At 44.2% G+C, this 124,545-nt stretch overlaps 4 protein-coding genes across 7 annotated transcripts; 2 read left to right on the top strand and 2 right to left on the bottom strand.

Annotated features, from left to right (window-relative positions):
- Window positions 1–6,598: 6,598 nt before the first annotated feature.
- Window positions 6,599–40,435, bottom strand: LOC126518003 (ankyrin repeat domain-containing protein 13C). 3 transcript variants are annotated; one of them, XR_007596327.3, is made up of 14 exons: window positions 40,045–40,435; window positions 39,041–39,082; window positions 36,832–36,936; window positions 36,116–36,247; window positions 34,559–34,625; window positions 30,721–30,865; window positions 25,828–25,959; window positions 21,035–21,102; window positions 20,623–20,716; window positions 17,902–18,051; window positions 12,775–12,803; window positions 12,471–12,571; window positions 9,996–10,572; window positions 6,599–9,875 (listed from the first exon to the last, which is right to left on the bottom strand). XR_007596327.3 is itself a non-coding variant. In XM_050167843.3 (13 exons), the coding sequence occupies exons 1-13, from the start codon at window positions 40,172–40,174 to the stop codon at window positions 10,439–10,441; spliced, it is 1,329 nt and encodes a 442-aa protein (XP_050023800.1). In that variant the 5' UTR covers window positions 40,175–40,435; the 3' UTR covers window positions 6,599–10,438. The 3 variants fall into 3 exon arrangements, 1 of the variants encoding a protein (XP_050023800.1); XR_008609651.2 differs by having other exon boundaries at window positions 6,599–9,313; window positions 9,800–10,572; XM_050167843.3 differs by having other exon boundaries at window positions 6,599–10,572.
- Window positions 40,436–48,689: 8,254 nt separating this feature from the next.
- On the top strand, window positions 48,690–85,143 carry Cth (Cystathionine gamma-lyase). Its single transcript, XM_050167845.3, has 11 exons — window positions 48,690–49,040; window positions 75,872–75,953; window positions 78,282–78,377; window positions 78,473–78,582; window positions 79,254–79,385; window positions 79,492–79,549; window positions 80,320–80,397; window positions 80,871–81,023; window positions 82,385–82,559; window positions 84,031–84,169; window positions 85,011–85,143. Exons 1-11 carry the CDS (start codon window positions 48,870–48,872, stop codon window positions 85,020–85,022), a joined length of 1,206 nt encoding a protein of 401 aa, XP_050023802.1. The 5' UTR covers window positions 48,690–48,869; the 3' UTR covers window positions 85,023–85,143.
- A 3,588-nt stretch (window positions 85,144–88,731) lies between these two features.
- On the bottom strand, window positions 88,732–118,004 carry LOC126518000 (histone H2A deubiquitinase MYSM1-like). Of its 2 annotated transcripts, none has more exons than XM_050167841.3 (13): window positions 117,732–118,004; window positions 114,771–114,852; window positions 113,643–113,713; window positions 112,086–112,188; window positions 110,366–110,464; window positions 108,740–109,281; window positions 108,146–108,312; window positions 101,599–101,712; window positions 101,065–101,225; window positions 96,642–96,828; window positions 94,587–94,862; window positions 91,949–92,133; window positions 88,732–90,014 (listed from the first exon to the last, which is right to left on the bottom strand). In XM_050167841.3, exons 1-13 carry the CDS (start codon window positions 117,803–117,805, stop codon window positions 89,913–89,915), a joined length of 2,163 nt encoding a protein of 720 aa, XP_050023798.1. In that variant the 5' UTR covers window positions 117,806–118,004; the 3' UTR covers window positions 88,732–89,912. The 2 variants fall into 2 exon arrangements, with proteins under 2 accessions (XP_050023798.1, XP_050023797.1); XM_050167840.3 differs by having other exon boundaries at window positions 101,599–101,715.
- A 202-nt stretch (window positions 118,005–118,206) lies between these two features.
- On the top strand, window positions 118,207–121,368 carry LOC126518002 (kelch-like protein 24). The gene has a single exon (XM_050167842.3). The coding sequence runs from the start codon at window positions 118,377–118,379 to the stop codon at window positions 120,291–120,293; it is 1,917 nt and encodes a 638-aa protein (XP_050023799.1). The 5' UTR covers window positions 118,207–118,376; the 3' UTR covers window positions 120,294–121,368.
- The last annotated feature ends 3,177 nt before the right edge of the window (window positions 121,369–124,545 follow it).

Here is a 124,545-nt window from a genome sequence, read left to right on the forward strand (position 1 = left end):
TACTGTACCAATCGCACAGCCTTGAGGTTCCATTGTCAAGAGGTGCTCTACCCAGTGCTAGTACCTCTATCCTTCCCTTTCTTCCTTTTACTTATTTATTTACTGTAAGAGGCCAGTACCTAAAGGATGAAATGATCCCTTTTACGTAACACTGTTCAAGCATCCTCTTAGGAGGAAGCTTTAGCTCGGGCCCAACTCCGACGCGGCCTATTCAAATACATGTCCAAACGCAAAAACGTTTTTCTGAGATAACCCCTGGACCGATTTTAATGAAATTTGTTGCATTTGAGAGAGAAAGTTAAATTCTAGTGACTGTTGGGAGCGGAATTTTGATTTAGGGCTTGAATTTTGTTAAAATGATTTTCAAAAATCCAGACGTTTGAAAGAAATAGAAGCACGAAGTTTACAAGCTAATAGCTCTGCATCAAGAACAGATATCGCGATTCTGTAAATGGCATCCATTAGACCATTCAAAGCGGACAAATTTGATATGTCAGTTTACATCTTACGTGAATTTGTTACGTTGTTTACAAAGGTTCAGCAAAAGTTGTAATTACACAATACTCCAATTTTTGAGGTTCATGTGTAACATATCAATTTTGTCCGCTTTAGATGTGCTATCAGGTACAATTCACAGAATTGCGATATCATTTTTCCTTGCTGAGTTACAGAGTTGTAAACTTGATAGTTTCGTTTTCTGAAAATTTGCGATTTTCGCTAAATTTTTATAAAAATTTGACGACCTAAATCGAAAATTCAAAACCAACAGTCACTAGATTTTAAGCTTTTCTTTTAAATGCAGCAAACCCCGTCAAATTTGGTGCAGTGGTTGCCGAGGAAAACGAATTCTCCTTTTACATGTATTTAGATAGGAGCACCCGAGCTAAAGCTTCCTCTTAAGCTTATCAGCACAGTTTGTTAAACAATGCCAACAAAGTGCACATTCATTGCTTCAGTGTGTCGCATGGTGTGACGATATTGTCAATCCTTTAAAAGCGAATTACACTGATTCAGAACAACTGAAAACCAGAGGCCTTGAGCACCAATGGGAAGCTCACACTTCAGATCTAGGCAGAGCGCACATTCAGTGTCACACGGTGTAACAATTATCGTCATGCCACGTCAACTGCGAACACCAATTGGTCTGTCAGAAAAACTACAAACTGGAGACACATGTAACAGTGGAGATTTGAAGTTAACAAACTTCAGGTCTAAATGCGCCCCATACCATCATGTGGTATGCTGCAACCACCTTGGTAACCACACATACCTCACAACCATGTCTCCATGCCCCCACCAGGCAGAAACCGGGAAACACGCATGCAGGGAACAACACGCCACCACCTTACACAGCACTATGGGGGGTGGGGAGGTTTCGACTTTGAAATGTTCACTTGAGTATAGTTTTCCTTTAGCTATTATAGGCATAAAATAATGTTTCGCTCTGACTCTATAGGCTTCCCTTCATTCTTTGATGCTTGGCGGAAGGTATTTGCATATGGTCTCTGGAATATATTACACCTTTGTACAATAATGGTTCACACACGTACAAACAACACGCACACACACACACATTAAAATCAAAATGACTGGTGAAGCCGTACCAACATACACCGCTCACATTGCTGCTTGAAGGCTCCTTGCCAAACTCGGGAACAATAAAAAAGAAGTTTGGCTATACAGGTGCATGTAAAGAGGGAGCGAATCGTGAGTGAGCTATGTCATGTAGGATGCATCGAAGCAGACGACGCAATGCCATTCACCAAAACAACATATGCACAATACATAGCAGATGTGCAATGGCACAACAGTTGTTTAAGGGCCACCAAACAGGCTGATCAAATTAAGCTGGATTAGTCAACCCTACTTTTGCTATAACGGCAATTTTAGTCATCCTTTGAGTGAAAGCTTCTTAAACCAAAAAAAAATATAATAATATTAATAATAATAACAAATAAACAAGAAATGCAAAAGGAACACAGTGCTGGCACCATCTCGAAGTTCACACACCATCTACCCGTGCAAGGAGTCTGACAGCCTACTCAGCATTAGTCTATTATCAACAAAGAATGATTAGATTGCATTCTATACAAATAACTTAGCAAGTGCTAACAAATTCCCCTGTGTAAAAATGTCCCACATACATGAAAATTGCATGAAATCCATGACACCCACTTGACGATGTGGGCTTGATGACTCTACCCCCTCCCCCCCACCCAAGTTCAATAAGGGGAAGTTTGGCTTTCTTCTGTCTGCTAAAATATAAACTGTTTTCCACCAGAGAAATGTAAATAAATATTTCAAAGAATAATTTACCAGCTTAAACGGATTTAAGAGAAAGCTTTAGCTAGCTGCTATCATTACTACTACAACTTTGACCACCTACCATCTTTGCATGCAACAGTTGTGCCACATTGTGCGTGCCCCTTGGCATGGCTGAGCTAGTATGTGCTATGCTAGTGCACATAGCTGATGTGATAGCAGTGCGTTAAAACTCTCCCACGCATCCTCCCCTCCGCCTCCCCCGAGTGTCCTGTTAATTTCAAACATTGTGCCGACATAACACCAACACAGAGCAAGCTGGCAGTTACACGACATATGTGCACAAAAGAAAAGGCTGTTTTGAATATCAGCTCATACAGTTTTCGGCGAGACACAGTGGGAGCCGTTAGCATAAGCAATACCATGCAGTACTACTGCCTAATTTCACGTAGACACCAAGTGAAAATGACAATGAGAAGTTTTGTGGTACACGCTGACACCAGAACAGTCTGCGAGCTGCTAGAATTAAACAAAACAATCACCAAATGCAAGAAACACAAAAGTGCGGCGATGACGCGTGAACAATGTGGAAAGAAGCCCCCACAAAGACACATTGTGCTACAGTGAGCAAAGCAGTTTCTTGCAAGCCATTCCATGCTCCCGACAATTATTTACTCTTGATGTGAATGCTGCAGCAATGCTCATGCTCTAACCCACAAACACACACGGCGCACTGTGCTTTCTTGGGCATTTTAGCAATATTGTAGAACATAAAGAAATGCGGACTAAACACAAGTTCCAAAGTCTTTAGAGCAGTGCCTTTGCATTTAGTTTCTCTTGGTCATGTAGTTTGCACGGGAGTCATTACCAAAGTAGAGTTTCTTACACAAGGCGCACAACGACGGCGGTACCCAAATAGCGTGTGGCCTGCTCCGTTGTTTGCCAGATCAGCGGTGTTTTAACGTATAGGCAAAAAGACTTGCAAATTTTTCTTTCCTCAGTACACATAAAGCTGGCATCAAAAGTTTATGGGGCACGGGTTCTGTGAAAAAAAAAACTATTTTGGCTCAATTTCACCTCAAATCCCAGACAAGCTGTCAGTAATAAAGGGAATATATTGGAAATGAAACCACTTCACCGCAGTGTTCCTCAGGGGAGCATACCGGGTCCTTTTCTTTTTAATATTTGTGTTAATGATATTGTGCACATATTTACCCCTGCAAAGCATATAATTTATGCTGACGATACAAGTACGTCTTCTTCAGGAATTGAAGCAAATGCTTGAGTAGCTACTGTGAATTGCACCCTCTCCAATTTATACGAATGGACAAAAAAAAAAATTGTTGACAGGTTAATGTCATGAGAACAAAATCACCTATTTTTAGATCAAGAAATAAGCCAGTTATACTGACAAAACACATTTGCTTCAACAGTGTTTATTTAAGTGTAGTACCTACATTTAAAACATTGCGTGCTGTATTCAATGAAAGAATGACCTGGGATGGGTATACCTACTTTATTGCCAGCAAACTGTCGTAAATATTGGTTTACTTTGTCGATATCAACTACTGCCACCAAGAACAATGCCGGCAATATATCATTTGCTCTTTAGTTCTCGCCTCAATTGCAGTAATTTAGTGTGGGGGAAAATGTCAGAAGAAAACAGCAAGAAGTTGCTCATATTGCAAAAATCTTTCTGAGAATAGAAGAAAATGTTCCTAAAACATTCCATACACAACAGCTTTTTCCTAAACATAAGATACTTCCGATCACTAAACTGTACAACTTTTGTTTATGCCATGCTTTGAAGGGCAAGAGTGCTAATACATCCTTTTTTTTCATGAACTAACACTGAACAAAGCTACAAAGTACACAACACTCAAAATGTCGATCAGTGGCATATTAGAACATACAGAACACATGGCTGCCAAGCACTTCAAAACATACTACCAAACATCTTCTAAATGCCCTTTGTTACAACAATATTGCCCTAGAACCCACCTCGTACAAGAAGCTGTTCTAATATTTTTTTACTGACTGGCATTCCATCGTATCTGTAAAGCAAATTACTGCATTGTTCCCTTCGTTGCTTTATGTGTGTGATTTATTTTTTTTATATGAGAACTACCTGTTGCGATCATATGTACTATTGCATCAGACATACATACGGTAATTTGAAAGTGTCACCCAGTGTTTTTGCAGCCAAAGTTCATGGCCAGGCATCCATGGCCAAGTCAAGCTGTCCAAGGGGTAGCTTTTACTATGGGCAACCTGCCACCATGTATATTGTGGTGGTGAAATAAACTTATTATTATTTTGGGCTTGCATTCTTTAATTAGAACAATACTGAGTCGGTCGCAAGTTGTGCTGTGAACTGCAACTTCTCAGCTTCAAGCCACTCTACTCAGGCTGCATGGTTATCAAATTTTTTCAGAGATCCTGTTAACTTTTCATACCAACAGACACTGTCCGCAACATAAACAGTGACATGGGGAGTTTCTTACTTTGCGTTCATCTCTGCAGCAATAAAGATGTGTTTTATCGAACAGCAAATACGAGCAACTTCTTCTGATGTACAGTCGACAAAAAAAGCTTACGGGACACAGTATTTGAATAAAAGGTGCATTCCCATGATGCCTGGACACACGGCCTTGAATTCAAAAGCCTGAATGTGTAGCACTACCTACACACAGCAACAACTACCTACACTGCAGTGGCTGCTACCTACACATTTATTCACCAAATTACATGTTTGTGCCTAATTAAAGTTGAAATTCATATCCGTCTTGAAAACTCGCGTGCCAGAAACTTTTGGGACTAACTGCACAAGTGCTTATTCTGTTTACACCACACTGTAACCTTGCCTGCCGTCGGAGACACCCAACACGTCAATTTTCCAGCTTTCTCCTTCCTGAACCGAAAAATTTAAAAAGATATACTTTCTCTCACTCATTACATGGCTTTGAAGCGTTTTCAGACTTTTCAATTTCACCTCTGACAAATAAAACAAAAACAAACCAATGAAAAAAGATTATGTACACATTAACTCTTTAAAGGGTCCAAGCTACTAAAATCCTGTATGGCCAATAAGGATAGCATGCTTGCTGGAATCGTGCCGTAGTGCAAGTCAACGCAGCAATAGAAAGGTTGTGACGACACACAGATAATGCCTTCTCGTGCACAAGTTCTCGCAAATACTAAATCACTCCTATCTGCAGCACATTAACATTGAAAAATTTTTTCATTCATTTCTTCAGTTTCGGTGCAACCAAATTCCACTGAGCTTTGTCTTGGTGCAATGCTTACTGCGAGCAATTATTAAATCCTATGGAATTTACCCTGTGCCATTACTTTACACTGTATTCCAGGTAACAGTGACGACTTGTGTTTACACCATCCACGAATTATGGAAAAGATATGTCGGCATTTAGCACTACACAAGAAATATCTGTTTTCACGATTCATAAGTCACACCCCACAAATGCACGCTAACGCAATGTTTTTAAAAAGGCGGTGTACACGCAGCACATGCATTCAAAGTTTGAGCCAAGACAAACAGATTATTATCAAAGAAAAATAAAATTTGAAAAAAAAATTAAAGTATTAAAATGTAAGGACAAGAAAATGAAAACAAGCCCGGCAAATTTTGCAGGCAGCATCACACCAAGTTAAACGTGAAATCAGTGAGGGATACATTTAGGTATAAGCCATTTAGTAAAGCCCAAAGCACTGCACAGCATTTCAGATGAATTCCTTGAGCTGACACAGTTCCTTGTTTAGTTGGCATAACATCTTGCTTAAAACCTGTCCTCCCTCCTCTTCTCCCAAAGAAAGAAGACCCCATCTTCTTTTCTCAGTCAAATCTTCCATATTTCAATTAACTCGAATTTAGCAAACATTCTGGCCTACTATTTCAAGCACATTCATGAAAAAGGACTAAGTAATGCGTTGCCCCGAGTACTTCCTGTTGAAATGCTACTGTTTAACAAAAATAGACTAAAAATCATGGTTCTGTTTAACAAACACCAAACACATTGCGAACATCACAAGCCAACCAATGTTTCAAGATTTCTTTGACTGAACAAGAATCCCAAATTTTCCAAATCGTAATTGTAACAGGTCAATCATTTAGGCTACAGTACCTGTATTGTGCGTGAAAGTAAAGGCAGTGAGTGTTGTGCATGTGTGAGAGGCGAGGGCAAAAGGTGCTCCGATGCTTCTGGTTTTCTTTTCTTCTTCAACTGACATGCACACAATACGAGTTGAATGTGTAACGTCAGTACTCCTTTAAGACTAAGAAGTCATCACGCTAAACGACTACAAAAACCACAAGCTGTGCTCCTAAAACCACATTGCTCCGTATTATTATTCTCTTCAGTTGCACAATTGTCAGGATTAACAAAACATAAATCCTCACACTTGTCGAGAGGGGCCGCAGCTATTATATCATTGATGGGAGAAAAGTCAATTTGAAATCAGCAGTGAAAGTGCACGCAACTGCAAGCATACGTAATGCCAGCATTTCCCGGACTTCAAAAAACTCTGCAGCAAAGAATTCAAATTCTAGCCATGTCAAAGACTAGAATTATAATTCTAGTTCAAGAATTCTAGACACCTGTTCAATCGGGCCAACAGACTTAACACGTTTCGCAGGCGGGTTAGTGAAGAAAGATCACCCATTTGATGCAACAAATTACCGAGTGTGACAGACGCAGTACCCCATTCATCAACGGCATTTTCCTAGGAATACGATGCAATGTGCAATGGTCTCAAAGGTCTCTAACCAGAACCAAAAAATATTCTGTAATCATCGCACACAGGTAGACAGACACACATCTGTAGCCCACTAACATAGGTGCCAATTATAGTGTGCACAGTAACTTGTAAATGGATTAATGTGCACCCTGACTCCTTGATAGTGTCTTATTAACAAAGTGGTCCATGAAAAGCCCAAACATTGATAATGTTATAGCCATCACCCCAATATTTTGGCTGCCTCTCTCAACATTGCCTGCAAAATTAGCTCGAAATGCAAGAAATAAAATAAATATATATAGAGAGAAACAAGACAAGTGATAAGAGCGTACAGAAAATGCAGAAGAGAGATCATTCAAATATAAAGCCAGGGGCCGCAATTTCAAATAATCAATTCATTTTTCATTCTTTCTGCGTTTTGTTGTTGGCTCCAACGCGGGTTGGAAGCCAGCATTATCGCTGGGACAGGCCACTCACCACGACGCCTGATAAGAAAGAAAGAATGGTAAATGAAGTGGAACATTGCAAAGTACGGGCCCGGAGCTCGAGGCACCACGAATGTTGCAAATTGCAGGCCCGGAACACTAGTAAATGTTTTCAGATAAAAGCTGCAACACAAGCTCGCCTCACGAAATACTGCAACAGCTTTTACATCAGCTGAAATGCAGCGTTAGCAAATACGTAAAAGGTATGTCGCATAGTAGGTCAGAAGGAAGTATTCCCTAAAGCTTCCCTCATGAAATAAAACAAAAACAACGGGCAAAAAGTAGCCTCAAGTGGGCTACTCAAGTCGGAGTAGAATTTGCACAGTAGTCACAAACAATGCTCAATGATCAGCAGCTACATGTAGCAGCTGGAGCTGCAAAACTGTAAGTACAAGTGTACAAACGCATGGCACACGTTTTATCATGACGCAAACTTCGGAACTTTGCCTCACACAAGATAAAGCAGAGAGACTGCTGAGATACCACACGCACACATGCACACACAAGCAAGCATTACTGTGGCTGAAGATCAAGGAGTTTTCAAGAATATGAATTTCGGCAACAAGGCCAGCTTTCAAGAAATCCAATGCAACGCAAAGTTTCATTAGCACCATGTCTATGATGTACTTGACAAGAAATGAGGGAGTGCAGTTATCTCTCGGTAGCCATGCCATGTACGCTTGCCAAGGGAGATAGCCATACGCCACGGCCTCGAAGGTGCAGCACATCAGACGCAAACGAGTACACATCCCCCCTTGCTTTAGCGGAGCACATCGCACAATGTAGGAACAGACTCCACACCTGTTGTCAGAGTTTAGCAGCAACTTATGCTTAAGCACACAACCGACATAACATTGCCAGCCACACTTAACACCTGTTCACAGTTGTGTAACAAATGAGCCACTCGCACAATCATCTATGAGACAAAATGCTTCGCAAGCCAACTGTTAAGTTGAAAGAACATTTACACGTATGCATTTATGCTGCACCATTCTTGTAACACTCTGTTTACAGTAACCTGTTTTGCAACATCCAGATTAGCAATGTGGTAAATGTACTGGTAAGGTACGACAGTGCTCAAGGTGATGAAGGTGTCACAGCAACAAACAAGAACAAAGTGAGGCTGCAACCAAGGCAGCGATAAAAGATTTGTTCACGACTTTCGTCTGTAAACTGTCACTTGTTAGCGCGTAGGTGCAAAGTTTGATGCAGAGCGCTTACGACAAACCACTTCGCTTAAATTCAAAGTGCTCTCGCAGGTCACCAGCTTACATACAGTAGGAGCATGCTTTCAAACAACATCCTGGCTTTGGTAATGGTTTCGGCATTCTGCAACATTGTACAATGGCTATAACGCAACGTGTCTTACCGCCTTTAAGAGTAAACCACTGAGGTAATTACTTTGTCGTCTCAGCTTTTTATGTATGACATGATGATGGTTGGCACTATAGTTACACTCATCACTTTAGGTTAAAAATAGAAGCTTGCAAACTTGACAAGACGGAAGTCTACAGATCTGATAGCCATTTTTCAAAACAAGTGGCTAGCCTGGAAAGAAAAAAAGCTGAGGAATATTGCCTGCATTCCCCTACTGAAAAGGATTCGTACGGATTCTCATAATTCCACATTCTCCGCATTACCCACACGTAAATGGCAGGACTCTCGATGTTTTCCGTGAGAATAGTTCAGAAGACACAGGAGCCATGAGAATGCGCACAGGTTTTTTTTTTTTCTTTTAATAGGGTTGGTCCACTGTCGGCGTAGAAATGCAGGGCTAGTCAGAGTTGAGTCGTTTCAGTCATTTCTAAAACCTAGATGAACCAGAAAGCCCAACATTTCCGTGTTAGCCATTACGATTGAGCAGCGATAAATGCAATAATAAAAAAAAGAAAGCCACCTTGTTATAAAAACACAATCTGTCATCAAAGCTTGCAGAAGTCATGCATCGTACGTAGGTGCTATCGACAAAGCTGTGTTCTTGTCAGAGCAAGGACAAACGCAGCAATATGTGCACTGCAAGAATAACCCCATACACGAGGCCATTCGTAAAAAAAAAAAAAAAAAAAAAAGAAAGCATGAGAATAAACTTGGAGAGCCATGCCCTGCAGGGCTCCGCATAGAGTCGTCATGACATCGCCAACGATTCACACAGCACGCAATGCCATTTGTTTGTCCGGAAAGCCCATCAAGGCAGGAACAAGGGTTGACGAGAGAGACACGCCAGGCAGCACTCTCTAGCAATCCACATGGTATGTGTTTGACAGACGATGAGGACAACTAAAGGAGTCTTTACGCACCTTTGGAGGGGCGCAGGAGTGTTGGAAACGATGGGTACGGACAGGTGACCTCAGCCTCTGAAAAGTGGGGATGAGGCTGGCGGGAGGGGGAGTAGTGTTGACACACATAAGAATTATGGACAAGGTCAAGAAAAAAAAAAAAAAAAAGAAGCTGTTGTGATCAAGTGTGATGGGAATATACAGAGGATGAGTTCACCTTGCTCTCTGATGGAAGGCCGAGGGACCACATGTCAAAGATGACAAACAATGTTGAGGAGATAAGTGCGGCTGCAAGTTAATGTGATGGGAATGTCCAGGGCAAGTTGACTTAACCTCATGGGAGAAGGACAGGGTGGTGTGGTGTTGGGGGCATCGCACATCAGCACCGACACAAATCTAGAAACTGCTTCTGCGAGCACGATGGGAATGTTGAGGGCAGCCGGAAAGGGGGAGGCATCACACATCGACGACGACAGACAACGTTGAGGAGAACGTGCTGCCATGACCGAGTGTGACAGGAATGTCCAGTGCGACAACTTCGACGCACATGGGACGATGGCGATGGCGGACGACGCGGGAGGAAGGGGTCAGACGAGGTCGCCGCGTCATGACAACGCGGTGGCGTTCTTCGAAAGTCACCAAAAGCAAGTCGTCCAGGCATCATAAGTCTGGGAATCGGTTGCGGTCCTCCGCGTAATTTGTGGGGATCTCAAAAAGTGCATCATCTATGTTGTCCCGAAACTCGAAATCCTGGAACGTGATCCGGGCAGTCACCGTAGGTAGAATTGGTATATCTGCACATAAACAGTTCGGAAAGATATCAGTGAACAAGACTTCTATGCACAACAAGCTTCACATTATGTACGTGGCCCTGTACAGTCGACAACAAAGGAGACACAGTTGTATTTTCTTACCTGGTGGTTTTGCTATGAGAAACCTTACTTTACACTTTAAGATGAAAACTATGCAGCTGCACATGCTAACATATTTTTGCTGCTGCCTGAAATACTCGCACTTCATCATGGTACAGGATGTACTCAAGGTCATCTGCTTAAATAGTCGAATTTCATAAACCATAGGAACCTTGTCAAGTTTTTCTTCAAAAAGCTAAGTGGAAAAGTGCTGTTTTGGATTAAATAACAGTCTTTTGCACGACTTCACTAGCCGTCTGGCCACCAAGACACGGGGAAAAAAAAAGAAAGTGTCATATTTGCTGTTGTATAGCAGACATGTAAATTTCACAAGCGATGCGCCAACATGCATTATTACTGTCTTGGACACAAAATTAGCAGGTCTGTACTCAATTTTAGTGCTGTACTTGAAAAAGATACAATATGTACTGTGTTTTTTTTTTTCCATGAACGTGAAGTCAAATGGTGCATCCACAGTAGGTGCAACTGTTGACTTTCACCGACCGGGACCGCAGCGCTGTACATACTGAACTTGAAGACATTGCGGTGGAATTTATTCGCAAGCACTGTGCACAATAACTACCCACTGAGGGTGGGGATGGGATGTCTCGTTGGCCACCGCAGTCTGCAAACAAGACACAAGAAACCTGAACCTGCTAGTGACGGGTGTTAAGACTATCAAAACGAGTGAATGGCCGGCAGTCACGCAAGGGTGCCCGCAGCGATCGCCAGCGTGCATCGTTGCCATCGATCGCCAACACGCAATGCCTAGTCCTGTATAACAAGTGCCTTGAGTATCCCCGATGATGTGCTGTGGGATGTCATACATGACTAGCGGTCGTGCCTGGACAACAATTCTAACAGCTAACGCGTAGTTTTCACCTCGGATGATGAATGAGTGTATTGGTTGAATAAAGTATGCTCTGTAGTTACTGAATTGAGGAATATTTTTTATTTCAATTTTATTCATCTCAATGCAAGGGGTCAAACAATATTCTGAACTGACCTTTATTCCAGTTTTACGGCCCTCAAGGACAATGGTTGTACAACATTGTAAGTCAGCACATTTGCCAGATTCTAACGATCACTTTTTCTTTTTTTTTCTTTAAAAAAAAAAAGATGTTGGAATACTGCCTGTGTCTTACGATCAGATGCAAAGCAGAAACATCATTTGCGGAGTTCACAACAGCTTACTATCAGAGCTATAGTAAGATGGCAACAGAACTTTCCACGTAGGTTGGCAAGGATGATGTGCAACTTTTAATTTTAATGTTCATTCTAAGAGGAGCTACTTTACATCTGAAGATTGCGGGGACAAAGTCCCTTCACATATTTTTGTCATTCAAGAGATTTAAAAGCAGTGCCAGATGAACTGGCTAAATTATCAGTCAAGGCACAGGCCCCCATTCTGCTTGCAATGTTTACAGAATTGTTCAAGAAATGTGGATTTATCAAAAGCATTGAACCACACTGGTAAGGTATGCTGTGGTCCATAGACAATATTAAAGAGCTGTCTGACAGTAGCAACAATTGACATTAAGTACGAATAAATTTACACTTCGGGATGGTAAATACCACAGATTGCATCTTCTTCCAAGTGTGAAAATCAGAGGCATATTATCTTTTGTTATAAAATCAGACTGTGTGTATGATTTGGTCAGCACATTATTCTTACTTTGAACCAATAAAAACTGGGTATGTGTTAGCTCCAAGGGCCCTTTAGATAGAATTAGGTAAACATGGAACATTAATTCATCTATGAAACAAACAAGAAATATTACCTATTTTAACAGGAAAACCAGGAGGTAGCTTCATCTGTACAAACTCCCGAAGCTTGTTGAAGTGTTTGAATGGCGCTATCACTTCCAGCACATTTAGGAGGCTGCCAAAAGTGTTTGAAAAAAAATAGACAAGTCAATGCACTGGATACAACATTTTTCATAAACAGCCACTTCCACAAACCATAGCCAAAAATTATCAGTCACAATAAGGGGAAATGGAATTAGGAAGCATCTCGGAATCATGCAATAGTCATTAATGCAGCAAGAACGCAGCCAAACCTAGAGAAACTCAATCGGTACTCACGAATTTACAGTGAGGGGGAAATGTTGACTCTGAAATGAGAAAGAAAAATTCATTACTATCATCATTATCAAACCTTTATTATCAATAAATATACATCACAAGTTCTTGCCAGAGCCCTGACTAATAGGACAAATAAATGAAGAATATATAGTATAAGGAATCAAAAAGAATAAAGAAAAGCCACTACTAAGACAAGCTTTAGGAGGGGAGCTCCTTTCTAAATACATGGGAAAGGCAAAATCGTTTTCCTCGTAAACCACTGCACTGATTTTCATGACATTTGTGGCACTTAAAAAAAATTATAACCCAGCAACTCTGGGAGGCAGATTTTCAATTTATGCTATCAATTCATTATTAAATTCTTGAAGATTGTAAGGTTTCAGAAAAAATTATCAAGTTTGCAACTGTGTAACTCGGCAGCCCATAACAATATCATGATTCTATAAAATCTACTTAGCTATATATCTAAAGTGTACAAAATTTATGTATTATGCACCACTCTAAAGTATACTAGTACTAATGTTCGAGTACAACTTTTGAAAACCCTTGTAGGCATTGCAACTACTTCCTTTAAGCTGTAAATTCATGTATATCACAATTGTCTGTTCGAGATGCTCTAACATATGCAGTTTAAGGAACTGTAATATCTGTTTTTGACGCAGAGTTACGAAATTGTAAACTTCATTCATACATATTTCTTTTGTAATGAATTTCTGGCACTACGTTTTCTAAATTTGAGCTATTAAATCAAAATTCTGCTTTCTAGACTAACTATAATTTTACTTTCTCTGTAAAATGCAACCAATCTCATTTGAATGGGTCCAGCATTGTCTCATAAAAGCCTTTCTGAATTTTACATGTAAATTCAATGCTAGTTGCAACGAACCGTGATACTCCAACGAAAAAAGCCCATTATATCCAAAGTTTATTCTATGGAAAATTAGGGTCACGGTATGATGTGAAATTGCCAAACTTCGCTTGCAAAGAAAACTTACAAGGTGCACGAATCTGAGGACACCTAAGCACTTCTTACGAGTTGTGAATGCGAAAGCATTAATCTACAATTGAGCGCCGCTGTGTGGTTCTTTTGAGTTTTGCACTGCAAGTAATGTACGATAGCAGTACGTGCTGCCCGAGCCAGTAAGCAGCAGCAGTCTGCAGTGACAACTGCTCATGCCACTGACGTCCTGCGCGACGTGAGACCAAGGAAGCAGCAGTGGCCACCAAGGCCGGCTGCTAAGCAAGGCAGCTAAGTGCAGTATGGGTGAGAGAGGGAGATACAGACCCCGCACCGACTTTCGAGAGCAAGAACAAGGGTGACATGGCATCGCAGCAATGCCCTCTCCCCTCACACAACACCTGGCAAGCCAGCGGAGCAGAAGGTACAGCAGACAATGGGAATTTAGGCGCTGTTTCGCTGCCACAGACTGCTTTTGCATTAAAAAAAAATACATGCAGTTCTGTTTCAACCCTCTGTAACACCATCCCTTTCCAGTGTTTCGTTACCTAGTGTTTTGTTCCACTATTTCACTGACATGTGGAAATGATTGTTTTTTTTATAGGTCTAGGAAAAACATTATTTACCATTACAAATAATATTCAAGCACACATTGCAGCATAGTATACTATGCACAATGAAATGCTCTTTCCAAAGACATATGTAGCTAAACAAAAAAAATGTATTAGGTAAAAAACAAATTCTAGAAAGTGTCATTTTTGTTGCCAGTTGATTAAAACAACAATAAAAAACATGATATCTACAAAAATATTAATATCAAAGGAAATTCAGAATATACATTTCAAAGATAAATAACAGAGGAACAGTGTTTGAATAATGCTTAGTACACTGCTGTTCTTCGAAACAAAAGATAAACTAAAACCAGTTCATCGCTCATGCCATGTGATGAAGCAGTTCCTGGATGTTGTGAAGCATAGGTGCGCTCTGCGCATTTCCCACAAAACATCTGGTTTTTGTTCAACATTGCGGTCCTCGTAACCCATTTTGCAGTTCCGCCTTTTCGGCATCTTCTAAGGATGGTCCAATGAGAAGCCCCAGGAATGTACTTCACCAGTTCGTCTAGAGTCATGCACCTCTTCCGGGACCAATCACTCTCAGCCTAGCTGGGCAACTACAAGATTATGCATCATATATCTGTTAGGTTTATGCAGACTGTCTTTATCACCTGTGCAGAGAAGAGTAGAAAGAAATTCCACGCCATTGTAAACTGTCTTGCGCTTATCTGTAGTGCTGGGTCAAGATGTGCTACGGGTGGCCTTGGCATGAATAGAAGTTTCTTTGCTGCCAATGGCAGCACATCATAACCAAGTAAAGTATGCGAAGTACGTCATAACCTAGCGAAGTATGTGACCTACTCGTGACACCTGTGGCAGAAAGGATCTTCCACATCCACCACCAAGGTTTGTGAGCGGTGGTGCTGGCTATCACTCCCAGGGTTAGTTCTAGTAGCAACACATAAATACCCTACAATGTGGATGGGGAAATGGCGCCGCAGTAGCTAAAATGGCAGAGCATCGCACGCGTTATCTGAAAGACGTCGGATCGTTCTCTATCTGCGGCAAGTTCTTCTTTTACCCACTTCATTTATCCATTAATCTATAATTTCTTTATTTCAATTAGTCAGAAGTAATTTCCCCTGTAATGTCCTTGGTGTCTTTGTTTGTTGGCTTTTTATATTATTAATAAAAATCGGGCCCCTCAGTTAACCCTCTTCTCATAACCCTGGAGTAATGTCACTCATAAAACAACGGTGTGACGACGACTCCATGACTACTATGGTACGACGATGATGGCATGATGAGTCAGATGACAAAGGTAGAACGACGACGATGGAACGGCTGCGACGGCATCACGATGATGGTATGATGAAAACTCCATGATGACGATGGCATGACACACACATGTGGGGACACGGGGCGTCGACTGTATGACGACAACAGTGCGATGTCTGCATTGCGAACACAGCGTGAAAATGATAGCATGACGATAACTGCATGGCGAGAGTTCGATGACGAAGCTAGAGCGACGACAATGGAACAACTATGATGGCATCCCGACAGCGATGAGTGCATGACGGCTGTATGACGACGATGGTGTGATGACAGCCTGACAAGAGTGGGATAAAAAAGCTGGAATGACGGTGCAATGACCACGACAGCATCACGACCAAGTAGCTTGTGGCCCAAGCTGTTAGATAAATTAGGTTACTGGGTTGGTGTAGAAGGCTTGACAATGACACAACGAGAATCAGATCATAAAGCCAGAATGACGACAATAGAACCACCACAATGGCATCACGACCAAGGCCTAAGGTGGCAGACAACCTGGGTCACTTGGTCGGTCTAATGGGCTAGACAGATAGGTAGGCAGGCTCAAAATAGCTGAAGTAGGCAAAGAATGTTAACTGCATTAAAGAGATTATTCCCATCAACGAAAGTGGAGGGGGCAGTCCTGCAGTAAGGCAAACTGAGGAGTACAATGCCATACAGTGAGTGTTGCAAAAGATGCCAAACTGACTCTTTGAATTAAGCGCTTCTCTTGGAAATCTATGGGAACTTGTTCTCCCGTCTCATCCCATTCAGTGCAGAATCAAGACTCAGTTTTCAGTGGCACGGTCACAGTATACCAGACACCAATCAGCGGGGTGTGGTACCACAAGACTGCCACATCAAGTTTTGGTGACATGAATAGACTCCTTTTTCTCAACTAAAGCCATGCTGCTCTTGGTGCACATTTTGAACTGGTCACAATAAAATGTAACGTAACCAATTATGTTGCACTCTCGATGAATTGATGCACAACAGTATTAACTAATGGTTTGACAGCTGTCCGATAAAGAAATAAAAGCACGACGATAATTTTCGGTCAATGCCCCTTGAAAGCCCATACTACACATACGCTGCCACCTCTACGTGTCTTGCACTTGCCGCACCTTGCGGAAACGCAGTTTGCACCTACAGTTTGCACCTACAAGAGACATGCACCAGTACGCGTTCGCTCCTGGCTAGATGCCTTGGCAGACATTGCTTCATGTTGAAAAATTAACAGTGGTTCAAAATCCGCAATATGGATTTACCTACTATCCATTGGTCAAGCTGGTACAGAACAAACCAAGCCCGCACCAAGCAGCATGGCCAGACTGGAGCACACGAGTGCGAGCATGCATCCCAGCTCGGCCATGCACATAGCAAACAATGGCCTATATGCATTACAGTTCCATGTAGTTGCATCTGCTGCATGGCGTAGATGCCATGGCTGCCGCGAGGTACCACGACCAGCCCTCTCATCGTAGTGACACTTGGATAACCACATGCTCTTACTGGGTGACCTGGGTGACGTGGCTCCAGGCTAATGGCAACCCGAGCCAGCCCAAGCAGCCATATTTGCCTTGAACAGATATCCAAGCTTACAACGCGCTTCGACGCGCACAAACTGTGTCGCACTATCCGCACATGCGAAGGCAAGTAAACGAAAAACTTGCGCACGCAGACAACTCTATGAGTGGTGTGGGCTTAGCATGGTACTTTGAAGTCATGAACAGCATGCAAGTATGAGCAAGACACAGTGTTCTTGACCAAAAAGGAGTAAGCGCAGAATGCTATAGAAAGGAATTGCATGAGAGATATATGGTGATTACAGTTAAGGAACAAAATCAGCTGGGGAAGGGGGTGGAGTGGAACACTTTTGAGTGGAAGCGCTATGAAGACGCCATTAAATTTACCTGCGGATTGTTCAGATGGCAGTCTGATTACAGACAGTTTATTAAGCTGCCTTACACCGAGCCTTGCACTGGGTTTCCTTGTATTTTGTTGGCAACACTTTAGCTGACATAATGGAATTGGAAACCCATGAATTTCAATCCAACTGGGCTCGCACTATTCCTAGACTCCATCCATCAACTGGAGATGCAACACTTCGATAATGCTCCTCGGCGTTTCCTACTTTACAACGAGCAAAGAAAAAGCATCAAAATATCCCATTTCATTCTTTTCATCTGCAGAACACATTTTTATTAAATCCCTTTTCAGGGAAGCTCATCTGCTTTCATTCACACAGAAAATTTTTAGAATCTAATGTTGGCAAAGTAACATTTCTTTTTACACACTCACCATGGCCAAGGTGGCCTTGAAAACTTTGGTAGTTGTCTTGCTGACTGGTGTTCGCCCCAGAATGGGCGGGTTTCCCGGTGTAGCCGAGATGTAATCTTCAAACGTGACGTCTCTTTGTGGAGGCGGAGGTAGTGACTTTCTCCGCTGCGGCTGCAGGTGGCATCACAAGGAAGAGTTCGTCAGTAATTTACTAAAATTAAAATCAATTTCTGGGGTTTTATGTGAAAAAAAATAATTCTATATGACTGAGGCACACCATAGTAGGGGACTCCAAATTCATGTTTCCCACCTAGGGTTCTTTAGCGTGCACCCCATGTACGGTAAACGGCCGTATTTGCATTTCGACGCCATCAAAATGAGGCTGCTGTGGTCGGCACTTGAAACGATGGCGCAGGGCTTATCAGCGCAATGCACTATGCCCCCCCTACGGGTATTAAATAAAAAAATAAACTGTGGCACAATTCAACAGCTGCACTGAAATCCATATCAATTCTTAGACTTAAATAGTCCCCACAAGGTTTCCTTGGAGTACTGCCTTATACTCCTCCTCCTCCTTGTGCATAAATAAAAACACTGCTAAGGAAGGAAGTTGCTGCCCTGATAAAGACAAGTTTCCTTGTCAGAACGTGGGCTCCAGCAACATTTTATTGCAATAGCAACTATATGGACACTCTAAAGGCGTAATTATAGTCCGACGTTATCGGCACATGAGCGAGCGTCGATTACAGCCAGTCACGCTATGCTGCTTGCATTGCGCCAGCCAAAATGCCATCCCTTCTATACTTCGACATGCGCGGCATCTGCTGCTTTCCTTGGAGCATGCACTTCCAATGGGCGAAAACGCATGATAATTCGAACACGCAAGCATTTGCGATGGTTAATTCAAACATACTGCACTGTGACAATGCTCTCAGTAGCGCACCAAATCATGCGGCAGTGCCTCCGACAAGCATTCCTCTTACCCCGCCATCGAGCTTAGGAGAGAACGCTCAACACCGCGTGCAAAGAAAAAAGAGCGTGGCAGAAACTTGTGCGCAGGCATGTGCAGGCTCGTATTACTGATTAATTCTGTTAGTGACGGGTATCCTGTACAGTCAACGACCGATTTTCCCGAGCCCCAATTTCTCAGACATTCCCAATAATTCAGGTGCTTTCACGGCACCACCATGTGTCCCATGGAGTCAATGTATAGGAAAGTCTGAAATTTCGGACGCCAAAAACCTTCGCCGTTCGATTCTCCAGACTTTCTGCCATGACTGCAGGTGCGAAGCGGCATTAATCGAAGCCACCACCACCGCCATTTTGATTACCCCACCACCTTGAGCTGGCACTCTCGCATGCACTCTCGTAGCAACACAGCGGCAAGGCTAGGCCTAGCTACTTCAACGTTCGCTACCAAGCGCCTTGCTGTTGAGCGCCGTGTTTTTCATTGAAACAATTCGCCACTGTTAGCAATGGCTCCTACTCCACCTTTGTAAGCCTCGCCAATGGTTTTGAGGTGTGGAAAGCATGGCATGTTGCATAATGTCGGTTCCCGAAAATCAGCTTCGCCCCAATACAGAAGTGTTACGCGGTGACGCATACCAAAAATTAGAAGGGGCAATTGTTACGGGACATGGTATGTTTCCTTTAATTATACACGTGTGCACCCGCAGTCTCTTATCACAGTATGAGCACTGATACGCATAATAACTGATTGTAATTTGTAAATACTTCCAGCTCATATGTTAACTCAGTGCACGACAAGTCCTCCATTCAATTAGCTTCCTTTAATTCAAACTTCTTTTAATTCGAACAAACTTTCAGGGCCCCTTCAAGTTCGAATTATAGAGACTCGACTGTACCATGTCTAAATTTTTTAATTTTCAAGATTAAAATTTTGCAACATCATTAGCAACATATTGTCAATAACTTTTTATATATAGCATCTGTATATAAAGCCTGCTAATGTGCAATTTGTTGCACTTCAAAAAAACATCCAGCGGCAAAGGAGTAAAATGATGCTGAAGAACAAAAATCATTTTAGACAAGTATTCTTTCAAAGCTATTTCCCGTAACATTGCATAAGACGTTGATTATTAGAGAAAAAAAAATATGACCACCAAACTTCCACTTTACGAACTTCAATCCAAACCGCCATCACTCGCATGTCAGTGTGACATCGTAGATTCGTCATGTTTTGAACCCATAACGTCATGGTGCGAGAACTTCAAGATGGCAGTGCCAACTGTTTTTGTTTTTGCATGTTTTGCGGCTCACCGGACCTCCTCTCAGGGTTGAGCGAGAGAAGGCCTGGTGGCCTGGTGACTTACCTGCAACGCCCTGTCACTAACGGCAACATAAAACAGCCATATCCTCCACCAACATCTCTTTCAAGATTATCCTACTACCACCACAATGCTCTGCCGTCACCTACGATCAGCACGTGAAATTGACAGGGGCAGCTTTAAATATTTCAGATGCTAAAAGCGCGTTCATAATTGTCACAACCCAAGCCAAGCATGTCCAAAACAGTTATAGTTAAAACGACGCAGATGAACAGTTCACAGAAACAAGGTAAGGGTCAAACTGGTCACCTGTAATACTGGGCACAATAATAAATGGATAGACGGCTGGGTCATTGCTGCTCCTAATCAGTATAATAACAATCCTCCTAGAGGCAACGAGATCAAGTGCAGAACACAATTCTATGCAGTGATTGGCCTAGATCTGGTGACACACCTCTGCATTTTCTAGGACCGTCGCATTGCCTCTCGTAAAGCTCTCGATTATTGCCCTGTTCTTGTGAAGATCTTCCTCGGTGAGGTGCTCCCTCCTGCAAATGAAAACACAAAAGTCACACAACATGGCAACATGAACTTAAGTACGAATCAAGCTAGTCACATATTAAATCACAGATGAACAAGTGCCCACAGCTTCACAACTTATCTGGTCAATTGCCGTTTCAATTGATTAGTGACTCTAGTGCGTCCCAGTCACTTCTGATGACCATACATGCGACCAGCAGTGTAACTTCCACTTTCGCTACTGCACTGTCTTTGCAACTGTCATCTCGACCTCTAACGAGATGCACGGTATGCTAATGCAAATTCCTCTACTTTTCTTACGTGACATGAAAGAAATGCACACAAACCTTTTTCGAGACTCGAATGTTAGGCCATTGATGCTGTAGAAATCTGCTCGAAACTTCCCGACCATCTCCTGCAAAACAAAACGTTCCACGGTACCTATCGTAACACATCAAAAGCCGCAATACAAACACAGCTCTACACCTGGGTCACTGCTTTCAAAGCAGTGAAAAGTGTGCAATTATAGTACAGTGACTAACATTTTCAACCTGCAGTTACACACATTCAAGTTATGGTAATTTGTCTTTAGGCATAAGAAAACATTTAGCACACTCCCACCTCCTCATGTCCATCTTACCCACATAACGATTGTGCAATAGTGAGAGTCTTAATTACAGCAGCTACAACTGCACAGGGCATGGGCACTTCGTTACAGGCATCACCTAATGGTGAAAGAAGTGTTGGCACATCAATCCAATTGCTCTTCTTTTACTTCAGGGAGTCTGTACACGCGGTCCTACTGTGCAATTTTGTTCGTCAGCAGCTCTCAGCACCGCAAAGTTAAAAATAGATTCAAGCAAATTAAATGTACAGAAACAGGCAAGGCGGACGTAGAATCCTGAAGGAGAAAAATTGGCATCCACCCGAGAAAACCTTCGTACAGCCCCCTCACCTCCCAGAGGTCATTTAATCACTGCACAAGCATATTCAACCCGAGAAAACCTTTGTACAGCTCAGGAGGCCTACGCCCCCACCCCCCCTCCCAGAGGTCACTTAATCATTGCACAAGCATATTCAATTTTTCGATTATTTTGCCTCAGTGCTGTTGTTTTTAAAGTTCCTCTTAGCTCAGTTGGCAGAGCTAATGCCCCAGTCAGGAAGGAATTCTGGGTTCAATCTGCAGACCAGGACAAAAACTTTCAACTACGCAGTTTTCCTTGTGAAGAATCAGTTTTATTTTTCCTAATGCACCTGCAGACCTGTGAACATTAAATTTTGTGAAATCCACAGGACACCAAAAAGAAAAAGGGGGGGGGGGGATAGCAAGCATTCATTTAAAAACTTGTCCTGAACAAGCGCCTTCTATACTAACATGTTTCATTACTGCCATGGCCATGGATCTCTAGATAATTGAAAGCAGTTGTTTATGATTTACAAGCTTCTCAATTGTCCAGACATCTAATTAGTAACAGTACTATTACATGTATGTGTCGATGTATACAGTCAAACCTTGATATAACGAACAATATAACAAAATTCTCAATATAATGAAGTACTTAACTTGTGACAACCTTTTGTACATTGAACATCATAGAACCTCATGTACATAGAACCTCAATGTAACCAAATGTGCTTGTATTTGATTTCAATATAACTAAATTTCACTGCCGCCGCAAAGGAATGCAGAGACAATAAATGGATAAGAAAATTCTACGGCCCCTTTCCGTGTAAAAAATATTGATCAGCGACTGTACTTACTTGCACAAAAGGTCGAATTTCAGTAGAATGAAATTTCAATATAAGGAAACAAATTGCCAATTTTACCGACTTTGTCATATCGAGGTTTAACTGTATAGCCTGATTGCCTCTTTTACCAAATGGACCAGATGCTGTCTTCACAAAATATTTCATGTTCGATTTGATATTTGGTGGTCACATTTTATTAGAAAATTTTACTATTCGCACATCTCTATGCACCTAAACCTCGTTCATAAACGCTGAGACATACATACCCGCCAACTCACTCAAGCTTTCCACAAAGTTAATGCATTTGTGCTCGTTTCACTATATTACGAATGTTGCGTAAGTTTTACACAGACTAAATTCTGTTTGTCCGAAAATTTCACTCGACGGTCCCTGAGCCTTCCATTGGAAGTCTTCTGGTGGTAAACTGATCCAAGAGGGGTGTATGCTTGCATTGAGCAAATGTATGCAGGCACGTTCCCGAAGCAGGCAATATCGGCGGCACCAGCCTCCGAAAATGTGACAGTGATCTAAAAGCAATGCGTTGTTTGTCAGTATATTTGTTGGGCGAATACTGTCGCTGTTTGTGCTCCAAGCCCAGAGGTAACCACACAGTGGACTCTCTTTAAATGGAAACTCAAGGAACCAGGGAAATTGGTTCCGTTTATCGGGAGTTCCATTTACTGAGAGACTAAGCTGAATGCAATTACATGAATACAATACCAAACAACCATGAGGATGGTGCTCCGTTTTAAGAGGCAGTTCCATTTAAGCGATTTCCGTTTATCAAGATTCCATTGTATTTAATAAAGTGGGTACACGTACAGTGTTGTGTTGGCAGAAGGCGAGAAGTGTGACATTACAGCACCGCACACTGTTTTAAAGGGATGCAAACGTGACCAGACTGGTCAAACAATAAAACCTAACAAATTACAAATTAGTTCATATGCAACATAAAAGTGAGCCATTCTTATTGAGTGACTGGAAATTTAGAAGCAGAATTTATCTGCACTGTGCGTTCACTCAAGAACTGGTACGCCTGCGCAACAACCACAGCTATTTTGTAGCAGAATCCTTCAAAATAGGGTTGTAACGTTCATTGTTCTGTGTCCCTTAACAGTTCAGTAAGTGTTTTTATCTCATATATTCGTAAGAGATGAATATTTGACAACTTCAAATAGTGAATCTTTGAATCGAATACAAGTCAAACAGCAAGGACTGTTCAAGCGATATTTGAAATTTTGGATACAGTAAAACCTCGTTAAACCGTACCCGCTTAAACAGTAGTTTCGGTTTAAAAGTAGTAAAGTCAATTCCCCGACTCAGCGGCCATTGAACATAATGTATTTTGTATCCGCATAAACCGTACCAGCTTATTGCGTACGCATCGGTTAAAACGTAGCGTTTCCACTTTTCGTCACGCAAACACGGTGGTGCATCGTCTTCACCGGGCGGTCCGGCAGAACAACAAGCCTCAGAGATCGGTACAACGGCCTTCAAGCGCCCTGTGCGTTTGCACGTGAAGCCGCATCAACATCAACATCATTTCGACTCCGAGCGAGAGAGCGTTATGGCGTCGTGCAAGCGAGGACTCGCGTCAATTCGAAGCTCGGATAAAAAAGACGCCGGGTGCTCAGCATAGAAGAAAAATTAGACATCGTCCGTGCTATCGAACGTGACACGAAGAAGTCGGCGCTGGCTCGCGACATGGATCTGCTGTTGACTACAATGTGTGGCATTTGGAATGCGAAGTTGCTCGGCAGCGCTGCTGCGACCGCGAAGAGATGTCGGCTACGAGGTTCGACTTTTCGCCATCGTTGCCTCTGTTGTTGCCGAAGTGTCGACTAGCGACAGTGATGAGGACGACACGGAAAGCGACAGCACGGGCGATTCAGGCCCGACAGTGGCAGAAGCTGCGCGTTACGTCAGCCTCGCGAATGCAATCGTCGCAACTAAAGCGGCGGTGACGCGTGGATGTAGGGGCTTTAGTCGCAACGAGAACAGGGGCGCGATAACGTAACTATTCCAAACGAAAAATTTTCCGAACTCCGGCACCTGGCAATGAAAAAGGCGCCCCGGGACTTATGCAGCACTAGTGCGCGCGTGCACGGAGAATACGTAACGCCAACGAGGAATCTGCCGTGCGAGTGTTTGCCGAGAGGAGGGGGCTGGCTGAGAAGCTGGCACGCAGCTTGAGTAAGTTTGAGGCTGCTGTCGTCGTGCTAGGCCGCCGCGTCATCAAACGAAATAACACATATCGCGCGAAATGAATAAATACTGCATGTTTTTTCCCCTTTCATCGCACTCTCTCTGAGTTCCGTTTTCGACAGGTAAGTGGGCGATCTCATGCTATTTCGGTTAAACAGCACTACCGTTTAGTACGTACTTTTTCCGAGCTCCGGCCGACTACGGTTTAACGAGGTTTCACTGTATTTGCATAACCCCTACATTTATGCATACAGCAACCTTCTGTTTCCTAAAATCAGATTTCATATAATCCCTCGGTTTAATTAATCAAAAGTTTGACAACATTTCATCTTGTCAGGTTAAATGTCAAAAGGAAACAAGGCAAAGCTGTCGAAATAAAAGGACGCAGGTGTTTCAATTCGTTAAGCCTGTTTCACATGCAAGCGACTATGCCGCAGCAGTGACGGGAACTGCACGGCACCACGAGTTTTCATTTTACATGAACCCTTCTTGCACGATGCTTGTCACTGTGATGGGAATCTCGAGGAAGGAGTGTCCGCAATGGGTGCTCAAAGAAAGCATGTGCAAGCAGAGGAACGTTTTATGTTCTCCAAAAGGTGGTGCAGAAACTCCCTATTTCAGCAAGTGTGAGATGCAGGTTTTCTTGCTCAAAGAGTAACATAAGTGCTCTGCATTTTTAAGTAAAAATACACTGTGCTGATTCCCATTTACTTTGGTTTTAGTTCTTGTCTTAAGGCCTCCTCCTACTATAAGCTCCATACTGTAATTTGGCATGACATGCGTCTGTTACTGGTTCTTGTTCTCGTACGCAGCCTGTGCACAGTCTAGACCACAAAGGTGAAAACAGCCTGGTGAGCAGGAATGGGCGGCTTCTAACCAATCTTTCCTCCCCCCTTCCCCACAGAGCCTTCGAGCAGAACAACAGCGATCTCTTGGGTTTATAAAACTGGGATGACCTTTCAGTGAACAAACACGAAACCAAACTACAAGCACACGTACCCACAGTTAAAAACAGCTGCGTGCATTATCAAGCATAATTTGCTATACTTAGGTTCATTATAATCAGGCTTGACAACAGTGTGCCCAGCAGGTTTTTAAGATGCGTACGATTTGCACGACGGTGAAAAAAAAATGCAAGCATTGGAGCACAAGAGTAAAGCTGAAGCGAGTACATTGTGCCACTCACGGTTTTGTCCTCCCGCATCAGCCAGCCGGACTGTGCCCTCTGGAAGGTCACAGTCTTGGTTGAGATCTGGCCGGCCACAATGTCACTGCTCATTAGTATGTCCACCTCATCTTCAATCTCGGTTTCTGTATCCTGCACAAGGGCGTCAACTCATTCCTTACCATGGAAAAAAAAAGCTCTTTTTGAAGGCGTTAGTACAACATTCTTATTGAACTCACCAAAAGGTTTACCATAACATGTTAATATCAATGGAATGCTCATGAAATGCATGTTCCAAAGATATAAATTTCTAACACAAATTTCAGGGTGTAATGCATAATTTGTGAAAAAAAAAAAACTACTGATAGCTACAGAAAATCTTTACAATGTAGCGCTGACAACATAAAAAAGAAAATCCAAGGAAGCCTAAGCACTTCTTATGAGTTGTGAACGCAGAAGCACCAACGTCCAATTGAACGCGGCTGAGCGGTCCTTCGAGTTCTGTGCTTCGGCTAATATGCCATAGCGGTACGTGCTCCCCAAGCCAGCAAGCAGCAGCCTGCGGTGCCAACACCGCATGCCACCGACGTCCTGCATGATGAGAGACCAAGGGAGCAGCAGCGGCCACCAAGGCTGGCAGGGGCACACAGCAGCTAAGCCCAGTGGGGGTGAGAGAGAGAGGGAGACACAAACCGCACGCCAGCTTCTGAGCACAACAACGAGAGTTACGTGGCGGCGCGGCGATGCCCTCTCCCCTCACGCAACACTTGGCGTGCTGCTGCAGCAGCAGATGGCCTCTTTCGCCCACTCTGCTCCATTGAGGTGCACTCGTGATGTGGCATCACAGTCGATGGCAATGCAGATTTAGGTGCCGTTTCGCTGTTACAGACGAGACACTCAAACTTTTTCATTCAGTGGGCCATTTGACGCTTTCACATCATTAAAATAAAATAATATTCAGGGATATACTTAATGCTTTTACTTCGGTTTCCAACAGCTGATGAAGGTTTCAATGTTCTTGCTCATAAGTGACGTGTGTTACAAAAAATGTTGGTTCCCCAGCAGAAATTGCCCGTTCCAGATAGGTGGCACAAATACTGGGCAAAATGTCACATTATCATCAAAACAAATTAATCCTGCCAGAAGGCAGTAAACGAAACTCGCTGCCAAACAGCTGGCAAGTGTCCAGGTTGGGTTGGCAGGTTCCCACTGTCCAATTGAAATTTAATGATCTGACATCATCTTCAAACTTACTGCGACTAGCAGCATCCTAACAATCCTTTGAATACACAACGTAATTGCAAGACCGCTGTCGTCCAGAGCCCAGCTACAGGAGCGCACGCCATATGGTGACAATCACAAGGCACACACCACTTCTTAATAATCACGTCCCCCAACGAGGGCAAGGAAATAACTTGCAAAATGAAAGTCTGCACCTTGGGACTACATTGTGGCCGGTAAAGGAACCATGGAGAACCCTTAAAATCGGCACTCATGAGTTGCCCATGACCCATGTTCAATGGCCGTGGTAAGGAAAGAATTAAATGCAGAGGCATTTTATGTCTCTAAGTATCTGGCTGAGAAGTAGTGAATGCTGGGCATGCTGGTATTCCACACTCAATAAAGAATGGTGCAAAAACACAGGGATGAGAAGGAAAACATCTGCACTCGTTCCTGTGTTTTCACACCATTCTTTCTTGAATAAGTATCTAGCCAACATTTCTGTCATAGTCTACAACGGAAGTTACGCCTTAGTTGCCACACTCATGAATCGGTGACGAGAAGTTAACCCTTTCCTTACCATGTCTGAAAGAATGGCGCTACCCCCCCCCCCCCCACCCACCACTCCATTTTACCATTTTCCAGATACATATTTGAAACATGTATGCCAGGGCATAATATACATAATTTCAGAAATACTAACTTTACTGAACTTTTAAAGGCAATGCTTACAGGTTTAGACTGAAATAAATAGAAGGAAAAGAAAAAATATTTTCAGATATACAATATGTTTCTAGCTCAAATGTCTGTAGAACATGAGAGTTTTAACGTTCTAGCTCATCAGGAACACGAGCTAGAAGAAACGTTTTCTGCCTAGTGACAACTGCCTTTTTCTGGTAGGTGCCACAAATTTAGTCAAAACATCACACACTATCCGTTTCAGGTGCATTTTACACAATTGTGCATGCTAGCATAGTGTATCAAAAGCAAATGCAGCAATCAAATTAATGATACTCATAATGGCTCGCTTACATCTTGGGAACACTACTGATTGGGCCTGTGCTAGAAGCTTGAATTATATATACAGTCGCGGACCGACAATTCGGACATGGTTGATTACTCAGGAGGCTCTGCGGCATCACCAATGGCCCAATAGACCACATGTATAAGGATGACCAATATTTTGGGCCCCTTACAGTGCGTCGCATGATAATTCGGACTCTGACTGCACGGCCGTGTCCTAACTTCACCGAACTTGAGCAGAACTAGAGATACTGTTGTTATCATGGACTGTCAGGCCAAAGGCGAGCGTATGTGCATGCAACAACGTGTTGACAAATTTCAACCGTATTCTCAGAAAATCACTTTTGAAGATACTTTCACTTTCCTCACACTTCAAATGGCTAGCAACGAACACGTCAACGGGTGGCAGCGCTTCCACAATGTGATAAGGTAGCGTGCTTAGTACTGTGCCAAGAATCCCATAAAGGAGTCTTGCGCTAGTCACAAGAAATTGAAGGCATCCCCCAAAGTGACGATACGAGACTACGACACATCTTTTTTTGGCCATTTAATTAAGGACTAAGGTGTCACTTGTTTTCTGGCGAATCCAGTATTTCATACTTTCGTTTATTCGGACTTTACGGCCATCCTCGTCGAGTCTGAATTATCAGTCGGCGACTGTAAAGAGTTGTAAAACAAGTTGGAAGGCAGATGGCTACGTATTTGCTCTCTGTCTCAGTATGTCGCCATGCAGCGGGTTCGCTTCTTTCACTGTTTCTCGCAATGTTTTACATTTGGCATAATTTTAACATGGCTGGATAGGCACTTTCGAACTGCACTAGACATGAAACAGTGCTCCCATCTGATGCTCCTGTATAGAGTCCTTGCATGGAGTCCACATTTTGAAAACTTTACAAAACCCACCGCAGAACTGAAAATTCATAATTTGTTCAGTAGCTGTACACTTTTCATGATCTTGATGATGCAAGAAATGTCGTCAAAGTAAACTTTCAATGTACAGAATTAATTGGCACGTGAAGGGGCTGCTAAGCTGGTGGTGGCAAATTTCCGCCATTATATGCTGTAGAGACACTGTAGATAAGACGTATAGTACTGCCAACATCTTGACTCCCTCAGTTGGCACCAGAAACCAGTGAGTCACCAACAGGCAGAAGACAAAACTCACCACTGATAACAGTGTATCCAACAGTTACATTTGATCATAAACATTTGGTATTACTACCAAACATAATAATATCAATTGTTATATGATTGACTGATTGATTCAAGGCGTTTGCCATGACAAAACAACACAGAGGCTATGAGAGACGCCTTAACATAACGTTCCAGATAAATTTTGACCACCTAGGGCCTTTTATCGTGCAACTAAATTCACGCACAGAAGTGTTTTTCTGCGTTTCGCCTCCATAAAAATATGGTCGTGGCAGCCGGGAATCCAACCTGTGACCTCGGGCTCAGCTGTGCAACACCACAGCCACAGCCACCAGCGGAGAGTGCACCCCGTTAACACAACCTTGCTTTCTGATACAACGTAATGTAAGGCAGCACCTGCTGTCGCCATGACAACTATGTTAACTGTCATCGCTACGCTGACTTAGCAACCTCATTTATGGAAGTGCATGAAGAAATTACTTACAACACAATGAATCTGTGTGAAAAGAAGTACAAAATGATAAGAGACGCAGCCATTTACTACTCGCCATGTGAATGTGCACCCCGAGTGGCCTGAAAGCAAAAAGCAGTTGCCGACAGTGCCCGGGACAAGCCAAGCCACTAAGTTGTAAAGGCTGTATTTGCAGTTTGTCAAATGGTTTTCACGTATTAAGCATTTGTTCCTTTACATGTTAACTTTTTCTTTCTACAGGGCAACAAACAAGAAAAAAATTTCTTGCTGGGTGTCAGTATAGGGTATGAAATTTCTGGTATCTTCAGTCAACGGTGAATGGCAGGCAGCAAGCAACATTTGTTGGTTTAGAGCAGAAGCACAGCATGAGGAAAAAACTTTGGCATGCGATTCACTTTCTTTTGAGAGCACTGTAGGAGGAGACATGCTGATGCAAGATTTCCGGCAGCAATGAAACCACAAATGTAACGTAAAGCAAATAAAATATGCACTTAGCATATGACGAGAGGTGTCTATAAAAGTTCCAACCTAAGTCGTAAATGGTTTGAGAATATGTGAGTGCTGTAATGCTTTGACAAGCTATTTGTGGCCACTTCTGGATTAAAGCTATTTTCTGACGAATCCAGTAGTTCATGCTCCCAATTATTAACTTCAAGGCGATCCCTGCAGAGACTCAATCAATGAGCAACTCTATTCATGAGGAATAAAAAAAAATTTTGAAATTGGGAAGATTCACGTTGTATGTTAGCATGCATCACCCCCTACTTGCTGTAATGGGCAGCAAATCACCTAAAAAGCACTAGAATGACCCTAAATATCGTAGATCTTGTCACAATAAATATATAAAAACTTATAAATTGTGTTCATAATGCACTGTAATGCTGAAATGCTATTGCGACCTCATATAGTCATCACATGACTTTTGCAACAATTTTTGTGCAAACAGTATGTAAAAGTCCATGCACAAGAGCAAGAGCAAAGTCCATGCCATTGCTGTCACAAATGACAAAGTCGCTGCTACAGGACGCAAAGCCAAAATTCTTCACCTCGTAACGGACATTCTGGTAGACCTTCAGATTGTTGTCCAGCACTGTTAGCGACTTGGACGGTTTGTCGTTGCCCGTAAAAAGAAAAGTGATGTCACCGCGCTCCCATTTCATGTCGTTGAAGTCGACGAGTGTTGTGTCTAACCTGAGGGGACAGAGCAAAATGTCAGGTACAGGAAGAGGACAGTGTTGAGGAATGGACATAATCTGAACATGAAATGTCAGGTCCATGCTTTTTGCAACAATTCATTTCTCTTGTTACTAGCCCCTGTGAATGTGACAACGTTTGCGTGCCAATGACAATTGCACTGAGCGGTCAATGCCAATGAAAATGGCCTGCGGTGGCATACACAAACCAGTGATGAAGGGTGAAAAGACGTGGGTCAAGAAAAAAATTATAAAATCTGGTTTCTTTAGTGTGCATATCTTGAACAGTTTTGATACATATTTTGTTGCTATGTTAAAGAATCACATACCTAATTTATAACTTCCTTAATTTCACAATTTTCATCACCTTTCTTTTTTTTAACACTGAAACCGAAATTCTGCAACAAATTCCATAAGGCAGTCTACAACCACTTAAAGGGCAACTTGAGCATTTTTCCTAGCTATATTAGGATATTGTCATTTTCAAATGGCATTGATAGTCCTGTCACCAGTAGGGTGGTTCAATTTGCTTAGAAACTCATCAATAATTTTATATAACCAATAAACGAGGTACTGAAACCAAAACAGGTAGCTTCTTTGTGCGATGTCTACAATGAGCTGATGACGTCAGATCCTATACCACCTTAATGCAACCATGGAGAAAGCATGCTGAACACGCAGTACACATGGTGCTAATGCCAAACAAGCGAAGCTGACAATGTATTCCAACTATGAGGGGAGCTTTTCCAGCTCTTTAGAACTCTTTCAAACAAGACAGCGGCAATTTGAGCGACAATAACGAACGCTGAAGGATCGCCATTTGCTTTGGCCCACCGCCGTCACCGCGCGAGGCAGCTGACGAGCCCCAAGCTCAACGCCTTGAGCTACAGTAAGACAAAGAAAAGCACTGGTCATCACGTTTGTCAAAATGACGATTGTCAGCCGTCGTGTCATAGGAAAAGGAGCCAGCTTCAACGTTCCTTATTGAATTTGCGGTGCGGTGTAGACTCTCACGGCACAAACACACGGTGGCCAGCAAAAAGTCACACATTCGTGGACATGAGTTGGGAGGATGCAACCACTTTTTAAAATTCATTTTCAGGAAAAATAGCTGCATTGCAGTCATATTGTTTGGCACAGATAATCAGAATGCAAAAGATAATTCAAAGTTTTATCAAGGTCAGTGGACATCGAAAAATTGCCAGAGTTGCCCTTTAATGACAGCACTTCTACATTGTATGACAGAGTTATTAGCAAATTCAAAGCAAGGCCGGGGCTACAACTTTGAGGCAGTTGTTTCTTCACAAATGAACCGCAAGTAGAAAACAGACATATATTAGCCCTTAATGTGCTTAAAACGTCAAAGAAACTATCCGTAGCACAAGCAAGGCAAACTGCTCTTCTACGACCCTATTATTGCAATTGCAAAGTCACAACTCAAATAATACACAACATAAAGCCAGTTGCAACGGCAAGGTTTCCAAAACTGACAAGTTAGAGCAACGTCCTTACGGGCAATCTATCTAGGCAGGTAAAGCATCCGGTTATTTGACAAATACCTGCACTGTCGCTGCACACTGTCCGGAGAAAGTGATAACAAGTGCGTAAATACTACGTCCCCTCAAAACATACACCGTACTATCTCAGAACTAGGGGGAGGGAGAGATAAGCCTTGTAGAATGGCAACAATGGGTTTCAAGGACACCGAAAACACAGAACTAATCAGGAATACAAACAAACAAAACACACACCCTTTTGCCGTGAATTTTTTTTTCTACTCACAAGTAACTTGTAGCTGAATCAATTCAAGCAAGGAAAACAATGAACTGAGCTCCCGCTGTACAGGGACGGCAATAACAAATGGGCCAGTGCTGTGTTGTCTCAAAACTGCCTGCTATCTATCTAAGACAGCAGCCCGCTTTCTAACCTTGGCAAGACGAGATAAGCTTTCTGAACAACAGTTTCAGGGACAGCTCAAATAGAGCATAACAAGGAAACATTACGAATGACATACGCATTCTAGCAAACTTTACATATAAATGCATTTGAAAGGGTCTGACACTGACGAGTGCAACAGGTTTACAATGCAGGAAAATACATCTCTTCCCATCGATGAAAAGACTGGTTCATTAATTCGTGGGGTTTAACGTCCCAGACTGACACTAGGACTATGAGAGATGGAGGGCTCTTGTTTAATTCTGACTACCTGGCGTTCTTTAACGTTCCCTAAAATCTAAGTACCACACGTTTTTCTCGTTAAAATGTGGCTACTGTAGCCGGGAATCAAATCCAGAACCTTATGCTCAACCAGAGAGTGCTGTAGCCACCACAGTGGGTATTGATGCAAAGAACCACGATGCTTTTCCGTAAATGGCGAATTCGCTTTCTTGACAGGTGATATGTAGAATCCGCAAGTGGGCTTCTCCAGACATCCTGTATCGCCTAAACCAAGATGGTGTACCTCCAGGTTAAAATCATAAATAAGCCACCCTAACATGGACTGGTTCCACCATCTCTGTGTCCCTCCTTTTGAAAACGCAAATGTCAGCTTCAACAGCACTGCCGCAAACACAAGCACAGCCAGCTTGCCTAGCCTTGTCAGAATTCCTGCTTACTGAACATTACGCAGTATCGTCTATAGGTGCAGAAAATGGTAGAACATAGTACAATATTCCATGGTGAACCACTGTTATCAAATATGATTGTAAGTGGCATGAGCTCACACAAATCTATGCGCATTCATCATCAGAGCATCTCTTACATTCCATCAAAAAATTTTCTTAAACTGCTTAAATTGAACATTGTACCTCCAATGGGTTTTTGACTGAACCGAGGGTACTTTTTGGTTAAAAGTGGGGCTACCAGTACACCACACATTGGCACACTCCAACACATTGCCTTGCCCTCACCGGATTTTTGAATTGCCACGTATCATCACAGTGTCAACAATGTGTACCAATGCAAATTTTTCTCGCCACACCTTCAATCTCTCAAGTTTATCTACTCAAACATCCTATCTTATCAGTTTAACATGTTTCATGCAAACAGGCACCGTCAAAATCACTCTATATATACAATGGCAAGACAAGCACAGCTATGAAGTGCTTGGGAATGTCTGACAAGGAATAAAAGTGCCTGTCTATTAACATGCAAGTTATTGAAGGAATGTGTTACATGTCACAGATATCTGCAGAAGCAGCATTTGAATTAATAAATTAATGAAAATTTATTCTGCATGCTGAAAAAGTGGTAATCATGTCTAATTACTGTTTTTCTGATGCCATATCATCACTTTCTGCTATCAGTGTTGCCAGCATCATACAATGTAAACATTTCCCCAATCGTCTCTTAAAACATTATTTCTATGCCTTTTAATGTAACTGTTCAAGGTCTCAGCGAATTTCAATTACATGCTTTCCGTTGCCTCGGGATAGGGGGGGGGGGGGGTTGTAAAAGTCAGGTGGTGGCCCCTTTAGGCAAGGAAAACATCCGGCCATCCAACAACTTTCCTCCCACACACATTCAAACAACATTCAAACCAAATGATAAGGCTTGCATGAAAGTTTCAGCTTTCAGTGGAAGAAGGCCACTTTGAAGCTTTGCCTATGAAAGGATGCGATAAGAATCCTAGAACTATAAATAATTTCGGAGACAGCTGAGAGTATGGTGAAACTGAGGAACAGAAACGAACCGAATATTTGATCCTTTTTTGTGAATTTTACAGATGTCTGATGGCAGTATCCTTGAGACCAATGGTACTGCAAGGAAAAAAACATGAAAGAAAAATAGTTGGTCAAACAAAACGGTTGGAACTACTCAGTCACAAGAGTGCAACAAAATTGAACAAGAGAGAACAGGAACCCATTGCAATCGTGACAAGAGAAATTCCACAAACAAGGTCTAAAAAAAAATTTCAGGCAACAATTAAAAAATACACTCATTGGTTGCAGATAAAGCAAACATGTGACAAAGAAAAACAGCATCACTGAAATCTTTATCTACAAATCTGCATGACACACGCTACACAATTACAGCGAAAGCTGGAGAACAGAAGGCTATCTCTTTGCGTCATTTGCACTAAAATGAACCGAACTGTCTGCCTCGCATTGGCAGCGAGCTGCGGCTTGCATTGCTCTCTGCTGAGCCTGATGTTGCCTGGTTGCCGCCATGCGCGTAGCTCTACAATTCACTTCAGCAGCGGTTCATACCTTGCAAGGAGGTGCCATAACATGTATCAAAGAACAAACACGGGTATCGAGACTATGCAGCGCACATGTCACATCCCTTGACATCTGGCATGATACAACACGACTGCTACGTGTCATGACACCTGGTGGAATACAATGCAACTGCAATGCAAAGTTCGCATGTATCAACACTGTGCCGTGCACATCTCACATCGCGTGACAAGTGACACGATACATGGCATGCTACCGGGTGCAATAATATCCAACTGCAATGCAAGATGTGCACGTATCGATGCTATGGGACGCGCATCTCACACTGCACAACTCTTCACACGCTAGGACATCTGTACTATAGGGCATTTTTCTATAGCAGCTAGCAAATGCTGGCATGGTGCAGTGGTACAGTAGCAGACACCTGCGTAAGGGGCCCGGGTTCGATCCTAGCGGGAACTGCTTTGTGTCCCCCCTCATTCATGGCAATAGCTGCAATGGACAACGGCGGCAGCGGACATCGCTAACCGAAACGGCTATTGAATTGAGTTTATAACAGCTTGCGCTGTAAAATATGCAAATAACTAAACACTATTGTAAATGATTTAGCCTACATTGATGCAATCGAAGGGCATTTCTAGTAAGCTATACATATGTCAAGAAATAACCACGTGAGGATGCATAACCACATAAAGCTCCTAAATTTGATGTTTTGCTCTCAAAGTGAAAACTTGTTAACAAAAATTAGAGAAGCTTATAGAAGCTGGTGAAGCACAAAGCACTTCTCCCAAGTCCATAAACCAGCATTTATAACATTAGGCTTAACAATCATCCTTCATCTAATTCTGCCTTGTCACACACACACAAAAAAGACAATGACTAAATTCATCTATATATGGGAAACTGATGAAATGAACCCTTACCAACTTGCCCAACTGTCAGTTCTACTACACATTATATCACACCTAAAGTAGCTAATTGCACCAAATGCACCTGCACTAAACAACCTACATATGGACAGTTTTCTGTCATGTAAAAAATTGCAAAGAAATGAGGTGAAGTCAACTCACTCCAACTTTGGAAGTCCCACTTGAGCTCAATGTAAAAATCGCCCATGAGTTCCAAAATACGCACGAGATCTGGCCTACGAAAGTCCATTGCTTCCCGTGACTGCTGCTTGAGTTTCCGTAACAGGGAGAGTACTGCGGATACCCACATGAAAGCATATTGAAACAATAGACACAGTTCCATTTAATGGAACAGACATTTATCAAGACGTGAATTACGCACAGAGGCAGTGTATTTTCCAATGATGGCTTACAGATACACTTCATTTGTGTGCAATGATGTCTAGCACTACACCTCACTGTAGTGATGTAGTCCACTGGCTCAGCCATCCAAAGCACACTGACAGCGATATAACCAAATTAATCAGGTGAGAATAGGGCCCCGGAATATCGAAGTAAATTACTTTAGCAACGACCAAGTTGTTTCACAAAAATGATATCTGTCCGTTTTGTTAAGTACATCTGCTTCGTACATTCGCAGTTCAACTTCATAGTTTGTACACAAGCAAGACATGGCTTGCAGGTTGGTTTCGGGAAACTAAATGCATCGGACACCTCATGCTGGTACCCAGTCCTACGGTATACTAAATACCAATGTCACTTTCATATGTGGATCTCCAAAAGATCTTTAAAGTTGCCCCTCAAACTTCCTCGCTAAAAGTGTGATAACAGAAAAACAGAGTGTTTCATAGAGCAACATTGGCCAGAAATCAACTCACTTGTCTGACGATCCCCGTAACTGACAGCTTCTGCTAGGCAGTTCCAACCTTGGCTGTTCTTCACTTTGACAGGAGCATTGTGTGCCAAAAGTAGTTGCACACACTCTAAATAAAATAAAAAAAAAAGGAAACATAGCACATGGTGACGCACAGTTAATTCACAGAGTCTGTATTAAAAAGGTTTAGGCTGCTGCAGAAGACAAAAACACAATGTGCAGATAGGGCTGCGATTTTGTAGCAATGCCTTTCTCTGATGCTAATGCATTTCGCATTTTTCGCATTCATGAGTCGCCAAAAGATGCTCTGCCCTGGATGGAGCATCGTACGTGGGCACTCACAAACACAAAAAGTTCCAAAAGGCATTACCCGCCGTGGTTGCTCAGTGGCTATGGTGTTGGGCTGCTGAGCACGAGGTCGCGGGATCGAATCCCGGCCACGGCGGCCGCATTTCGATGGGGGCGAAATGCAAAAACACCTGCGTACTTAGATTTAGGTGCACGTTAAAGAACCCCAGGTGGTCTAAATTCCCGAAAGGCATTGCTACAAAATTGTGGCCCAGCAAAGGAATAATGTCGACCACATAGGTCACCACTACCAAATAAGCTCTCAATGTCTCAAAAGAGCAGTGCTATTCATTTTTCTTCTGACAATAAGTACAACACAGGAATCAAGGATACATAAACAAATAGAGTGCAACGTTTGTTCTACTTATCTATGTGGACTCTGTGTTTCATGCATATGTGTTGCCCTATGTGCAAAAATAAAAACATGAACATCTCTCTAGTTAATGTTCACAGGAGAAAGCAAAAATGTGGCAAGAATATTGTCAAATGTGTGACATTACTTGCAATTAAAAGGCAACTACCAATATGCAAAGTTACTGAATTAACAAACGGCAACCTGTAATCTGGTTTGCCTTGAGTCTCAATAATTTCGACTCTGGAGAAACGCTACAATTTCATTACCACATACACAATGCTAAACAAAACAAGCCATGTAGAAGAGTGAAATGTCAAAAACTCTGTGTGGATTTTCTTATCTAGTGACAACAAATTTTTTCTTCACATAATACATGTATTTGAAAGCATCAGCACAAAGTAAAAGCAATCACGATCACAAGCCAAGTTTCTCTGACTGTATGCAAAGCTTTACTACTGTGTTAGGACAGAAGCAAAGGCAAGCATCCTGCATCCTACACAGTACAGCTGCCGCCACTTAGGTCAAGGGGCATGATGCATACAAACGCAGGCACCTGCTTATGTGTTCACACAAATTAGTTGGTTGAAGAAAAGCTAATGTAGAGAAAAGCATTTATCCTCTTCCCTGGCTTGGAGGAGCTGGGTTCGTTCACACATTTCTGGTAAAAACGGTCAAGGACGAGCTCAGCTCCATCAGCAGTACTTTGCATTTTTAGCAATGCCATGGACAAGCCTAGTTCTGTGTTGGGGCTTTTTGTAGATGGCAGTGCACAACATATGGAACAGTGCATTTAGAAGTGAATTTATTCTTTTTGAGGAACTAAATTAATGTTGGTAACTGGGGATTTTAAAAATAATTTGGCCATATTTGGTAAGAATTCTGGATATAGCGAGGCATGGAAGGGTTTAAAATAATGAGGGGTTATCTTGCCCCGTTTATAAATGCTTCAAATAATTATAGCTGATCCCATATAGTGATAAACTGCAGAACACAATGGTGAGTTAAGCAAACATAATGCACCTCAATTCAATATGAACACCGCATTATGTGTAATGAGTTGGGCATGATCTGGAACTATCGAACAATCTAGTTTGTGGAAAAACTCGACTTTCAACTTAACACTGCATCTGCTTTAATACAATAGTCTAGACAATGGGGTAGTGTCAACCATCGAACTTAAAAAAAAAAAAAAATGTGCAAGTCTTTCAGCATGGCCTTTCGACATGTTGCCTCACATCTAGGAGAAACGAGAGAGGTGACGAAACAGAAAATATATTTCTTTGTGTGAACAATGCTCAGAAACTAAAGGCACAGATGGTATGACGTAAAGACAAGTCTCTCGAATACAGCAGGTGACCTTTCGTGAGCTAACAAGACATGTCCATGCACTGGCCCAAAAAATTTGCTGTGACACTCTGCAGTTAAGCACGAAACAAGTACAAACCACTCAACGCTGCTTACGTGCTTGCATTATAAATTTCGAATTAAAAAGAAAGTTCATCGGACATACCCTTCTGACCCAGCATGACAGCCAAGTGAAGTGGCGTGTTTCCTAAAAAGAAAAAAAAGAGAAAAAAAAAAAGTCAGGTGTTGCTTTCGTACTTTCGTCACGCAAGCACGTCCTGTCATCTCAACTTGAAAAGGAAACAGGTCAAACTAGAACACGAATCTGTGTTTCTCTTTTTGCTCGTTACCTCTTTTACGTTTGTTAACGATGTCGAGTACATCGGCACGACACATGCTCGAACGCCGAGCCTTTGGAGCCGCGGTACGTTCACCAGCTGGCTACGACACGATGCCACATCACACGAAGCAAAACGTTCTCATTCATTTCTACCAGTTCCCGTTTCACACATCGGCTCGCTGTCGCAGGCGCTACGCGCGGAGACATCGTCGCCTCGTGCAAGACGACACATAATCCAGTTACTAACCTATGCCGTTCCGCTGTCGTGCATAAAACTCGCCGACATCCCAGCGTCAACGCTCCCACGGCCGTAGTTTTTTTCCCACGGAACGAAAGCGTTCCAAGGCCACGCACATGTGAGTGGCCGATATACTGTCAAGACTGGAGGGGAAATTCCTTAAACCGCTTCCTCTCTCGGGCAGCCGTTAATAAGCGCGCCCACGGGGCACGGCGAAAGAAAGTTGAGAGCGGAAACGCGGCAGTAAGAAAATTATGCGCTCCTAAAGTGCAGCTCCTTCCGTCAAACACGGTTCACGTCCGCCCGCCCCTGGACACCGACAGACGCGGCAGACCTCTTCGGAACGTTTTTCGTAGAGTGTTTCGCGGCGGTTGTCTCAACGACGAGATATACAGCGGGTCAAGCTCGTTATTTTCGAGGTTGACTCTCTTCCGACGTCGTTGGCTCCTGCAAACGGGTGGGCAACGGTTTAGCTTTCCCGAAATCGAAACGATGGGGCAGCTCTCGAGCTCTCCTATGCCCGGCTGAACGGGCACGGAACGAAAACTTGTCGCGAGAGGGCAGACGACCGGGTAGTGCGGGACCGCCTTACCGTGAACGTCCTTCTGCGCGACGTCGTGCGTCCTCAGGAGCGCCGAAACACGACGGACATCGCCTAGAAATACGTTTTCGTGCAACGGATACATGCTGCCGCCTTCACTGTCGCCGTCGCTGTCCGCCATGTTTACCTCTCGCGTCGCCTCGTCAGGCGTACGTTACGACGCGAGAACGAAACCAGAAAAAAAAAAAAAGAATGCCGGCGGCCGACGCGACGCGGCGCGACGGTACTTCTCACGTGGAAACAAACAAACAAAAAGGTGGAAGAGGCGCGTTTTTTGGTGCGAAAAGTTTAGTGACCTCGTGCTTTCTAAAATTGTCCGCGATCTTGCTCTTCGAAAGAGTGTAGTGACAGTGATGCTTCTGTCACAAACTCTGTTCAGTTCCATGAAAGCGTGAACGACGTTATTCATCGAAGCCTCAAATTTGCGGTGGAGTAGAACTCAAATGCAATGCTCTTAATCAGGTTGAAAGAAAGGGGGGCAGAAGAAGAAACTGAAAGCCTAAACAAAGGCCAACATGGCGATAATTTAGCATAGGTAAACCAACTGCTCTTGCGCTTTATTTTCAGTTGATGGATTACAAGTTTCAAGATTAAATTCGTGCACTTTAAAATTAGCCAAGAAAGAAAGAAAACTATATCAAAAAGCGGTAACGGCTATAGAAACAAGACGTTATTTTTCTGACAAAAACAAGTTCCTGTTTACTAAGAAAAAGATGACAGTCCCTTTAGCTTACGCCAAAGAGGGTGAAGGCGAAAGCTTGTGCGCTCAAGAGACATCCATTAAATTGCTTGACTTTCTCGTGCGTTGTTACTTATTATGTCTTTTCTCTCACTAAATGTCGTGGGTTCGAGTGCCTTAATTAACGCTACCTTAATTAGCTGTGTCTTAGTCAACTTCGTCCTAATTAACACCAAAGGTCGTGGGTTAGACTCCACCAAAGGTCGGTCAGGGGTTCGAATGCCTTAATTTTATATTGATTAATTGTACCTTAATAAACTTTACCTTAATTAATACCAAAGGCCGTAGGTTGTGGTGCCTTAACTCTATTAACTAACTGTGCATTTTCTTGGCGTGATTAGCGGCGTCGATGTGGCAGCGATGTGGAAGACGACGACGAAGGCGTGAGCAGTGGCACGAGCGCTCCGAATTTCTGTGCCTCACAACGCGAAGCTTGAAACATAAAGATCTAACGCGCCCTCAAGTTTTCGCCTTGAAATTTGAATAAATTGTAGTAATACACGCAGCTTTCTTTTCTCCGGCTTTCCGCGAGTTCTTCGTAGTTTATGATTCGTAGGGTCGATCTTCGTCAGATTTTGGCTGATGTGGGTTTATCACCCACTCGTTTATGACGGCCTCTCGCGTTACTGTGGCAAGGTCCTCAGTTGCGCACCACACGTCCAAGTATACGCGCCTATGACGCAAAGAATTACAGAAGTGGGCTTCTCCGCACACGACATCTAGTTGAGGAAAAGCCAGTTACGTGCAGACGCGTTCAGCATCATGCCACTAGTAACAAAGAAACATTTGGTGAAGAAGAAAATGCAACTTCTAGGGGCTGCTATACTAATTGTCTCTTCTATATATATTATCACGAATGACTATAGTAGGATACAACTTTAAAAAAAAAAAAGCAGTTGGCAACCAAGGCACACGGACCGCGCGGCGTTGTGTACGTTACTCCGCTAGCCAATCAAAGAAGCAAACAAAGTCGCCGTCATGCGAAGTTTTCAAAATGGAGTCGTACTTGATACCTCCGCAGCGTCTGCTGTTGTTGAAGAGTCTTTTCAACGGCGGAAGCAATGAGGTGTGCAACAGGCATGGATAAAGTGCATGGATCGAGTCTGAGCATTTAACTCTTCAAAAGTCCGCGGTGCTGTTCCTTTAATTGCTGAGCCCGTTTTACTCGTGAAACTTCACTGCCAACTGAAGTGAAACTTGACAGTAAATAGTTGCAGCGAAGCAAGCGTTTTATTCCAGTTCAATGAAGAATTAAGATTTCACCGTCCCACTATAATATACGAGTGAAAACGCATAAAATTATGCACTTATAACTTTATATTTTGTGATACGGCCTTAAGTGTTGGTTAGCCGTATTATATAGACCAACCAACCAACTACCTTTCCGTGAAAGTGGTCAACACGAGTTATATCCTCCATGTAAGCGCTAGCTCAGGCCGACCTCTCTGCCTTCCTTCAATTCTCTCTCTCTCTCTCCCTCTCTGTCTGTTTCTCCCTCTCTCTCTCGCTCGCTCTCTCGATGTAAGCTGTTGTATTGATGTAACAAGCCCTGAAAAAAGTGCGGTACACAGCCGTTCTTCCAGCAAACGACGCGCGCTTTTCTTTCCCCACCTCCCATCGTTATACGAGTTCCGACTATTAATGAGGCAGGCCCGCTCACTCAACCTCCCCCATGATGTCATCCAACACCGCATTGAAGAGCGTCCCGGTTGTTCGCGGCCTCGCCTGATGTGTGGGGGCGCGGCCCCTCTATGGAAACGTGTGGCCGTGCAGGAGGGAGGGGAGAAGGTGACTAACAATCGCCACATTTACTGGACCTGCCCTAGACCTGCCCAATCCTCAGAATTCGACCAACACCTTACCTCCCCAGTAAGGCATTGGTCCCGGGTTCGAATCCCAGACAGGGCGAATTGTTCTTCATCTGCGAAGCTTTCTTTCCGAGGAAGCCGTCTGGGTTTCCTTTAATTTGTAGCTTCCTACAGTCGGATGGATGGCAACGTTTGCCCTTTGATTGACTTTACTCCATCTTGCGGGATTCCGCAGTACTGATTTTCCAAAACTAAATTATATGCGTATTATTCTCATTCTATGCAGTTTGTAATCTCGTGTAATGTTTACATTTATTCGCTATACTGCTCAGAAGCTATGACGAAATGCAAACCACAATTCACGAGAACGCCGCTGTCCGACGTCGACGCATTGATATGTCACGAGGACCAAGACGATGTTCGATATCTGTCTATAGAAAAGAAACGTGAGAAGAGGACTGGTGTACGCTGAGAAAAGCACGACGCGAAAGACAGTTTCAAGGTTCACTGTTCACTGCGTCGTTGGCCCATCCAGCCTTTAGCTATGTGCTCCTGACTGGGTCACCCGCTTGGAGAAACTGACATGTATGCCCTTCCGCAGTGCTAAGTTGATTACAGTTCACACTGTCGTTGATTTCTGAGTTGTCTGTCTTCGGCACATGCAATGAAGGAAGAACAGAAAGAAAGAAAGAAAGATTGTGGTGTAAGGTTGTCTCGCTATTGCGCTGCGAGAGCCCGAGGTTTCGGAATAATCCACCCATTTCTTGGCCAATCCCCCATCGTGGGTAGGAGCCACACACGTGATAGGCAACAACAAGAAAAACACAGCCCGAGGTGCGATCCCACTATCAAGCACGTGTACTTTTTATTTTCGCTGTGTGAGGGACTCTCGGTAAGAGCAGCAGCAGCATCAGCACCCAGCAGCAAGCCACATTCAGTACAGTACAAGATTTTTTTCGCAAAGGAAACTAGCTGGCCGATATTATGACGCATTGCGCTGACATTTAACGAATTATTACTGTCAGAGTTTTCATGGCCAAATATGAGCTCTTGTGAGCGCTTCAATACTAACCAAGTGTTCTGCCCTTATAGTGGACGACGCTGAAGACGCTGTCACTCGACGCCAACGTCAAACATTGGCGGGTGACGGGGGGAGGCGGCGCCGTACTTCGTCGCCTCAACGAGAGGAGGCGCTAGCGTCGCGATACTTAGATTTATGAGGATTTGCGGCCTTTGTGTTACTTCCGCGCCGGGTATCGCTCTTATGGTCCCTGGATAAAGTGACATTTCTAATCTAGGAACCTTAATCGGTCGAAGCCGTTAATGACCTCGCGCGTTATTTGCGGAGAACTTCGCAGATAGTGGCAGCCGACAGCAAATTCCAAAGTAAACGGAGCGATGACTTTCCGCATTTTTCTCTTCGGGGCGCGCATTTCGGGTGATAGGGTTGAAGCAACGGTCATTGATCCTTCAATGTATTTCGTAGACTTCTATGGAGATAAAGAGCTCGAATATATGTTCCACGTTTCTGCTCCCTTCCTCACAATCTTTCGTAGTAACTGTCTCTCTCTTTCCTAAAGCCAATTAGGTTTGGGGCGCATTTTCGTCCTTCCGTTACCTAGCCTGGGCTCCCACACCTGAAGTCCCCGGCCGTGGGCTAGCTGTCCCGAACTTTACAGCTCTAGCTGGACAATTCTAAAAATTCTAAATATTGCCAGGCTACGAACCGACCAAGGCTGGTTCGCGGACATCAAACAAGCGTCCGCCTAATGTTTATAGAAATACGAGCGTATCTTTAAAGATCGCACCGCACGACGACGACACTCCAAATCTTTTTAAGCTGGTCCATCATCATCGTCAGTCTGACTCGGGCGCTTTCATTTTATGCAAAGGATCGGTACAGAACCGATCTATCGATGAGGAGCAATGCGAAAGCATCTGAACGAAGACTCGAGACGACTCGGCAAATTCCAATGGAATGCGAAGGTGTTCACCCAGCGAGAACTACAGAGAACGTCCACCTTCCAGACGCTGCAGGACTTCGGCACGTGGGAGCCTAAACTGACTGCAGCGGATAGAGATAATCGAGAGACGATTGCAATACTGATGGAAGGAAAGCATAGGGACGGGATCGTCACTGGCAAATGCAATTTTACGTGATAGAACAGAGAATAAGGACAGCCTTGAATGTTACATTATGATACGATAACACGTACAGCTCACACAGAGGCGATCATCTTCCGCCACTACATTAATAGGAGTTTTGCCATTAGAGATAATCACCATTATCGTGCACCACAGCAGTAATGAAGAATAAAAATGATAGCGGACACGTCAAGATTCGGAAACTGAAAATGATTGAAATTCCTCTCGCAACACGTTACACCTCCTCCTCGCTGAAACTATCGAAACAAAACGTAAGCATATAGGCGATATGCTGTAAGCAGGCTTTCCCACGCGTTTCGGTTGCCCTGTATGACAGCCGACTTTGCTTCCGCTTGCAGCACTGTTTAACCACGGCCGCTCGATGCAAAAGCACACCTTGCTTTGCATCGAACAGCCGTGGTTTAACATCAAGGCCACGTGCAAACAGCGAGGATGGAGTGAGGAATGGAGTGTGGTTGGGGTGGCAGAGCAACTTCGTGCGCTCACATCTTCTTTCCATTACAATTTAAAGAGACACTAAAATTAGTAAAGTACCCTTCGATAACAATATATATGAAAATTTAGAGAATGGAGGCATGGTATAGAAAAGACAAAAATATATGAAAGGCTGGTGGCGACGCCACTTTGAAGTTCCCGCACCAGCTGGCCGTAAACATGGCCTCTGAGATAAGCGCGCGCCAGCTGGCACGTGCAGATTCCGGAGGCCATGTTGTAACGTCATGGATTTTGACGGCGTGTGCGCGAACGTATAGTTAAGTATATATATTTATCGGTAAATACGGACTACGTTGCATTCTAAAAGCGCGGAAGAACTGACCTTAGCAAGGTTTAAGAAACTTCAAGAGTCCCGTTCCGACCTAAAATACTTTATCCGTCTGGCCTGTTCCTTTGAATTTCTGCACCAGCCGCGATAGCACAGTACATGGCTATGGTGTTGCTCTGCTGAACTCGATGTCACACGTGGTCAGATCCAAGCCGCAACGACCGCATTCCGATTGGGACGATATGCAAAAAAGTAATAATAAAATAAAATAAAAACGCGTGTGTAGTTAGATTTACGTGCACGTTAAAGAAGCCCCAGGTGTTCAAAATTATTCCGCACTCCCCATTACGGCGCGCCTTATAATCATACAATGGTTCTGGCAGAACTTAATTTATATTATTCCCCATGAATTACAAACTCGGCCAAGCCTCTACCCTTGTGGCAAATGCTGCCGCAGTAAGATCATAGTAAATCAAACATTCCGCACTAAAGGAACGCGAACACAATGAACCATGGTCCTGCGTCACATTAAATAAAATATTCTGCACTAAAGACAGCGCGCAGCGACCATCGTCTGCGCTCTTCGTCCCCGTTTCTGTCGTCCACGTGGGTGTCGCTTAGGGTCCCGGCTTGTCGACCATTTCACCGAGTAGTGCCACAGTTTGTAGTATGACAATAACGACAGCGGGAAACGCGTTTTTATTGCATGGCATAAAGAGAAGTGAGCGAAAACATCGTCAACTGAAGGTCGCCCACCGGAGCAACAGACGGGGCAACGATGCTTTAAAAAAAAAAAAGAGAGAGAGAGAGAGAGAGAGAGAGAGAGAGAGAGAGAGAGAGAGAGAGAGAGAGAGAGAGAGAGAAGAAAAAAAAAGATGACGATGCTTTACTGGCATTCACTTTGAAAAGGGGCGGTGACAACAAGTCACCTACACCGAACCCGCGACCACAGGGCCGCCCGTCTGACAGAACGCGTCACCTCGGAGATTCGCCGAAACGTAGTCTGCAAGCAGGTGGCGACCGCAGCTTCGCTTTGGCGCGTGAAAGTTACCAAAGCCTGTGTACAACTGTTGTTTCACATACGGTTGCAACGTACCCACCGACTGCCTGAAAACGAGGCAGGAAAAAGTGTGCCTCGACGAATCAATCTCGTAGCGCGCGAGATATTGCGAGAAAGTATAAACAGAAAGGAGGAGAAAAGCAAATATCGCTAATCCGTAGGCAAGACAGGCAAACTGGACAAGGAAAGTAAGCGACAGGATGGGCGTACACCGCGGCTACTGTAGTCACGGAAGTAACTCGAGATGGCTGGGAAAAAAAAAAGAACTGAAAAATTAAATGAAGGCGCCCACGGTCGTTAGAACACCGCATGGCGGTCGATCACCCGTGCTGTGTGTGCGCTTCTTTTATTTTTTGTTTAAGCAACAAGAACAAGAAAGAGGTGGTAAGAAACAGCAATAAGCAATGACCCAAGACGTATGTATACTGAACAACACCGAAAAAAAAAAAAAAAGAGGTAAAGCATCGTCACTCAGCAGTCAGAACAAGTAAATCTGGCACCATGGATTCCCTATATTGGGTAGGTGCCAATTTGGCACTGGCAACAACCACGGCAAAAACGGCATCGCGCTGTCCCAAACTCTGCAAAACGCGCAAGATTGGCGTCCGGGTTACTGAACTCCAACTTTTCTACGTACCTCCCACGAAAAAGTAATAAAGAACGAAAGAAATGGAAATTTTTTTTCCCTCATTGCTCACCCTTTTTGGCACCCCTGTGACAAGGCACGTGTATACAATACATAACAATAAGCAACATTTTTGTGCATTATGTGTCGACCCTGTAAAAAAATCTCATACGGCATATGCGCCACATATCTAACAATCACACACGAACACATGTGTTTTGCATGTGTTCTCGTATGATCATATGAGGTCGTTGAACATGTGTCATATGAGATGTTTTTTCAATGGGCACGTGTTCGATTTCGTAAACATGAAGCGGTGATTTTCCACGTAGTTTGTCTGAATATAAAAATAGGAAGAATGAATTTCCTTTCACTTTCCTAGAAGTATAACAGAGAACGCGAATCGGTCTGCGGCTCACAGGTATAGCTGCTGGATTTTATGTGACTTTATTTTTTCAACACAAATAGGATATCGCAAAAGAGAAAGGATGCACGATGTGAGCAGACGACTCGCACACATATCAGGAGGAAGGCGCGCAAAAATTGGAGCCACATTCACAAGTTCAAATTTCGCGACAGACGAGAATGCTAGTTTACATAACATACGTGCGTTCTCTTCGTCGCAGACGATTTATCGTATACTCCAATCACTACTGTAGTATTGAATGTTCGACGATGCTATATATCGACGTTCTGAAAGCTAACCAGTCTTTGTATAAGTTTGTTAGCTTTAGCTCCACTAGATTTTTCTTAACATTGTTATTAGTTGTCCGTTTTCTCTTATTGCTTTTTCTACTTTTCTCTTTTGTACTGCCTTCACCTGTACATCAACTTCCCGGATGCCGAGGGATGTTGTCAGAAAGTGACTACACGAATTTGACTGGGACCACAACCCAGTACAAAGAAACATATGCATACCATCATCAGCAAGAATATTTATAGCCCAAACAAAAAGCTTCTTACGCGAAAAATGTTCGTAAGAGCATGCGCAGCCAATCGCGATGTACTATTAGCGAAGGCGCCCAGCCAATGGCAAACAGCTTTTACGAATAAAAAAGATTCGCGAATGTGGCCGCTGGTGTGAAAGGGAAATGAATGCTTAAGTGCGGAAGGATAATTTCTACGCGACGTTTCTTAATCGTAAAAATACAGCGCTTTCGTACGTAAAACAGCTAATGCTGTCTTCGGGTTTTTAATGGCGCAAGGCGAAGCACAACTTGCAGATGATATCCCGACGAACTGCAGACAACACGCGAGGGGAAAAAAGCGGAAAGGGAAATCAATGGAAAGGGCACCGACGCGTCTCGTGTGAGTGCGTTAACACGCGGTGTTCCGATGGCGCGCCGTGCACTTTCCTCCTCCGCGGTCATACGCACGAGTGAGGCGAGCTTTTCTCCTCTCCTGGCAACACTTTTTTGCTTGTTGTTTGATTGCGCCTTTTTTTCCTAGCATCCGCTGGGGGTTTGCTGGCGCTTCGGGAGTCTAACAAGCTCCACAGAAGACGGCGAGCCGGCAAAGCAGCAGCAGCAGGAGTAGAGTTAGCGGGCTCTCCAGTAGACGACCAACACCGGCGCGTGTCGTCTGCTCACGAACGTATACGATATATTGACAGAGAAGGAAGAAGAAGCAGACCACAGACAGACAACAGAGACAACATGGGTAGCAACAACGCATTGAATGACCACCAGCTCGACTACGCCAAGCTGCATTTCGACACCAACGCCATCCATGCCGGACAGGAACCAGATCAATGGACTTCGCGCGCCGTGGTGCCACCAATCTCGCTGGCTACGACGTTCAAGCAGCGATCGCCGGCAGAACCGTTCGTGAGTACAGCTGTCTGTTACGCGTACACTAACACACGTGTCACGCTTCTTAGAGGGAGTAGTGATTCAAAACTCGTGATAATTCGGATTATCAATAAATGCCTGCAGGCTGACGCCAGATGTCTGTCCAGCTTAGATATGAAAGCTATGCAGACCAGCGCTTCTGAAAGATGTGTCGGCCCAAAATGTTACACATCTCCCATCTTTGTCCAAGTTATACGTGAAAAGTAATGTTGTTTGAATGCAGAAGTTCATTTTATGTATGACACGTCCTTAAGCTACAATTAGGCACCAGGCAACACTGACCCTTCGATCGAACTGCAAGGGCTCAGAGACGAAAAAAAAAATGACCCCCCCCCTCTCCACACACGCACGCGCGCGCACTTTCGAAGCATGCAAGCAATGATAGCTTGAACGTAAAGTTTGTCTAGTTCCACGCTGTCCCTAACTCTTGCTTACGTTCGAAGCAGCTGCGTGTCGTCTGCTTCACGCCACAGCGAGCGCTGACGTCTGCAAAGCGCCGCGTTCCTGATTTTCGTTCTTCCTTACTGTATTCATTTTTCTTCTTCTTGCGAGTGTGGCAATCTGCCGAGAGGAATAATAGCCGCGCGCCCAGAATGGAAAGGCGGAACAGCGCTACAGCTGACGCAAGGAGTGTGTAAAAGCGAAGGCTTCTACTCCCGTGTCAGGTAACGAACGTACGGCGTGTCTCCGCCCGCATCACGCCGTGAGAGCCTGCCACGTGTTCCTATACGGGAACGCGCCCCTGGTGGCGCGCGCTGTTTAAAAAAATGATCTACAGACGGACTTCCGAGGGCCGTCGACCGACTCGCCGGAGCGGCAGTGATAAAACGACGGCGACTCACCTTGGCAGAAAGTGAACACAACCGCATTGATCAGGGCTCTCTTATCGCAGTTGATGTGTACTGTACACGAAGCACTGTCGAGATTACTCCTTGCGTACGGCAGTATACGTACTTCGCGACAGTGTTCCTTGTAAAGGCACCGCTTTGCCACGGATGCTCAGACGGGGCCATTCGAACCGCAACGTTTACAGCGAAAACTGAGAAATTTCTGGTGTTATACTGTCTACCGGAGCTGCAAGCATGACAATAATGGTTAGCACATAGGTGTGCCTACTCACATAGTCCTTGCGGCTTCAACCAACACTGTTTATTTGCAAGCTGGTCGTATTAAACACAGTGCGTTAAAAATTCAACAACGCGCAATGTACGTGCTCAGTCTTTATCTAGCTCCTTGCTGCAGAAAACTATGGTCGCTTTAGACCAGGAAGGCAGATAACGCATCTACTACCTATAATTCACGTGCTAGCTAAACGATTGCAGCGCCCGAGTTCTCCTTTGGTAATTTGAGTAGGAAACTATTTGCATGAAACATATTGTCGGGATAACCCGTTAGCGTGCGACACCACACATTTCGCGTGTTTCAACACGACGCCGTTTCACCACTGATGCTATCTGACGGGGCTTTACAAACCCTGTGGGCATGAATGCTAATGATGTGGAAATAGGGTACAACGTGTTTTATGTTTATTCGTGAAGCCGCACGAACCTTACTCTTTTTTATGCGTCCTAGTATGCGCAGCGACAAACAAATGAATTCATGCCGACACGCTGTTCAGCTATTCGTCCGCCGCGGCATACTTTAGTGGCTATGGCGTTCCGCCGCTGAGCTCGATGTTGTGGGTTCGATTCCGGCCGCGGGGACCGCACTTCGATGTGGGAGCGAAATGCAAGAAACGCTCGCATGCTCATACTTAGGCGCACGTAAAAAAGCCTCACTTAGATTTAGGTGCACGTTAAAGAACCCCAGGTGGTCGAAATGTCCGGAGTCCCCCACTACGGCGTGCCTCATAATCAGAAAGTGGTTTTGGCACGTAAAACCCCATAATTTAAAAAAAAGCCTCACGTGCTCAAAATTGATCCTTGCTCCCCCACTACGGCGTGCCTCATAATCGGATATTGTGGTTCTAACACGTCAAATTCCTTTTTCTTTAATTTTATTATTGCGATACTAGTTATATGGATACTCCAGGCGCATTTCTGCCGTCGGCGTCGCCGTAAGGTCGCGTTACGTACAAGGGCGACAAAATCATCGGCGCGCGCCGTATGATGTATGTGCGAGGGTGAGCCGCGGCGATTGCGGCTCAATGTCCAGCACGCAACGGAGGAAAGCGGGGAGGAAGCAAGCCGCCTTCCGTCGCGCGCAAGGCTTTACTAGTTCCCAACATTCCGGTTAGGAATGTGAGGAACTAGTTAGGAATGTCAATTGCCCCTTTATATAGTGCGACCGTGTTGAGGTGACGAGCTGCTTTTGTTTCACTGTCTTCACGGCATCGAAGAGCACCAGTTATTCCATTATAGTGCAGAAAGAGAGATAGTCAGAGAGAGAGTACCACGGAGATAGGCATGCGATATGAAAATAAACAACGTATGCACGGCATGCAAATTACGCCTATAAGCTTTAAATTATCAGCAGCGACGAAAAGAAAGCAAGCAAACAAACGCAATAGAAAAAGTAGTTGCAGACGAACTCCGAGTGCACCGACACGTATATTCATGCTTACTTTATTTTCTTGTTTCTTCTTTTTCTTTTTTTATAAGAAAACCGATTCACTTGAATATATACTCTGCTCGGAGAGCGATAAAACTGCTTTGTGCGTTTTGTTCGAGCGGCTGCGAAAGTGAATTAGCCATATTGCAGCAGCAGGTGGTCAAAGAGCAGCGCCGCATGGAATATTAGGATTCGCCACATCCATCATCGTGGAAACCAAGTGCACGACGCGACCAAAATATATATTTAATTTCACGTCTAAACCTCGGTACAATGACTTCATTTGTGACGTCACGCATTTTTTAACACTTTCACGTGTTCGAGATGCGTGCGATGTGTAGAAGAGTTCCCAGGCGTACCCTTGGTTAATTTTCTAATGTAATTTAATTTTGCTTTTTTTTCTATCAATGAGACACTGCCACATTATTTGACGCGTCACGGGCAAATGGCCCGGGATTTTCAAGGAAACGTCGCCTGTTGCCTTTAGGCATAGTCGTTTCCTGGCATTCAAAGCTCGCGCTCCAGATACGAATAATCTCTGCAGTTCCAGAAACGTGCAAACTGTTCAGTCTAAAACCGAATCACTGCCTTCAGCACGTATCTATAGGCAGCGTATATTTGAGAAACCATCCCAAGATACCGCAGTATACCCGTACGGAAATCGCGTGGAGAAGTGCAGAAACAACGGTATCTTGCATGCGAGCTCTTAAGCGTTCAAATCAAAATCGGATTTTATGGAGGTCGCTACGAGTGACTCAGTAGTTGAAGCGCCGGAACAATTTCGACACATAGAGTTCTTTGACCTATGTGTAAGTGTGCACATAAGGCGTCTCGCCCCCCTCTCTCAGCCCTTCTTCATTTTTTTTTTTTTTTTTTGCCCCCGTTGATATATACCGGCGCCTTGGCCGGTCACCGAACCCGTGACCTCGTGCTCGACAGCCGAACGTCATTGAGAGCCACCGAGGTCGAGTTCGAACTGTTTTATAAACATCACTAGCTGCTTCACACGTACAAATCCTGGAACACGTGTGCTGCATAAAATAGAAAATAAATTTAGTGTCTTCTTTCTTGCTGTTTTTCTTGTTGTAGCAATTATTGCCCGTACTGTCCGCTCTGAGGAAATACGAGATATCTTTTTCAAATAACTAAAAGAATGACTCGCACAACGGAAACACTTGTACATATACCTGCTGTGAGCATAAACGCGAACGAGCGCAGATGGTGGCATTATAGTGCGACGAGCGTTTCTCTCTCTCTCTCTCTCTCTCTCTCTCTCTCTCTCTCTCTCTCGCGGCATCAATGAACGAACTTATATAGAACATGCCTGGTAACTTTACAACGTAAGCAAAGCATGCCCGACCGCGTCAGCGCACGTGACGTCACATCCGCTGCTGTCGTCTGCTTCCGCCATCTTGGGGTAGCTTATCAACAGGCGCGCGCATAGGCCTACAGGTTCCCCAATATGGCGCCGCCGTAAACCGGAAGTCGCGGAGTATCGTTGAATGACGTACGTGCATACTATGTATTCAAGACAAAAAGACGGGGCGACATACGTGGGTCTCGATGACGGAACGATTCCGATCGAAAGGGCGCGTCCGGAGTTGGGGACAGGTGTGTCAACAGCGATGAGCTTAGCTAGAGGAAAGTTGGCGGCTTATTGTACGAACTGAAATAGTTGAATTCTCGGCTCAATGTGCACGCTCAGGGAGTTGGGCCTCTGCGCAGCAGCCGCGGCTCTACCCCAGAACTCATCCAAAACCGTGTTCATATACTTTGACAGGTTTTAAAGCGAAATAGCGTTTTGGATCTTTCGGATCTTTTCGTGGATGGTCGATGATCGGTCGATGGTTGGTCGGTGGTCAGACTCGGCAAGCAAAACGTTTGTTATCCCGATCTCTTGCTCGTCGATGGTCGGTCAATGGTCGGACTCGGCAAGGAAAGCGTTCGGCCGTTCGTTCACTCCGGCTGTTCGCGTGCACTGACAAAACATCGTCGATGGTTCCTGCAGTTTTCATTCGCTCAGACTTCACTAGCTGTTTCATCCCTTGAACAGGAAAAGTAACATCAGACAATTTCGAATAGTGAATTCTCGAATCGAATAGGAAAGACTGTTCGATTAATATTCGAAATGTCCATATTCACCTGCGCGGGTTAATTCTACAGGCCGCGTGAGCCCGCAGTGCTGGCGAGCTTCGCGACACAGCCGACGCCTACAAAATATCTTTCGGGGGTCCTTCACGTCACGTGACATTACGTCGTTTAGTAAGGCCGATATTGACGTTCGGGAAATATGCGCTTTGCAGAACAGACGAAAGCTCCAAGCGAAGACGACGTTCTACCGTGATCAAAAGTACATTTAGCCAACTGTTTGCATCATTTTAAAACGACGTGCGGCGTGCCGTGGCATCATACTTGGCGACATGCTGTTTCGTTCATTACCGTCATTGTCATGACGCAGCACTTCATTACTATTGTTATTATAGTCATGTAAACATATACGAACACCACAAATAGAGAAAGGAAAGGCTAGCAATTGTCTTCTAAAAGGTACACCACGCCCATTCGTTTGAAAAATGAAAAAAGAAAAGGAAGAGGGATGAAACACCACAACTCATAACACAGTAATCACAGAGTACGAGCATGACAGACGAGCGTCAGACCCGTAGTTGACAAGAATTCTAGCACAGCTTTGTGGGCCTCGTATGGAGTTTGAAGCACGGCCTTTTGGAAACAAGATATCATTTAGCGCAATTCGAGCAAGATGAACTTGCAGTTGGAACTTGCTCAGCAGCTCATCGCGACAACCGTTGAACGTCAGCAAGTGCTCAAATCGGCTGTTTATTACACGTAGGCAAAATACCATCAATTTACCAAGCATCCAATTGTGAACGGCATCGTATACACATGTACGAAATAACGTAAATACACAAGCCTTTCTTTCCAATATATATACTCGAGCTTCACATTCCATCGTGTTCAGAAACTAGAAAAATATCGAATATTGGTATTCGATTCGATCCGCAAGTTTCGCTACTTGAAAGCTCCCTGGTCGGAATGAGATCGCTTGAATTAAATGACACGCCACGGGGGCAAAGGCCTACAGCGACGCGCAATCGCAGACCGGTCAACGGCCATGATAACACGTTGCGATAAAACGTCTCCGACTTGTTATCCTCTGCGCACAGCTGCTACAAGATGCGAAACGATATAGGGTCATCCCGTGACCGCCCGGTGTAAACAACGCTAGTCCGGTTGGTGTAATCGCACTCGATCCTGCGTGAAATGCGACACGCGGCATGCCAACACTTTCAAAAAAAAAAAAAAGCGAGCTCGTTGTAATAACTACTTAGTTTTCAGTCTACTCACTACCCTAGTATGACTACAGTTGGTAACGGCAGAGTTCTTAACATTAGTGACTAAACAAAATAGTCGCCATTATTAATGGATCTTGGCTACCAATTCCAAACGCAGTTAGCACCAACGCGGGTGCAGTGTTTCTGGCCTGTATAACGCATATATCGGACTCACTCTCAAATATGCCAGAGTTGGGCCGATATATGCGTTATATAGGCCAGAATGTACCGTGTGGCACTAGTTACGTTTGGAATTGGTAGCCTGGGTGCATTACTAACAGCAACTATACCTTGTTTAGCCGGTAACTTTACTAACTCTACTGTTAACAACTTCAGTTATACCAATGCAGTAAATTGACAAGTAGCTATAGTGCACCATCTCTTTTATTTTTAATAGTGTGAAGCATACTCGAGTTTGGTGTGATTAAACCCCACGTGTCTTGTACGATTAAAACCCTGTTACATCAGCGCTAAATCAATCAGTGGTGAGGGAACTGTAGAGCAGTCTCGCCCGTTCTTGGGCTAATCTCTCTCTCTCTCTCTCTCTCTCTCCACTATACCGAGACGGCTCTCACTGTGTAAGAGTAGCCGTTTAGTTATTGCAGAAGCGAAGTTATCAAGTGATGGTAGGTTCATTTAATATCTTTACCGCCACTTCATAAGAAAAGCATCTGTGCAACGTTTTGCAACGTGTAATGCCTGACGCCGCCACCGCCGCGGACAACGACCCGAGCCACTCGAAGATGCTCGAAGAGCCCAGGGCACGCTGTCGCTGTAAAGTAGTCCGTGGCACCGCGTGAGATGCAGCATGACGTCATTCAGAGTCGACGCCATTCTGCGACGATTTCGTCACTGTACGGAGCCACCAATTACAGGACCGTGCGCAAACTGCACGCTGACGTCAATCGCGCGCTCTCGCAGATAGAGTTGCGACGGGAACGACGCCGCGGCGACGAATAGACAATTGACGAAAGCTATATACTATTAGTGAGCAAGTCTCCATGGCTTCACGTTCAACCTTGTTAAGCTTCTCGGCGTTCAAACGCCACTCGATCGCACGAGCGTTAACACACGACAATCGCTTCCGCATTCGCCTGCGTATAGCTCTTTCTTTCTTTCTTTTTTCTTTCCTTGTTGGCGTGAAGTCGAGCGGAGCACCATCTTGGCGGGGAACTGTCACGACGGGGCCATATTTGTAACCTGCTTCGAACGCAGAAGCCTGTCGCCATCCCGTCTGGCGACCGCCTCTTTAAAACTAAACGAGCTCTTGCAGCTGCGTCAACGTCACGCTGTTCCTAATGTATATGTCGACTATAGGCTGATCGCTTTTCCACTGAGACTATGATTAAAGGCGCGCAGAACCTCGGCATAGTTGGCGAGACGCGTTACAAATGAATAGTGCAAGAAAACGCATACGCGGCGCACAACGCATAAAGTATATAGACAGGGCAAGCACCGAGCGCTGTAATTTATTACCTTCGCGTTTATAATCGTTAAAGAAAAGGCAGTCAAGGGGATGGAGTGTCTCTTCAAGTTGGTCCGTCTTTTGTTATACGGAAAACAAGAGCACTCACAGATCCGTACGATTACACCTAAACCATCGACTGTACAACGCGACAGCGTTATCAGGATCGGCCCGCCGACTCCTTTGCCTCCGGAGGACACGCATCATGCAATGGAATCAGGATCAGCCCACTGTTGTCTTCGATAATACACTGCCTCCGAGTTTGTGCCCCCCCACCCCCCATCCTTTATTTTACATCAACATAAGAACGAAGGACGGTGAGTTTCCTGTACAATAACATCGCATTAAAGAAATCGATAGTTATAATGGATAAGAAACAGCAAGAATGAGGGCCAAACGTTCGTTTTGTTTCGCTCCCAAACTGCGGCACCGGTGACGTCAACGCGTAACTTTACTGATTCGGTACTATACATTGATTCGGGCTTTCGTTACGAAGAAGAAAAAGAAAGGTATACAAAAGTTGCCCCGTCGAGTTATCGTTTACTTTTGCGTGCAGTTCAATTATTCCTTAATGATCAACCTTCTTAAACATTCATCATATTGTGGGGTGTAGAAGGTGCAGACGCCTACGATGCAACGGCGAGCTGCTTCGGAATTTCGTCTCGTTTTGACACACACACACACACCGCACCAACAAGCTGTTTCAAAACGCTTTTCTGCAATTCGGAATCGCCCTCAGCGTCGACTAACACCTACTGCGTTATGCTGCCGGGTACGAGGTCGTGGGTACGACTCCTCGCCGCGGCAGCCTGCATTCCAATGGGAGCGGTGTAGCTCCGCACAAATATGAGCATAGGGCCCCTATCCCGAAGATTCACACACACACACACACACACACACACACACACACACACACACACACACACACACACACACACACACACACACACACACACACACACACACACACACACACACACACACACACACACCGAATCAGTTTGGATTGACAAAGTATTCTGGAAGGCTTCTCGGTAATATGACATTACATCGTGGAACAGAAAATCATGGCCCATGTCTCACTTTCTGTAATTTCGCGCCAAAACCCCACGGTAGGTCAGTGTGACGTCTCGGATTGCAAAGTATATATATGTATATATATATATATAATATATATATATATATATATATATATATATATATATATATATATATATATATATATATATATATATATATATATATCGCATTTCGGCCGTTGTCGTTCAGCAAGCGAAAAAGAGGTGAGGCGTGCAGACAGGACACAAGAGTAGAGAAGTGGACAACACGAACGCCGACTATCCACTTCTCCACTTCTTTGTCCACTTCTCTACTCTTGTGTCCTGTCTGCACGCCTCACCTCTTTTTTGCATAATGAATCCTTACCAACTAGCTCAGCTTTCTGTCGTTCTATATCGTTCAGCAAAAGCTTTTTAAACTTAAGTTCAGTCTAATTTGATGTCTGGTATTACGGTGTAGCCCGTTCTTACCGATAAAAAAATTACCTGCAGACGGCGTCAAAAATCAATGACGTCACGGTAAGTGGCGTCGCAACCCATCTTTCCTTTCTGCGCCATTATACTGCCCTAACAAGCGTTTTGTTCAGTATTATTTTCTCTATATATGTTGCGGAATTTTAATTTACTAACACAGTGGAACTCAATTTTCTCTTTAGTGCTCCTTTGACGAAAACCCGGCCGGTAGAAATTAGTCCCGAGGTCACCCGCTGCGGCGTCCCCATAGCCGCGCCTGCTGCTTTGAAAAGTGAAGCCACCACCATTCCTTTCTGATCGAGAACCTCCGCCCGTTCTCTCTGCCGGACAAGTGGTATATGTTTACGTGCCGCCGCCATTCACATCCATAGATCGGACCATGCGGGCGGAAGAACTGCGCACGTAAGTGCACCACGCCTTTCGCTGAAGGATGCTGTCTCCCGTCCATCTCTGTAATTACCGGCTGCAAGACACGATGTTGCAGCTCGCCTGAGCTGTAATTTGGGCAAATAAAGAATAAAAAAAGCAGGAGAAACTTAGAAAAAGTGTAAGGTTTCCGCATAGGCGTACTATGAGGGCTATTTGCGCAGACTGCGAAATCGTCGCGGCAGTTAAAGGTAGGTGCTTTGAAAAAAAAAAAAAAAAAGAGAACGTCGACATTGAGCAGGCTTTGTGCAGACGAGCAGCACCTTCGTAAACGCCCATGGCGACGGGCTGTGATCACCTGCTCAGTTTCACAACAGAGAAGTTTAGCCCTGGCGCTTAAACGCCTTGTGGATGTGACGGTATAATCCGCTGCCATCCGACCGACTGCGCAGCTCGTATCGTTCCAACGGGACACCCAACAAGTGTGTCACGTTTCCAAGAGGTGACAGCAGGTTATCTCTGGTAAGAGGCGATTGGAGGGTTGGTGGAAGTAGAGAAACGACAAAAAAACGAAGGCGTACAAAAGCAATGTTCGCAATAGGGGATCAGAAAATTTGGTTGTGGGAGTTCATTGTGTTTTTTTTTTCTTTTTACCTAGGTAGGACATTAGGCAGTATAATAGCAAGAGCTTGGTGGCGCAGCCCATCGCTCCGTTCCAAAGGAGACGCTCATTCCATCCATCCATCCATCCATCCATCCATCCATCCATCTATCTTCTCTAATAAAACAGCCTCCTTTACGATAACGCCGCCATCACGTGCCAAACGATATTTTCAGGAACTGTTGCCAATATACAGATGCGAAAGCATCACACGGCCCATTGGGCGAAAAAGCCGCCGTCTGTGGCAGCGAAACGGCACCTAAATTCCCATTGGCTGGGACGTCACGTCACGTGCGCGCCTCGACGGAGCAGAGTGGGCGAAACGGGAACCCCTGCTGTCGCGCTATGTGTTGCGTGAGGGGAGAGGGCATCGCCACGACGCCACGTCACCCTCGCTAGCCTGTGCTATCTGTGCGTTTCCTTGTCGGCGCAAGCTCTCGTCTGCGTTCTAACTTCGGCTTAAGTATAATCTCTGTGAAGAAATTGATTTATATTTATGTATTTATACATTAATGTAAGTTTGGAACATACGACCCCTAGCTCAGAAGCAGTGTGTATTACCCGTTGGGCTAAATCAGCGCCTCCTAGATGGCAGGCCTGTGCACTGTGCTTTGACATCATGCCACTTGGACCATAATTTCCATTGCTAAGCCCGGCGTTACTAAAGCGGTGACGTCAAAATCACCGCGGCTGACTCGGGAGCGTCCCCACTGGATTCTATGGCAGTAGGGCAAAGTAGCATGACGTCACGGATCGAAGTGCATCTGCCTGTGGCCAAGCATCTCAACGCGTTCGCTTGTCCGCGAGGAGTTCATAACTCGAAGGACCGCTATCAGCGGCGTTCAACTGGACATTAATGCTTTCGCATTCACAACTTAAAAGAGCGCTTAGGTGTCCTCGTTTTTTTTCTTTCTAATCACCGGTATACTTCATCAGTACGTACCTTATTCATCATTTATGTAATACCCGCATCGTGGAATTTAAGGTTATAGAGTGATTTATTTATTGATTTATTTATAACGAGGCAGAAGCTAGTGATCTAAATCTGGTGAATGAAGATTTCGTACTTCGCTAGTACGAAATCTTCGTTGTGCCGTCTTCCTTCTGTGTCATTACATAACAGCACTTGAAGTCATAATAACGAATATTAGATTGCACAAATTCCCGTTGTAACTGTACAATCGTAGTCTCAGAGTCTGCGACCGTAGAGTGCAACAGTTCCCTCTAACTTTTGTAAAAAGCTACTAATGCCTTTTATCAATACCACCAACTGTGCTCTGGAGTGCAAAATCGCAGAGGTTACGTGCACTACACTACTATTTTTTTTCTATTGCGAGGTTTTTCTATTGCGTCGGCGGGGCCGACACACTTGCTTTATTCTATAAACTCCGGGTTGTCGCGCTCGTTACAGCGCGATAGCACCGGAATGGTTGCACAACTGCGTCGGGACGCGGTGTTGTCGACCCCCTGATGAGAAGCAGGCAAAACTGTTTGCTGTATATATACCGCGGCCGGACTGAAACGGAGTCGTACGTATATGTACGAAGACTCTACGGCAATTTCGTGTGGGGCACGGATGAGTAATGATCAACTCAACAGTCGGGCATGAGCGTATTAAAAAAAGAAATTGCATTCAAGGGTTCTACGTGCCAAGAACCACGACCTGATTATGAGGCACGCTGTTGGGGGGGGGGGGGGGGGAGTCTCCGGATTGATTTAGATCATTTCTTTAACGCGCACCAAACGCCCCCCCGCTTCCCCTCCATCAGGGGAACGCCAGAGGGGGCCAGACGGAGCAGACGTGCCTCACATCGGCTCCACCGAAACCCGATTTGCGCCCGTTCTAATGACCGTAGGACAACAGCCAAGATATCGATTGGACTATACTCGACGAGATCTACACCCAGACATCCTTTTCAAACCGGTAGGTGAATTTTTTACCTCAATATCAAAGTTTGAAGATCCGAAGCGGGCGCAGCTGCGTCGGGTAACAAACGCGGCAAGAACGCTCACAGAAACGCACGGCGTTCGCTACGCCTAGGCGTGGTCTATGAGACCGCTGCCGCCTCAACGATAGAGAAAATGTCTGAGAAGGCATCTCAAGAGCCAACGACGGCTACCGGCACAACACCGGCACCAATGTGATCCGCCTCAGGGCACTCACTGAATGATTATAACGAACAATCTTCATCCACCGAGATGGAACACGAGTTCGACAAGGACCTCACCGAAACCGACCAGACAAAGGCCGACCGCACTGGCGGTAGTTGGCACATTGTGGAATCACAAAGAGCTAAGAAGCAACGTAAGAAGAACGAAAAAGGCAAGGAAGCCCCATCTCCGAAGCAACGCGGCTCACCTAGTCAGGCAAACTTCGCGAGAGGGGAACGCGACGACCATCCATATGGTGTGGCTGACAACCAAGGAAATCGCTTCCACCATCCAAAGCGCAAACCTCTGCCAGCACTACCAAAGGATGATGTAAAAATCATCATGCGTCCCACAAAGGGATTAACTATCAAAGACATACTAATACCAACCTTGGCGAGTGCCATTCTCAAGGCAAGCCAACCAATCCAAGACCATCTCTGTCGAATTCAAGATGGACCCGTGAAACGAGAGAGAATCACAGGCATGGATTTCATCCTCCGCACTCGCCCCGGATCGAACATTATAATTCTATCGGTGAGCAGCACGGAAGTGGCCAACGTACTCCGCCGCATCACGCTACTCGAATTGAGCGGACGCGTGCACCAATTCAACACATACGTAGCTGACCCCGACAACTGCTATCGAGGTGTGGTTCATGGCATACCAGCGGACACACCCATGGAACATTTAGTAGCCAACATGCGAGTACGGACACACGGAGTTCAAATCGAACGAGCTCGGATGCTAGGCAAGTCATCCACGGCGCTCATCACGTTCACCGGTGGCTCCCTTCCCAAATGTATTTATTACATGGGAGGAGAGATGCGACTCCATCCATACAAGCCCACTGTTCAAATATGCACGGAATGTTTCCAAGCGGGACACCGACCGGATGTGTGCCCCCACCCGATCAACATCTGCAAAAAATGCGGCCTGAAGGATCCCCCCGCCCTTGGACACGAGTGTGTGATCAAATGCGCCGTGTGCGGGGCGGCAGGCCACGAGACTGGCAGCAACCAGTGTCCACAGAAACTAAAGAACATTCGTTCCAAGAACACCAATCGTCAGTCCCGCTCACGAGAGCGAGTGGGCCAGAAGAAACTGCGATGGCTCAGCTCAGAGGACGAGGAAGAGAGCCATCGCCACAAATCCACATCTCCTAACGGCAAAAGAAGTAGGAGCCCATCCAGGGAGCTGACCAGGGCCGCACAAGCGCCAGTACCCCCGCAGCACCAGCAGTCACAAAAGCCTCAGGTGAGCTGGGCGACGGTTGTATCTCCCAATGCTCCGCAACACACACCAAACACACAACGAGATCCCGGTTATGAAATACTTAAACAGGAAAACGCTCAGCTACGCGCACAACTTCGAGACGAGGAACGCAAACGACAGCGATCCGACGAGAAAATTAAGGAGTTAGAGGAACGCCTCACACGAAAAATACAACAGCTAGAATCAGATCGTAGACAATCGGCCACAGAACCGACGCAAATCACCTCAAATACGAACACTCTCGCACGTAGTGAACCAAAATCACCAACACCACAAACACCGAATACCGAAGCGCCACCCGCAATGGCCCAAATCCAACTATTATTGGCAGAAACCTCTAAATCACTAATGCACGAGATGATAACCCTTGTGAATCAGAAACTCCTCGATTTCCAATCACAAATGCTGGTAGAATTCGAGAAGCACAAACAACAAGTGACGGAGCAGCTAAAGACCGCAGCCAAAACCACAACCACTAAGAAACGCGCCATAGCAGTCGGCGCCGGATCGGCCAAGACCAAGACGGCCCACCGCATAATTGATACGGACGGCTCGGACACCGAGATGTCAAAAGCATAAATAACGAGTGGGAACCATGGCTACTACACTTAAAGATAAAACAAAACCAAACAACCCGGAACAATTAGAGATCTGGCAATGGAACTGCCGATCCTTCGCTAGAAAGGCGGCAGCCCTCCAGCAATTTATTAAAAGCTCTCAGGTAGCTCCGGACATAATATGCCTTCAGGAGGTTGGGCCCAAACCGGCCCGACTACAGGGCTATTATGTTCTGAGCGACCCCCAAAATCCTAAAGTTGCCACGCTGGTGAGCAAGACAATCACGGCACAAATGATATTCCTCCCCCAACGTAACGGGGAAACAAATTCCATAACTATCAGCGTGCTACCGCGGAAAAGAGGCAAAGCACACAGCATCATAACAAACATTTACAGCCCTCCTAAAAGCAAAGGTCTGGACCTACCCCAAATTTTATCGGACACTAAGACCATAGCGGGAACCAAAGACAAAATGGTGATATTGGGCGATTTCAACGCGCCACATACAATGTGGGGCTACGCGTCCACATCCCCTAAAGGAGCCCTACTTGAGCAATCGGTTGAGAACCTCTGCATGCAGACAGCAAACCACATAGGCACGCCCACACGCACAGGTAACAGCGTGAGCAGGGACACAACACCCGATCGCGCGTACACGCTAAACATCAAAGACGCACAGTGGGCATCGCTAAACGAAAAGTTGGGAAGTGATCATGATCTGATTCGTATTTCACTCTCGACCCCCAAATTACGTAGAACGATTGGCACAACGAAATTAACCGACTGGTCAAAATACAGGGAGCTCCAACGGAACCTGGACACAGCAACGACTCCCGACAACATACAAGAATGGACAAAACTCATCCAGTCAACACACAAGGACACTACCAAAACCATAGAGCGTACGTCGGACGCCCCCGTGGTAGATTCCCACCTAGTAAACTTGTGGGACGAAAGACACAGATTAGTTAAGCGTTGGAAAAAGCAACGCCTTAACAAACAGCTACGTGCCCGCATAACACTTCTGGCGGAGGAGGCGCAACGACACGCTGACGAATTAGCGAAAAACGAGTGGGCTACGTTCTGCGGGTCCCTCTCGGGGACCTTGGGAACGGCTGGCACGTGGCGCATCCTTCGTGGAATGCTTGACCCGGATAGCACACGCACGGAAAACAACAAACTACTCCAAATCATATCGGACAGTTTTCCAGGCACAGACGCGGAACTACTAGAGAAACTGAAAGAACGATACATAGGACCACCACTAAACACAGACGCCCCAAACGAGACGCGACCATACCTTGGAAAGGCGAATTCCAAATTAGATGAACCTTTCACATATGCAGAAGTCTTTGAGGCAGCTCAAGCAGCCGCCAAGAACTCGGCTCCTGGCCCTGATGCCATCACGAACGCGATGCTTCGGATCCTGGACGCTAGAGTCCTGACTAAAATCACAGAAGTGTTCAACGGCGAGAGCTGGCTCAAAGGCCAATTGCCCCCGGAATGGAAACACGCTAACATTATCATGATCCCCAAACCTAAAAAGACCCCCTCAATAGGCGCTCTGAGGCCCATTTCTCTCACGTCCTGTCTGGGTAAACTGTACGAACGAGTAGTACAAACAAGACTGCAGCGGTACCTCGAAGAAATAAGATGGTTTCCAAACACCATGATAGGGTTCCGTACGGGGCTATCCTGTCAAGACGCATTCTTACTGATCAGAGAAGAAGTTATAGCTAACATCGCCCGCGGAGAGGAAAGACTAGTGCTCGCACTAGACCTCAAGGGAGCATTTGATAACGTTTCGCACAAAACAATATTGGAGGAACTCGAATTGACGGGATGTGGAGAACGAACGTACAACTACGTGCGGGCTTTTCTCGCCAACCGCACCGCCACGATAGGAATCGGTCAACTCGCTTCCCAAAAGTTCAATATGCCCAGTAGAGGAACACCCCAAGGGGCAATAATCTCACCTTTGCTGTTCAATATAGCGATGTGTCGCCTGGCGCGACAGCTGGACCAAATCCACGATTTGGGCTACACACTGTACGCAGACGACATAACGCTATGGGCAGCGGGGGGCTCTCTGGGACACAAAGAACAAGTGCTACAACAAGCAGCCGAGGAAGTAGACAAATTCTCGAGGAGTAGTGGCCTCAAATGTGCCCCCGAAAAATCGCAGGTCATTCGGGTACACTCGAGGGGCTATATATCCAACGGACCTGTCAACATCGTTGTAGAAGGACACACGGTCCAAGAAGTTAAGGCGATGCGTATCATGGGTTTCTGGCTCCAAAGTAGCGGAAACGCATCCCACACCATCAAAACATTGAAAACCACCGCAAATAACATTGCGCAAATGATCCGTCGTGTAACTTATAGGAAGGTGGGCATGCAAGAACACGACACGCTGAGGCTCGTCCAAGCACTAGTAATAAGCCGAGTCACGTACGGCCCGCCCTACCACTTCCTTAGACGCGAGGAGGAAAGGCAGGTCGACATCGTAATAAGATCAGCATATAAACCGGCCCTCGGACTACCCAAGGGGACGTCCACAGATCGCCTGCTAGCCTTAGGAGTACACAACACATTCGAAGAACTAAAACAAGCCACACTAATCTCCCAGAGGGAACGCTTGAGCTACACTCACGCAGGACGGGCCCTACTGACAAGGGTACGTATTTCCCCACACCCACAATTTATCAGCGAACAGCTATTACCACTACCAACCTCAACACGAGCTCGAATAACAGTGTCACCCATACCCAAAAACATGCACCCTGAATACAATAAAGCAAGGCGAAAAGCACGTGTACAACATATTAGAACAATGTATGAAAATAATCCCACGTACAACACAATATACACAGACGCAGCCGCGTATTCGAACGTGCACTCGAACGCCAGTGATGCCCAAATGAACATCAGGAGGTACGCAGTGGCAATCGTCGACACGAAAGCACAACAACAATTTACGGCTTCCGTTAGGGCAGGTACTCCCGCGGCTGCCGAAACTTTCGCCGTGGCAATGGCCCTCGCTCACGCGGAACGCACGCAAAAGAGCGTCACCATAATAACAGATTCACAAGAAGCATGTCGCCTTTTTCTCAAGGGCCACGTGACCAAAACATGTCACTCAATAATACCGACGAAATTCGCCCATCATCACCGGATTCTATGGTGTCCAGGTCATACAGGCCTTGAGGGGAACGAACTGGCCGATTCGCTAGCCCGAGGTATTATTAACCGGGCCGACTCGACTGGGACGGTCCCAGGCAGCCACTGTAATGACCCCAATCCAACGAATGCCCGGGAGATTCTCGCTCATCAGCGTGCAACCAGAAAAAAGTACCCTCCCCCTCACCCACAACTCAGTGGAGAGGAAGCCGCCAGCTGGCGCAAAATTCAGACTGGGGTATTCCCCCACCTTAAATTACAGAATGCCATGTTCCCCACTCGCTACAGGCCCGACTGCCCGTGGGGCGGAGGCATACCAACACTACAACACATTACTTAGGATTGTGAATCACACCCGTTTGATAAAACACACCACACAATGGAGCAATGGGAGGCACAGCTAACCAGCTCAGACCTGGCGAGACAACAGTCCTTCATAAGACAGGTCAAGCTGGCGGCCGAGGCCAGCGGGGCCTTGGACTAAAGGGTCTCCGACCACTGCACGTAAATCATTTGTCAATAAAAGTTTCTCTCTCTCTCTCTCTCCCCTCCATCAAAATGCGGCTGCCGGGGCCGGGATTTGATCCCGCGGTCTGACTCGTGTTTCTTTAGAAGCGTAACGCCAAATCCACTAAGCAACCACGGCGGGTGGGCATAAGCGTATGAACGACTGAGCTACGCGTCTGAAAGAGCAACCTGGATGGTTAATAAATTAACGAGTTGGAGTACTAATTACATAAGTAAAGCAATTCGGTGGGTGACCAAGTCGGCGAGTAGAGTAAAACTGAGCAAGCGTATAAGCGAGATTTGCATAACTATAGACTGAGCGAGCGATTGAGTATGCGAGCATGTACATAGAATGAGTGAGTAGAGCGCTCACGTCGATACTGAGCAGAGTGCATGCTGCTTGTGCTCTGGGTGCATAGATTTCATGCGGCACGACAGAAAGCCATAGCACGCCGCAGTCGTCGAGGTGAAGTGACCAACGTGGCCCCTCTGACTGACACGACCCACGCAGTCCGGCAAACAACAGGGGAGTGTAGTACGCCGGCGAAGCAAAATTCTCCTCGTTTCAACCGGTTCACTGGGAAGCAAAAAAAAAAAAAAAAAAAAAAAAGGAACGACAACGCGGGAAGGCGATGTACGCCAGCCCTCTCAATTTACAAGGCACAGCAGACTTCGACATACGTATCATCCACAGGAAGTCATGCATATGCCAATGTACCAACCGCCGAGCACACGAGAAGCGCGCAACCAGGCATGCACCTATTCAATGGCTGCTTCAATGTAACGCTTCGGCGAAGAGGTACGCCATTCAATAATGCGTGACATCATCAGACATGCGGTTAGCACGCGCACGCACGTGCGAATACAGAGACGCAGACGCGTGCGATATTGGTTCAGCGTATACCGCCCACGATAAGCGAGTAAGCAAACCGCAGCACACACCCCGTGCCAAGGTGCATAAATCTACGACTTTCGAGCAACGTTAAAGGCAACGATGCGCGCAACGTTCTGACGCATCAGTTAATGCGCTTCTGGTAGATTCATCGAATGCGCTGCGTAGACAGCTTGTATATGTGGTGCGCGCTGACGGTACCCAGTAAGCGGATGCATCATTGTGACGTCACGATACATGCGCTTAATCAGTTCATTGCGATTTATGCGGCTGCAGCAAGGTCAACGTACAAGGTAGCGAAGCTTCGAAGCTTCCGAAGAAACGTTGAAAACGTGGCGGTTAATCGGCGGTCCATAGAGTTACGACATAATGAATAGGAGTCGCAGCATATGCTCTATACTCTAGCGATGATGATGTAATGCGGCTAAAGTCATGGGGCTTGGCGTCATCTGCGTGACAAGGAAACACTTCCGGCGGAACAGAAAATAATGTGACGTCATACCCGTTAAAAACAGAAATGACATCCCTTTGATTCTCAAAGGCGCGAAATTTGTTTTGGTGGCGTGCCTTTAGAGCTGTATTTTCTAAGGGTGTGCGAATATTCGTAATTTTCGAATAATGAATCGAATAGCGTCCTATTCCATTTGGTCACTATTCGGAAATGCGGACAATTTTTTTTTTCGGATTTTGAATATTTCAAAGCCTCAACTGCATTCAATTAAACATAAAAGTGGAGTAAACGTAGATGAATTTCCACCCCCTCGGGCTCAGTACAGACATAAAACTTGAGAACTTGCGCAGTGGAGCAGGCTACGTCGCTTAGGCACCTCTACACTTACGCAGCAATCATTCGCATTCCCTGAAGAGTCGTGTGCGTGCGAAGGAACTACTTGTTTTCCCCGTAATGCTCAATTCGTGCTTTTAATAAACAACGCGCTTCAAACCGCACTATGCAATGACAGAAACTTGCTCACTTCAAAAATACTTGGATGTGAAGATTGCGATTAACGGTCCGTTCATTATCCGAAAATTACTCAATATTAGCTTCAGTTCGCTTCCGGCACTATTCGATGCGGCCTAAAAAAAATATATATATATCACTATTCGCACACCCCTATAGGATCTTCAAATGCCCCGCCATCCGACTAGGGACTTCACCACGTGTTCTATAGACAATTTTACTGAAGCGTTTAGGTGCCGCCATCTTGGGCTGCTAACGCTGCTGTTTTCTGTCTCTAAAGACGAAGCGTACGTTAGTATACAGTCGATTCGCAAGCACGAAAATAGTTGTATAAATGCGTTCAGCGTTTCGTGACCATGTTACGTCGCTTTACCTTTTATAAACCATAGAAATTCTTTGTGTAACAGCCCAAAATAGGGGCGCCCGTTAATCGAATGTAAAATCGTCTATACCACCGCGGATTATACACGTCACCGCACTCGCTGATGTCGGTGACGGTTCGTTCTGAGTCGCTTTTTTTTTTTTTTTTCGCCACAAGCTTCGTGACCTATTTGGATCGACCTTGGCTGCAGCGACAAGCGCAGCACTTTGTTACTACTACAACTTTTTTTACGAGCAACGTCACCGCGTTACACGACGTCAGCGAATTTGGTCTGTGTCATGACGTCGTCATAGCGTGGCCTAACGCCAGATATGGCATTTCAAATCAAAATGCTTCCCAATATTCTTAGTTGATCTATAGCTTTTCTAATATATATATATATATATATATATATATATATATATATATATATATATATATATATGTATATATATATATATATATATATATATATTAGAAAAGCTGTAGATCATACTCGCAACGCATTTATGCTACATACCGCCAGCATACTATAAAAACAAAACTTTTCTTTTTCTCATATAGACGGAAAACGTGGCCGTCTATATTAACTGCGATTTTAGTTTTTTTTTTTCGCATAAGAACGCGTTAAAGAAGTTGATGTCGAAATAAAGATTTCGTTTATTTTAATTCTGACGCTTGTGCGTTCGAGAAGCACGCGGTGCAGCTTCTACAACCTTGCAAATATGCCCACGCACTCATTTAAACGCGAACGTATTCTATGAAATGCGTTTACTCGACCCAGTTTTTCGAGCCATGCTACGTAGAGAAGTACTTCGACTTGAAATGTAAAGTAATACTGTGCCTCTCTTGAATAGTGCGCATACTTTTGTCGCAGGAGAACAACGATAATAAATCCTGCGCGCATTTCTCACTTTAACGCATGCTTAATTAGTCCACGGCAGTCTCGGGTGATTTCTTAAAGGGTCCCTCAACCGGCCACATAGAAAATTATGGTTATACGCTGGAAGTTCTTGCGTGCCCTCTCTACGATCGCGTACGTTCTGCCGCAAGAGTTTTCCAAATTGGTTCAATAATAGGCGAGATGGAAATATTTCAGTGCCGCTAACCCACGACTTCGGGAGGCGAGGTGGCCAAACTAATCCGTAGTCACCCGCTACGGCGTGCCTCATGATCAGATCGTGTTTTTGCCATGTAAAGCACTAAACTTCAATTGAAACAAAAAATAAACCTTGATACTGCACAATGAGAGCGGTTTGGATCAGAGAGCAAACGCGTATAGCCGATATTCTAATCGACATTAAGAGAAAGAAAAATGGCGCTGGGCAGGTGATGTAATGCGCAGATTAGATAACCGCTGGACCATTAGGGTGACAGAATGGGTACGGTTGCACCACAAAGGGTGCAACTGTTTTTACACTGTTAAAAAAGTTCGCACCCTTTAGGGTGCATATCTGCCACACAACGATAATCGTCACCTGTCTTGCTTGCGTTTCCTTTCTTGAAAACGCCGCGCCCGCTACTTTCCTGTCGAGAATGCTCTGCCATGCTGATAACGCGCATGCCGTTCGTTACTGGGAAGTACCGGGCTCGCAGCGTTAAAGAAAGGAAACGCGGACAAGACAGTTGACGATTATCGTTGCGTGGCAAGATACGACTCAAAGGGTGTAAACTTTTTTTAAAGTGTACTTCGGAGGGGGGGGGGGGGGTTCGGAAAGTGTATCGAGCCGTTGAACTCTTCTTCGGAGCGCGATCGCCGCCCTTTCGCGTCAACGCACTGCGCGGTTTTTTCCTTTGGCAAACGCAAACGGCGGCATCGCGTGACCGACGCCGTCACTTGTTTTGTCTACACAAGGCTGCGCCGTCGCTCCAGGTCCTCCGCATGTCCTCCGTATCGGCCACCCAAACAAAACACTTGCGCACACAATGACACCATGCTACGGCGCGCGCCATCTTTATCGAACGGAAACGTGCCGACCGAGAAAGTCGGCGCCGGCATATGGGCACTGATAGCGCTTCCGCTGGCTAAGACAGACCCCTTCCACATTCGCACCCCTTTATGCTGAAAGGCATTGACCGCGTGTTTTCGCCTTGAACGGACACTAAAGAGAAACGTTTTGATATATTAATTACCCTTCTATAAAATACGAAAAGAACGCTGTTATGTGAGGTTTATAGAAGCCAGAAAAAGAAAACTCACAAAAGGGAACTGGGTGGCGACGCCCATAGTTTCATACAATTACTGGAGGGGACTCTGGCGCTACTGTCTACGGAGGCTGCGGTGGGAGCGGCTGACCCAGCATGGGGATTATGGGAAGTGTAGGATTTGCCCGAGCTTCGTCCTTCTGACTTCGTGACCATGTGAACTCATTTTCGACAATGTACTGCGTAATAAACAATTAAATGAACATAATTAAAACTGTCTGATGGCAGGATTCGAACACAGGACCTCTAGCATAGACGCCCGATATTCAAACCATTCGGCCATGGACGCTTCTTTTTTCTTTATTGCCTCGCTTGACACAGAGTTTACTAGCTCAGAAGAACAGAATAACAAGATCATAATACCGAGAACAGTCAGCTGTCTGCCGACTCCAAGTCATCAGTATTTCGGCATGTGCAACAACATTCCTAATCTTGGAACCCACTCTGGTACATACGTCTGCACCTTGGACGCATGCATCGACAAGCGACATAAAACGCCCTTTTGTATTTATCGCGGGCAATCAAGCCCGCAGGCCAGTGCCTCGAGACGCCTGGCGCGTTCAGATTTTGCCGCCTCGACAAGCTGAGCCGTTCCAATTAGTAGCGACTGCGCGTGTTCGCAACGTCCCCTGCAGTTACAAAAGTATAGGTTGCTCTGAAATTTACGACAATGAAGGCACACAAAGCGTTAAACAAAACCGCAAGAACGTCTGAATCCACAAGCACGAACATCAGACAAATCCATGTACTTCCCATCATTCCCATGGTGGCTCAACGATTGCAGCGCCAGAATTCCGTCTATAGTATATTGCAGGAAACTCTATGGCGACGCCGCCTTCGAGTTGCCGCACTTGTTCGCCGTGACGTCATGAATTTTGGCGCCGTCTGCTAGGGACTAACTCATTCTTTAGCGGCAAAGGTGGGCAACGGCCAAAAAGAGCAAAAGAGTGAACTTAACGAACAAGTTTCAAGAATTTCTGCCAAGCCACAACGGTCCAAATACGAAAAAAGAAGGGAGCTTTGAAATCCGTGACGTCACACTAACGTAACGGAGTGGGGTTAAGTGCGCGAAATTAAAGAAATCGAAACTTTGACCATTGTCTATAACAATCAGATTGTAACTGCAACATTAACGAAAATAGCGCAGGAAGTTGGGCTAGTTGGTGTTGATGCATTTGCTGAGGCATAGTTACTAGCGCTAACAAGACTAACGGAAGAAAATGAACTGTCCTGTCCCAACTTTTTCTTCCGTTAATATTGTTAGCGCTAGTAACTACGTCTTAACAGAAATAGCCTTTAAAAGTGCTTTATTACCTAGTTGCTCATTTAATGTTTATCGTAAGTTCCCTTTTGAAAAAAAAAACGCGACATTAAATCAGTTTCGTCATGTATGCTTTAAAAACGGCATCATCATCCGTAATTCGCCAAAATGTTTTACTGGGGAAAATAAACGGCAAACTTTTTCTTAAACACCATGGTACCGCGATACGGCAGTGCACATGTGACGCTGCCGATTCCAAAGTACTTCCACGTATTTAGCTACATTACGACCCGGGAAAAGTTCTCGAAACTTCCTTGTTGAGAAATAATTTGGCTCCTTTAGAAGCTTAATGAACGCCTTTCTTTACTGATATACAAAGCTAGGCACCATTAGACGCTTTCAGAATCACTGAAATCGGGTCGCGTCGGTGCAGGAAGATCAAGGCGGCGTTGCCACGTGTCTGTAGTTTTTGAGTCTTTTCTAGCTTACAGAGTCTCCTCTTACGTGAAGAGCAGCCATTTTGCTATTGTAGAAAGGTAATTCACAAGTTCAGCTCAGCTTATTGCTTCTCCTTATCATCTATCTTGAGTTTTGCCATGCAGCTCCTTCGACCATCGTCTTAAGAACGTAAGAGAAACAACTGCGCTTCCCTTAAGGAAACACAACAGCTTTTTTTTTTTTTTTTAAGTAAGTTTACTGACGGCTATATAAAAACTTAACAGAATATGTTGCTGGGACAGTTGGTTCATTATTGGAATAATATAAGCACATACTTTAGACGGGACAGGTGGACTCCTGCAGAATAACTCCCCTGGATTACGGAGCCTTTAATTCAGTCGTGTTTACGAAACAACGAAGCCCCCGCGCGCGTGCAAAAGCGACCGTTCCGTCCACGGGACAATGCGCCATAACCCGCCCGCCGACACGCAACCGTCCGCCCATTGTATATCGCGCCACGAATTAAGCGCGTATGCAATAATTAGCCGTTGCTCGTTCGGTAGCAAGATGCACGCATAACGAGAATCGTAGCGTATGCATTTCTTAGCTAAGAAGCAAGGGCTCGAAATAGGCCTAAAGGGAACGTGGCGGAGCAACCTTGTAATATCTGACACAAGTAAACGCAAGGGCAAAGCTAGCTATTACGCCCGGCACAACAGGATTTGCTTCCTCGCTTGGGACGATCGGTTCTCTCGCTTCTACCGTCCCAGCCATGCGATCGCCCGGGGTTGTTCTGGACCGTAATTACATAACCGCCCACTTATCTAGATTTCGCGTAATTCAGCGGGGACTGCGCCCCTCGCTGCAGGAAATAAGTATTCCTGTTGATCTTGCTTAAACTATAGCATATTGGTTTCCTTTAGTTTTTTTTTTTTTTTTTATTGAATTTTCGTTCGTGGAACAAGCTTGAGGAGCGGGTCCCAGTTTCTTTTTTTTTTTCCTTCTTCTTAGAGGCAAGGGCGAGCTTCTCAAGAATGGCAGCGATAATGATGACGTAACTATAAACTCGCAATTTTGTGCAAACCTACCATTTTAACTCAGGATGTAACACGTGCCTTTGTGGGGCAGCGGCAAAACTCGTCTCTGGGCTCGCTCTGTATAAGGGACGTGCACTGAACAACAGAAAATTTAGACGCACAGTATACCTTAGCACACAGCAACAACTGTCATCTATGGGCTGTCCATCGTTTTTAAGTATTACGGAATTTTTAGAAATCGCCTGTTGAACATAATTCTATAGTCCTTGAGCTCGCATGACAAACCGAAAATAAATTCAAATAAGAAGAAAATGATTACTAATTAACTTAAATAATTACTTTACGGCACATATTGCAATTTAGGAATTGTAGCCGGCGAGCTTGAAGGGCATATGAATTTCCAGAATGACACCAGATATGCGCCATCAAACTCACTGTAAAAAAATTCACTGTTGTCCCACCGAAGTTTTTTAAAGAAAGCTCTTTTAGGCATTGGGAAGCTTAAAAGTAACTGGAATTCCCATGCATTTTGTCCCACACTTGGGAAAATATCTGAAAACAGATGTCATCGTGGAAATTCAATTGAAGCGGAAACGTCTTGCCAACTCGCAGGCTACAATTCGTAAACTGCAACACGTGCCGCTAATTAGTGATTACCTGTTCAGCCGAATCTGTATGTAGATTTCTTGTGCTGGTAATGTCTGCCTTTTCTGAATTTTTTGCCTTATATATAAAGCATCAGAAAACTCAAAAGACGGAGAAAATATCCAACAGGCATTGCAATAGACATTGCGCAACGCAATTACACGACATCACTTTTGTGAGGGACCATACACCACAGAAATATGAGAGGAGGTTGGGACATTTGCATATCGCTCGCTGATCCGCGATGCAGTTGCCCGAGAATTCAGAGCGTGCATGCGTGCGTGCTAGCTCCAGTTGAAGGGACACTAGAGGCAAATATTTAGCCAAGCTAAAGTGATTAGTGCTCGAGAGTGTCTAAGGCACCAATAATATATCGCGAACAGAGCTTTAGTAACAGAGAAATTGAGACACCCGCCGTGGTTGCACAGTGGCTATGGTGTTGGGCTGCTGAGCACGAGGTCGCGGGATCGAATCCCGGCCACGGCGGCCGCATTTCGACGGGGGCGAAATGCGAAAACACCCGTGTACTTAGATTTAGGTGTGCGTTAAAGAACCCCAGGTGGTCGAAATTTCCTGAGTCCTCCACTACGGCGTGCCTCATAATCAGAAAGTGGTGTTATATTATTTTTTTAAAGAAAAATTAAGGAAAATGCGGGTCACGTGGGCCCTCGGCTCCGATATCGCTTGCGGGATCTGGCGGATGCAGCGAGAGAAAGACGGCCCCTGCCACGTGGATGGCAGCTCGCCTCCTCGACATTTCATTTGCTTCTACATCGGGTACTATACTAAACACATTTCCTAAATATTCTGGCCGTGGACATCTGCCTGTACGCGGCGCTTTTCAATTCATAGTGTATAATAAATATTTCCGGCGGCGCCCGATGAAGGGATCCATCGAGAATGTGTACCAACTACTCCAACGTTTATAGATGCTTCTATAAATGTTGATTTCCCTATTTGAGACCGAGAGACCCATTTCACGAGTTTTACTACGCCACTGCTACTCCAAAGCACGCCGGTAGTAGCAGTTCTTAGCGGGCTGGAGGGCAATGTTAATATATGTTTGTACGGCGACAAATCCGCTTAGGCCTCGAGATCAAAAGGTAAGATTCTATAATTGCAGTGGGTTGAGCCGACGCACACCGAAACTTCCGCCTAATTTCTCTGGAACAATTCACCATGGCATACTCCTGGGTATTCTCCTCAATGTTATTTTCTAGTCTCGGGAAAGCGGCGAGGGCTATACTGTCATCGTCGCACCAACAAGACCGCCGCACATGCGCGTTGCACGTAGTGAAATCGGTCTACGAAAGCCAACAGCAACTGATTGGGAACTTCGCAATGCTGTTCACCAGTAGGTGAGAGTTCTGTAAAAGCTAAGTATGCCTCTTGCTTTATCCTGTACGTCGCAGCAATTCGAGTACTCGAGGTCCGGCAACCCGACCCGCCATTGCCTGGAGGAGTGCATCGCGGCCCTGGAGCACGCAAAGTACGGTACGTCTGCGATTCATGCAGTATGCGCGGCAGATTAGCGTAACACTGCAGACACGAGAAGCGATGCCCATGTTTGTGACCATGCTTGCAGCGGCGTGACGCATTGGAAGCGACACATCACGTACGAATGAAATTAAGGAGAACATTCTCACACACAGTATCTTTCGAAAATGAACAGCAGGAACGCGTCGCCTGCAAACTGAAACTTTTGTGAAACAGAGGTTTATGTAGGACGAGGGGCGTCTCAGGCTAGATTCAATGCTTCGGCAAAGGGGGCTTGTCGGTGAGGGGAGTGTCCTTGACGAAGGCAAGCTCCCTTGTCGAAATGCCGGTTCCAGCCTGAAACATTCCTTGCTCAATTACTGCTGATATCGCTTAAAGTTAACCTTACAAAAATTTGTGATAGGCCACTCTCAGAGGTATGGAAAGCCGAAGCCACAGTGAGCAACGTAAGAGAGACGCAGGCATATCCCTCTCAAGAATATCTGATTCAAGAAGGGAAAGGTAGTGCGATATGCCCACATAGTATTTATGTGGCAGTGAAGCATGCAACGAGACTGTGTAGCAATTCCGTTCGCAGCCGGGCTCCTGGGAAAGGCCGCGACAAGGGCAAATTCTTGACAAGTGTTGCCGCTGTTATCCGCTGATGATAACTAGCCCACGTTCAAAAAGTCGCCGCTGCAAGCAAGTTGCTCGTCCAGTGCCGCCACAAATAAGGTGGGGATGAGGTGGCGATACCGATGGGGCAACCGATATCCGTCCACCCGGCTGATACTTCAATGACATATTCAGATATCATTTGCAAAAGCCCTGGCTCTATGGCTGAAGCTACGGGTGGACTGCTCTGCGACATACATTCCAGAGCACTTCCGACAAGCCTCAGCTGAGCTCTTGGACGATTGCACACAGGTCGCAGTCTTCAGGCGCCTCTCAAAGATAAGCTGGAAGGATAGGTCGTGACAATAATCGAAAGGTTGCTCAAGTATGTACAAGTGGTACATGCAAGATAGCATGACAAATCGCCAGACGAGACACAGGTATCTGGTTCGCTGACAAAATGACCATGGTGCTAATCTTTGCTATGCGTTGTCGCGAAACTCTCAACAAGCTTCTCAAGGATTATGTTTTCTCTCCCTCTCTATATATTTAGAGTTCCACCTATGCTGATATGTTAATTCCTGCTAGCCAAGTCACGGAAACATCTAAGATGCTACTCCTATACATTTGTTTCTCACTTAAATGCATTTGAGCCGCTTTACTGTCCTATAATACCAATGTCACTTTCTTTATGACCACAAAACTCAGGCTTAATGCAACAGACATTTGTGTCATCCTTTTTGTCTGTCTTGGTCCCCATGTTTTCTATGCATGCCCTTTCAAATCATAAAGCTTCAAAACTTTCAGCCAACATAGCTGCAGTTTCTGTAATTTACTATCAGGCAAAACCACTTTGGTATTGTACCCCCCTCCCCCCCCCCCCCTATGGTTCAGATATATGCATTCCTGGCCATGGCACAAGTGTGCTTACAATTTATTCATGCACACCAAGGAACACTAAAAACAAATGGCGATATAGATTCATATACCACACGTCTCGTTTTTACAAATTAGCCGACCTTATCAATGAACGGGAACTTAGTAAGAAAGGCCGCAAGAACAGAATGAGATTAGCAGTGCAAATTCGGCATTCGTACATGTCATAGCATTTGACAGGGTCTACTCAGTGCAACGTAATTATAAATGAAAAGCAATCGCACTGCGCCCTGAAGTAAGCTAATTCCAATTCATTCCGCCAATATTTCAGAACTTTTCTTGCTTGAATGCGGCAAGAATATGCCACATTAGTACTGTGGAACCCTTGATTTCACATTGATGCAAATAGGGTCACGGAAGCTTGGTCTTGATCTTATTTGCTAAAAAATTGACCCTCTTCTCCTAAATAAAAGTAGACAGTTCTGAAAAACTAATCCACCAATCTAATTTTATTTAGTGCTTAGTGTTTCTTTTGAACATCACATGGTTGAAATCAAACAGCTTTCCACTATGAAATCGTCCATGCCCAGGTGCCAGCTTCGAATTGCAAAACACCACCAATTAACTTTGCAGTTTTCTACTGATTATTTGCCAAGACATTTGAACAATCAGTAGATTGCGGTCACTTTGAACTGTACCCCTCTTTATTTCTATTGAATTGCAATACTCAGTAGAGGTAGCAACAGGTGATTCAGACTTGATGACATTGCAGCTCATACATAATTTCAGCTTTTGCATGTTGTGAAAACTACAAATGTCCACTCACATGTATATTTTTTTCCTTATTCTCACCAGCTCTCACATACGCTTCAGGCCTGGCAGCCACGCACAACCTGACGCATCTCTTGAATCCCGGTGATCACATGGTCAGCTTTGACGACCTGTATGGAGGTAAGGAACATCGCCACCCACTAGGTGTTTTGCAGGTCCACAAACACTGGTTCATTAAAATGGCTGTTTCAATGAGAGTAATGTGACATTTTCAGGTACAAACAGGTTGTTCAGGAACTTGCTGGTACCTCGAGGGTTTGAAGTGACGTTTGTCGATGCCACAGACCTAAAGAAATTCGAGGCTGCACTAAAGCCCAACACAAAGGTAGGTATTGTGTTTGTAAGTAACAAAACGACATTGGGGTACGTAATTTTCTGTGTTTTGCAAGGTCCGATTCAGGTGCAAAAAATGAGGGGATGGGGAATTACTTATCAAACATTTTAATGCTAGTAAAAGTTGCTCTTGCAATTTTCTCAAATTAGGAGAGTTATTCTGGAGAGTTATAACGTCCAATATTACCAGTTTAAGTTTTCAGCCAATCAGAAAAGATGGGCAGCCGTCCTGTCCGTAAGCCAATCAGTGCTGAAAAGATGGCAAATTCGACAATATGGTGAAATCTGAATGAATTTGGGCACCCTGCATTGAGTGGCCTGCAACTATATATGCTTTAATTAATTAAAATTGGATGAAGTCTAAAGGCTGAAAATTACATTCCCAAGTGTTCTACTTGTCTGTCACTGAATTTCATATCAGTCTGTTTAGCATATCTTTTTGAAACAAAAAGAAACTTTTTAATGTACTTTGTTTTAATTATCGCATGAACAAGAAGTTGAGAGAGCTGTTATGTTTATTCAAAACTAATTCAAATAAATTTGTTATTTCAGTATTCGTCAGTGCAAACACATTGGGTCGATAAGCTGACTCAGTCTAATAACACACTGACTTGCTTAACTTTTTCTTCTTTCTCACTTATTTTGTTCACTCCTTCTTCTAAGCTTGTATGGCTGGAAACGCCAAGCAACCCGACCATGAAAGTTGTCGACATCAAGGGGGCCTGCGAGATTGTCCGAAGAAAGTGCAAGGCCATTGTCGCTGTTGACAACACCTTCATGTCTTCCTATTTCCAGGTGTGTTTTACACTCGCGTCAAGTCTTGAGGCTTAATTGGTGATCTCTTTTTGGGAACCGAGCAACAACACTAAAACTTCGCTTGTGCACAACGTTTTGCTTGCAGAAGCCTCTTCTACTTGGAGCAGATGTTTCCGTCCATTCTCTCACAAAATACATGAATGGTAAGTGCCCACTTCACAAAAACTGTCATCAAGATCTCAGCTCGCATGAGTAACAAGCATTTTTATGCCATTTTTAAGCCACTTGCTGGCTTGCAAGTTAAATGGACATGAAAGAGGAATACGAAGTTAATCTAGACTTTCAAATTTGATTCCTGGCACACAAAGAACGCCAGTCCTAATGCACGCGGAGAGAGTGAAAGATTTGAACAAGCTGCCAGATTTGGTCAAAATCCGATCAGGACTACTTAGCATTTTGTTGATAGGCAAGGGTTACAGTGCTTTACAAGTGAACTCAAAGTTGAATGCTGTTTAGAAAGGTTTCTCCACTGAGAAACTGCCCAAGTGTGAAAAGATAGCTTGGAATTCGTGATGTAACACTGAAATGCTGCGGTTCGTGGGCGAAATTCCAAAGGAAAATCTTTTTACTTCATTTTCTGTTAGTACCTAGTAAGCCGGCTTCTGTCAAACAAATGAAGACAGCATCTTAAATCAATATTGCATGATCACGAATTGATATATTTGAATGTCAGCAGTTCAATCTTGAACATCACGCCGGCATCACATGAACTATCAAGAGCTAAAGCCACGCAGATTAATGTCTACCGTGATTGCTCACCTGAAATGAGTAAGAACGCTTCAATATTATTAAATAATTATAACACACTTATAATCACTTGCAATCAACTGTGAGTTTACTTCACCACATGATAGTGCTTGGTAGATATACCAATTTACCAAGCAGTAGCTAACACTAGCTATTAAATCTGCAGGACACTCGGATGTGGTCATGGGTGCCATCTGTACAAATGACAAGGAGATTAATGACCGACTACGATACTTCCAAAATGGTGAGTATATTAGAATGACAATGCGGCTGGCAGCTCACTTGCCTCTCAATGATGTCGACCTAATGTGCAAGGTTTGTCAATCCACAGTTTCATCAACAAATATCTGATGTGCTAGCTGGGGTGTCCAGACCTGCCCTCAATGCAAAGTATGTTGGCAGAGTAAAACAGCAGCTTATATTAAGACATTAGTATATTCATAATGCACGAAACAACTTTCCTCAGCTGTCTAATGTTTTATGTATTAATGGCCAAGATAAGAATTAGCGAAACTTGAGGGTGAGAACATGATCTCCTAGAGGTCAGTCACACTGACATACAAGGGAGCACAATGAATGGCCAATGACCATAGTGTTTTCTCAGTGTCTGGAAGGAATGTGCCGAAGACACAGAGGGTTAATTCCTTCACATGCCTGCTAAGCCTGTGATCTCTAACCATGTTCAATAAGCGAGTCACTTGCACACGTGCTATGCAGCTGCTGGTGCCGTGCCGTCGCCTTTCGATTGCTTCCTCGTCAACCGTGGCCTGAAAACCCTACACGTTCGCATGGAGAAGCACATGGAGAATGGCCTCAGGGTGGCAAAGTTTTTGGAAGCCCACCCTCTTGTAGAGAAGGTCATCCACCCAGGTGAGCTTCAGCAAATAGGCCAATGAAATGCAGGAATATTAAAACTTGTTTTCATAGATCAAAGTCTTTTTCTTCGCATGACAATGATTAACTGCATTAGCATATCCTATGCTAAACACCCTTCCTTTTTAAAGCAAACCGTCCACTGCCCATGCATCTGATATGTTTGTCTGAAGGTATGTCCTCGCAAGCGTCGCAATACCACAGTGGCATTGGGCTGTTGTGTTGCTGGTGAATTACTAACATTGGAGCACATGTAATAGCCAATATGGTGGAGAGTAGATGTATGTAGGTGAAGTAGATCATAAAGTAATCATTCACATGGGCGGTACGGATTAAGCGAAGCCAGCCACGCTTTTGTGCGCACTCCACCCCTGGCGGCTGATAGCGTCGCCCGCACTGGGACGACAGTATCATGAAAAGCGCCGGCAGCTGGGAGCGAATGTGTCGTCTGCCTCTAGCACCAACGGGTCACCGAAACTCGAGATTATGCACCCTCTAATACTAAATGCGCTGGAGGACTGCTTACATGATGCCATGCCGTCTCAGCATGCCCACTCTTTGCACATGCGGCACATTACCTCTAAAGCAGGGTGCGCGGCTGCATATGTGCTCAGCTGCGCTTACAGCCGTATGCAGCCATAACTAAGACGCGCGCCAACTTATCCCCCACTCCTTTCCTTCGCGCATGCTTGATCGCGTTGCCAGGACCTCGCTCACCTCCCATTCTTTCCCTTTGCTCACGCAGGAAGGTGGCACTCGTGAAGTGATCTTTCTGGTCTCAGCCTCTGCACTTTCACTCGCACTTAAAGCAAACAGTGCACAGGGCGTGATAGGATTTTATCGCACTTGTACTTTATACAGAACATGATGTGGCTCCACTTCCGCGGTCGCTCTTGTCGCGAGGGGCGCGATTTGAGAGGTGCGCTTGCAAGCTGCCGCTTGTAATTTAATATGGCCGTCTACGTCCGTCGAAGTTTCGATTTATTGTCTCGGCATTCCTTTACGGTGGCAGTGAAATTTTGTTATATTGAAATCGCATATAAACACACTTAATTATACTGAGGTTCTAAATACCTGGCGTTCTATGGACAAGAGGTTACGAAAAGTTCAGTGCTTCGTTAGATCCAGAATTTCGTAATACTGAAGTTCGTTATATCGACGTTTAACTGTAATTGTTCTTGGCTGACCACGGAAGGGAAAGGAAGTTCATGTGGATGTGAACCGATCATAATGAAATGATAGGACACCATCATGCTATCACATTATTGTCACATGAGGCCCTGCGAGTTTTTCTCAAAAGACACAGACAGCACAGATGAGCACTCTTTCATTTACACACAAATGGCTAAAACATGCAGGCCTGCCCAGTCACCCGCAGCATGAGGTAGCCAAACGCCAGTGCTCCGGGTTCAGCGGCATGGTGACCTTTATGCTCAAGGGTGGCCTCAAAGAATCCACGCTCTTCCTCAAGAATCTCAAGATAATCACCCTGGCTGAAAGTCTTGGCTCCATTGAAAGTCTTGCCGAACTGCCGTGAGTATACCTTACATGACAACCTTTGACTTATTTTTTTTCGTAGCAGTAATAGTTACCTTATTATAACGACTAACAAGGTGGAAAGAAATTGCAACTGTTTACAACTGGCATAAAGAATATGAAAACTTTGAAGTTCAGCAAATTGGTGCTTTGATGCCATAGAGGATGTGGCACAAAATGTACGCACACACTAGAGACACTAACAGAAACAAACTCCTCTTTGTATGTTTAGATTACCCAATGTAGTATTGATTGCATAATCTGCTGTTACTTATTTATGGGAAAGGTGAAAATGCATCTAAGTTAACTTCTTTTTTTTTTTTTTTTTCAGTGGATAGCACCACACATCCCTTCTCTACGTATTCTCACTACATCACCAGTTTTAAAATTGGCTAGCAATGATGAGAAAACATTAGTTTATTTATTTCGTTTCGATACCTCAAACACTCCAGTTAAGGGGTTTTGCATAATATAAATATGTCATTGGTCATGGTTGCTGTATGTTCAAAATCTAACTATTCTATCAGAACTAGACAGGCCAATCCCAAAAGTTCAGTAATACACAATGTTGCTCATGCAGGCGGAAGGTCATATAACCGAAATGCATGTTGGCCGAGCAGTAAAAGCATTCCACATGCATTTTATTGATGATATCTTCAATAGCCACTAGACACAAGTATCAAGACGCTCATTGCAATATTTAAGTTACAAAAAGCTACTTCATGCATGGCCAGACCTATCGCACCATAGTTTTAGGAATTTTTGCTTCAACACTGGGGCTAGTTTCACATTTTCTAATAAATGGAGACGTCAAAATTATTGAGCAGTTCAGCTGAAGTAGTGCAGAATTGTGATGTGTGTCACAAGCAATATTGAAATTTACGCAGCTCAAAGGGAGACTAATGAGAAATGCTAAGCAAGTTTAGACTGACAAAGTATTCTTTCAAGAATATACTTTCATTAACTTAGTGATGACAGGTTTGAGTAGTAGAAGAAAAATGAAAATAAAATGTTTTTTTTTACTAAGTTTCTGTTACAATCTCTGCACCCCTGCATCACTGTGATCCCACAGATTTCAAAGTAGCTTATCCTATTTGGGCAGCACTGGCCGAGTGAAAGCCCTTGAAACTTGCCACATTCCATCTCTGGCTCCTTCAGAAGACAATGCAGTCCATTTTTAACAGTAAAGAATTAACTAAACCCGAGCAGATGCTGTCGAAATCCGTGACATTGTAGCAAGCTGGTGCAGGAACTTTTCAGACTTTTCTGACTTGCCAAGTATCTTCTCACGGTGGTTTTTTTGGTACAGTAGAAGGGTGGCACTTACTAATACTGGTCTTTTTCTCGTTAGTCCCTTTAAAGAAAATGCAAAACATTGGCATTTCAAATAGGCTTTCTTGGCTATATGCCAGGTACTTCCTCCTTAAAAATAGGACTGTCATTTCTTTTTTTTCTTTTTTTTTTTCAGAGTGATCATGACTCACGCATCAGTACCTGAGGACCAAAGAAAGGCACTCGGCATTACCGATAACCTCATCAGGCTCTCCGTAGGGATTGAAAACTGTGATGACCTCATCAGTGACATTGATCAAGCCCTCAAGAAAGCTGTAAGACACAATATCTCAACTATCTACCCATGACAAGTACCTTCTACATGATAAATATGAAAAGTAAAACCTAAATTTACATGTAATAGATAGGGGGCTCAACATTTAAGCTGCACAAATATGCATTCTGCAAGAATAAATGTAAATGGAGAAAGCTACCTTCATATATATTCACATATCAGGTTTGAATCTACACTTCATGCATAATCGTTGCTTCAAACCTTTTCAAGTTTTCCCTTATACACGTACTGCTCACAAGTGGGCCCCAATGCATGCCATCTTGATCAGTGCATTGTCCAAGTTCTTGTGACTGCCTAAGCTTACAATTAGCTTACATTAGCTTAAATTGCATGCCAAAAAGCACTGCACACACCAAACTGTTTACACATACTGTTCAGAGTAGTGTCTTGTTCAGTTACATCGCCACTTTCCCTCGCCTATATTATATTATGATGTATAATAACAGTGTCACATGGGCACATTCAAGCCCAATTGGCACACAATTTTTTTATGTTTGGCTCCCTTCAGCAAGCTTTTGCACAAACCGAAGCCGATTAGGAGCAAATTTTTTTTATCACGACTGGCTCCTCTGTGCAAATTCGTTTTTCTTGTCAAATTTGGTGCAACAACTGCACCAAATTTGACAAGGTTTGTTGCATTTAAAAGAAAAACTTAAAATCAAGTGACTGATGGTTTCGAACTTTCAATTTAGATTCCAATCCTTCACTAAGAAACAAAACAAACAGGAAATTTCGCCGAAGCATAAAAAATGTAGTTAGTTAAATGGTTTATCGCATTGCTTGAGTGATTTTCCCTGAGTGGTATGCATTCTTCTTTACAGATTCATGCCTAATAGGAGATTGTGCCACGAAGACGCTTCTAGCAATGTTTATCTATGCCTACTACTTGTTTGCAAAAAAAAAAATAAAAATAAAAGAGAGAGAGAGCAATAAAATAATAACAAAACAAAATAAGCTTTCCTCACTATGTCCAGTCTACTTGACCGCTGCAACTGCTCGATGCCATGTCACCAGGTGAGACAAGATGTTGGATCACGAAAAAGTAAAATAGGCAGGTTGACGAAGTGGCCACGGCATTATGCTGCTAAGCACAAGGTCACAGGTTCGACTCTCGGCCGCTTTCCTATGGAGGCAGAATGAAGAAATGTTTTTGCACAACTTATACTCAGTTTCATACTTAGTAGGCAATGCTGCTGCAGCCACATAAGTATGGATCAAGTGTGAAGTAAGAAATGGATCAATTCACACATTTCGTAGTGAAGCCAGTTTTCGATATGAGGCACCTTTAACAGACTGACTTCTTTATTTACTAAAACTAATGTACAGAAGTATTGTTTGCTTTAAGCTTACTACGTTTTGATTACGAATGCAGACAGTGTGCTGTGGAAGCGGTGCAGTAAGTGCAGCCGTACAAACATGCCACTCCGTTTATTTTCATATTTGTGACTCCTTCTATGTAGCATATGCTTCGTATATTGCTATTGTAATGCACAACGTCAACGCTATGGCTGGTTACAGCAAGTTATGCAGCACATTCCTATTTTTTGCTGTCATGTGGCACACACTTATTTGGTCACAAATGCAAGAAGTGTGAAAAGTTGCTCTAGCCTCTGCAGCATTCCGCTATATGTTTAAACGGTAGGTTGACACTACAGAACTCCTACCCGTTGAAATTAATCCAAAGCCCATCACTATGGTTTCTCTGTGTGCTGCTTTAGAAGGTTTAGAAAGAACATTTCAATACTTAATAACTTCACTGAGAAATCCACAGTGCATCTTCAGCGGAACAAGCAATGCAGGCGGCAGTGTATTCTGCAGCATACTTCAATGAAATTTGCTAAAGATAGCTTATGCACATGCAGCTTCTAAGTCTTGCATATTTTAGACCTCAATGGCCAGACTTTACCGCTTTCAAGCAGAGCGCTCATGTGGAATCGGCATGCGGTGCCTCAGGATTTTATTTGCAATGTCTGCTTGATGTATACAAAACTCCCTGGTAAGGACTAGATTACGGCACGCAAGGAAACTTCTAATAGACCTAGTCAGTGTATCATACGGAAAATGTGATGCCGTAAAGTCCTAAAGATAGAATCACACAGGTGAATGATGCACACAGCACAAGCGAGTGAAGTGCAAAATGAAAGTGTAAATACTTGCTAACACACTGATAGTGATATGGTACTAGCATATGTTTTAGGGACTACACAAAACACACAAAAAATCAAGACTTACAGTGAGATTGTGTTGTCCCAAGGCACTGGGGACCATGGAAGTAAACGGGGCCCCACCAGCTTGCAAAGGGAGCCATTCACAGCAAGTGGAAAAAGCCCGTACAACACATTCCAGAAGGATGTGAGCCGCAAGTACCCTGAAAACTGTTCTAAGCGTCCAGCCACTCAAACATCATTCCTATGCACACACATTTAATCACGACACGATTAAAACAAGCCTAATCAGAAAAGCGGAGACAGGGGAGATATCAGATACACATCGCATGTATGCACATCATAAACATCACGCGTTACTTTCTCAAGAAAAAAAAACAACTTCGCAGTTGTATGCAAATCCCAGCAAACTCTCACATCAAGGACAGCAAAGCTGTATGGAGGGATTTCTCACTTTTTGGTAGTCCAAAAAGCGTGAGAACACCAACTCAAGACTTCGCAAGTGCTTTACTAAATCAGTATCTTCTAACAGTTCGTCATATCCAAGCTCAGTACTTTGGTGCAGTTCGCTCCACACACGTGTTCCTGTAAGCTACAATTGCAGCTGCATAAAAAGCCTTGACAACCTTTGTGTGAGACAGGATGGGTTCTGCCATTATCGTTATGCTATACCAGCTCCTAGGATATAACATCTTGCAATTAAAAATGAACTATAGTCAACGAAAGATAATTGCATCACATTTCAACATGAAAGCAATGCAATTACATTTCCCTACAATTCCCTGCTGTCTTTTTCGCACCACTGTGCGAGTTGCTTGTTACAAAGTCGCCTATATAAGTTGCAAGGGAGTGCCATTCTTTCATCGGGCTGCCACCCTAATCATCCTTGCACTCTCCCGTCATTGCTCTTGTGCGATTCACTTAGCGGGGTCACGTGGCATTTTGGCTGGTCAGCAGCGACTTTTCTTTAAAGGTTCCAAAGCATGGTTCATGCCGACATACACACAAATAACAATTTACTGCAAAGAATGCAGTTTCAAGAACAAGTGTTGATAATACATGTATCATCCTCCCCTCTAATTTTCCTCCTACATGGAGGAAGATTAGACATGGAGGGTGTGGGAAAGGGGGAATGTCACTACGTACCTTGAAACTAGTCTAGGAAACTTGCTTTATACTAGAGCTTTTGACAGGTTTCTGTATGCTGACACATAACAGTATCTTTACTATTTACTGCAGTGTGGTGCGTCTCTGTCTGCCTTCGACTCAAAACTGGCAGTAGCATAGAGCAGTTCATGACCTGAGAGAATGCTGAACCACTAGGTAAAAGTGGTGGTTCGATCATTCGTAACTTAAATTGCAAAAGAATAGGTAATTTACAAAAAGAACAAGTGGACACATCAATGGTTGCGTCTGGCAGTTGCAATAGGCAATCAGTTCCCAATTCTCAGAGGTGTATGGGTGTATCACTGTGGGTTGCAACATGGACGCAGCACATCGTGCAGCCCCTTCAGCAGAGACTTGCTCTGCAACTTAGTCCTCTCTTTGCTGTGGACAAATTGGACTTCTCTAGAACGCTAAACAAATCAATCTAGATTGATTGAGTGTTTTGAGTCTGTTCAAGTGTGGTGTTGTGAAAAGCAAGTATTACAGGCTTTCACATACTAAAGCAATGCAAGGGCTACGAGTTTCCATTTTGGTCCCTTCGAAAGCAACTGCCATGACCGAGACTTGAACCCATGACCTCATTTCAGCAGCAGAAGAACATTACTGAGCAATCCCGTAAGAAAACATTGCGTCCTTTATACTTCATTGTGTAGTGTTGTCTGCATTAACTATTTGTGCATAGTCTTATTGCGAGTTAAACAGCACTACACTTCTCCAATAAGATCCTATAAACAACATGTTGAGGTTTATTATAATGAAGTATAATAAGTGATTTCCTTCAATAGCATTTCTTGAGGTCTACTGTACTTCCCACTGTTAATGGAAGCACCAAGCCAGTAATAGAGCCAACATAATATGAACATTCCTTCACTTTTATTTGGAAGAAGTGGGCAACAGAGTGAACTACACGTATAATGATCAGTGACCCAAACGTGATAATTTGACCACGTTGGCTGGGGCTTCTTGTGCCACCGGTTAGTGCTGGGGGTCCAAATCTACCACAGTGCATCACAATTTGTTTGCGGACCTTTATGTCACATCTCGGTGATAATGGCAGAATGCTAAGTGAGTACTCCATTGACAATATATCGTGCTGCATATGCAAACAATGTGCTCATAATGTATGTAAACAGTCTCTGCAGTGAAACTGTGCGCGCATGCAAGGCTCACTTTTCAATATGAGCAAAAGCAGCGGGGAAATAAGTCAATCTCTCATGACAATATCTTTATTATACATTTCAACAGTAAAATAATTGTAGTGACAACAATGATTTTAAGTTTTATGTGATGCTCAAAAGCAAGACAACCAATAAGAAAACCCAGCGAGATGCTGCAAAACCACAACATGAAACTGCAAAGGTTGGAGTACTATTTTCATTTTTACCAGATCATGGCTGTTACTCGGTTTCTTCAGACATATACCAACCAGCTATATACCAGCCATATATGCATATATATACCAGACATAACCAGACATATACCAACCAGTTATCACGTTGTGGCTGTCCGAATCTATAGAATCTTTAAGTAGAGCTGTAATGTAACCTTTTCATTCTCTTTCACAGCTGTAACTGGAAGAGACGTCCCTAAAATTATAATGTACCAGATTAATCAATGGTGACGGAAACCTGCTGAATGCTGGTTAACAGCTGCAAATACGTATTCCTTGTTGTGTTCTGCTAATATCTACAATCACTATAAGCACCATGACTACCGCTTGGCACCTTTCCACAGACAGCCATTTGCAAAAACAAGCATTTTACCAATTATTTGCATGCAGTTTGCAGTTGTCAAATGGTCACAAAGTTGAAGTCCCCAGTGCTTATCATACAACTAAATGAATGAATGAATGAATGAATGAATGATTCAGTACAATGATGTAAAAAAAAGCAAACCAATGGTGCTTCATTTGCAACAATATATGCATTGTGTAAAACAAGAACCAAAGAAAAAAAAAGAAAAGGCTTGCAGGAAAGGGTTTGTACCCTTTGAATGGAGTAAGTCTGATGGCTCAAGGATTAAGTAATGGTACATGAAGTAGTGTCAAGAACTGCTGAGACGAAACTTTCAGACTCAAGCAGGGCATAGTAAAAAAAGAACGAGAAATGAAAAAACTAGTCCAAACAGTACGATTACATATCTAATTCCTGCTTTCGTGGTAAGCTCATGCTGGAGTGAAAGACTACTATCTACGACTTGTTAAAAAAAGCTCACACCCTCCGATGTATTTTGCGCAGTACATCGAGGACTTGTTTGAGCCACGAGGTTGCATTGCACTTAATTTTCTTAAAGACAGAAATGATGATGACAATCAAGATCAATGCAGCTCTCGTATTACTGGGAAACAAAAAGCTAGCTTATGCTCTGCATATGAATGCTACATGGAAGTTGCTAGGTGTCTGTTAAGGCTGCGTGAATGGCTTGCAAAATTTCAGTAGCATCTTCCACTGAAGTTTCCGAGTTTGTTATGTGAAACTGGAGGCTGGCCAGCATCTATTAGGGAGAAGAAGAAACAAAGAATGTCCTTTGTTTTCAAAGGCGTCCGGACAGGTAGACAACAAAATGTATAAGGACATAATGATGTTTGCTCACTGCAAATATACTTACAGTTCAACCTTTTTAAGTGGAATACGACACAAGAATACCTCCATTATGCCTAATATTTGCTATAAGCACATATAGTACTATTTGTTACATGCTAACATCAGCTATAAACATGTTACATATACCTTGTTATATCCCATAATTTGTTAAATAGTGGCACGGCTGTATTTGCATATAAAATTGGAAGACATCTCAGAAATACCATATTTAGAAAAATATAATGCATCTAGTAGGCAAAACAGCTGATTGACTAAGTGGGCAAGCAACACTAGCTGGCATAAAGCAAATGTCTTAAAAATTGCAACTGGAACGAAAGCTGGTACAAGGCGAGAGAGACCATGTGCTAAACAAGTTCCAGAAGTATAACTGGTTGTAGCACAAATGGTGAAGCAAGATTAGTGAATGAAGAGGCAGCCTTGGTCTGGCCTGTTCATTCTTTCACTTGTCTTGCTTCCCCGTTTGGCTACAGCCAGCTGAGTATTCCTACAAACTAGCTCACTTGCATTGCTTCCAGAATTAACCATGTTCATGGAGTTTTGGTCCATTCTGCCAATGTAGTGAGAACATTGAACAGTCTCAGCTGCTCTATGGAGCAATAGCAGCTCATCACGTGCTTCCAATAAGCCATTGGAACAGCGGTGTCCCAATAAGAGGGAAGAATGTTGCTCTGGAAGTGCTCCGAATTGGCCACTAGAGTTGACCATTAATGTAGATAGACTCATAAGCATTAATGCCACCATTTTTTCCGGTTAATCTAAGGAGCACTGTTACTAGTTTTGCGAAGACTCACCTTCGCAATTGAGAGGCTGGCTTTTCAATACAGCTCAGGTGTTTGGTGGCTAAGCTTGCCACATTCGAAAACTTGGAAAAAGAACCTAATAAAAATAATTGTACTGGGTGCAATCACTGCAATGTTTCAAATAAAAATGAAACAACCTTTATAATTTTGGTGGGGTCGATTTCACACGGAACCGGGCAATTTGGTCAAACTTTTCAGGCAACAAGTTCCGGCAACTTGCACACTTTCCCACGGAACGCTTTTCTTGATTTGTTTGTTGACGCCAGCTGCTCTTTCTGCTTCAGCCACCAACGTATGTACTTGCCGTTGACACTGAAGTTGCGGCCAGCTATTCGCTTACCGTGCTCCTCGACGTGCGCAACAACCCCAAGCTTAAATGCAGCATTGTACAGTGCTCACGGAATGAAACGCGTCAGTTTAGGCCTAACTAATGCACATACTTTCATTTACACTGGCTGCAGTTCGTGATACATTGACGTAATTTTGGCACGTACACTTAGATCGGAGTCCGCGTCACCTTCGGTGACCAGATTCCTAGCAACATGACATGGTACTCTTGAGTACTTTGCACATATGCAGGGTTCTGCTAAATGCTCACTGTCGTGTTTTATTCCGTGAGCACTGTACAACACCAAACACTTCCTCTCCATTGCAGATTCCTGGCACCTGGCAGATGAGCTAAGGGAGCTGGCTACGAAAACTAATCTCACAAACAAAAGATGATGCCAGCACCTTGCGTGCTGCCCCAGAGGAATACGGAGGAGCCAGCCCTGGCTGCGCACTGGATGTCAGATGCCAAAGCACAGCTCTCTCCATCTAGTGGCGGCAAACGAAATCACGCTGCGCGCAGAGCTTCGTTGATGTGCATGAGCGGCATCAATGTGCCAAATGCGATTGCTTCTTTGTTGGCATTCTTTTTTTTTCGAAATATTGGGCTGCCAAGATGGGGGAGCGGCCCATACACGAATGCCCTTCACTCGAGAGTATAGGGTACACAATGACCTGGAAAGTGACAACAACTTGCCTTGTCTAAATAACGAAGTGAGGCACGCCAGGGATAAGGTTTGGACAGCTCCACCCGAGCAGGACAGGACGACACCCTGGTGACCAGCTGGTGAATCACCGCCGCGACGTCCTGGACAAATGACTGGTCTGCCTTCAAGAGCTTCACGCTGAAGGCATAAGGCACAAGAGTTGGGATGCCAGCTCCTAACAACAAAAGAAGAGCGATATTCCTGGTCAGTTTGTGCGATCAGCGCAACTAGTAATTTTCAAACGAATGCGAGTAGGTAGTGCACGTATCCACCACATCATCATCAGCCTGGTTACACCCACTGCAGGGCAAAGGCCTCTCCCATACTTCTCTAACAACCCCGGTCATGTACTAATTGTGGCCATGTCATCCCTGCAAACTTCTTAATCTCATCTGCACACCTAACTTTCTGCCACCCCCTGCTACGCTTCCCTTCCCTTGGAATCCAGTCCGTAACCCTTAATGACCATCGGTTATCTTCCCTCCTCATTACATGTCCTGCCCATGCCCATATCTTTTTCTTGATTTCAACTAAGATGTCATTACCTCGCGTTTGTTCCATGACCCAATCTGCTCTTTTCTTATCCCTTAATGTTACACCCATCATTCTTCTTTCCATCATTCACCACAGCCGGAGGTAAAAGCCACTCCACCTCACGTAACCTCGGAAATATAAACTTGGTCGGTGTCTATAACAGCAACGTCACCTCAGTCATCTATGGTGACTACGCTACCATAATCACGCTATGTAAACACATGTAACCGGTTACAGAGCAGAGAAAGCAGAAGAATTTGGTTATGTAACTAGTTTATGCAAACTTGTGCGAATTACACAACTGTGCCACGTAATTAGTTACACCAAATGTTGTGAAACTTATGTAAGTTATGAAAGTTATGTAAATTATATGTGTTACCTCATTCTTCCGATTTCTCTGTTCTTACTCTGCTTGAACTTTGTTATTTTCTGTTGTTCTCGCTCTCCAGCTCGTTTTTGTCATCTTTTCATACCTTGTACTGCTGCACAAAACCTCTTAATCAACCTGGGGCAGCTGATTACAATCATATCACTCTAATTTTGCATTTTCAATTAATTTTCTTTCTTTCTAGCCAATAAATTGAACAGCAATCATTGTTTAAGTAAGGTTTAACATGATTATCTGATTCTAATGCACCCTCAGTTTTTGTTCGTTCAAAGCAAACCAATGTGCATCCTACTATGACGTGAACCCAATTCTTTATATATATATGTCAGATACCTCCGATCTTCACCATTTGAAAAAAATATAAAACCTGCAGCGTTTACCTCTACAGAATGGAAATTTATTCACACGTATTGTCCACTGTCATGACTCTTAGATAACTCTATCATTGTCTATAGAGCACACCAGTTTGTCCTGTATTGCAATTCACGCCGTCTAATATTATGCATTTTTACAGCGAAGGTGCTTATGCAGACCCTGTGCCATTGTAGTCGGACTTCGCTAAAACTATCATCATCAGCAATGGCTCGACATCGTCATCTTCTACCACAGCTGGCTCTATTGCCACTCATCATTCCAGCATAGTATTTAACTTCTCTTCTGTCGTCGTAATGGGGAGGACACGTTTACGGGGGTACGAGCCATTGCTTAAGGGGGTATGAGCCATTCATTGTCTTACATGACGGACAGATTTAATTTTCAAGCGATCTAATTTTGAATAATCGCAAGCGGCAATACCGCTTGGTCATTGACATCGTTCTCTCCGTTGCAGCTGAACGTGGAAAAAAAAAAAAAGCTGGGAGAAACAAACACACACACAAAAAAACACTCCTAAAGCATGCTTACCACGTGCAGTGCACGCAAAAGTGAAAATGAGGTGAAAGAATGGTGAATGGTTTTTACAATATGGACAGCTTGCGAAGGTGACTCCCCAACAATCACGAATGAGATAATGGCCCAGGTGAGGACTAATCACTTTTCGAATACTTCCTGCAATACATGCAAGGCTATGAAATTCAGGGAGCACATGGTGTGGCACTACTACTACTGGCATAGCACATAAAGTAACCTTTACTTTAAAAGGACTCCTGAACCACCGCTCAGGTGTGGTGAAAAAATGCACTCCGTGGATAGCAAATGCTGCTGTGAACATCTCAGCCAAATTTTGCAGTTGTGCGCGGCGCGTGGAACTCGCAAGCAGAGCGCCAAGTCACATATCTCTCAGACACTCTGCCCACAAATACAGTTTTTGTTTCGTAACTGGCTGTAATATGCGGCCAATTTCGGGACCATTGTCTAAGAAGAATGAGGTGCATAAACTCAGATAAATATGACAGTTAAATGATTGTGGTAATGATTGTGTTTGCATCACAAACTCACCCAATAGTTGGTTAAGTTGAAAACTAAGTGAGTTCTTGCCAGGAAGCCGTTCGCACAGCTCAGCTATTACCATTAGGATGAAAATTTTGACATATCAGATTTGAATCTTTAGGTAAAAGGCAAGAAAACTATGACGGAGATACAGACTGACACGCACAAAGTACCACGCCGACACACACAGGTGCATTGTGAGTGTCGTTCTACATGTGTGTCATCGTTTCGCACGTTTATCTTAAGCAGCAGCTACAGCCAGTCACACTTCTACTCACCTGCACGGCTTGTATCGTCATTATCTCGCACGACCCACCACTTGGTGCGGGTGGCAAGCCCCTTGGCTGGCAGAATGGCTGTGTCCAACTGCAAAAATGGGCTCAAGATGGCCGCCACGAAGGGCCTACCCTGGCTAGAGAAGAGAGCCTGGTAGTCGCGCTGTGTGGTGAGATCCCGCACCGACGGGTTCGGCACGAATGTCGGGTGCGAGTGGTACCAGCCAACGACGTCACAGCCTAGCTCCTGAAGGGAATCCATGGCTTGCGTCTGAGACACTGTGCTCATCAAAAAAGAAAGGAGAGAACGAAAAAAAAAATATGGCACCCAAGGAGTGTCACACACCACAGTGCGTAATGGGACTCTACCATAAAACTTCCCTTACAGAGTACAACTGACTTCCATTAATTTGACCCTGACGGGACCGACGAAATGGATCGAATTATCTGGCAGGTCGAATTAAACAAGATGCACAAAAACACCGCTGACTCATTTGGCTGTATTTTCTTGAATCTCCGCATGTGTGTTTTAGCAGCAGAGTTGTTCAGCACTCTGAACATCGAAAAATCGCATGCATGAAGGGTCCGACTGCCCATTGGCCGCAACTGCGCAAATTAACTGAAGCTGGCTGTAGAGAGGAGAAGTGTGCATGCTCCAGAACAACAGTCAACATGAATGTTGTTACAGGGGCACACAGGACAAAAGAAATGATAAAGCAACTCCAAGCCAGTTCACTATATCCTATGTAAACCAGAAATTTGAAAAAGCCGGCCACAAATCATTGCGTTATTTTTTTAAAAGATCTTTTTATTCACAATAAATATGCAATTGGCATGCATGACATAATCTTTATTATCATGCACATCTTTATGCTGTTGTTACGGTGCGATGTGCCTTTCTTGTTTTCCTTTCATGCATTACCTTATGCTGATTCACACTTCATGCTTATCCATTTTGTTTTTCGAAGTAGAAACAAAAAGTGATCTCTCATGCACTGTTCGCTTTGCAAACACAATTTGTTGCCTGTTGCTATACAGTCTAGTTTAGACCTGCTATCTGCCTATGGCCATGAGTCTAATTGGTGTTCGCCTATTTTAAGCATTGTAAATAAAGGGAAGTGTAACAAAAAAAAAAAGAAAGAGATGATTGTTAAAGTAAAATGATAGTTCCTGGGGTTGGATTGCATACGGCAGACATTGTCAGCGCCTGACTGGAAGCTTACCATTATCATTGAAAATGAAGGTGTACAATGACTGCATTTTACCGGTGCTGACATATGGGGCAGAGACTTGGAGATTGACAAAGAAGTTTGAGACCAAGTTGAGGACCGCGCAAAGAGCAATGAAACGAAGAATGTTATGGAAAATGTTAAGAGACAGCGGTGTGGATCAGAGAGCAAACGGGTATAGCCGATTTTTCTAATTGACATTAAGATAAAAAATGGCACTGAGCAGGTCATGTAATGCACAGGTTAGATAACCGTTGGACCATTAGGGTTACAGAATGGGTACCAAGAGAAAGGAAGCACAGTCAAGGACGGCAGAAGACTAGGTGGGGCGATGAAATTAGGAAATTTGCGGGCGCTAGTTGGAATCAGTTGGCGCAGGACAGGAGTAATTGGAGATTGCAGGGAGAGGCGTTCGTCCTGCAGAGGACTTAAAGGATGATGATGATGATGATGATAGCTTTTAGTAAGGTAGCCAATGCATGCTGCTGGGGACATTTATTGGTTAGCTACTGTGAGACGTGCGGGAGCTGTGATACTTAGAACGGGCCTACGTTACAGATCACATTAAAATCTTTGCAAGGACGCCCATTGCGCACTGGTATTGAGGTTGGCCCATTAAAGGCTGCCACCTCTGTTCACACTGCTTTTGGGATTGGCCCAGTTGTACTCAGCCACACAGCTATCAGCCACAAAGAAAGGGAAGGGGGGGGGGGGGGAATAGGCTAAACAAAGCTTCGTTTTAATACTAGCCTAGGAGTTCATTCAAAACAGAGCTTTTGTAACTGGTCCAATTTAGAAACTCTGCCCAACACCCCTTGACGAAACTCACCGGAGTCCATCTCACACTCAAGGTCCGTGCTAACTGAGTCACAAGCTTCTGCAGTGGAGACGACCAGACAGTTCCTGTGCTCGTCATAGTAGCCGCCCAAGAGTCCAATCACCTCAGTGTTCAGAAGGTGCGCATGAATGTCCATTCGCAAAAAGGCAGTCACTGACACCTCAATGCTGAATGGCTCCTGGGGAGAGAGAGAGAGAGAAGTTGAAACTTTATTGACAAAACTTTTGTCACTAACAGCACTAAGGTCTGCAGGAGCTTCATGTTGGTTCAGCCAGCATGGAGAATAACGGGCAGTACATGTATTTGTCTTAAACTTTGTCCTTTTGGATTCAAACAGCTTGCGACATTGCAAAGCATCACTTTCGAAAAAAAAAAAAAAAGAACACTGCGTAATAAATGCAAGAATTCTTAGCGATTATGCATGTGCACAGAAACTTATTGTCCTGCCATGTGTAAAACAATGGCTCCTTGGGAAGTTTAGTAATATAAAAGCACAAAAATATAATGCCACAAGGACATTTGAAGCCACAAGCATGAATAATAGACAATTCCATGCACTATACACGACAGCATTATGGTAGACGAACGATGACAGTGCTGAAGTTCTGTCCAGTAATTTTTGTAGGAAACTCTGTGGTTTTTTGCCCGACAATCCCGCTTAGCCCTCAAGGTAAAGAGGCAGAAAGGTGAGAATAAAAAGTTTCTACAATACGGTTGGAGTTTCTAAAACCTCCAGTTAGGTAGGCCGATTACTTCTAAAATGGGGTGCGAGGGCTGCATATATGCTCGGCCATGCTGACACCTGTGCAAAGCAACGGCCGTGCTAGAAAAGACGATGTGCACCAACCAGTGAGGCGCCCACAGGTCCCGTGAGAATTAGCAGACCCCCCCTCCTTTTCCCTATTGTGACCATTTAGCTTAAAGAAAATGTGACGCCACATTCTTATTTGAGAATCCCTTTTGATTAGTTTCCCAATCACATGTTCATGCAGTCACAATGAACCAATTTGCTCACGATAAAATACACAATGTGTTTGCTCACGGTAAATACACTATACACAATACACCGGAGAATGGGTGGGCAGTGCGCCCTTCTTCGTGTCCATTTTTGTTTGCCTTCCTGGTTGATGTTCTTTTTGTCCCTATTGATTTATGCCGTACATGGCGGTAAAAGAATGAATGACCTGGCACTTTTTCCCGAGAACGCAAGGTATTTGAGGACATAACGACTTTAGGAATAGCATCAATATTTCCGACAAGATTTGGTATACGCTTTCAGAATATTTTTCAATGTTTTGTTTGCTGCTTTTCTAAAGACTGTTCAATAAAACCATCTTCAGTTTCAATTATACACTGAATTCAGCTTCGATAATATCTACACACTTGAATGCTGGGCAGTGCTTCCACAATAGCAGGCTTTGGAAGATTTTATCACTGAATGGCTGTTTGTTAGTCAGTCTTCTCTCAGTGACACCCACCATACAATATTTGGAATTGGGACACCACATTGAGGGTGACATGGTCACAGAAGCTCACAATTAGATGTTCCTCGATGGCGCAAGCACTGTGGGCTCAAGCTAATTCATAACTTAATGACGACACATAATAAAATTATGCACAGGAAGCTTGATGTTTGTCTGCCATTCGAAGCTGATTGTAAATGGCCATAACAGACTTTTCAGGGTTGTCACTCATTATGACCTCCCCGTGCTGGAAAAATTCAACCATCTGAATGACATCTTACCACTAGAAGCGCTTAAATATCCTTGTCCCATATGAAAATTGGCCACAAACTCTTGTCTCATCCTGCAAACTAATCATTTAGCAATATTCAAGAAAGTGGTGGTTACCAAGTCACTGTGGTCGGCGCACCAGGTGATTATGGGAATGTACTGCTTCATTTCCAGTGTCTGACTGAAAGCTGATACCTTGGAATAAATGTGCTAGATAGGTGACAGAGGGGTTGGTGCGGACAACGTTAAGCACCTAGACAGATAGAATGGGAATGTTAATGTCTATGGCGATTTAAAGCCGTGTCCTCAAGTTTCTCGTGCACTTGGTAAGTGCATTCTCTGATCCTCTCCCTTGTTATGTTACCACGTAATAGTGTAGAGTTAAGGGGGGAAGTGGGTCTTAAAAATTTTTTTCTTATTTTCGGGTGAATCTTTAGTAAACTCCACTGTCTGGGGTAATTTTTCGTGCTGATTTCAGATCTGTAATCAGATTTTTGATAGCTGTAGCAGTTCAAAAAATATTGAGGTCTGAAGTCAAATTAATTTCAAACTCGTTACGGGGCTTTTTGATGATTCCGTCTTGCTAAACCAAAAACTAAATGCATGACACCATTGCTAAAGACCTACTGTAGGGGGTGATGCTATTTTTATTCATTTGGAAGCATTTTGTGGACAAGAAAACAATCTTGCATTTATTATGAAAATTTTTTTCTAATTAGCAGCGATTACTATACCTGAATGTAATTTTCATGATGGTGCAAGAGTAATAAAAATAGCATCACCCCCCAGATCATTTCAATACGAATAAAATGATACTACCCTTGTCATTTTTGGCCAAAAACAACCCAGAAAAAACACCCGTAAGGCGGAGTACAGTGTGCAAAAACATCGAACTGAAATAAACGCATTTGAAGTTTCAAACAAATGTAGCTTTTGCTGAAGTGAATCTACAGCAATACAAATGGCACCATTTTGAAGCTCTATGTTTTGTAAGAATGGCCATACTAAATGTGTGACTGCACACTCTCAAAATAATAGCACACTGGCCACTGAACTAGCACAAGAAACTCTATTAGGCACCATGCTCTACAAAGTGCATGGTGTCTGGGTTTCAAACCGAAGTGCAGAACTCTGTGTGGGCATGAATATAGTTCCCGTGTTGTACATGCAGGCTGCCTGATTGATAGCAGTCTCCATTACAATCAGTGAGGCATTTTTTTTTTTCATTTGGTAGAATTGACCATGTTACTGAATGAAGGCTCTGAGTGTAAGTAGCCTTCCAAGTCATCTTCACCTGACAGTGGCTGTGGAACTTAGGATCAGAGAGCCAGTGATAGATATGCAGCTGCTAGATGCTTTCCAGAATTTTACTTTTGTATGATGCCTCGATCACTTCTGCAGCCAGGTGTGTGCCAGCCCAAGGGGCCTAGTGAACAGAGCTCATGATGAGGTTCTCTTTATGAAGGGGTGGTATGATTGATATTGTTACGAGCTATCGTGACAATATGATAATAGAGTGAACGCGCAATGTGCTTGGTTGCGAGTCCGAAGTGCCGATGTGCGAAATGCATAGCTACAGATACAAGGAGCCGACGCGCGATGTGCTTAGTCGCGCAGTTCAAGGTGCCGACGCGCGAAATGCCTAGTCGCGGGCTCGAGGAGTCGACCCTCGATGCGCTTATTCGTGCAGTCCGAGGTGCCGCCGCGCGAAATGCCTAGTCGCGGGCTCGAGGAGTCGACACTCGACGCGCTCATTCGCGCAGTCCTACGTGCCGACGCGCGAAATTCCTAGTCGCGGGCTCGAGGAGTCGACACTCGATGCGCTTGTTCGCGCAGTCGGAGGCGCCGATGCACAAAATGATTAGGTGACGGTCCGAGAAGTCCGCGCGCGATATGCATGATCGCCGAGTCGGAGACTCCCTATGCGCGAAATGTTTCGCCGCGTTTCCGAGGATTGCGTGCGCGATACGAATTTGTCACGAATTCGAAACACCGAGTGCTGAAAGGCTTAGCCGCATGTCCGAGGATTCCGCGCGTGGATCTTGGTCGCGAAGTCCGCGTCGCCGATGCTCGGAATGCTTAGCCGCGAGTCTGAAACGTCCACAAGCGTAGGGATCGGCCACGCTACTGCGATGTCCGCGTAGCGCCCGTTTTGACACGTCGAGATTACGGCGGGTGGAGACATGAAACTCGCGAGGTGCAAAGAGCCGAGCAGACGACGCGAGCGCCGGACCAATGGCGAACCGCGCTGGAGTCACGTGGCGGGCGCGGCCAATCGCAGGCTCCGGCACGACCTTCAATCGTTTGCTTTTTGTGCGCTTGTTTCTGTATGGAGGAGATCGCTGAGCGGCAGATTTGAAGACGGAGAAATGCGCTTTCCGACGAGACCAAGATGGCGGCGCTCGGTCGTGCCGTTCCGGAGATATTGTGGCGTGAAAAACGCTGTTCTTTCTTGATTTCCGCGAGATTTTTCGCCACCTTGGCTAATAAAACGAATTTTTTAGAGCACTTCTAGGTGGTTTACAGTGATGATATTTGGGTATTAGATAGAAAAAGGGTTATAGAAACTTAAAATGTTATTTTCAAAAAATCGATTTTTTTGCCATTTTTCGCGATGTAAAACTCGCGTCCCCCCTTAAGAGAGCAAACCAAAACACAAACAAGTCGTGCAAAACAATCACCTGGCCCTCGTCATAATTTCTGCAGGGGATCAGCTTGAAAGGATTCTGCTGATGCCGGCCTGGCTTTGGCTTTGAGCGCACGAGCGTTTGAGAGATAACGCTTCCCTCAGAGCCGTGTTCCAGCGTCACGCCGCCCCCTTTGACATCAATGTTGAGCACATCTGAAACAGATGCAGCAAACAGATACATGCTGGCTTTCAACTATCCAGTTACATAGAATCATAAATAAATATATATAAAAGAAAAGAAAACAAGCAAAATCCATGACACTATCGAGAAAAAAGAACTTGGAGTAGCATATATAAACAGCATAACAGCCATACCAGCTGTCAAATAAGACTGCTAAAAGCAGTGGTGATGTTAGCAATTCTCTCCTAACTCCATCAGCATTTTGGTACCAGAAAACCACACACGGATCAAACCCAACCAGTTCAAGCTTTCAAGTTTTTTTATGGCTGGTTAGAGGCCAATTACACAGCAAGTCCACTCGCTCATTGTGGTATCAATGCTCCTTAGGTCAAGCTTAAACCTTACCTAAGCTGGCAGTTTTCCGTCTCTGTGGCCTCTCCATGTCTGCTCTCGGCTCTTTCCTCTTATGCAATGGCTTTGTGTGGGACAGGTACTTCGTCCTTTGGTATGTCACCTGAGCTGCTTGATGCAAAAATATGCAAGTAATAATTTTCAGACTTCGCACCTCCACGAGCCAAAGAAGGCATATGATCAAGTTTGAAACATGCTAAGTTTACTGTACTCTGCTGAAATCACCTACCACGTGTAGACATGCATAAACGCTAGTCCTTGCCGCTGGCTATCCCGGGCAACTACCACAACATTCTTTTAGAAAAGAAAATTGCACGCCTGAAACTGTCAGTGATACATGATAGTGTGATAGCATGACAGTGCATAAATAAATAAATAAACAAACAAACAAACAGACAGACAGACAAATAAATAAATAAATAAATCTGTATTTGGCATTCATTCAGTTACAAAAATGAATGCTGGGACAAGAACTAAAAGCTGCTTGTTTGCAGCTTCAGGTTCTCGCCCCTATCCGTGACAACAAGGACAAATAATGAGGCATAACATGAAACAGTGTGCACGGTGAGGCTGTGGGTAGATTCAGCAAATCAATACCAAGTGCATGTATGAATGTGTAGATAAACAATTGACATCTAACTATTTTCATGTGGCAAACAATGTAAACTTTACTAAATCACATTCTAATGAGTTCACTAGAACTAGTACATTGATTGAGACAATACATAACTGGGATGAAACATACATGTTATCTTATCCCTACTGCAAGCTTTAGTGAAAGGAAAAGTTTCGATATCTCAACCTGCTTTCAGAAGCTCTATAACCATGCCGCAAAAACAGATGATGTGTGGTGTTTAATGGTGCAAGGGCCACATATGACCAAAGAGTGCCATATCATAAGAAGCCAACAAAGAGTGCCATGACACAAGATGACGTGTTGCCAATGAATTCTGAATGAAATGGAAAAAATTGAGTGCTAATGGTAGGAGTAACACTGGTGTAAAATGCCTACAAATCCGTCACTGTAAATCGTGTAAAAATGTGTAGCTAATAAAACAATGGCTATGACTAGCTTGTCTATGACAAATAAAATTTCATTAGACTATGTGATGCAATAAAACGTACCAGTGACACCAGCAAAAGTGCTCCACGAGTGCCCTTAGAGGCCAGCACTGATAGATAGGCGTGTGCTACAAATATCCTGGCAAAATAATTGTCAGGATGTTTGTTTCGGTCAAAAGTTTAAAACAGTTTTGAAGTTAAGAAGCGGTTCATTACTAAGAAAGAATTATGGGTGCAGAGGGATGTGTTCACGACATGCAGAAGGGGAAAACTTCTTCCTCTCTGCTTCTATAGCAAGGCATTGGAGAAGAACATGAATACCTAACTGTTAGGCTATTGCCACACTTACTACAAGTCGGAGAATTGCTTCCCGTCAAGAGGTAAGAGCGAGTACCTTGTATCGTGCTGTTTTCTCTGATATCGAGTGCCCTGGTATAGGTTTTATCAAGTGCAGTTTATTGGATACCTCGATCCTACTGCTTCTGCCAGTGCTTCTTCGGCTTCTGCCGTAAGCATGGTTTGATGTCGGTGGCTGGAATGGGTCTGCTTGTGTCGGTACCACTAAAAACTACTGAAGCACTGTTGTCGTCAACAGCTTGATTGCATTTTATGTCACTGTGGCCAAGTACGCAGCATAGTACGATGATAGGGCTCGGACTACATTCAATGAATGCGTGAACACAATAGTCCTATTGAGATTCGTTTGCTTGATATGCTTCACTGTAGAAAGTATCACGTATGCTTCCGTCACAGAAACATATGTTTATGGATTCAATTTACCGGAAATTAAGAACGATGGTCCTAGAGCTGCGTAAGCAACACCAAAAGGAAACTTGGAAGCATCTGTATAAAATTTAGCACGGGAATATTTCCCCTGAAGTTCAAGAAAATGTGAATGTATATGTGCCTCAGGTGCCCATTTTGATATTTCTGCGAGAGGTGTCACACTGGATAGCCTGCCACTCCCAAGGCGGTGGAAGCCACGTAGGAGACATTAGGACATTCTTTAAAAAAGAGACGCCTGTTTCTTCAGACGTTGCTCCCAACCGGAGGGACGGAGGAGGCCTAGTGGCTGGGTGGTTACAGAACAGCCTGGCTGTGCAAAGGTCGCTTTTTACGAGACCAGTCCTGAATGCACCTGTACCAAGATGGATAACCAAGTGGTGGACGAAATCCAGCATCTTCAAAACACTAGGCAGGACAGAGTCATAGACAATGGCTTCGTAGTCAAGGCATGACCGTATGAGACTTTTGTACAAGCTCAAGAGGCATCTTCTGTCACTTCCCTAAGATGTGCGGGACAAGGGCTTCAGTAGATTGGTTGTCTTCAGGCACTTCGCTCTCAGATATTTCAAGTGTGCAATAAAAGTTAATTTGGAATCTAAAATCAGGCCTAAAAATTTATGTTCGTGGCTCACAGATAGCCGTTCACCATAAAGATCAATAACAGGATCGAGTATTACAACTCTCTTGTTCGAGAAGAGAATACACATACTTTTTTTTAGGGTTTAATTTAAAACCGTTCTAATCTGCCCACTTAGACAACTTATTCAAGCCAAGCTGCACTTGTTGCTCGCAGATACTAAGATTACATGATTTGCAACCTATTTGGATGTCATCCACATATACAGAATAAAACGCATGTAGTATGACAGTAGGGAAAGAGTTCACTTTTGCAAAGAAATAGAGTACAGTTCAGCACTCCACCTTGTGGTACACCAGTCTCAAGTAAATGGACGAGACACGACGCTATCAATCCGAACACGAAATGTGCGGTTCAAGAGTTCAAGAGATTACTTTGAATCACGTTTAGCAAGTTGCCTTGGACCGAAACAATCAAGTAGTCTCACATGCTTTCTCCATGTCTAAAAATACTGATAACAAAAATTGTTTGTGCACAAAGGCATGACAGATATTTGTCTCGATGTGGGCAAGGTGATCTATTATGGATCTACATTCTCTGAATCCATACTGCAAATGATCTAGTGTTTTGCTGCTTTCAAGAAAATGGATCAGGTGCCACTTAGTCATTTTCTCTAAAAGCTTGCATAGCCAACTTGTTAGAGCTATAGGCCTATAGCTGCTGGCTGAGGACGGGTCCTTCCCTCTTTGAGAATAGGGATTATATGACTGCTTGCTTCCAAACAGATGGAATATAGCTGGCAGAGAATATGGCATTAAAAAAAGATAGGAGTGTTTTGTGTGCTTGGGGGTGCAAGTGTTCAATCATCTGGTAAAGAATTTGATCGTTTCCAGGGGCCGATTTATTACAACAATTTAGTGCATCCTGAAATTTTGTCACGTTAAATGAACGGTTGTAAGATTAATTTCTTTTCCCTTTCCAATCCAGAGATAGTCGCTCCGCTTGTTGCTGATATCTCAGGGTATCTGAGTAATGAGACGAGCTAGAAATGTACTCAAAATGTGCCCCTGGAGAAGTAGCTTGATCTTCAAGAGTATTTCCCTGCGTGTTTAATAATGGTAGAGGATGAGTTTGCCGACCTTCAATTTTGTTCACCCTGTTCCAAACTTTTGGTTCGTCAGCATACAAATTAATGTTGGAAATGTATTTTTGCCAGCTTCCCCTTTTCGCACGGCGGCGCAATCTTCTACCCTGAGACTTTAAAGTCTTGATTTTCTTGAAAGTGATCAGGTGCTCCATAATTGGAGTCTCAAAGGTGGCTCCAAAATCTATTTTGATTTCGATGCACTTCCTTACATTCCTCATTCTACCAGGGAACACGTCGTTTACAGGGCAATCCATTTGTTTTGGGGATACATGTTGGCATTGCATCATCGATAACCCGCCGTGGTTGCTCAGTGGCTATGGTGTTTGCCTGCTGAGCACGAGGTCGCGGGATCGAATCCCGGCCACGGCAGCCGCATTTCGATGAGGGCGAAATGCGAAAACACCCGTGTACTTAGATTTAGGTGCACTTTAAAGAACCCCAGGTGGTCGAAATTTCCGGAGTCCTCCACTACGGCGTGCCTCATAATCAGACAGTGGTTTTGGCACGTAAAAGCCCATAACTTAATTTAATTAATCATCGATAGGAAGTGTACAGATGTCATCCCAGGTCAAATGTGCGAGCTCCCTGTATCATGTCCAGTCGGCACAGTTGACTTTCCACCGGGGCACACGTGAAGAGAACTCATCACCTTTTGTTAGTTTTATGACAACTCGGAAATGGTCACTTCCACATATATTCTTAATCGCATTCCACTCCAGATGTGGCACGAGTGTACTCAATGTAATCCTTAAATTGATAGATGAGAATGTTTTGTTTGCCACGCTGTAGAATGTAAGCTCTTTCCCATTTAGCAAGCGTGCATCTCTAGAGAAGAGGAGGTCTTCTGCTAAGTGCCCCATGGCATCACAACGAAACTCTTCCCAAAGGGTGTTGTGTGCACTAATATCTCCCTGCAATATAAGGCTCGGGCAGTTCACAGATAAGCTATGAAATTCTGTGGTTGAAAGATGGTAATTCAGGGGGATGTATAGGGAGGTAATTGTGACCAGCTTATTAAAGAGCACTGCACAGACCATTACTGCCTCTAAGCACATTTTAAACTGTAATTGCTGGCAAACACCACCCTCATCTACTGCTATGGCTACACCACCTGAGGAGGCAAGGGCATCGTTGTAGTCTTTTTGGTAAATGGCATACTGCCAGGGAAAGTTCTGGTGTGAAGAATTATGATGTGTTTCTTGGATGCACAGCATCCTTGAATTAAACTTATGTAGAAGTTACTTCATGTCGTCTAGATTGTGGAGTAAACCCCTGACATTCCACTGTAATATCTGTGTATTGATGTTATATGTGTTTGGTGCTGTGTGTCTAAAAGATATAGATTTAGCTCACAAGACCTTTCCAGGCCCCATGATATGGAATTTTTCTTTCTTCCCAGCACGCTCAAGGGAGTTTCAGCATACTTTAGCCATCTGAGACACTGAAGTTGTGCTTGTTGTATCCATAACCGTGTCTGAGGCGGCGGATAGTGCCGGGGGTTTTGGGCTTATCTGCATGGGCAGTGGCCTAGGGTTCAGCAGGCCCGGGGCTCTGCTGGCCCTCGTTGGCAGAGAGCGGAACAGTGCTGGCTGCTCCAGCCAAGGGGGAGAGGGGAAGCTGATGACGTGACCACCATCACACTCCGTGCGACTTTGGTGGCTGCCAAATGATGTGGTGCTGCCCTCAGGTGCCCTGCGTCGGTGTACGATGGACTAGACTGGTTGTTCATAGAGAAGCGTTTGCGTGCCTCTTGGAATGATAGATTAAGTTTGATTTTGAGCTTGATGATTTGCTTTTCTTTTTTTCCACGACGGGCACGAGTGGGAGTATGCGGGGGGGATCTCCATCACAGTTAGCACAGTGGGTAGCGAAAGTCCAGGTGTCAGATGAGTGCTCGTTGGATGCACATTTCTGCACAAGTGGTGCGCCCTCGGCAGCTTTGCAATCCATGCCCGAACCACTGACACTTGAAGCATTGACGCAGTTTTGGAATATATGGCCGTGCACTAAGTTTGCAGTATCCAGTCTCTATTTAGTCTGGTAGGTTACTTGTTCCAAAGGTTATGATTACATGTTTCGTGGGGATTTCCTTGTTGCTTCACCTGATGGTTATTCTTTGGACTTTAACTAGATTCTGGTCTTGCCATCCCTCTAGTAGCTCACTTTCAGTAAGATCGAGCAGGTTATCTTCAGAGATGACACTGCAGACAGTGTACAAGGACCTGCGTGGGCCCACTGAAAGAGGAATGTCTCCAAAATCAATGAGTTTGCACAAATTACTGTACCGAGTCTTGTCATGAATTTTAAGAAGAAGGTTGCCGCTTCCCATCTTAATTTGTAGCCTGAGCCTAGTGATTCTGGCAAAGATTTTGCCACAACAAAAGGAGAGATTGTGTGGCTTGTCTTGGCTTCATGCTGAGAAAGGGGAGCTCCGGCGGGGCTAGCCTCCTGGCCCCCACCCCCCTTGACCCCAGCAAGGACATTTAATAAAATTTTCTTCCTCTCTCTGCCATTTACGCGAAGCGGAGGCCAAGAAGGTGTGTTGCCTCCATAGAGGGGCCATAAAGGTCCAAAAAACCCGACTTCGGCTCAACTACCTCCCCCCGCCACCCCCCAAAATCTCTTTACCCTGGACATGACTGAGCCAGGCATGGTTACATGCAGAGGGTCCAACCCTCATGTGCTCGGGTATGTGGTGTCGCAACACACCAAACGCCTGCTGATGCAGACGCCCATGCGAGAATGCTGCAAAAACACAAGAGGGACATACAACTACCCAACAAAACCCCAGTATTTCCAGTAAAGAAAACAAATGCGATTGATTGGTTTCACAATTAGAGGCACGCACAGAGAGTTATCGCGAGTGCCAAATCGAACCAGGCATATTGCCTTTAGTCCCCAACATCCTCGTGTTTCTTCTACAAGGAAACAATGAAACTGAAATGAAAATGAATGTACAGACCACTTACAGCAACCAAAGTTGATAGCTCCGATCTGTTCTAAATAGTCATGAATTCTTCCGATGCAGTTCACGTCCCCACAGTTCTTGAGCCCCTGCCTTGCCTGGGTCTTGTTCAGATACCGCGGCTTCTGGCTGTTCCAGGCATCAATGATGAAGTTTCTGATCCTAAGGTACCTGAAACGCGAGACCATACAAATTTTTCATATCAAGAAAGCTTAGGACTTCTTTATTAAAGAAAAATTTCATCACGCTTGTTTTACAACTTCACTAAAAAGTGCAGCTCAGTGAAACACAAGTGTCTGCAAAGACAAAGATTAATGGTACCTAGAAAGGTACCATTACCATGCAATCACGCCTTTCAAGACCACGTGGAGTAGGAAAGTTATACATGAGGTCGAATGATTACGTGGCTCGTAATATCTAAGTATGCAGCACTTTTTAGGTTTTTCCATATTTATATTTTGCATAGTACCTTGATTAGCAGAAAGAAGCCACCACACTTTACCTTTAGAATACAGAAAATACACTCTATTTCCAATTCTGTTTTACTACTGAAAGAGCCCCACAGAATATGGTAACGTCTTGTTAACTTTCACAATACCTTTCTGGTGTCTTGGAAGAGCTTCCGGAAAAAAACTCTGAATGAACCATCTTTTCGTCTTTGCTAACTACAGACTTGTCCAGCACAACTTCAGCCATGGGAGGTTCAAATGTCACAGCAGCAGTTGCACCTTTCTCCAGGCCCTCAGGCAACAACCTGTCTGGGCTTGTTTCATTCTCTGTGTCTTCCGCGGATGAATCAGTTGCCAACTTGGGGGTCGCAACCTCAACAAATGCATCACTCTTCCGAAGCGGAGAACCAGGCGGTGAAAACACGACATCGTCGGTGCCATCGCAATCAATGTCTATTTCATCCTCTTCGTCAGCAGACTTGTCGATACTGACAATTTCACTCTCTGGGAACTTGTTCTTCAAGGTCTCGATGGCTTCGGCCTCCTTGAGCACAATCACATTCTCGTTACGCGAGGTTGCCTGCGGTTTCACCTTTGCCTGTTTCTTGGGTGGTTTGGCCACCGGTCCTTTTGATGTGACGACAGGCACAGAGGTGTCATTGACTTGGCCAGAGGTTTTTCCTTGGAGAGCCTGAAACAAGATTGTCCATGTCACAACTAACGAATGGACAACAAATGCTGAAAAGCAATAAAATCAACTCTGCAATGCTGCCGAGATGACACCTAATTATTCTGACTACTTTGTCAGCTTGACATCATAGATTTCCTTGTGTTTTCTCGTATTTGGGACATATTCGTGAGGCAAAGATTTTCTAAATTTGCTAAGCTGTATCTCTGGTTCCTTTAGAATGTAATGTATAGTTATTGAACTGCGGATCCAAATCATGAGACTGAAATAATCAGAAGAATAAGAATGGGCTGGGGTGCATTTGGCAGGCATTCCCAAATCATGAACAGCAGGTTGCCATTATCCGCCAAGAGGAAAGTGCATAACAGCTGGGTCTTACCAGTACTCACGTACAGTGCAGAAACTTGGAGGCTTACAAAATGAGTTCTGCTTAAATTGAGGATGACGCAAGGAGCTATGGAAAGAAGAATGATGGGTGTAATGTTAAGGGATAAGAAAAGAGTAGACTGGGTGAGGGAACAAACGCGAGTTAATGAAATCTTAGTTGAAATCAAGAAAAAGAAATGGGCGTGGGCAGGACATGTAATGAGGAAAACCGATGGTCATTAAGGGTTACGGACTGGATCCCAAGGGAAGGGAAGCATAGCAGGGGGCGGCAGAAAGTTAGGTGGGCGGATGAGATTAAGAAGTTTGCAGGGACGACATGGCCACATTTAGTACATGACCGGGGTAGTTGGAGAAGTATGGGAGAGGCCTTTGCCCTGCAGTGGGTGTAACCAGGCTGCTGCTGCTGATGATGATGGTATAGTTTTCTTTTGACAATAAAAATGACCTAGATGTGAATAGGCACTGTCTAATGTAATAAAGTCATGATGAACTCATGCAGAATCTTCCGAACAGCACCACCACCCGTCTCCACCCGTCTTTCATTTATGTGCATGTTCTGGTTTAGCAATCCTACTCTTGTGGCAAGAGTGGCCATTTTATGATTGAATAAGTGTAAATTGCTAGCACAGCTTATTAAGAGATAGCCTGAAGCGTGCGCTATTACTACACTAAGCAATGCCATCATGTTTAATATACTCGCATTTTTCTTCAGGAGGTAGTGAGCATGCGTCTTGACTTGTATGGTGCTTTTGGTCTTGATCAGTGCAGAAATCTTGCTCCATTTATTCCCGTGTTGTTCCTGCCAGGAAAAAACACAGCAACGAACAAGTAAGCATGCTGCAAGAAATTTTAGAAGTGAATGTTGATTGACGAAATGCTTTTGTATGCTGCCACAATTAGGCTAGCTAAATGTACATGCTTCAACGTTTCACCCTGTGACAAAGGTAATAATGTCAGTGTACAATGGAAATTATTTCACATTAGCAATATTGAAAATTACATAAAATGATGCTGCAAGTGTTGTAAATGTTTCAGTTTCAGTTTATAATTCATTCATAACAATCGGTTACAAGAAATGATATACAGACAAGGGTCCGATAGTCAGAGACTGCACTGGGACCCATGGATTAGTTGTACAAAAAAATATGGAATAAGCAAAAAATAAGCAAGAAACTTAGTGATGACAGACATAAAAAGCAAAGGAAGAGGAAAGATGCACTATCATTGCTAATTACACTGCCACAAATCAGCAAAATAAAATTATAGGCAATTAATCACACAGCAAATAATTTTTGAGTTCGTATTTAAACGAGTACAAGGTGGATGACAACTTAATGGAATATGGCAGACTGTTCCAAAGTTTAAGTGCCCAAAAAGAGGGAGCCATCTTTCCGTAATTAGTATGACATAAAGGCAACAGAAAATTTCCTCGTGCTGCCAACCTTGTGTTATCAGGATTAAAAAGATCAGAACTAATGAAGTTGTAAGAAACTTGTTGAGTTGGGGGGCAATTTGAAAAATAATATCGCTAAATGATAGTTAAACGAAAGAGTAACTTGAAGAATTTGGTTTGTACGTAGTTGTGAAGAGGCGTTAAAGAAAAAATGGCTTTGCGTTATAATGCAAATAGCCTGATTTTGAATGTGCTGAATAGAGGAAAGATGACAATGATAAGTATTGCCCCAAAAAGAAATACCATAAATGATATGACTACGAATGAAAGTGAAGTATAAAGATAATAATGCTTCCTTGGAAAAAAATTCACATCATTTGAGTAGTGCTCTAACGCTAAATGCTGCTTTTTGTTTGATGTGTGCAATGTGGTTAGTAAACTTAAGGTGGGGATCTAATTTGACACCGAGGAAAGAAACGCAAGTGGAGGCAGGACTGTCATGCCCGTGACAAAACAAAGCCAGCAAATGAAAAAGAACACACCCCACCTGCAGGTTTCAGTAACGGAGCAAGAAAATTTCAGATTTAGAAACTCTGCTAACAGCTTAGGCCAGACTACGTCACAAACACTCCAAGTGACTCGCAGCAATTACAAGCCGTCATCCCTCTGATAGACGGAAGAGACAACACACCTACTGCTCTCTAATTGTCATAATTGCAGTAAAAAATTTAGCTCTTTAGCTCTTCGTGCATCAGGTAATGTCCATCAATTCTCTCCCGTCCGAGGCTTTTTTTTCAATGTTCCCCGATTGCCTGGCTTATGCAAGGAAGAATCTCTGGAGAGGTTCTTCTAGGAAGGTTCTCTTCCTCGGCGCCATGATTTTGGTGGCATCACTGGCAAGATACTAGCCATACCTGCCATACCTGCCATACTAGCAATCACATTGCAACGAACAGCCCCCAGTATTTATGACGCTACTCAGTCTGAACAGCCAAGAAGCGACAAAAGAGAGCGTTGAAGCACTTACCATGCATTGCAACAAAAGGGCTTCCTCGTCAGCCGTCCATTTCTTTCTTGCTGTTGGTGTGCCACTAGTTCCCACAGCAGCGGTCGGTGACTGTTTTTCAGTCCTGAAAGTATCGGCACCAGTATTCATCGGCATAAAGTGAGAAGTACAGAGGCAAAGCAAACAGGTCCTGTGATGTAGGCCTCGACACAATATTAGCCCTTTAACTCGCAAGTTCTTTCGCAAGAGAAGGGTACACAATTTACCAATATCATTACATCTTGATTTGAAAAATATACGTGCACTTTACCTCTTATAATGACTTGAAATATCTATGAAAGAGATCTGACGAGAAAAAGAGACTTTTTCTGAGAAAACATACTTTTTTCTGAGCACACGTGTCAGGTTTAAGCATAAATTATTCGAACAGATCATAAAGAAAGGAATTGAAAGCATCGAAGGGTATGCTCAAGTGCCGAAACTAAAATGGACGACATGAACAGAGTTCACAAGCGCAGCCTGTCGCTGGCAAGCAAAGCAGAAGTAGCTGCACGGACGAGTACGACTCCACTTTGATGATATACATACTAACAGCTCTGCTCTGGTAGTTAAAGGGCTAATCCTCTGAGTGCCGAGTGTTTTGACTATTTCTGCCCACTGTTTACAGACGCTTTCTCTAAGTGAATCAAACTCAATTTCTGTTAGAATAAAATATTAGCAGACTTTACATTCAAACTGTATTTATTGGCAATACTTTGTTGAACACGTCTCATTTTGTTTTTATTGCAATACTCAAACAAAAAAATTTTGATTATGCTCATAATCGATTTTAATTCGGTTGATTGGTACCTACTAAAAAATGAGATTTCATGTGGGTTATTTTATGACTGAAGCCCTCCAAATGGTTTACAGAAAGTTATTGAATTTTAGCATCACTCAAAAAGTGCTTGGGCTTCTTGTGCTGGGCCACCAAGCCAGAAATTGAAGGACATATTATCCAAGCAACATCGACTCATGAACTTTTCTCTCAGAATCTTTCGCATACAAATAAAAGCTGGCATGAAATTTTTGTTTAACCAACTTCGGTACAAATGCTGTGACCAGTTCTTACGATAAAGATGTGATGACAATCATGAACAATATAGGGAAAAGCAGGCAGTGAGTGAAAAATGTTACATCGCTTAACTCAGGCATATCAAGGGGCGTGCACAGACGTCCAAATGAGATAACTTGGGCATGGCACATCGCAGGTTATTAGCAGATTATATAGGGACAGAAATTTCAGTCTTCACTTTCTTTTTCCTGCTAACAGTGCTCTGAATATTATCGCTAACTGGCTAATACAATGTAAAAACTCAGCAAGCATGGTTTTAGTTTCGGTTTTTTCAATATCAGGCATGACATCACAACTGTGCAATATGCATATGAAACTGGTCCCTAGGCCCCTGACGATAATCACATGACTAAGATGTGACGACATGTGGCATATTGTTAGCACAAATGTTTCTGCACATTTCTGTAGCCTCACAACCTGATATGTCTTACTTGTGAAAAAGGGTGAGAAAAAAAAAAACTTACTTCACTTCAACTGTGTTAGCTTCTGTTGTGCACCCAGCCTCATTCTCAACCGTTCCATCAATGGTAGCTGCCTGCAGACATGATACTTTAGTGAGGAATCTATGCCGGCTCAGACTACATATGGTTCACAAAAATTATGTGTCTTTCTTTTCGGGACAGGAAAAAGAGTTATGAATGACAGCTTTTAACTTCACGTGCTGTGCAGCTTTTTGCTCATCTCTGAAGAACAAGTTGAGAAAAATAATTTTTTTATTCAACACATGTGAAATTGGATGCAGGATTGAGACCATTATTTAAACAGCACTCAAGAGACTAAAGACACTAAAGACCATCAATGACGTGGGAGTAGACCTCAACTAACTCTTTACTTTTCAGAATGCACAGAAGCTTCTTGTTGGCCTTAACTGAACAAACTTCATCATTTGCTGCCACAGTCAAAAGAAGCCTCAGTTTAAAATGGCTTGTTCTTGGGCATGTTGGCCAATTGCTGATGAGGCTGTTGTAGTGCAAATAAAATAAACACAAAGAACAGAAGACCAGGCACCCCAGACACTACAGCGCAAATAGAGTACCAAGAACAGAATACTGTGGTGTGCAGTCTAGTAGCACCCATGGTGTCTGGTCTTCTGTTCTTTTGTATTTGTTTTATTTCCACAGCAATGGCTTCACCAAATCTCCCTCTGTCCTAACGGAAAAGAAATGTTTACTTCATCTATCATACTGCACTTTGCATAACACACAAATATTGTGGCATGCAGTGATCATTCTGGTCCATCTTTTTAGCACTAATTATATATGTTTCAGTCTTTAAGAACACACCAACTAGCCCAATGTTCCACTTTAAATGAATACACTTCGTCATTTGCTGCCAGTTAAAAGAAATCTCACTCTGCCTGAGAGTAATAAGAAAAGATGTCAATTTCATCATTGACACTGCCCTTTCACAACATTTTAGACATCAATAAGGTGAATGGAATTCAATGTCATGTGCACATGTAGGAAACAATGACACATAGCTTTACGCATCCTTTTTGTATAAACATGCAGGCAAAGAAAACCACACAAGGAGAAAAATTGCTGCTACATGAAGACACAGACAGACTTCAAGCAAAGAAAACAGGAACCTACAATTCGAGCATCTGTATGCCACAAGGGCTTGAATGTCTCGTTGAATTCAAGCAAGTCATCACAGTTGGCATCTCTGAAGAGCCTGCAATGAATATAAAACAGCTCAAACAACAGACTATGTTAGCTAATATTTATTTCTACCAGTAGAAGGTGCCATGCTGCTACACAAAAAGAGGAGCACTGTTTATCAATCGCTGCACAACATGTGTAACGAATAAATATGGGAAAGCAAAGAACTAGCGTGAAGAACAAATCTGTGTAAATGTGCTGCTCTGTTCAAATATTCCCAAATGTGCCTTGAATCGAGCCACTTGTTTGACACTTAAGTGGTGGATAGCATTGAAACAAAGTAATCATTGCTAAACGTTTCTATCCTACAGTGCTTTATAGTATTTATACGTAATAAAATTCCGGGACGCAGAAGGAGTGTGATTAAAGACCAGCGACTTGTCAAGTTGAGGGGCTTGGCTGCACTCTAGCAGACGGATTAGAGGAAGTGGTTGGAGTCGGGGCACGTATGACGGCAAGGTTCTGACTGGCGTTGCAAAAGTATGTTGCGAGACTATGGGCAAGCCTCGGGAGATAACTGAGATTACAATGAAGCGGGCCGGCGGTGCAGGATTTATGGTCACCCAAGGGTCAGCGGTGGGATCAAAGCTGCTACCAATTCGGGCATTAGCTTTGGTACCCTGGCAGCGCCGCCAAAGTACACTGAATATTGTCACGTTGTTTACACTTGGTACTTGCACAAATTCTCATTTCCCTCGCGATTCTCACTGGCTGACGACTGTGGCTCGCACTGGCAGCTCAATTTACTTATGTCACGCCATTCATGTTAAAGACGCGTAATGTAGTGTTTTGTACAGTGTATACGACGAAAAAAAGCGCTACGGACTTCTGCAACAGCAGTCCTAACCTTTTTACAGTCTAACCACGACGGGTGCGCAAAACTACGAATGTTTGAGAGAGCTACCGCAGTGTTCTCGTGGAATAGTATACCAAGGGAAAAAAAATTAACATCCCCCGTCATTTCTGTCTAGAGCAGTGAAACACTGTGCTGCTGATAGAATAATCATATATTCTAGAGCAGATTTAGGGCTTGATGGATATAGTGCTAGTGCTCAAGAAAGTAATGTTAAAGACGCGTAATGTAGTGTTTTGTACAGTGTATACGACGAAAAAAAGCGCTACGGACTTCTGCAACAGCAGTCCTAACCTTTTTACAGTCTAACCACGACGGGTGCGCAAAACTACGAATGTTTGAGAGAGCTACCGCAGTGTTCTCGTGGAATAGTATACCAAGGGAAAAAAAATTAACATCCCCCGTCATTTCTGTCTAGAGCAGTGAAACACTGTGCTGCTGATAGAATAATCATATATTCTAGAGCAGATTTAGGGCTTGATGGATATAGTGCTAGTGCTCAAGAAAGTAATGTTAAAGACGCGTAATGTAGTGTTTTGTACAGTGTATACGACGAAAAAAAGCGCTACGGACTTCTGCAACAGCAGTCCTAACCTTTTTACAGTCGAACCACGACGGGTGCGCAAAACTACGAATGTTTGAGAGAGCTACCGCAGTGTTCTCGTGGAATAGTATACCAAGGGAAAAAAAATTAACATCCCCCGTCATTTCTGTCTAGAGCAGTGAAACACTGTGCTGCTGATAGAATAATCATATATTCTAGAGCAGATTTAGGGCTTGATGGATATAGTGCTAGTGCTCAAGAAAGTAATGTTAAAGACGCGTAATGTAGTGTTTTGTACAGTGTATACGACGAAAAAAAGCGCTACGGACTTCTGCAACAGCAGTCCTAACCTTTTTACAGTCTAACCACGACGGGTGCGCAAAACTACGAATGTTTGAGAGAGCTACCGCAGTGTTCTCGTGGAATAGTATACCAAGGGAAAAAAAATTAACATCCCCCGTCATTTCTGTCTAGAGCAGTGAAACACTGTGCTGCTGATAGAATAATCATATATTCTAGAGCAGATTTAGGGCTTGATGGATATAGTGCTAGTGCTCAAGAAAGTAATGTTAAAGACGCGTAATGTAGTGTTTTGTACAGTGTAAACGACGAAAAAAAGCGCTACGGACTTCTGCAACAGCAGTCCTAACCTTTTTACAGTCTAACCACGACGGGTGCGCAAAACTACGAATGTTTGAGAGAGCTACCGCAGTGTTCTCGTGGAATAGTATACCAAGGGAAAAAAAATTAACATCCCCCGTCATTTCTGTCTAGAGCAGTGAAACACTGTGCTGCTGATAGAATAATCATATATTCTAGAGCAGATTTAGGGCTTGATGGATATAGTGCTAGTGCTCAAGAAAGTAATGTTAAAGACGCGTAATGTAGTGTTTTGTACAGTGTATACGACGAAAAAAAGCGCTACGGACTTCTGCAACAGCAGTCCTAACCTTTTTACAGTCTAACCACGACGGGTGCGCAAAACTACGAATGTTTGAGAGAGCTACCGCAGTGTTCTCGTGGAATAGTATACCAAGGGAAAAAAAATTAACATCCCCCGTCATTTCTGTCTAGAGCAGTGAAACACTGTGCTGCTGATAGAATAATCATATATTCTAGAGCAGATTTAGGGCTTGATGGATATAGTGCTAGTGCTCAAGAAAGTAGACTAAATAGCGTTCAGTAGTGGATACTGAACCTAGAGATTGCTGTGAGCTTACGCTTTCTTTTGTTTATGGCACAAGACTCCAGAGCTACAGAGAGCCGTGAAGGCAGCTATACGGTGTTCTGCAAGTTGTTTTTCTTCAAGTGGACGGGAAAACCGCAGGTGAGCGCGAAACTGACAAGTGAGCGTAGTACGCTGCGTTTAAACTCGTCTGCTGACGCACGCGCGCTGCAGCGGTGGTAGTTCTGTGCACTCAGTCATTTCCGTCCTGAGGATATGTGAACTGGAGTCGGCGATAATCAAAGTTGTTCAGTAAAAGTTTGCACTCACGCTGTGTCGGCTTGGAAATCACTTTCGACATCCACCGATTCCCAGAAGCAGACATCTTCTTCGAAGGACGCCATGAAACCGACTCACCGACGTTGCCTCACGCCAAATTATTGCCTATAAGCACCATACCAGACGTAACGCTCAAAAACTACCCTTGTTTCAGATGACATTACGAGAAGGAGGTGTTCTGACGGCTGATACAAAACAAATCACATGTGCGTTTCAAACAGTAAACAACGCTGCCATTGCGTTCTCAAGGGACACTAGTGCCAACCGGTGACGCCGCGAGGCGCAATCGCAGCAGGCGGCCTTACTTTACCAGCAATAAAGGAGTTATTATGCATTTCATCACGTTTATAGTTTTACATAACTATAATAATTGCAGAGTTAGGATTGCCTACAGAGCAAGATGAACACTTCTGAAAACAAAATTGTAGGACATAGCCCGAAAACGCACGGATTGCCCGCATGGCGCCTCGAACGGTTAGATATCCGTGTGGGCGGCCATAATCGGGAAGTCAAATCAGTGATTGAAATGGTGAAATGACGACCAGAGCGACGAGTTCGCTCGGCGTTGCTTTGTAAGCGGGAAGGCTGCTGCGGGCGCCTTCGGCAAATCGGAGTAAGCTGTGCCACAAACCACCAATGAACTATATTCGGCGGCGCAGCGTCTCCGTAAGCTCGTGCGGCACGACCCGCGATCCGACCGACATGGAACTAGTTTCGGAGTCGTTCAGCTCCGAAAGCTGTGAGACTAAAATGAAGGATGAGTACAAGTACATGGACGAAGACCATTCCGACTCCATCCTCAAGGGTCTCAGCGCTTTTCGGGCCAGTGGAGCGTTCTGCGACGTCGTACTGTGCGCCGAAGCCGCGGAGTACCCGTGCCACAAGGTTGTGCTTGCGTCTTTCAGCCCCTACTTCAGGGCGATGTTCTCTAGCCAAATGGCCGAGCAAACGCAGAACCGCGTGGTCCTCAACGGGGTCGAAGCGGAGACGCTTCGGGACCTCATCGACTACGCCTACACGTCCACCATAACCATCACCCGCGCCAATGTCCAGTCTCTTCTGTCAGCGGCCAACCTTCTGGACGTGGCGCCGGTCAAAGAGGTCTGTTGCGCCTTTCTCGAGCAGCACATCGACGAGACAAACTGCCTAGGCATCCACACGTTCGCCGAGATGCACGCCTGTACGGAACTCCAGGCCAAGGCGAAGGACTACGCATGCCGCTCTTTCGAACTGGTGATGCGTCACGAGGAGTTCTTAGAAATCTCGGCCAACAAGCTCGTCGAATTCATCTCGTCGGACAACCTGAAGATAGAGAAAGAGGAGCATCTGTTCGAAGGCGCCCTCTCCTGGCTCAAGCACAGCACCGAGTCGCGGATGGAAGGTTTCGAAAAGATCTTCGAACACATACGCTTGCCCCTCATGAGCCCATACTACCTCGTCGACGTGGTGGCGACGACCCCCGCCGTGTCCCAGAACCAGAGATGCTGCCAGTTGCTCGAGAAAGCAAAGGCCTACCACTTGCTACCAGATAGGCGGAAAGAGAGCCACCAACCGTGGACTACTGTCCGGAAGAATTCCTCCATGGTTGAAGTCACTATCTTGGTTGGAGGTGAAGATGATAAAGTGGTTCTGCGGAATGTGGACTGCTATGCTCACAGCAGCCGGTCGTGGCTGAGCCTTGCTTCTCTCCCATATGCTGTGAGCAAGCACGGTGTGACCGCTACTGGCCAGAACGTTCTTTTCATGGCTGGTGGAGAATACCCAGATGGATCTGTCAGCAAGGCATCATGGCGCTTCGATCCAGCATTGAACACCTGGTCTGAAGCAGCCCCAATGAGCGTTGCAAGGTCTGAAGTGGCCCTTGCAGCGCTAGATGGTTGTGTGTATGCCATTGGTGGCTGGGACGGCACGTCACGTCTCGCCTGTGTTGAGTGCTACGACCCCGCATGCAACCGGTGGGACATTGTGCAGCCAATGAAAGTTCCGCTGACAAGCCCTGCTGTGGCATCGCTCCAGGGAAAACTTTTTGTCACTGGCGTGGCAGTCGCCGATATTGGAAGCAGTGCTGACAATGTCAAGTCCTACAACCCAGTTGCTGACGACGTTGACAGCATCGACAGTGTTCAGTGCTATGACCCTAAAGCTGACTCTTGGAAGGAGCTGACCCCGATGTTGATGCCAAGGTCAGGTGCAGCCTCGTGCGTGTTTGACAAGAAAATCTACGTGATCGGCGGCTGGCACGTGTCTGAAGAGAACACAAACAAGGTCGAGTGCTTCGACCCACGGACCAACACATGGCGCTTCTGTAGGCCCATGAGAGAGCGCCGTTACAAGCCTGGCGTGGCTGTCGTTGGGAACAAGATTTTTGTGTTTGGTGGTGAAGAGAGCTGGGACCAGCACCATGCCACAATGGAGGTGTATGATGCACAAGCCGATACGTGGCTTGGTTTGTGGGAAATGCCGCTGAAAAGGAGCTGGCTTGGGTGTGCCACGCTAAGCATCCCACTCCACATGTTTGACGAAGAGCACGAATGGGTGGCACCAGAGATGTGAAACGCTGGTGATGTGCTGCTTGCCACTCACCAGCATTTCTGCCTTCTTTGCAGCTATTGCACGCTGCTTGAAAACAGTGCGTGCTGCTTTTTTTTTTTAGTTATTGTTGTGCCACCAGTGGACACTTGTACAGTTTCATGCGATGGAACAGTGCTTTCCAAACTGTGGTACCCGCAACCTGCCAAAGCTATATCACATTACAGCTGCACTTTGCCTCTACCTACCAACATCTTTAGCAGTTTTGAGCATGCACAGTAATACAAGCATTTACTGTGAAATTTATTTTTAATAGTGTATGAAGCAATTTACAGAGAGCGTGCAGGCCACTAGGAATGCTTATGTAATAACCAGAGAGCTTGTTTGGCATACCAAAGGACATTCTGCTAGACAGCTTTGCAATAGATACTGAATGGTAATGGAAGCCTACATTCATCTGCAATCCGTACAAGCTCTCAAACCACTGCAATTCTGCAAACCAGGCAATTCTGATACAGCCTCTACTTTACAGAAGCAACAGCTCCTTTCCCTGCCATGGTCGCGGCCCACAGTTGAAGCACTGTTGTATTGCTTTACAACCGCATACTAGTACTTGCCATTTTTGCCAGGAGGCCACTACTGCCACTCGTGGCCGTCTAGTCATTGATCTTATTTTCAAGCACCGTTTATTGGTGCCTGCTTTTATATGCGAAAGTTTGTAAATTTTAAATGCATTGAGCGCTAGCTGTACCACAACTGTTTCATGTTCTCAGCTGGGATTAGAGGTGTACCTGTGTTGGAGTATACAGAGACATTGACTGCACGGTGCAGAACTGTGAAGAAATGTGCAACCATACACACATACCTTTTAATTGCCACTAGGAGCCGTCTAGCTCACTGATGGGGCTCGTGCATTTATTCTGTGGAAAACCAAGTTGACATTGTGATATGTGCTGAAGAAACCAGGCTATTTGTTGCATGCTTGGCATGAACTTTTATTTATTTATTTAAACAATTTTATGCTTGAATTCATTTTACTAAAGTGGTCACAGCCTTGAAGACTTATTTCTATGTGAATAAACGTCATGTTTACATTACAGCAGCAGGACATTACATGTACATCCAGAGTGCACCCTAGTACACTTGTTGCAGATGCAAGAGGCTTCCTGTTTCAAGATTGTCCGGGAATCGTAAACTTCAGAACATGCTTTTATTGATCAATCACAAATTTTTATCACCTAGTTATAAAAATGTATACATGATTTGATGTATGTTACAGGAAGCACAGATACTTTGGCTTTAAGTACTAAGGTATGAAGGCAGAAGTCCACCCACCTAGTACGTGGACGAAGGTATGTAGTATTATCTCTAAATAGGTACCAAACAGCTACGCGTAGTCCACCTTGGATTAGGTATGCAGACAAAAATCACTGGGACATGCGAGTGGCAGCTGAGATGTGTTTGTGTTATCTGCCATTTCTTTAAGTCCAGAGAAGAGCACACAAGCTATGTCACTGTCCTAAATCCACGCATGTCAACAGAAAAAGTAGTGACATGCATATCATGAAGACTTTTGTCTGCATTAATACAAGAGCACTGCTTGTCTTGGCTGGGACGGCTATGATCTACGCACAACTGACATGACCCACATTCGCTCTCAACACGAAACTTGTCGCTTTAAAGCCACATACAGACTGAATTTTCTTTTTTACACGAATAGCCCAGTGAGAGAGACCAACTGATTTAGCAGGTAACCAGACAAAGCTTGTCTATCATTTTAAGCAGACTTCGCGCTCTGAGCAAGTCCACTGCTGATTTATATTTCAAAGCATAAAATTCAACTTCCATTGCCAAGACGCAAAACAGGAATCACTTGGCCAAAATGAATGGTGCTTTCAAAAAAGACTTGTTGACAGAGTGTTGTTAATCCACTGGAAGACGCAATGAATCGGGCAAGTTTGTGTAAGAGCAATGCAATTAAAGAATGTTCACAGGCAACCCTTGCCAATCTAAATACACAGGCAGTACATGATATGTGTTGTTTGATACACAGAGTAATCTTTGTGCAGTTACTTGCAGCCTTCTAAGTTGCTATAAGCAAGCGCTCGTCTGTGTCTCTTCTTGTGCCGTCTGTTTGGCGCTTTAGTACTTCAGTAACATGCACCAACTAGCCCAACAAAAAGTTCTGCTGCTATAAGCAACTAAATTGAAAGTGTGCAAGAGTACTTATTCCTGTGCTCGCACGTCATAATGCATTCAATACCTAGCATCATTGAATGTTTACACAGTAAGGAGAGGATGGGACCATAAATCCCTGTGCTTGAAATTAAGTGTTGCCTAGTAACATGTTAGAGAATGCAATGTACAGGGAGGACTAAACTTAGCAGGAACAAATGGCTCAAGCTTCATACCATGCCAGATACTGGTGTCGGCGGCAGCAGCAGCACCGTAAATGCGGTTGTGAACGTCGCACAATACATTTTCACTTCCCAAGGACAGACATGGGTAAACCAAGGAGTCTTGGGCATGCACAAGCGAATTGGTTATGCAGCTAGTTGGATAACACCCGGTGCCACAACAAATGACGGAGCTCTTGTTATCCCTCGCCGCTCTATTGGTGTATGGTCGTGAGCAATACGAGTGGAAACTCCGAATTTCTTTTCGAGAAGCAGTTGCTTGTGATGTGTCAATTCAAATGTGGCATTTTAACATGCAGCAGGTAGATCTGCCTTTAACGTTTATTGGTACTGAGCACTTTTTGTGTTGGGAATGCAAGGTGAAGCCACTGCAGTATTTTGAAGGCAATTTCTTTGTTCCCTTACATATTGCTTGAGAGTGCTGTGCTGCCTGTGCCCAAATCCAGGGTGACATGAAGCTGGAGCCATGCACTCGCACTTTCTTGCTAATATTACTCCCCCTTTATACACAACACCAGCAGGATGCTACGAACTCTGCAAACTTGAGTCAATTATGCCGATCCCCCAAAATATTGCGAGGTGGCCACAAAATATGTTCTACAATTTCAGATGGCCAAGATTAAAAATATAAAAATAAAGAGTAATAGAGATAGGATGCAGTCACGAAACTCGCTTTCCAAGCTCCTGTACCTAACGGTCAATTGCACTTGTTTGAACACCTTTTTCACATACTAAACACACACACACATTGTAAACCCAAGTTTCGTAAATATGAGTGAATTCACTCAATGCAGGTTGCTTCTAGTATGATATGTGATTTATAAGTTTGATACCTAACTCAAACAGTTGGTTGCACTTATCAGTGTAAAAAGCAAACATGACCTCCATCTAAAGACCCTTAAAGTAAAAACCTAATTTTCCGCATTTCGAGCGCAATTTGCAGTAACCTTGTAGCAAATTTGTGCTTGTGCTTTCGATTCTCAACATGAGAAACTTTAATACGAGGCATTCTAAACAATGTTGCAGAGGTAGAACATACCGAAAATGCTGCCTTGTGCCGCTACGTGCTAGTACATCTATGATTATGAAAAGTAAAAAAACATTGGCCACACACTGGACACTTTCTTTGAATGAGGTGCAGTCAAATCCTTAGTTTGACACAAGTTAGGTCATCCTTAAGCTTAATTTGGTTTCAGGTGTCCCACAACAGGTACTATCCATAAATTCAGTTCAGAAAGAGAGCTTGTTCAATTCGGTCACGATATGTCAATTGTTAGTCTCTTTTACTGAAGCGTTGCAAGGTAGCTGTAATAAGTGCAGCTTTACCTGTTACAGGCGTGAACAAACAGCTGTGAAATATGCAAAGCAGTACTGCAGCAGTGATGCGCAAATCAGCAACTACACGTACCAAGTGACATTTTTTTTTTTTAGACAGCCAATGTCGGCACATTATGAGCATACCATTGCATCGTTTCTAGGCAAACATCTTTTGACAAATTCGAGCAAGTTTGCACCCTGAAATGTGCAAGCTTCTTGCACTTTCTTTTCGCCGCTTGGTATCCAGCACCGAGAGCTCGGCAAGCCAAAAGCTTTCCTCAATTCGAGCTTTGGAATGTGGGCACCAATTTTAAAATTTTATGCTGGCTGCCTAAAAGACTACGGCAGCAATGAAAACAAAGCGCTGCTTTACATGCTAGCGTTTTGCCTGTTGAAGTAATACCAAGAATGCACAATGTAGTTTTGTCCCTACAAACTCATTCTTCAAGGCATATCTGTTTCCAAGCAGTAGTGCAGCCTGCTATCAATAATAATTTCAAATAAATAATGAAATCGTATATAATTCGGTCTTCAAGTGAATC

Source organism: Dermacentor andersoni, chromosome 11 (genome assembly GCF_023375885.2).
Source record: "Dermacentor andersoni chromosome 11, qqDerAnde1_hic_scaffold, whole genome shotgun sequence".
Lineage (NCBI taxonomy): Eukaryota > Metazoa > Arthropoda > Arachnida > Ixodida > Ixodidae > Dermacentor > Dermacentor andersoni.

What these genes read in the sequence shown, in the direction of transcription:
- LOC126518003 (XM_050167843.3), bottom strand. Translation starts at nt 40,174, where the DNA reads ATGGCGGACAGCGACGGCGACAGTGAAGGCGGCAGCATGTATCCGTTG. An exon ending in GTGGGACTTCCAAAGTTGGA is followed by an intron (nt 34,626 to 36,115) that starts GTGAGTTGACTT and finishes TTTTCCTTGCAG; the next exon opens with TACCATTGGTCTCAAGGATA. An exon ending in AAAAAAGGATCAAATATTCG is followed by an intron (nt 30,866 to 34,558) that starts GTTCGTTTCTGT and finishes CTGTCCCCTCAG; the next exon opens with GTTAGACACAACACTCGTCG.
- Cth (XM_050167845.3), top strand. Translation starts at nt 48,870, where the DNA reads ATGGGTAGCAACAACGCATTGAATGACCACCAGCTCGACTACGCCAAG. An exon ending in CACTAAAGCCCAACACAAAG is followed by an intron (nt 78,583 to 79,253) that starts GTAGGTATTGTG and finishes CCTTCTTCTAAG; the next exon opens with CTTGTATGGCTGGAAACGCC. An exon ending in ACTACGATACTTCCAAAATG is followed by an intron (nt 80,398 to 80,870) that starts GTGAGTATATTA and finishes CGTGCTATGCAG; the next exon opens with CTGCTGGTGCCGTGCCGTCG.
- LOC126518000 (XM_050167840.3), bottom strand. Translation starts at nt 117,805, where the DNA reads ATGGCGTCCTTCGAAGAAGATGTCTGCTTCTGGGAATCGGTGGATGTC. An exon ending in GCTAACACAGTTGAAGTGAA is followed by an intron (nt 112,189 to 113,642) that starts GTAAGTTTTTTT and finishes CGATACTTTCAG; the next exon opens with GACTGAAAAACAGTCACCGA. An exon ending in CCCTTTTGTTGCAATGCATG is followed by an intron (nt 110,465 to 112,085) that starts GTAAGTGCTTCA and finishes TTTTCCTGGCAG; the next exon opens with GAACAACACGGGAATAAATG.
- LOC126518002 (XM_050167842.3), top strand. Translation starts at nt 118,377, where the DNA reads ATGAACTATATTCGGCGGCGCAGCGTCTCCGTAAGCTCGTGCGGCACG.